General features: G+C 43.8%; 1 long non-coding RNA gene across 3 annotated transcripts; it reads left to right on the plus strand.

Moving 5' to 3' along the window:
- Positions 1–21464: 21464 nt before the first annotated feature.
- Positions 21465–62821, plus strand: LOC115087980. Of its 3 annotated transcripts, XR_003855680.1 has the most exons (4): positions 21465–21653; positions 23788–23886; positions 28300–28503; positions 61487–62821. It is a non-coding gene; the product is annotated as an uncharacterized LOC115087980 (long non-coding RNA). The 3 variants fall into 3 exon arrangements; XR_003855678.1 differs by lacking the exon at positions 61487–62821 and having other exon boundaries at positions 28300–30392; XR_003855679.1 differs by lacking the exon at positions 61487–62821 and having other exon boundaries at positions 28303–30392.
- The last annotated feature ends 81358 nt before the right edge of the window (positions 62822–144179 follow it).

Below are 144179 nucleotides of genomic sequence, written 5' to 3' on the forward strand. Positions count from 1 at the left end.
GGGAGGCCCGACCCTTTAAATTGACCCCAAGGCCCCCCTGGACCACCAGGTAATCTTAAAAGGTTTTGGGGGGGTCGGGAGGGGGTGTTTTTTGTTTTTTTTTAGCGGCGCGGGCCTCCCTACGATGTGAATTGGATCGGGATGGTGGGGAGGGTGGGGGGGTCGATTTAAAGGGTCGGGCCTCCCTAGCGATGTGAATTGGATCGGGAGGGTGGGGGGTCGATTTAAAGGGTCGGGTGGGTTTTTTTTTTTATCGGGCCATCGGCGCCATTTTAATTAGTGGCAGCCAAAATGGCGCCGATGGCCCGAGAGCGGGAGATCGCGCCGGGACCCCCCCCCCCCAACTGGACCACCAGGTAACTTAACATTTTGGGGGGGTTCGGGAGGGTGGGGGAGGGTAAGGAATTGGTTTTAAAGGGTCGGGGTGGGTTTAGGGGTTGTTTTGGTGTGCCAGTTTTCCCGCCCTCCTCCAAATAATTCCCGTGCCCTATTTAACGATACAATACAAATGCCCCTGATGATAAATCGGGGGCATTTGTATTGTATCGTGCACTCTAACGATTTTGGACGATTTTAAAATTATCTGACGATAATTTTAATCGTTCAAAAATGATTCACATCCCTACTAATCATTGCTTTGCTTTATGAAATATTCCAAGTCTCTTGTCCTGTATGTTTCCCTTATTAGATTGTAAGCTCTATGAGCAGGGTCTGTTTTGTACAGTTACTGCTGAATAATGCTGTGCACTGTGTGCAGCACTTCATATGTCATGTACCACTATAAAAATGTTAAGTAGTAGTAGTAGTAGTAGTAGTAGTAGTAGAATCTACTAAAGGAAAAACAAGTGGAATACAGAACAACAAGGTTTTACAAAGAGAAAATTCCATCAGATAAACTTGATTGAGTTATTTAATAAAGTGACAAGAGTAGTGCAACAATTCATAAGAACATAAGATATGACATACTGGGTCAGACTAAGGGTCCATCAAGCCTATTATCATGTTTCCAATAGTGGCCAAACCAGGTAACAAGTACCTGACAAGTACTCAAACGTTAAATAAATCTCAAGCTACTATTGCTTATTAATTAATAGCAGTTTATGGTATTTTTTCTCTAGGAACTTATCCAAACAATTTTTTAACCCAGCTACACTAAAAGATTTCACCATATCCTCTGGAAATGAATTCCAGAGCTTAATTATGAGTTGAGTAAAAAAAATACATATTTTATATTTGTTTATACTACTTATTACTTAATTGCTTGTTCCCTAGTCTTTGCATTTTTTTGAAATAGTAAACCACTGATTTGCGTTCACCCATTCCATTCTGCTTATTATTTTGTAAACCTCTATCATATCTTCCCTCAGCTGGCTCTTTTCCAAGCTGATGAGCCCTAGCCTCTTTAGCCTTTCCTCATAGGTGAATCATTCCATCCTCATAGGTGAATCATTCCATCCCTTTTATCATTCTCTGTACCTTTTTGGATTTTCAGAAGGCATTTGACAAAGTCCCTCATGAGAGGCTTCTAAGAAAACTAAAAAGTCATGGGATAGGAGGCGATGTCCTTTCGTGGATTACAAACTGGTTAAAAGACAGGAAACAGAGTAGGTGTTGTGTTCCACGGCCGTGGTAGGCCACGACCGCAGTCCCCCTACCTTGCCTGCGACGGCGAACCGCTGTGGGAGTCAACGGGGAGGGTTCCGATTTGAGGCCCGTCGCTCTGGCACGGGTCCCTGTGCTGCTCGCTGCAGGGGGAGCCATCCCTGCTCCCCCCTTGTGGCGTCCAGCAGCGTTTTCCTCCGCGGAGGAAATCCAAGATGGCCGTCACCATCTTTAGGTGCGAGGCCGCGCCTCCTTGGCTGATTTAAAGGGACCTGATCACTTTAACCAGCTGCAGCTGTTCCCTATCAGCCAGAGCAGGGGAAGTATAAAAGCCAGCTTCCTCTGCTCATTCCTTGACTTGGCAACATCCTTCGTTTGTCAGGTCTGCTTGCTTCAGTGAGTCTTCCTGTGCTTTGGATCCGTTCCTGTCTTGTCTTGGTGTTTCTGGTTCCTGACTTTGGATTGGCTAGCAGTGATTCCTGGTATTAACTTAGGATTGGCTAGTGGTGATTCCTGATATTGACTTCAGATTGGCAAGCGGTGATTCTCTGGTGTGTGACTTTGGACCGGCAAGTGGTGATCCCTCGGTGTGTGACCTTGGACTGGTAAGCGACATCTCTCTGGCACTTGACCTTGGACTCCTTCTTGACCGTCGTCTTCAAGGGCCCACCTAAGTCCCAGCGGCCCGGGTCCTTACGGGCTCCTCCAGGGGGGACCGCGGGCCTCCAAGGGTGAAGCTGAAGTCAGCCCTTGCACTGAGCTCCTTGACCTCTCAAAGGTCCACCTAAGTCCCAGTGGTCTGGGTCCCTACGGGCTCCTCCTGGGGGGATCACAGACTTCCAGTGGCGAAGACACAGCTCCTCTCTTCTCGTCTCTGTGTCCATCTCACAGTCGCCTCAGTCTCCAGTGCCGAGGGTCAGCTGGTCATGTCTCCTACTCTGCCTCGCCACCCGACGGGAGAGCCTATGGATCTTCTCCTAAGGTATACCATCCTCCCGTCGGTCCAAGGGTTCACAAGCCGAACATAAAAGATTGCCAAGTCCATGGACCCAGCAGAGGCATCCGCCCACCAGGCCATTCCAGGAATGGCCCAGCGCCTGATGGACCAGCAAAGAACCCTGGATGCCCTGGTTTCTTCAGTGCAGAGTTTGAACCAATGCTTCGATGTGTTGGGGCCTATGAATCCTATGCTGCCATCTCCGCCTGCAGCTCCTGGGGGTCGTCCGGTAATTCGCTTGCCCACACCGCCACATTTTTTTGGGGAACCTCGGGCCTGCATGGGTTTCATTAACTAGTGCAATATGCATTTCCACCTGCAGGCCACCCTCTTTCCTGATGACACCACCAAGACCACCTTTATCCTGGCTCTTCTTGAAGGGAAGGCCCTAGAATGGGCTTCCCCTCTGTGGGAACGGGACGATCCCATTCTAAGGAACCTAAGAGAGTTCTGGGAGTTGTTCCGGATAAACTTCGGGGATCCGACTCAAGAAGTTTGTGGAGGGCCGAAGCTGCCGCAGTTACGTCAAGGCTCGAGGACATTGGCTGAATACGCCATAGACTTCCGGACTCTCTCTTCGGAGCTCAGCTGGGGCCCTGAATATCAACACACCATCTTTTTTCAGGGGCTGAGTCCCCGAATTAAGGATGAGCTCGTGGGACGAGAGATACCGAAGTCCTTGGTCACTTTGATCAACTTGGCAGGGCGCATAGATCGGCACCACCAAGAGCGCCGTCAAGAGGCCCAGACGGCACCAAAGCTGCAACTCCATCCAGACGCCCTCGACATTCGCCCTCGCCCAAGGATAGATCGGGAACCCCCCGATCTCTGCCTGACGAACCCATGGAATTGGGTCGTGGAAAACTGTCCACTTGCGAGCGCCATCGGCGAATTAAGGAGTGTCTCTGCTTTTATTGTGGTGCAGCGGGCCACCGAATAGCCGCTTGCCTTCCGCAATCGGAAAACTCCCGGCTCTAGGATATGAGGAAGGTCTCTTCCTAGGCCTGACATCACCAGCACCTCCACTAACACTACCAGTGGCGCTAACGTCACCTGCGGGTGAATTTCATACGTTAGCAATGGAAGACTCTGGTGCCAGCGACAATTTTATTATGCAGAAATTGGTGGAGCACCTTAAGATTCCACTGGTCCATGTACCAGCTCCTCTGGTCATCTCGTCGATTCAAGGGAAGCCTCTCCCGGGTCGTGTGACTCACATCACAGAATCCACCCAGCTCAGGGTTGGGCTTCTTCATCACGAGCAGATGGCTTTTCACGTCCTGGAGCATTCGATACACCCGGTTGTCTTGGGCCTCCCCTGGCTCCAGGAACACGGCCCCCAGTTTGACTGGAAGACCTTACAACTGACACGTTGGGGACCGGGCTGTCATGACAAGTGCCTCCAATCAGTAATTCCAGTCTCTTGCTCTGTCGCCTTCAACAGCCTTCCAGGCCTGCCGGCCCCCTATGCCTCGTACGAGGATGTATTCTCGAAGCAGAAGGCTGAGATACTTCCACCTCATCGATCATTCGATTGTGCCATCAACCTCCTCCCTGGCACTGAGCCTCCTCGGGGCCGCACCTATGACCTCTCACCTGCTGAGATGCAGGCCATGAAAGAGTACATTAGGGAAAACCTGGAGAAGGGCTTCATCCGGAAGTCAAAGTCCCCCGCAGGGGCTGGGTTCTTCGTCGGGAAGAAGGACGGAACTCTTCGACCCTGCATTGACTAATGGGGCTTGAATGCGATTACGGTGAAGGACCGTTATCCCTTGCCTCTCATCTCTGAGCTCTTTGACTGGCTACAAGGTGCAAGGATCTTTTCCAAGTTGGACCTCCGAGGGGCTTACAACCTCATCTGAATAAGGGAGGGTGATGAATGGAAGACGGCCTTCAACACCCGAGACAGTCACTATGAGTATTTGGTGATGCTGTTCGGGCTCTGTAATGCCCCCGCAGTATTTCAGAACACTCTTCTCGTCTCTGCGTCCATCTCACAGTTGCCTCAGTCTCCAGTGCTGAGGGTCAGCTGGTCACATCTCCTGCTCTGCCTCGCCACCAGATGGGAGAGCCTACGGATCTACTCCTAAGGTATACCATCCTCCCGTCGGTCCAAGGGCTCACAAGCCGAACATAACAGTAGGATTAAATGGTAAATTTTCTCAGTGGAAAAGGGTAAACAATGGAGTGCCTCAGGGATCTGTACTTGGATCGGTGCTTTGCAATATATATATATAAATGATCTGGAAAGGAATACGACGCGTGAGGTAATCAAATTTGGGGATGATACAAAATTATTCAGAGTAGTTAAATCACAAGCGGATTGTGATACATTATAGGAGGACCTTGCAGGACTAGAAGATTGGGCATCCAAATGGCAGATGAAATTTAATGTGGACAAGTGCAAGGTGTTGCTTTTAGGGAAAAATAACCCTTGCTATAGTTATACGATGTTAGATTCCATATTAGGAGCTACCACCCAGGAAAACGATCTAGGCATCATAGTGGATAATACTTTTAAATCGTTGGTTCAGTGTGCTGCAGCAGTCAAAAAAGCAAACAGAATGTTAGGAATTATTAGGAAGGGAATGGTTAATAAAATGGAAAATGTCATAATGCCTCTATATCGCTCCATGGTGAGACCACACCTTGAATACTGTGTACAATTCTGGTCACCGCATCTCAAAAAAGATATAGTTGCTATGGAGAAGGTACAGAGAAGGACAACCAAAATGATAAAGGGGATGGAACAGCTCCCCTATGAGGAAAGGCTGAAGAGGTTAAGGCTGTTCAGCTTGGAGAAAAGACGGCTGAGGTGGGATATGATAGAGGTCTTTAAGATCGTGAGAGGTCTTGAAAGAGTAGATGTGAATCAGTTATTTACACTTTCGAATAATAGAAGGACTATGGGACATTCCATGAAGTTAGCAAGTAGCACATTTAAGACTAATCAGAGAAAAATCTTTTTCACTCAACGCACAATAAAGCTCTGGAATTTGTTGCCAGAGGATGTGGTTAGTGCAGTTAGTGTAGCTGGGTTCAAAAAAGGTTTGGATAAGTTCTTGGAGGAGAAGTCCATTAATGGCTATTAATCAAGTTTACTTAGGGAATAGCCACTGTTATTAATTGTATCAGTAGCATGGGATCGTCTTAGTATTTGGGTAATTGCCAGGTTCTTGTGGCCTGGTTTGGCCTCTATTGGAGGCAGGATGCTGGGCTTGATAGACCCTTGGTCTGACCCAGCATGGCAATTTCTTATGTTCTTATATTCTTATGTTTTCTAATTCTGTTACATCTTTTTTGAGATATGATGACCAAAACTGCACTAAAAACTCATTATTTTGTTGCACCATGGAGCAATACAAAGGCAATATACTATTGTATGATTTCTTTTTCATTCCTTTCCTAAGAATTCCTTGCATTCTGTTTCCTTTCTTGGCTGCAGACAGACTTTGAGCAGAAGATTTAAATATATTATCCATTTTAAAGCCCATCTCTGGTATTTAAAAAAAAGCCTCTGGGTCTGGGTTCCTCCTTCCAATGGAAGATTCAGATGTACCACATAATGGCACTGGCCATGGGTTGACAGGTGGATATTTTAAAAAAGCAGAGCTGTGACTGAAGATCACCCCTGCCCCTTGGATTGGAGGAGTAGCCTAGTGGTTAGAGCAGTGGCCTACAAACCAGGGTTTGAGTCCTGCTGTCCTGCTGTCCTGCTGTCCTGCTGTCACTCCTTGTGACCTTGGGCAAGTCATATTGTCTCAGGTACAAACTTAGGCCTGGATTCATCATTCCTCGTAGAATGATGAATCCTGCGGAAATGGGGGGCTAAGGGGGGGGGGGGAGCAGGCCTGTGAAAGCCCACAGCTTTCACACCACGGCGGTGCGCCAGCTGCTGGCTTTCGCACCAAATAGCACCACGTGAAAGGTGGTGCTATTCGGCGTGCTACTGCCGATGATAATGTTAGTAACATTATAGCCAGCAGCGAAGACACCGCTGCCCCGACTCCTCCTTTCCCCCTAATTTGCATTCTATCGCATGCGAAAAGGCCCTTTTCGCATGTGATAGAGGCTTATCTCACGCGATACGGCGGTATCGCGTGCAACAAGCCTTTGATAAATGACCCCCTTACATTGTAAGCCCTCTGGGGATAGGGAAATACCTGCAGTACCTGAATGTAATCCACTTTGACGTGCTTTGAAAAGTGGAAACTAAATAAAAGACCTGCGGATCCACAATGGAGTAAGGACTGGAATGGTGTGTGGCAGGAGGGGAAATGTTCATTTGGTTTTTTTTCTGTTTTTTGTTTTCTCTTTCTCTTTCCTTTGTGATAAATGAAATACAAAAAAAACAATAAATAGGAAAAGAAAATGAACCCAACATTTTTTAAATGCACATCCTTAACAGATTATAGCTGGTTAACGTTTTGAATGCATGGAAACTTTATGCATTTCATATTCATGCTCACTTCCTTCCAGTCTGCTATTATTTATTTATTATTTTGACTTGATTTCCTGGCACATAACCAATTAGTCCTTCAGCAGGCTACAAAGCAAGTAACATAAAAAAAATTCAATTTCATCTCCCAAGATTAAAAAACAATATAAACTTCATCCTAACCTCTACCTGTAATCATTCAGATCCTTTTTCAACCACATCCACCCATCACACCCCAAGCAAGCTTATTGACATTTTTGCATCCTACCCTCATTGTCTCTTCTCTATACTTAGGTCTCTTCTCAAACCGCCACCTCTGCTTGCCTTCTTTGTCTCTCTTCCCATTCAGTGGCTTATTTCTTTCATGGCAGGGTTTCTTTTTGAGTTCTCCATCAAATCCTATCCACGTCTTTACCCTCTGCTCAGCTTCTGGGGAGGATCACCTGGTAACATGCCTACCTGGTGCAAAGGTGGCGGACCTCACGCATCACCTAGATAGGATTTTAGACATTTCTGGGGAGAGTTCGGCTATCATGCTATATGTGGGCATGAAAGAAATTGGGGGATGGAGGTCCTGGAAGCCAAATTTAGGATCTTAGGTAGAAAGCTGAAATCCAGAACCTCCAGGGTAGCATTCTCTGAAATGCTTCCTGTTCCACGCGCAGGTCCCCAGAAGCAGGTAGAGCTCCGGAGTCTCAATGGGTGGATGAGATGATGGTGCAAAGAAGAGGGATTCAGTTTGGTAAGGAACTGGGGAACCTTTTCGGGAAGGGGGAGTCTTAACCAGGGTGGAACCAGGTTGCTGGTGCTAACCTTTAAAATGAGATAGAACAGTTTTTAAACTAGAACAAAAGGGAAAGCTGACAGTCGATCAGCAGTGCATGGTTCAGAGACAGAAATCTTCAAAGGATACTAATGAAGGATTAAAGTTAGGGCATCCCAACACAGAGGTTCCAATAATAAGAAAAGTAGTCCAAATGCCTATAATTAAAAACTCACCTGTGCTAAAAGATTCCCTGTCAACTGAAAAGCAGAATGTAAATATAAACAAAAAACACTCTTTGAAATATTTGTATACTAATGCCAGAAGTCTAAGAAGTAAGATGGGAGAATTATAGTGTATAGCAGTGAATGATGACATCGACTTAATTGGCATCTCAAAGATATGGTTGAAAGAGGATAACCAATGGGATAGTGCTGTACCGCAGTACAAATTATATCGCAATGACAGAGAGAAGCATCTTGGTGGTGGGATGGCGCATTATGTCCAGGATGGCATAGAGTCCAACAGGATAAAGATCTTGCATGAAACGAAATGCACAATCAAATCTTTACTGGCAGAAATCTCTTGTGTTTTGAGAAAGATTATAGTGATAGGAGTATACAACCGTCTACCTGGCCTTAATGGTGAGATGGATAGTGAAATGCTATGAGAAATTACGGAAGCTAACCAAATTGGTAGTTCAGTAATAATGGGAGATTTCAGTTACCCCAAAATTGACTGGGTATGTGAAACATCAGGGCATGCTAGAGAGATAAACTTCCTGGATGAAATAAATGACAGTTTTATGGACCAATTGGTTCAGGAACCAATGAGTGAGAGAACAATTTTAGATCTAATTCTCAGTGGAGCGCAGGATTTAGTGAGAGAGGTAACAATGGTGGGGCCACTTTGCAATAGTGATCATAATGGGGTAGATTTTCAAAGGGTTGCGCGCGTAAGATACGCGTGCAACCCCCGAAAACCTCCCCCTGCCTCCCCCTGCGCGCACCGAGCCTATCTTGCATAGGCTTGGCGGTGCGCGCAAGCCCCAGGACGTGCGTATGTCCTGGGGCTTGCAAAAAGGGGCAGGGCGTGGGTGGTCCAGGGTGGTCCGGGGGGCGGGGCATGGCCTGAGCCTCCATGTTATAAAATCGGGCGTAGGTTTGTTCACACTGGGTTGCGAGAACAAATCTGCGCCCGTGCGCAGGTTTTAAAATCTGCCCCAATATGATCAAATTTGAAATAATGACTGGAAGGGGGACAGTAAATAAATCCATGACTCTAGAACTAAACCTTAAAAAGGGAAACTTTGATAAAATGAGAAAAATAGAGAAAAACTGAAAGGTGCAGCTACAAAGGTAAAAAGTGTGCAACAGGCGTGGACATTGTTAAAAAATACAAACCTAGATATATAGTCCAGACGTATTCTATGCATTAAGAAAGGTGGAAGAAAGGCAAAACAATTACCAGCATGGTTTAAAGGTGAGGTTAAAGAGGCTATTTTAGCCAAAAGATCTTCATTCAAAAATTGGAAGAAGGATCCAACAGAAGAAAACAGGATAATGCATAAGCACTGGCAAGTTAAATGTAAGACATTAATAAGGCAGGCTAAGAGAGAATTTGAAAAGAAGTTTGCCATAAAGGCAAAAATGCATAATAAAAACTGTTTTAAATATATCCAAAGCAGAAAGCCTATGAGTGAGATGGTTGGGCCATTGGATGATCTAGGGGTTAAAGGGAAACTTAGAGAAGATAAGGCCATCATGGAAAGATTAAAGAATTTCTTTGCTTCAGTGTTTAATGAGGAGGATTCTGGGGAGATACCCATTCTGCAGAAGGTTTTCATGGGTGATAAGTCAGATGAACTGAACCAAATCATGGTGAACCCGCAAGATGTGGTGGGCCTGATTGACAAACTGAAGAGTAGTAAATCACCTGGACCAGATAGTATACACCCAGGGTTCTAAAAGAACTAAAAAATGAAATTTTAGACCTATTTCAATTAATGTGTAAACTTTCATTAAAATTATCGGATGTACCTGAAGATTGGAAGATGGACAATGTAACCTCAATATTTAAAAAGGGATCTAGGAAACTATAGACTGGTGAGCCTGAATTTAGTGCCAGAAAATATCATGGAAACTGTTATAAAGAATAAAATCACAAAACATATAGATAGACATGATTTGATGGGACACTGCCAACATAGATTTTCGCAAAGGAAATCTTGCATCACTAATCTACATTTTTTTGAAGGAATGAATACACATGGACAAAGGTGAACCAGTAGATGTAGTGCATTTGGATTTTCAGAAGGCTTTAATCAAAGTCCCATATGAGAGGCTTCTAAGAAAACTAAAAAGTCACGAGATAGGAAGCAATGTCCTTTTGTGGATTGCAAGCTGTTTAAAAGACAAGAAACTGAAAGTAGGATTAAATGGTCTGTTTTCACAGTGGAAAAAGGTAAACAGTGGAGTGCCTCAGGGATCTGTACTTGGACTGGTGCTTTTTAATACATTTGTAAATGATATGGAAAGGGGTATGACTAGTGAGGTGATCAAATTTGCGGATGACACAAAATTATGCAGAGTAGTTAAATCTCAATCGGATTGTGATGAATTGCAAGAGGACCTTGTGAGACTGGAAGATTGGGCTTCCAAACGGCAGAAGAAATTTAACATGGACAAGTGCAAAGTGATGCATATAGGGAAAAATAATCCTTGCTGTAGTTACACAATGTTAGGTTCTATCTTAGGAGTTACCACCCAGGAAAGAGAACTAGGCATTATAGTGGATAATACATTAAAATTGTTGACTCAGTATGCTGTGGCGATCAAAAAAAAACCCAGAATGTTAGGAATTATTAAGAAGGGAATGGAAAATAAGAGGATGGAAGTCATAATGCTTCTGTATCACTCTATGGTGAGACTGCATCTTGAATACTGTGTGCAATTCTGGTCACCACATCTAAAAAAGGATTTAGTTGCTCTGGAAAAAGTACAGAGAAAGGCAACCAAAATGATAAGGGGCATAAAATGGCTGCCCTATGAGGAAAAGATAATGAAGTTAGAGCTGTTCATTTTGGAGAAAAGATGAATGAAGGGGGATGTGACAGAGGTCTACAAAATCATGAAAGGACTTAAACAAGTTAATATAAATCAGTTATTTACTCTCTCAGATAATAGAAGGACCAGGGGGCACTCCATGAAGTTAGCAAGTAGCTCATTTAAAACAAATCAAGGAAAATTCTTTTTTCACTCAGTGCATTGTGTTATATCCCAGTCTATCATTTTCTGCTTTAACTGTTTCTGCTGCCTTTAAACATGCTCGGGCGGATTTTAAAAGCCTTGCTCGTGTAAATCCGCCCGGATTTACACGAGCAGGGCCTTGCGCGCCGGTGCGCCTATTTTCCATAGGCCGCCGGCGCGTGCAGAGCCCCGGGACGCGCATAGGTCCTGGGGTTTTTGGAAGGGGGCGTGTCGGGGGCGGGACCCGATGATGCTGTGTTTCGGGGGCGGGGCCGGGGGCGTGGCGCCGGCCCGGGGGCATGGTCCAGGCCTCCGAACCAGACCCCGGGTCAGAGGACGGCGTGCCAGCAGTCCGCTAGCGCGCGTAGATTTACGTCTGCTTCTCGCAGGCGTAAATCTACGGACAAAGGTAAGGGGGGGTTTAGATAGGGCCGGGGGGGGGGGGGGGGTTAGGTAGAGGAAGGGAGGGGAAGGTGAGGGGAGGGCGAAAGAGAGTTCCCTCCGAGGCCGCTCCGATTTTGGAGCGGCCTCGGAGGGAACAGAGGCAGGCTGCGCGGCTCGGCGTGCGCCGGCTGCCCAAAATCGGCAGCCTTGCGCGCGCCGATCCAGGATTTTAGAGGACACGCGCGGCTATTCGCGTATCTTATAAAATACGCTGCGCAAACAAAAGTACGCGATCGCGCTGTTTTTAAAAATCTACCCCGCTGTTATCATACCACACCTCAAAAAACTTTTATTCTGCTCTCTACCCTGCTAACTATTGTCCTAGGTCTCTCTACTGTTTATATATAAATTGTTTGAATGTTCTGTCTATCTCTATTACCTTGACTTTATTGAATCCGAAGCCATTATTCATATTCATCCATTCTAATCTGGCTTCTGCCATCTCCAGTCTACTGAGACAGCCCTTGCTAACATTTCTAGTGATCTCTTCATGACTAAGACCAGAGACAATTACTCAAGCCTCATCCTTCTTGATCTGTTTACTACTTTTGACACTGTTAAGCACAGTCTATTCCTTGAAGCTCTGTCTCTGTAATAAAAAAATGATTGTATCCCTTTTCCAAAGTCAGTCTATTACTTCTTAGTAGGGACATAGGACCCTATACCAGATTCTCCCTCCACAGTCCCCAATCTCAGAGTCAGCTCTCCTCTCTCTCCCCAGAGCCTAGAAACTCCATGTTCCCTCTATTTCACACCAACACCTAGAATCTTCTCCTCTTATTCTCCTTCTTGGATCACAGAACCTTCCTCCAATGATCCCTTCTTTCTACCACAGATCCTAGAATATGCCATTCTTTCTTTTCCCATGGCCAAAAATCCAGCCTTCTCTCTTAGCTCCCATATCCAAGAACTTTTATTTCTTGCCTTTCTGTCCACTATAGATCACAAAACTTATTCTCTCTCTCTCTGTCTCTTCTTCCCAGTCAAATAACCTCCATCCCTCTTCCATCTCTTTCTCTGGAAACCAGTCTCCATACTTCTCCTTTCCTATTCTCACAGATCTAAGAAACTCCCCTATATTTCTTCTTTCCACTATCTAGGAACCTTAATCCCTCTCTTTCCTACCTCCACCACCCTAGATCCCAGAAATGTCTTTCTTTTCCCTCTCAATCCCAGAACTTCCTTCTTTTCCCTCTCCCAATCTAAGAATTCCCCTCCCTCTAAGATCCCTTTCTCCATTCTCAGTCCTCTCTCCTTCTCTTCCCCCATCCTCAATCCTCCTTCCCTCCCTTTATTCTCTCCTTCTCTCATCTTCTTCCCTTCCCTTTCTTATACCAAAATATGAGATCCCCACCGATAAAACCTCAAAAAGACAAAAAAGGTAATATAGAACCACAAGCAAGGTTAGAAAATTACTTTTATTTTTTAAGCAACCTAACAGGGGAATTTTAAAAGTCCTATGTGTGGCAAAGCCAGGAGATATGCATGTGCATCGCCCAGCGTACACCACACATATTTTAAGAGGCACCCAAGTAGGCTCGTATCTTCCGGTACGCAAGTCAAAGTTTTTTTCATAAAAAGGGTGGGGTGTGGGTATGGTCTGAGTGGGACATGGGCATTCCAGGAAATATGAATGAAGCCAGTGCATAAGTATTTATGGATATCAGCACAGGCTGGGGTCCCTATCTGTGTAAGTTTATTTCTGCTATGAATGGTGCGTAAGTCGTGAAACAAAAAAAACTAGGCTAGTCAGCGGGGTTGTAAGGTTTGGGGCTAATAAGGTAAAAGGGAGGCGAGTTAGCTATGGGGTTTAGGAAGTCCTTTCCTTTACTGGGGTGAACTGGGAACGAATTGGGAAAACAGGTAATTATGTTGGTGCGAATATCTACTAAAATCTCCCCCACACTTAGACGATCGAGGTGCCATTTACACACACACGCACGCATTAATGTAAAACTGGGTACTCATATACAGGGGTCTAACCAATGTATATTAAAAGAAATTTCCGCATATATGAGCCGGCAAATGTGCACATATGTGCTCCCACATGCAGGTCTTAAAATTCACCTTTAAATGTTCCTTATTTAATATTTGAAATGATGCAAATGTGCAGCAGAATTGCAAATAACTTCAGAAAATTTGCTGCATTATCTACTACTGAGCTGATAAAGAAAACTAGGGGCTGTGATTGTAATGTTCCATTTCCTAGCTGATTATATGTAATATCATATTGTAAGGATAAGAATTTTCTCCCATTACTAAAATTCTTATTTTGTCTAGTTTCAGAAAATACAGCTATCATAAAGATATCTTATGATTTAGAAAGCTGCTTGTGTGAGACAAAATAGGAAATCGACTATAAATATTCTTGATGCAGCCTATTACGAACCTTTTCTTTACACTGTGAATGCTGTGCATTAACAATAAATCTTGTAAGCATAGTGTATATTTTCTGAAAATACAAAAAATGAGGAATTTAAAATTAAGTGAGACATCTTCCATTTAGATTTTTTCATATTTATAATCCTCATTAAACTGTAACAAATATATGAGCAAATGTTTTTGCTGTATGAACATATACTCCAGTTCAAGAGAGTAAGGCCAGTCTTTGCAGGGGATGAATAGCTATTTGTTATTGAACCATCATTTTGTCTAGTTTCAGCAAATATCACTTGCGTCATGTTGTTTTATTGTGCAGAAACTACTTCCACAGGTGAAATAAACAGTGGGTCATAAAAAGTCACTTTCTTTTTTTTTTCTCTGCTAATGCAAGTTCTGAAGAATACTTTTTTTGAGTTTATTTCCCAAAGCTTTGTTACCTTCTTTATTTGGAACATTATAATGCAAGAGAAGCATATCACGCAGTACCAAATTTCAATGAGGATCATAGATTGCAACCCTTTAGAATTACATATAACTAGATTCTGAAAACAAAATCCTGTCCTGCTTATAGGCTTCATACTGGCCATTCGTCTAGTGGGTGTTGCAATAGACCTGTGGATAAATATGTACTGCTGCAAGATTGACCATACCTCTCTGGGGTTGGGATTTTCACTTCTTGAGGGTGCAGACTACTGGGCAAAAAAAATGAAAACTTTCGGTACTTGTTTTAATCCCACTAATGGGTACTGGCCTATGAAATAAGCCCACACCATTACTTAAAGCAGGTTTTTATTTACAGATGAAAACAATGAAGTCCTTACTGAGTAAGCTGATGAACAGGAAATATACTTGTTAAAGCTACCCAGATAACTTTAGCCAGATATTCAGTAGAATTTAAGTGGAAATGCATTCTGCTGAAAGTACCCACAGAAAAGGTTATCTAGATAATGTTAGGACAGGTATTTGTCCAATCAGTCTGCCAGCAAGCTTTGTCTTGTGCTGCCCAGACAAAATGAAACTGTGCTTTGGGAACGCCCCCTGTACCAGCTCTTTTTACCCAAGCAAAACGTTGTCCATACAAAAGTTAGCCGAGGAGTGTGGGTGGGTGGTGGGTGTGGGGGGCAATATTCAGACCTCCGGTTTTGTCCACCTGTCTCCACAAGTTAGCCAAATAAATGCTTTAAATGTTGACCTTAGTATGTACAAGTTCAATCCACAGGAACACTTCACAGTAAATGCAATACATCTTCTGAACTCTAGCAGTACTTACAGCAATCCCCAAATTCCAACCCTGCAGGCAATGGGGCACCAAGGCTCTCTGGAGCCCGGGAGCCAATGTATTTGTGTGGCCTCTCCAGTGCCCCCCCCCCCCCCCCCCCACCCAATCCTTCATGTACTAATGCTTAAGGTCACAGAAAATCAGTCGCGTCTCTAGACAGAAGAATTTTTGTTTTTTTGAGGGGAGGAAGCAAGCCAAAATGACATTTCCTCAAATCACACCCACCTCTGTAGCATGGCCCCCCCTGCTTTAAAATTGGCTATAAAAAAAGTCTTAATAAGAAAGTCCACAGGGTCTTATGCATAATTTTTTAAAAGCTGGCTAGATTCACTCTTCTAGTAAAATTACTATTAAAATTATTTGATACCTCATTAAACTAATTCTATATGGCCATGAGAATGAAGTCTGGAAAATATACAGGAAGGGGCAGAATGCCAATATAAATCCTGCTCCTCCAGTTCTGTAACACACTGTGCATCCACAGTAATTCACCCAACAATGGAGCTTGGATGTTTCTCTTACAGCTCATCATGTAACAAATATTTTCCAGTTCCTTTGTTACCTCAAAGTAATAGCAGCACAAACACCTTCTGCTGCCAGATATGTTGTGAACTAACACAAAGCCCTGCAGAAAAAGACATTCAAAATGTATACAGCAAACCTATCATAATATAACAGTAGTGACAGCAAGGACTCAAGCAACAAGAACCCTACCTGTAAAAAAATACTGGTAAATATTACACTGGGTCCCAGCATACCAATACACCACCTACTGGAGAAATGAAACAAACCTGAATGCTATAGATGCCAACACAGACAGTACATGCTAACAAAATTTCTCACCTTGGTCACATGTGCAGAGTAGAAACAGATCCTCACCAAAAACAGAATTAAGGATCACAAATTAGAACCAGTCATATGCAGACTAAACTGAAATGGAAACACCAAAAAGCCAGACTGTGTGTGGAGCAATGAAAAAACAGAACCACCATTCCTCATAAAATAAACAATAAAATTAAGAAACATAAATCATCACTCTCTCATTGGTTCCCTCACACAAACATATGTTCTCACTCTCACTGGTTCCCTCACACACGTACACACACATTCACTCTCACTGGCTCATATACACACACATACACACACACACACACACACACACATTCACTCTCACTGGCTCACACACACACACATACACGCACTCACTCTCATTGGCTCTTTCACATACAAACACACACACACATGCACACTTACTCTCACTGGCTCCCTTGTTTACACACACACATACACACACATCCAGGCAAACTCCCATTTATTCTCATTCTCACTGGCACCTTCACACATTCACACACACACACACACCCACACACACACCCAGGCAAGCTCCCATTTTTTCTCATTCTCACTGGCACCCTCATACACACACACACACAGAAACCCATGCACGCTCCCTTTCATTCTCACACACACAGACCCCCAGACAGGCTCCCATTCATTCTCTCAAACACAGACCCACAGGCAGGCACTCATTCATTCTCACATACACAGACCCCCAGGCAGGCACCCATTCATTCTCACACATGCAGATCACAGACCCCCAGGCAAGCTCCTATTCATTTTTACACTGTTCCACCCACTCCCCAAACATTTTCCCACTGTTCCCCCATCCCCATACATTCTCACACATACAGAGACCTCCAAGCTGGCACCCATTCATTCACACACATAAGCACACACACACACACACACACACACACACACACACACACACACACACACAGAGGCAAGCTCCCAATCATTCTTTCACACACACAGACCCCTAGATATGCACCCATTCATTCTCACACACACAGACCCCCAGGCTGGAACCCATTCATTCTCACATTGCTCCTCCCACCCCTCAGATATGCACCCATTCATTTTCACACACACAGAGACCCCAAGCAGGCACCCATTCATTCATACACACACACACACACACACACACACACACACAAAGACTCCCATTGATAGACATGCACACACTGAAGGCAGACCCCCTCTCTTTTTTTTTGCCAGCAGCCTCAGATCCTCTCTCGTTCCTCTGTTGTCTCTGTCACTGCTCCCGCATGGCTATTGGGTAGGTGTTGGGATTATAGGCTTTTCTCCTGATAGCTGATAGAGTATGTCAGGGGTTAACTATCAACACATCTATCTGCACTTTTCTTGGGCCTACGCTTAGTGTAGTAGAAATGTCATATTCCAACCACAGCCTTATAAAGAGGTGCTATCTCCCTATCTCTCTTTCTCTCCATGTGTGTATAAGTTATAAAATAGTGCATATTTCTATGCATGGCTAGATACATGCATTTATGGGCACACAAAGCCCTTTTAAAATCTACTTAAAAGAGTAGATCAAAGGAAAGAAGATATTGCTGCTCCATTTACCCTGACTTAGCCCATCAGGAGGATTTGGACTATGTGTCAATGCAGAGATGAAAGGCAGAAATTTAGAATTGTACCACATTACTATTTTACCTTTAAAGATCTCTAGGCAACATTATGTGAAAAGCAACTTATACAGTATAAATTATGTAAACTGCAATTAATAAGATAATGTGTATTTACTTCTTGTCATCTGTATCAAGACAATGTTAATTTTTCTAAATTTTCATCAGACAAATCCCTATTTTTAATACAAAGATAGAAATGACTTCTTTTATTATATTATATTCCCTGTAACAATAGTACAAAAAGAATAATGTTTCATCTTTCAATGGAGTACCCGGAGTCCTAGAGGTCTAAAAAAAAGATTCTAGAATGGACCTCTTTATTATAGCAATTCCTTAGATATAGCAATTCTTACTCATTGATTATCTTACACTGATTTTCTACTTACTTATTTCTTTTTTATTTATTTATTTCTTTATAGAATTTTCAAATACATGCAAGAACACTCATGATTGAAAACAAGTATTGCTTTACATTCGAATTAACAAGAAAAGAACATAAGGTTACACTTTTAAGCATTCACCCAATAGCAATACACTTCAAGTCCTCTATATAGGGGAGTGACAAGAACACAATCCTAGGCAACTAGTAAAATACTAAAGAATTAGAAAGGCTTTTATGACTGTTAGGTTGCAGTAGCATTTAAACATTTTAAGGGACAACATCACGAGAGTATACGGTTGAGGGATTATCGTTGGAGTTAACCCCTGGAGATTTCCCAACCAAAAACTGTGACAACTGAGGAGGGTCAAAGAATATATAGGAAACATTTTGGTATTTCACAAAACATTTGCAGTGAAATTTTAAAACAAAAAGACCCCCAATCTGTTGTATGAAAGGCCTCATTAACAGAAACTGTTTACGTCTCTTTTGTGTTTGACGAGAAGCATCCAGTAAAATATTCACTTTGAACTGCATAAACGTTTCTAATCTGTGTCTGAAAAACAGCCGAGCCCCGGTCCCTCCTCCTACCTCGGGGCCGGCCCGGCCTGCACGGAGCTCTCCTCGGCTGTGTAGGCCCAATCCCCAGCCTGCCGCGGCTCTCCCTGCTCGAGGGATACGCCGCTGATTTGACACCCTTGGCCCCGCCCCCTAGGCACATGCGTGCCTGGGGGCTGAGCCTTTAAAGGGACCGGTGCGGGAAATTCAAATGGGACACCCCGGATGACGTCAGACGCTGCAGGGTATTTAAACCCTGCAGCTTGAACAGGACGGGGCCTTGCAATGAGGTTCCTCAGTTGTCTGAGTCTCAAGTTGCTGCTGTATCCCTGGATTGCCTCTGTCTTCTGGATTCCGACCCGGCTTTGCTTCCTGACTTGTCTTCAACTTCCACCCCTTGGTTTTGGTATTGACGTCTGACTTCTGGCTTCCAACCCGGCTCCGTCCCACGACTTCATCTCCAGCTTCTGTTCCTGGCTTGGAATTGTCTTCTGACCTCTGGCTTCTGACCCGGCTCCATCCCACGACTCCGTCTTCTGCTTTCATCCCTGGCTTTGGTTTGGATCTCTGACACCTGGCTTCTGACCTGGCTTTGCCCTTGGACTCAGACTTCGGCTTCTTCATTACCTCAGGTATCCAGTACTTGCTGGCCCAGAGGATTCTCCTAAGTCCCAGTGGCTTGGGCTCTCATAGGCTCCTTCTGGAGGAGCCGTGGGCTTCCGAGGGTGAAGACTCTTCAGCCACCTGGGCCCAGCTGTCCTCGTCCATCTCGTCGGCCTCGTCCTGGATTCTTGGTCACATAGGATCCCACCTAAGTCCAAGAGGTCTGGGTCCCTACGGGCTCCTCCTGGGGGGACTTCAGACTTCCAGTGGTGAAGCCTCATCCGAGTCGCTTCTGTGCCGCCTCCCGGCAGTGACGCTCACTATGGTCCACCACAGCATACCATCCACCGCCTCAGCCGGCCCAAAGGTCAACGACCGTAACACTATGAGGTAGATCTTAAAAAAGTACGCTGGATTTTATAAGATACGCGCGTAGCCACGCGTATCTTATAAAATCCGGGGTTGGCGCACGCAAGGCTGCGCAAAATCGGCAGCCTGCGCGCTGAGCCACGCAGCCTGCCTCCATTCCCTCCGAGGCTGCTACAAAATCGGAGCGGCTTCGGAGGGAACTTTCCTTCCGCTTCCCCCCACCTTCCCTTCCCTTCCCCTATCAACTCCGCCCCCCAGCCCTACCTAAATCCCCCCTACCTTTTGTTGTGCAAGTTACGCCTGCTTGAAGCAGGCGTAACTTGCGCATGCCGCCTCAGCATCCCCCGGCACAGGCCGCAGTGCCAGGGGACTCGGGACCACCCTCCTGGCCTACCCTCGAACCAGTACCACGCCACCGGATCCGCCCCGGACCCGCCCCCTGACCCCAGACATGCCCCCGGACTGCCGACACGCCCCCGGACACGCCCCCTCCTGCCCCTTTTACGAATTCCCAGGACTTACACGAGTCCCGGGGCTTTGCACGCGCTGGTGGCCTATGCAAAATAGGCGCGTCAGCGCGCGAGTGCCCTGCGTGCATAAATCCAGTAGGATTTACGCACGCAGGGCTTTTAAAATCTAGTACTATAAGTGTAGCAGGCACTGCAATATCAGAGTCCAAGGTTTCAATTATAGCTGTTAAATCCATTGATGGTACTTCCACCGGCTGTAATAAATCCATTCCTTCCCTCTGCATTCCCATCTCCCTTCTGTATGGTGGCAAATAGAAAACTTTAGAAATTGGGGGGGGGGAGAAAGCATTTTTTGGTATTTTTATATTTCTGTTAAGTATCTTTTAAACATATCCCTCGGAGAGACTAACGGGACCTTTGTGAAGTTTATAATTCTCAGATTTTTGTTTCTGATAGTATTTTTCAAGGATTCTACTTTCAATGCTAAATTAGCATTATCTTTGGCCAGCACATGCTGGGACTGCTGTATGGACTGCTGTATGGAATTTGTTTGCACTCCTATTAATCAGACCTGGATTAATATTTATAATATTAATTAAACATTTGCTGGTTCATATCTGCTGTAGAATTCCCCAACGTCACTATTTTCTGACCCATTTCATTATATTTTTTAACTATGGGTGATAGCAGTTGCATTATGGAACTTCAGAGCTCAGCAATTGCCTCCCAAATTGATAGTAAAGAGACCTCCCCAGGTCTTTGAACTGGAGGCAGCTCTGGAATTGTCAATTCAGTCCATGAAAACTCCTGGTCGACTCTCTCACAATTCCCTCCTTCTCCGTCTCGTGAGTTCCTCCTGTCCGAGCCCCAAGATGGCTGTAGGGCTTGTAGTTTCCTCTTCCACCGTGCTGTTCCCTGCTGGTCGCACCGTTAAAACCTCTTGGGTTCGCAGCACCTCCACAGCCATTGGGGTGGTTCTCTCAACTGCCGGATTCCCAGGAGGCATTCCTCATACCGGACTCAGTGGTGACAAAGAGCCAGGGAGAGAGGAGAGCTCAAATTCTCCTCCCTCTCTCTCCAGCTGCTGATTCCCCGGCAAAGGGCTGCTGCGAGTGACGTGGGCGTCCATAGGTCCGGAGCAAGTCTGCCCTGAGGTGGCCGCAGAGAAAGGCACAGCCCTGGGCTTCCTTTTCCGCCCCATGCAAAAACAATTCAGAAGGTAAAGCTCTGCCAAATCGCTTTACAGACCTGGAAGAGTCACAATTGCAGGATAGAACAGCCACGCCATCCACCTAACAGTTGACCATCTTGAAACTCCCCTCTACTTACTTATTTCTGATGTCATCAGTTTTCCTCTCTCTGGTCTATTTATAGTTGATTATGTGCATGTTTGGTATTTTGCTTAGTTATGATCCTGTCAGCACTACAGTGTGTGCTAATTCTGAGAAGTCTAAGAACAAAGGTTGTATAGAGAGAATAGGATTTACAGGTTCTCCTTAGAAATGCTTTATTTATTTTGTCAAAAAATAGAATTATGATATCAGAATATTAGTTCTTCAGTTTTTATTTTTATTTTTAGATATCTGTAATGTTTTGATCAAGATCACTGCAAGACTGTTGAAATTTGGAGTAAGTATTTATTTTAATTCACCTTTGGCAGTAAGTGTTCATGTCATTCAGTGAATTGGTGCTGTCTTTCAATTAGTATTGTAATTATACTAGTATCTTTCTTATTTTCAATGTACTTTGAAAAAGATGTATGAGTTCCTTTGAAAGGTATAGCTTTGGTTTATATTCTCCATTCAAGAGCAGACATCTTCTAAATCAGCTGTTAACCCTTCTGGGATATGCTTCCATTATAAATAAGCACACATTTTGAAATAGTTTTAAAGATTTTCAGTGTTTGTTACCCTTAAAAATCACCCTGAAGGAGCTGACACAGAAGAACAGAAGCCTTTGTCAGAGTTATCACCTGTTTATTAATTATTGTGTTTCACGAAAAGAGAAAAACAGTTTCAGATGAAAAGAATATGCATACTTTGCAGCTACACTCTGCTGTGTGAAAATTGCCTCCTTAGGTAGACATCTCAAGTAGAGCACAATTTTAAAAGCCCTGTGTGCACCAAAGCCGAGAGATACATGCACAAGTTGAGCCAATGCATGCCAAGCAGATGTTATAAGTTGTACCTTCTAGCTAATTTTCAAAGGGAAACTAACTATATATTTTTTCTTTGTAACTTGCCAATAAGGTACGCAAGTGAAAAATGCCTAAGTAGACTTGCTTCAGCTTTCTCTGTGAGCTGCAAAATGGTGGAAAAACAATGAACTTGAGGTCTATTTACTACAGTACACTAAAACATGAATTAACATGGGTTAAAATCATTAACAAGCTATTTTCAAAGGAAATATCACATTTAGGAAATCATTTGCTAAGCACTTTTCCCATAGACACGGAATAGGTGAAAAGCTGCAGTCAATCAAGCCCTTAGTCACTACAATAGCTGGTAATGCATGCTTATTACCAGCAGCAGTAATATCTGAATGTTTCCAGCTGCTACAAGACACCTCCTCCTGCTAAAATCAAAGCATGTGCTCTGCTCATTGCCCTGAGGACTCCCCCCCTCCCAGCTCATGGATACCCTGGAGCAATGAAGGGTCTTGTAGGCCAAATAACTCCTGGAATTCCTGCCCTGGCACTTCCCCAGAGCAATTACAAGTTTGGTAACCCTGAGGCCTGCCCCCAGGTTCCTCCACCCCTGCCTACTCTTGCTGGTCATGACTCATCAGGGAAGGAGCAATCCTTACTCATCCCTGCTCACTCAGCTCTTCAAAATGATACAGGCTGAACCAAGGATCCCCTTTGCTTTCCATACGCCTATACTAAGGATCTCATGTAGCATTAAAGGCTGTTTTAATCTCGCTGTCTTTCTCACTCTCTCACTTTGATTTTCAATTACTCATACTGGTCATCTTGATCATGACCTGGAATGCAACTGACCACCCAGCCATCCTACAAATTATCATTTTGCATTGCTTATCACAAAAGTTGAGTCAGTCCTTCTCTTAAGGAAATATTGCCTAGCAACAAAACTTCTGATGTTGAATCTGATTCAAAAAAGAAGAGATTTGCTGAGAAACAAACTTCTATTATTCATAACAGTTCCATTATGAACAAAAGTTAATAGTGCTAATTCATTTTCCTACTAAATGAACTGTTCATTCTACAAACAGGAAAAACAGCTCAAGGGGGTCAAAATATTATCTAGAAGCTCTTTGCATAATATCCAATTAAGAAAATGAAATATTACAAATCTCTCCAAGGCACTCATTGTTCCTTGCAAATAGTGATTTATTTGGGAGCCCCTGATAAAGCAGTTATATGAATGAGAAACATGCTAACATTGGTCTTGAGCTGCATAAACTTTCACTATGAGCATTCTTAAGACTAAATAAATCACTATTGACAATGATCGATGAATGCCTTGGAGAGTTTTGTTATAAATTTTGTTCTTAGACCATTATACAGATTATAGTAATTTCCATTATAAGAAAAGGATGAGAGAAGTTCTTTGTCAATGCAAGATTGTTAAGGGGAAAGGTTACCTAACTCTGACACCTCTGAAAGCTCTTGAACCCTTTGAAGAAGGAACTTGAGAAGTGAAGGCAAACATCCCATCTCATAAGGTTGTTGAATACAAAACTGAAAAAGCAGAAGCAAAAGTTCCAACATCAAGCACTCAATTTGTGTTTTCCTTGTCCATAGACTCTAAAACCTTATTTCAGGATCTGAGCAATTGTGATGTACTAGAATCGGAGCCAGATTTAAGAACTTGGAATATAATTGCTGAAATAAAACTTTCAGGTATTTATGGACACATTTATTTTCTGTTCAAGGTTTGCACAAAAATTCCCTCTGTTATACAAAAATATGCAATACAAAATTAAAAATTAAGCACTGACAAGACAACCACTCTGGTTTTTTTTTTCTTGACCTTCTCATCTCTATGTATATTTATATTTTGGTACTCCCTTATCTGTTCTTCTTGCTGATCTTATCATTGTTTTGTAGATGATACTCAGATCTATCTTTCTTTTACTCAGCCTTCTTTCTCAGTATTAACTATTCTCAGGGGGAAATTTTCAAACCGTTATGTGGGAGTTAAGCACATAAAATTAGTGTATACTCAGATAAGTGGTACACATACATATACTCTGTTTTAGAGACCAAGCACATACTTAGCATGTTTGAAACATGACGAGGCATGGTTTTGAGTTTTCATAAATAAAGTACACCATCAACTATGCATGGATGCTTTTACACCTGCTATTTAATGTGACAAATGTAAACCTCACTTGTCTTTTAGGACCAGGTGCTTAGTGTGCTGGTGACAGGTGAGAGATAGGAGATTGCAGATTGATGAGAGTTTTTGGTCACTATGTGACCCCTTTTTTGGAGTTGGTAATTCCTTTAGGGCATACATCTAATTTGTATCTTTCAGGGCTGTTCCAGCTAGCTGACTCCATCCCAAGCTTGGCTCTTGATCCCTGGGGAGGGATCAAGAGCCATTATATGGGCCTCTTGTCTGAGGCCCATATAATGGCGTGTGATCCTATATATGTGTGATGGCTGTGGCATCCCTGGGAGGGAGATGCTATGAAAGAACAGGCAGGACCAGAAACTGTTAAATAATAATTTACTAATTAGTTTAAAGTCAAATTAAAGGCCATCTTTAAAGACTTATGCAGTTACAGCTGAAATTATTAAAGTTAGGGTGTCTCACTCTGGGTAGGTGTCCTTTCCTTCAGCAAACTGGGTGAGCTCCCTCTGGTGATGTAAATTGTGCACTAAAGATCTCTCAGCATCTTAACCGGGATTCCTATGTCAGGGGTCCCGTTCTAACATATCAAAAATCCTACCTGAAAGTCCAGCATCTCCCCAAGTACCCAGCCCTGTGTACTGGTCCCATACTTGTGGAGATCCAGAGGGATTTCCTTGATCTTACCTCACTCATTGTAGTTATTGGGTAGGAACCTGCTGACCCAGCTAGGGCTCCCATTGAGGAATGATGGCCATAAAGCTTCCTCACAAACAAAAGAGTTTTTCTTTGGTGGCTAATATGGGGCATGTTGCACAATGAGTATATTTGCACTTAAAGTGATATGGCAATTGCATCTCTTTCTAGATTCACATATGCTGAAGTCTGTGGCAAGATCCACAAACAAGCCTGGTTAGCAGGATATCTGCAGTGAATATGTATTTGCATACAGTGGAAGCAGTGCTTGCAAGTCTATCTCATGGATATTCATTGTGAATTTCCTGTAAACCAGGCCTGTTTGTGGCTCTTGAGGACCAGAGCTGGCCACCCCTATGCTTCACTAATAACTGTTTTGGATTATTGCAATATTTTTTATTAGGTAGGTTTACACACAAGCTTCAATTGCTTCAAAATAGTGTGTCTAGACTTGTTTGTGGTAAGTCAAGATTTGAGAGGGTATCACCTTTTCTTGCCTCCTTAAACTGGTTACTAATAGCTGAGACAGTGAAAATCAAGTATTGGCTAACACCTTTTATTGCATGAAAGGTAATTGTGCTAAATATCTTCTTAATAAACTGGATTGGTACAAATCTGATTGGGCCCTTAAGGCTTTGCAGGGTTGTCATTTATTGGTGTTCAATTTTAGAAGTTTTGGTTGAGACATAATGCTAACTCGGCTTTTGTAATTGTGGCACCTCACTTAAGGAATGATCTTCCAGTCTCTGTGAGTATAGAATTAAGCTACCTGAAGTTCCATAAGCAGGTAAAGGCACACCTGTTCCCTAATGTGTTTTGAAAAAGATATAAAAATTGTAGTGGAGGGAAAGTCTATGGAAACTGAGAAATTAGAAAGCAAGAAAAAGTGACAGCAGGTATTTTTGTGTTTCTAATTTTTGTGAATTTGTGCTTATTTTTTAAGATTGTGAAGGTTTTGTTGTAAATCACTTTAACAGTTTTATTTATTCATTGTATGGTATGTAAATAGTACAGTAACAAGGTACATGATGGCAGATAAAGAACCAAAGGTCCATCCAGTCTTTCAAATGAATAAATAAATATGCACCCACTAAGTGGCCCCCCTATGTTAGACATTCAACAGCAAAAATTGCGATAACTGCTGAGTAACAAGCTACCACAGCCTCCACTTGTCTGTTGGACTAGATAGCTTGCAAGTGTACTTTTGTGAGACTTTCTTTGGGTCATCAGATAATCTGTTAATGTGAAGGCCTATGTGTCTAATCTGTCCTGAAGGAGATTTTGAATGAACAGGTTGTTAGCTTTGCACTTACTACAGTAAACCGCTGCTTAACTGATTCATAACACTGTGTTAATTGAAGTGTAACAAATCTTATTGGTTGAATAACAGTTGCCATGATTACAAGTTGTGCCTAGGCTTTTCAAGCTAGGGATGAGGTACCATATATTACAATTTGGCACTAAGAACATAAGAACATAAGAACATGCCATACTGGGTCAGACCAAGGGTCCATCAAGTCCAGCATCCTGTTTCCAACAGTGGCCATCCAGACCATAAGAATCTGGCAAGTACCCAAAAACTAAGTCTATTCCATATTACTGTTGCTGGTAATAGCAGTGGCTATTTTCTAAGTCAACTTAATTACCGTAATAGCAGGTAATGGACTTCTCCTCCAAGAACTTATCCAATCCTTTTTAAAACACAGCTATACTAACTGCACTAACCACATCCTTTGGCAACAAATTCCAGTATTTAATTATGCGTTTAGTGAAAAAGAACTTTCTCCAATTCGTTTTAAATGTGCCACATGCTAACTTCATGGAGTGCCCCCTAGTCTTTCTATTATCTGAAAGAGTAAATAACCGATTCACATTTACCTGTTCTAGACCTCTCATGATTTTAAACAGCTATATCATATCCCCCCTCAGCCGTCTCTTCTCCAAGCTGAAAAGTCCTAACCTCTTTAGTCTTTCCTCATAGGGGAGCTGTTCCATTCCCCTTATCCCCTTTGGTCACCCTTTTCTGTACCTTCTCCATCACAATTATATCTTTTTTGAGATGTGGTGACCAGAATTGTACACAGGATTTTGCTAATAGGGGTGGATGATTAAAACTTGCAGTGGAGTACTTTTGTAAATAGTAGGGGTGTACTTTGTTTTTTTGTTGGGGGTTCATTTTTGTTTCAGGTCATTATCGGTTTTATTTAATTTTGAAAATGGTTCAGGGTGTTTATTTTGGGTTTTCCTAATTTTGGAGTTAGTGTGCACTAATGGGACTTAGTGCATGCTAACTAGAGTAAATGGGGTGACTATGGGATGACAGGTAGCAGAGAGACTGGTTGAGATGGTGACTGGTGAGAAAGAGGCAGCCTGTTGTGTGTGGGGGTGACCAGTGAGAGATAAAGTGACTTGGGTGACTGCATGGGGTGACAGGTGGGAGAGAGACTGGTTAGGGTGGTGACTGGGGAGAAAGAGGCAGCTTAGTGTGTGTGGGGGTGACCTGTTACCCCATACAGTAATCCCAGTCATACCTCCACACTCCAGGCTGCCTCTCTCTCTCACCTGTCTCCCCATATATTCTCCCTAGTTTCTGCCACTCTCATCAGTCACTCCTCTATGCATACCAGACTGCCTCTCTATCACCTGTCTCCAACCTAAGCAGTTTCTTTCCCCCACCTGTCACCCAAAATGCTAAGGCTTCTTTCCTAAAATACAAAGGGATTGGCAAATTCAAGATATACTTTTTCATTACATACTTTAGCTTTTTCTGACTAGAACTTTAGGGTAGTATTATTTCACTTGTTTGTTTATACTTGTTACCAGGCACTGGCCATCACCCATAAAAAAAACACCTTGCAACCTTGGCAACACAAGCAAGTAACTAAGGAGACAGCCAATGGAAATGAAGAACCATACCTCTAGCTAACGAACTGCTCCCACAATTCACACTTTTTAACTTATTGATACCATTTTCAGTTTATTGCATACTAACATCCAGTTAGCACACACTAAGTTCCGTTAGTGCACACTAACATGAAATACCAATTTTTACAAAATTTTGTTTTTTGTTTCATATCATGGCGCTCCTGAAGCAAATCGAAATAGACAATGTCATTGTCATTGTCTATTTAGTTTAAAACAAATGCACATCCCTATAAAATTGCACCTACCACCCTGAACTACATGCCTGGCAGGGTGGAATCTAAAAAGCTTCTAAATAAATACTATTAAGATATCTTGTTTCTTAAAATGTTTCTTTGTAGCAGAAGAGGACCGGAAGGCTCATCTGCATATTCTACCTAGCAGCCCCCGGGAGAGGACTCCAATGGTCACAGCGAGCGATCCAGACTTCAAACTACACAACCCCTGCTTTCAGAGGCCCTGCACCACTTGCAGCAGAAGAGGACCGGAAGGCTCATATACATATTCTACCCATTAATCCTCAGGAGAGGACTCCAGAGGTCACAGTAAGCATTCCACGCTTTGAACTCCACAGCCCCAGCTTCCAGAGGCCCCACACCACTTGCAGTAAAAAAGGACCAGAAGCGCGCATCCACCACAGACTTCCTTACTATACTCTATCAATTTACCTTGCTATACCTTATCTGTTTTTATTTGGTTTTATATGTTTTCATTTTACATGGTAATTGTGTTTGGTAGGAGTAATTTGTTGCAGATTTTATACAAAATTAATCTAATTCAAAACAAGAGTTAATAAGTTAGGTAACTAGGAAGATATAGGTAGATTAATTGTGTTTGAGGGTCATTGCTAGACACCTATAAAATAAATCCATAGAATAAAAGTAGTTTAGATTAGCTTTACATCCCTGCTCCCTTAGATATTTTAAATTGATAACAAATCAACAAAATTATGATGCAGGAAGTAGTCCAGCAGCAATAGGGAGGCTTTCTAGGCTTTTACAGTGAGTGCCACATGTATGATTATCTCCCAGCTGGTGAGAGGTCAGAAGTATGTGCTAGGTACAAAGAGCTCCAAGCCTTCAAAGAATGAGCCCGATCTCTGGAGGCTAGAGTGGCAGACCTGGAGGATCTAAGGGAGACAGAGAGGTATATAGAGATCTTCAGGGACATAATAGAGAAGTCCCACCTCCAATCTGTTAGCCCCTGTGCTGCTTTGGAGAAGAAAGATCACCTGGAATGAGAACACCAGCTAGGTGAGGCAGGAAGCAATCCTGTAGCTAAGACCTGCCCTCAGTATGATGTAGCATTCTCTCACATCGAGGATAGGTCTCCAGGGGCATGTGCCCAGGAGGAAAGGGTTAGGATAGCCATTACAGTTGGTGATTCAATTATTAAGAAGTTTGATAGCTGGGTGGCTGGTGGATGTGAAGATTGCTTGGTAACTTTCCTGACTGGTGCAAAAATGATGGACTTCACGCATTACATTGATAGGATTTTAGACAATGCTGGGGAGGAGCCAGCTGTCTTGGTACATGTGGGTACTAATGACATAGGAAAGTGCAGGAAGGAGGTTCTAGAAGCCAAATTTAGGGTTTTAGGTAGAAAGCTGAAATCTAGAACCTCCAGGGTAGTATTCTCAGAAATGCTTCCCGTTTCATGTGCAGGATCCCAGAGGTAGACGGAACTTCAAAGTCTCAGTGCGTGGATGGTGCAAGATGAGGATTTTAGATTTGTTAGGAATGAGGATGAGGATTTTAGATTTGTTAGGAACTGGGTTTCATTTTGAGGAATGGGGGACCTTTTACAAAAGGATGGGCTCCACCTTAACCAGAGTAGAACATGTTGCTGGCACTAACTTTTAAAAAGGAGATAGCACAGATTTTAAACTAGATTATGGGAGAAAGTCGATAGTTGCTCAGAAGCATATAGTTCATAATGATGTATCTTTGAAGGATACTAAGAGAACAGGGAAGATGGGGCATCCCAGTAGAGAGGTTGTAATACATTTCAAAGGGGATCAAGTGCCTTTAAGTAAAGTACAAAAAGATTCCAAATTACCCATGTCAATTGATGAGCAGGTTGTTAATACAAAGAAGAAACATATCTTGAAATGTCCATATATAAATGCTGAAAGTTGAAAAAATAAGATGGGAGAGAATGAAGAAGTAGATATAATCAGTGTTTCAGAAACCTGCTGGAAGGAGGATAACCAATGGGACACTGTGATGCCAGGGTATAAATTATATCGAAATTATAGGATGGATCAAATTGGTGGAAGGATAGCACTCTGTGTTAAAGAGAGCTTTGAGCCAAACAGGATAAAAGTTCTGCAGGAAACAAAATGCAATGATGAATCTTCATGGATAGAAATTCCAGGTGAAAAGGGAATAAAATAGTATTGGGGGCTTATTACTGTCCACCTGGCCAGAATGAACTAACAGGCAATGAAATGCTAACAGAAATTAGAAAAGTTAACAAAATCAGTAGCACAGTAATAAAGGGAGATTTCAATTACCCCAATATGACTGGGTAAATGTTATATCAGGAAATTCTAGAGAAGTAAAGTTCCAAGATGAAATAAATAACTGCTTCATGGAGCAGCTCGTACATGTTGCGTGTCCTGGCCACATTGGTGCCGCAGTCAGTCCTGCTCACCTCGCACTGCCCTCCACCAGTTCTGGCCTTGCCGCCAATTCCCATGTCCCCGACGCGCTACCCAGGCGTGCTCTGCCTCTTCCAAGCCACAGGCCTCTCAGCGGAGCTCCCGTAGGGGCTCCGCGTCTTCCATCTCCTCGGCCCCGCTCCTAGGTGCGCGCGCGGCCAACGTCGCTGACTTTAAAGGGCCAAGCGCGGGAAACCCGGTTCGGATGTGTCCTGATGATATCATGCAGCCCAGTATATAAGGCGAGGCTCTGTCCCCAGAACCTCGCCTTGGCAATCGGGTCGACACCTCAGTGTTTCAAGTTTGCCTGTTCCTTGATCCTGTGTTCCAGTGTCCCCTTGTTCCAGTGTATCCTGTCTTCCAGTGTCCCCTTGTTCCAGTGTATCCTGTCTTCCAGTGTCTCCTTGTTCCAGCGTCTCCTTGTTCCAGTGTCTCCTTGTTCCAGTGCTCCCGTGGTCCTCCGTGTCTTCAGCGTCTGTCTTGTTCCTGCTTCACGTTCCCTGGTAGTACCCTTCAGACTGACTCTTGGTACTGACCCCTGCTTGCCTGACTACGATTGACCGCTGCCTGGACCTGACCTCTGCCTGCCTGACCACCTTGACCACCACCTGGAACTGACCCTCACTTGCCTTGACTATGCTCAGACTGACCTTGGATTTGACCTTTGCTTTGGATGACCACATGGACGGATACCTTGGCTTTGACCCTTGTGCTTCACTCAGACACCATCTTCTTGTCTTCTGTGACCACTAGACTGATCTGCTTGGACTCTGACCACAGCCTTCCTCTGACCAGCCCCACAGGTGCTGCCTGTTCCGCCCGGAGAACCTTCTTGAACAGTTACCTCCCTGAGGTCTCCGGAGTCTCCAGTTCAGGTCTGGTTCATTCTCTCTGCATCAGCCACACATCCTTGCTCATGGTGGGCACACCTCTCTGTTACCTCTCCGGGAGACACTCTGAGGCCCACCTAAGTCCATGTGGTCCGGGTACCCAAGGGCTCAACCTGCAGAAACCCCGGACTGTTATTCGCGAAGCTCCAACTAGCCTCTGTCCCATTGTGTGCTCCACCTTCTGGTGGCAAGCGCTCTCTGGGTCCGACCAGAGGGCCATACCAATCCTGCACCAGGCCAAGGGTCCACCTCCAGTGTAACAGGTTGCCAAGGCCATGGACTCGATGGAGTCTCTGGCCTTGCAGGCCATCCCTGGTCTGGTCACCTGTGTCCAAGAACAACAAAGGATCATGGAAGCGTTGGCCTCCTCCATGGAAAAGATGTGTTCTAAATTGGAGGAATCAGCCATGGCCAACCCAGGGGCTCTTGCCCATACCTTGTCCTCACGGACACCGCTGGCCCTCCCAGCTCCACCCCATTTCAATGGGGATCCTCGTCTCTGTTGTAGTTTTGTAAATCAATGCTACATGCAGTTCTCACTGCAACCTTCGCTCTTCCCAGATGAAGTGACAAAGATTACGTTCATCCTCTTGCATATTGAGGGGAAGGCCCTGGCATGGGCTTCCCCACTCTGGGAGCACTCCGACGCAATTCTCTGCCAGCTCCCTCAGTTTATCTCCATCTTCTGATGCACCTTCGAGGACCCAGGCAGACAGGCGGTTGCTGGCCACCACCTACTCCACCTCCATCAAGGTTCACACCTGCTAGTCGAATATACGGTGGAGTTCCGAACTCTGGCAACAGAGTTGGATGGCAGGAGGACTGCCTGCGGGCACTCTATCTCGAGGGACTGTCTCCTGTCCTTAAAGATGAGCTGGCTGCCCAGGAGATCCCTGCATCTCTGGAAGACCTGATTTCCCTGGTTGGAAGGATCGACTACCGTCTTTGGCATCGGCATCAGGAGGTAAGGGCTCTTTGACCTCTCGCCCTACGACCACCCCGTTTTCAAGCCCCCAATTGAGGGCCTTACCAGCAGCTCCTCAACCTCCTGAGGAACCAATGCAGATCAACCGTGGTCGCCTGACTCCAGAAGAACGTCTCCGACAAAGAAAATCTGGCCTCTGTCTGTATTGCGGTGGCTCCGACCATCTTCTCCAGACTTGTCCAGTGCGTCCAGGAAACTCCAAAACCTGAGCCTGGCGGGGGTCCCAAGCTTGGTCGCTACAGTTTCTGACCCTCAATTGTTGCTGCCGGTCTCCCTTCTCAGGGAGTGATGCTCATTCGCCACCACCGCCCTCGTGGACACTGGGGCGAGTGGAAATTTCATTTTAGAAGAGATTGTCACACTCCTTCAGATACCAGTTCAACCATTGGAAGTACCACTATGCATTGCCTCAATCCAGGGGGAACCTCTCCCCAATCGTATTACGCACAGTACCCTGGCTATCTGCCTCACTGTTGGGACTCTCCATGACGAGGAGATCTCCCTCCTGATTCTGAAATGATCCACACACCCCATAGTCCTTGGACTTCCTTGGCTCCAATTACATGCACCCCACTTCGATTGGCAATCTCTGCAACTCACCCATTGGGGCCCTCGATGCCAAACCCAGTGTTTACGTCAAGTGTCGCCATTTACATCAGTCTTAAGCTCTACAACCCTTCCATACATAGAATTTAAAGATGTGTTCTCCAAAAAGAACGTCGACATCCTGCCTCTGCTTTGGAAGTTCAACTGCCCCATAGAGTTCCAACCTGGTACCACACCTCCCAAGGGCAGAACCTACCCTCTTTCACTCCCAGAGACTCAAGCAATGTCAGCTTATATCAAAGAAAATTTAGCCAAAGGGTTCATAAGACCCTCTACCTCCCCTGCAGGAGCCAGGTTCTTCTTTGTAAAGAAAAAGGATGGTAGTCTAAGACCATGCATAGAATATAGAGATTTGAACATAGTAAACCATAGGGACCGGTACCCACTGCCACTTATCAGTGAATTCTTTGACCACCTGCAAGACACGAAAATCTTTACTAAACCAGACCTCTGTGGGGCATATAACCTAGTATGGATTCAACCGGAAGACATTTGGAAGACCGCCTTCAAAACAAGAGATGGACACTACAAGTACGTTGTATTGCCCTTCAGGATATGCAATGCTCCTGCAGTCTTCTAGCGGCTAATGAATGAGATTTTCTGGGATCTGCTGTACTCGTTTGTCGTTGTATATCTGGATGATATACTCATCTTTTGCAAAGATCTGAAATATCACCGTTCCCACGTTCAAACTGTCCTCCAGCATCTCAGAGACCACCATCTCTATTCTAAATTGGAGAAGTGCCATTTCGAGGAACCCAGTCTCCCATTCCTGGGCTACATCATCTCTAGCTGCGGGTTCATCATGGACCCCGATAAATGCCAGGGTATTTGAGATTGGCCTCAACCAGTGGGTCTCCAAGCCCTACAAAGATTCCTTGGCTTTACAAATTACTATCGAAACTTCATCGCCAATTACTCTATGCTGGCTGCTCCACTCACCACCATGACAAGGAAAGGATGGCTGCCCTATCCTTCATTTCCTCGGGGGTGAGCTGCCTCTACCCTCCGATGCTTTTCCTCCATGGCTCCCATTTATGCTGAATTAGCTGAATTATGCTTTCTGCTTGGGGACTTTTGCTCTTCGAGGCAGCCTGGATGCCTGGATGCTCTACCTCCTCTCTGTTAGCTTCTAGCTCCCCTGCGGTCAGAGATGTCAGCAAGCGGGAGGACCATGAGGTTGGAACCAGAAAGTTCCATGCCAGTGGGTGCCTCGGGTATGGGTGCACCTAAAACCCCTGTAGCACACTGTGCTGGGGCCCGCTGTGCCACAGCTGAGGAGGCGGACCTCAGGGACATCTATACAAAAGTTGACAACACCTCCTAACGAGATGTGAACCAGCTGAATCACGAGCCAATTAAATTAGCTTAAAAGGAAATTTTTCTTTTCTGGAGTAGCAGGAACCGGCTGGAGTGTGCACTAAAATCAGGGCTGAGAGGCAGGACATCAACAGGACCTGACCTGAAGTACCCCCGGAAAGGCACAGCAGCTCAAACTTCCTTAATGGAAGTTAATCAATTTAAAGAGTGGCTATGCAAAATATTAAAGATAAAGAGCTCCTGCTGTCAAGAATCCACCCTTTTTTTTTTTTTAAGAGAGACAGACTCACCAAGCAATGAGGATCGAATTGGGACACCTGATCTGAAACAAAAATGGCTCTGCTCGGGGGCCAAGCAGAAAATCACCCACCGGCCGCCTCCCCCAGCATCAATGATAGGTGTTCCCCCCTGGCTAATCAAGCGACCCAGTGTTGGGGGTGCACTTTGATGACATCGCTGTCCCTGACGTCAGACCAATCAGAGGGGGCAGCACGTCATCAATGTGCTGCAACACCGCGGCACCCTGTGGCACCGATGACATTAGGCCAGCACCATTTTTGCCGGCTTGCGGAGGGGAAGGGGGATCAGATCCCTCCCTCCCACCACGTTCAGGTATGTCATGGGGCACAGCGGGGGTCGGCCGCTAGCACGGGTGGATCGGGCACCCGGTTATTTGCAGCGCCCACACATCCGTGCTGGGAAGGGCCCATTTCTGTGCATGCTGGTGCAGAATGTGTGTCTTTACCTCCAGCCTTAGAATCCCAGGAAAACTAAAAATCAAAACCACACCCTTCTTTGGTTAGAAGTAGGGTTAACGGCAATATGATGAACTTATATTTGTTAATTGCTTGTTTTACAATCTTTTATTTAAAAAACTCATTGTCATACAGTCTGAAGGTGTAAAATTTCACTAAAACTCAATAAACCTCTACCCTGTAAACAGTGAAAATACCTAGTGCTTGTAGTCTATTTAGTTGCTGCAAAATGTTTCTGAGAGCCTGCTTTCCGTGCATAATAAATTATTGCCTACCATCAGCTTCACTTTAAATTTGGTCATTTCCTTAAATTTTGAGTATTTCAATGTAAATGAGAAAGGAGAGCAATGGTTTCAAATGTTCACATTTTAATTTTTTCTAAATTCAGCCATATTACTTATGGTTTATAATGTGTTAACAGGTGTCATATTCTAATACAGAAAAAATGTAAATATATGTTGTTTATGCAGCCAGAAGAGCTCTTTTTTCACTGCCCTTCACCTAAACTTAATTGAGTAACTTAAGTGTAACAAGAGATTCTTCATGGCATGCAAATAAACAATCTAATATTTTCAAAAATTTGCATCACCTGCATAATCAAAAGGCTATAATTAATTAATGACACGGAAAAATGGAAGCCGCAATGAATGATAACCATATAACCTATTCTACTCATTGGCATGTGAAATATACTAATCAAATGCATATTCATGCCAGAAGCATGAACTGTGTGAAAGTCATCAGATTTTGGTATTCATTAGAAAACATTGACATTTTCCACAAAAAGGCTTTTTGAATTAAAATGTCCTTACACTGCACTTATGTATTGTGATAATATAGTGTCAGTCTTCTGGATTTTATGAGAAAATAATCATGGCTAGCTCAGAATCAGCAGAGTCCCAGTTTAACAAAAACAATGACAATATCTAAAATCTACTTGGTTGCATTGAGAATTGGAAAAGTAAACTTTTAAATATAAGTTTGAAATCCTATAATGAATTCCTGAACTATTCAAATAAGTTTGGCTAATGGTTATTATTCCTGCAGGTATGGGACAACATGTGGCAGTTCTATCATGAGGCAGGGTGAGGCAGCCACCTTAGATGGCAAAATTTGGGAAGCAGCAAAAAGTACCCCCCCCCCAAAAAAAAACAAAAAAAAAAAACATTGCTGCGGATGCCTACTCACCTTGCCACAGATATGATGCCTAAGGGGCCGCGGCCTGAAGAGCAATGTGGCTGTGGCATGGCCCATCTCGCTGCAGCCAAAAGAGAGGTCTGGTGGGCCCCAAGAGTGGCGTAGCCATGGCAGAGCCCATCCCCAACAGCCAGAAGAGATGCCCAGAGGGATCTGAAGAGGAGCAATGGCCACAGCCCAAGAAAGAGAGGGAGAGACCCTGAGTATGTGAGTGCATATGTGTAGTACAAAGTGAGAGGTTGTGTTGTGTTTCTCCATTTCAAAGCTAAGTAGCTGGAAATTTGTAAAAAATAATGCAAAATGCAACAAGTTAATCAATTGACTTTATTCACATGAATGGTGTTAATATCACAAGTCACCAATATTTTAGATATAATGAGCAAAAGAAAAATATTTAATGACCGATGATTAAATACAGCATGGAGGAAGCAACACATATATGCTATCCCGCACATAGTGGCGAATGACCGTGCAAATCTGCACCTTTAAGCCCAGTATGAGGTCATTAAACAACAAAAAATTTGTTTTGTTTTGGGTAAATATCATTGGAAAATAGAGGTACTTCAGTCTTTCTTGTTCACCATTTTCTATCACAACAAATACCTCACTTAGATTTCTTGTGAGAACAGTTTTATGAGAGAGCCTATATACATGCTTGTGTCAGTGTCAGTTTGTGAGAGAGAAGATGTGAGAGCCTGTGTGCATGTATGTGTACATGGGAGAAAGAATGTGTGTGAAAGAGCCTGTATATATATATGTGAATGTATGTGTGTGAGAGGGTTTGTATGAGAGCCTGTGTGCATGCATGTGTGTGTGCATATATGTGTGAGGAAGAAAGTGCCAGTGTATGTGAGAAAGAGGGGTTTGAGTCTGTAAGAGCATGTGTGTGTTGATGAGAGCATGGGTGCGTAGGTATAAAAGAAAATGAGAGGCTAAAGCTTGTGTGGCTCTCTTCCCATCTATGACATCTCAGGGTGTCTGAAAATCAAAAGATCTCAGATATGCAGAGTAGGGAATTTTTTTGTTATTCTTATTAGTTTTAACTATTGGGTGTTGTTTGTAATATTTTACTGGTTTTTGAGAACATCTTAAAAAAATATTTAATTATTGAATGAAACTGTTCAGTTGCTTTGAAATATTTATTCTTTCTATTACAATAGTTTTACTATTATGATTGATGTGTTATATTTCTTGATTTTACTACAGTTTTTAAGGAATGATGGTTTTTCTATTGTTGTACTGTAGGGATGTGTATCGTTTTTTGACGATTTAAAATATCGTCCGATATATTTTAAATCGTCAAAAATAGTTAGAGGCGATATATAATAGGAATTCCCCCGATTTATCGTCAAAAATCGTAAATCGGGGGAAGGGGGAGGGGAAAGGGGGAGGGCGGGAAAACCGGCACACTAAAACAACCCTAAAACCCACCCCGACCCTTTAAAATAAATCCCCCACCCTCCCAAACCCCCTCAAAATGTCTTAAATTACCTGGGGTCCAGTGGGGGGGTCCCGGTGTGATCTTCCACTCTCGGGCCACGGGTGCATTGATAAAAATGGCGCTGGCGCCATTTTGGTTCCTGTCCCCCGACGTCACGAGCGTAGGAGATCGCTCCCGGACCCCCGCTGGACACCCAGGGACTTTTGGCCAGCTTGGGGGGGGCCTCCTGACCCCCACAAGACTTGCCAAAAGTCCAGCGGGGGTCCGGGAACGACCTCCTGCACTCGAATCGTGTTGCCGTAATGAAAAATGGCGCCGGCCATATGGCCGGCGCCATTTTGCAATACGGCAATATAGCATCACGGGCCAATTTGCAAGCAAGCAAATGGCGCCGGCCGTATGGCCGTATGGCCGGCGCCATTTTTCATTACGGCAACACGATTCGAGTGCAGGAGATCGTTCCCGGACCCCTGCTGGACTTTTGGCAAGTCTTGGGGGGGTCAGGAGGCCCCCACAAGCTGGCCAAAAGTCCCTGGGGGTCCAGCGGGGGTCCGTGAGCGATCTCCTTCGCTCGTGACGTCGGGGGACAGGAAGCAAAATGGCGCCGGCGCCATTTCTATCAACGCACCCATGGCCCGAGAGTGGACGATCACACCGGAACCCCCCCACTGGACCCCAGGTAATTTAAGACATTTGGGGGGGTTCGGGAGGGTGGGGGATTTATTTTAAAGGGTCGGGGTGGGTTTTAGGGTTGTTTTAGTGTGCCGGTTTTCCCGCCCTCCCCCGATTTACGATTTACACAATATTTTAAAAAACAAAACCGCGACAATCCGATTCCCTCCCCCCCCCCAGCCAAAATCGATCGTTAAGATGATCGATCACACGATTCACATCTCTACTGCATACAGAGTCTGACTTCCTGAAGTTTCCAGTTCAGTTTTTATCTGCATGTTTCTATTTATTCTTTATGGTGTTTTTATTCTGTATTTGATGAAGGTCCATCACTGTTCTGGATGTGTGACTGAGGTGAGGTATTCTGCTGGCATGAAGGGAACCATAGCACTGGAACCAAGTGGTTTAAAAAAGATTTATTAATGTATTTATTTAATAGTGGTAAAAGACTGCAACTATTATCTATCCCCTTGTGGATATAAAGCTGTTGGAACTCTCGCTGGGAATTAAAGCATTAATCAATAACATATACGAATATATAATCCATTCAGAAGAACATGAATATAACACGACACACTACAAGGGACTAATTCCACAAGCTCCTGTAAAAAGAACTTCTGGTGTTTATTTTGTATTGTATATTTTATGCCATTATGTTACTTTCAGTTTGAATGTGTAATATTCCCCTGATGAAGCCTGGTGAGATGTGAAACTTAGGCCTTTGTTGTATAAAAGAAAGGGTAAAAGAAAGAAATAATACTAATATTGAGGGTTTTGCTGAAATTTTAGTGTGGTATTCTGAGTGTGAGTTTTCATTCATAGTTTGAATGGTATGTATGAGTTGTATAGTATATGGCGGATGGGTTGCCTATAAAAGTAGGCATTATGAACTCAGTGTGAGGTTTGGGGGTGAATTGGGTTCTCGGGAGCAGTTTCACATGCACAATCATACATACGAACAGCACAGTTACCATCAGTGAAGATTGTCAAACTGCCCCCCCAAACCCAATTCACCCCCCCAAACCAGACCCTGAGTTACTAGTGCCGCCCCTTACAGTGGTAAGTGAGTCTCTCTCTCTCTCTCCCATATATAGATATATATGAGCATAGTTAGGGTAATTTATATATATAGTTATATATTTTATTTATTTATTTATTTATGTATTTGTTTTTGTATACCGACATTCTATCGAGATATATCATCAGTTCACATAAAAACTGAACAGTAAATAAGATAGGGGTTGCTTATTTTTACAGTGTAACTTAGAACAGTTAGCAAGGAAATAGTTATAATACATGAGCCAAGGAACATTGGTGGCTTGCAAATTGGAAACATAGCTTAGGAATGGTTACATTCATAGTTTAGGAACAGTTAACCAAGAGCTGTTTTAACAGGGTGCGCGGGCAACTTGGAGGAAAGAGGAAATAGGTATGACAACTTGAATGCAGATGAACTAGCACCGTGAAATATAAGATTGGCTGGGGATGGGGTGAAGAGGGAGGGAAGTGGGGGGAGGGACAGGGGAGAGAAGGGAGACCATGGGGGTTATAGGGATGTGCAGCAGGGACGGATTCGTCCCATTTGGCATTCGGATTCGTCGGGACCCAAATCCATTGCATCAGTTCTCGGGGGACCCCGATCTATTCATTAGTTACATATGTATTCGTTTCCCAAAAGAAATACATTCCAACCCTTTAAATTTAATTTACTACAACCCCCGCTGGACCACCAGGGACTTTTGGAAAGTTTACTTAGGGAATAGCCACTTCTATTAATTGCATCAGTAGCATGGGATCTTCTTGGTGTTTGGGTAATTGCCAGGTTCTTGTGGCCTGGTTTGGCCTCTGTTGGAAACAGGATGCTCGGCTTGATGGACTCTTGGTCTGACCCAGCATGGCAATTTCTTATATTCTTATCTTCTTATGCTTGTAGTGAAACAATGGCACACTTGCAATAGAGGTGGACTTCAAGAAAGATACTTTGTGATTTGTAAATGAGTCACATGGAAGATACCTTCATTAAAATGGGGATACAGTTGAATCACAGTCCACAAGAAAAGATTGAGGACTGTAGGTTAAAACAGTATCATGGTAGTGTTCAAAATGTCATATTACCTAGATCTGCCTTAAAAGAATTCCCCCACTGAAGTCCTAAACTAAGGTTCTAAAATTTGTAAGGCTTCTAAATGTAGGTGCCTTAAAGTTGGGTGTGGCCAAATATGAGACAGGTCAGGGGAATTAAAAACATTAGACTTGCCTTACTGGGTCAGACAAAGAGTCCATCAAGCCCAGTATCCTGTTTCTAACACTGGCCAATCCAGGTCACAAGTAGCTGGCAGGATCCCAAGGGGTAGATAGATTCTAAGCTGGTTATCCCATGATTAAGCAGTGGATATTTGCAATTACAGTTTAATAATAGTTTAATGACTTTTCCACCAGGAATTTTTCCAAACCATTTTAAATGCAGCTACACAAATAGCTTTCACCACATCCTCTGGCAACAAATTCCAGAGCTTTATTATGCTTTGAGTAAAATAATATTTTCTCTTATTAGTTGTAAATGTATTAATCAGTTGTTTACACTTTCAAAAAGTACAAAGGCCAGGGGACACACAATGAAGTTACTAGGTAATTTTTATCTGTTCAATTCTACACATTGGGGTAGATTTTCAAAGGGGTATGTGCGTAAGATACGCGCGTACCCCCCCAAAACCTACCCCAAACCCCCCCTGCGCATGCCAAGCCTATTTTGCATAGGCTCAGCGGTGCGCGCAAGCCCCGAGATGCGCGTAAGTCCCGGGGCTTGCATGGAGGGGCGTGTTGGGGGGTGTGCCGGGAGTGACGCGGCATTTTTGGGGCGTGTCAGGAGTGACGCGGTGTTTCGGGGCATGTCCGGGGGCGTGGTTCCGGCCCGGAGGCGTTCCAGGGGTGTGACAGCGGCCCCGGAACGCCTCCGGAAATCCCTCGATTTCGGAGCGGCCTCGGAGGGAATGGAGGCAGGCTGCGCAGCTCGGCGTGCGCAGGCTGCCGATTTTGGGCAGCCTTGCGCGTGCTGACCCCGGATTTTAATGGATACGCGTGGCTGCGCGCGTGTCTATTGAAATCCCGCTTACTCTTGTTCGCGCCTGGTGCGCGAACAAAAGTACGCGTGTGCGCAGATTTATAAAATCTGCCCTATTATTTTATAAGCCTCTATCATATCTCCCCTCAGCCGTCTCTTCTCCAAGCTGAAGATTCCTAGCCTCTTTAGCCTTTCCTCATAGGGGAATCCTTCCATTCCCTTTATTAGTTTGGACACCCTTCCCTGTACCTAACAATTATTCCTGCATTTATTGGTTCTAAAGAGAGAAGTAAGTTCCCTTTAGCACTCTTTGAGTAGGAACTGAACACTGACTTCTCTAGTGCAGTGCCTATTGCTCTAACCACTAGGCTACTACTACACTCCGAAGTTCACTTTGTACAGGATTTGCAGCTCTTGTCAACCATGAAAGATTTTATTCTGTGTTACCCAGGATCCATGTGTGTATGCAAATCAAAATGATTTCTCACATACAAAGCAAGAATCATGTCTCTAGAACAGCAAGACTTTCAGCAGTGTTTCCAGCACTGGGAGCCTAGCTTAGGGAAGACCATAGTTACCTCAAAGGTAGGTGCCTCAGTTTAAAATTCCTAAAGTTAAAGTTAGACACCTGTATTGAGCTCAGATTAAGGTGCCTTAATTCACCTGAATATTTTTATTTATTTTGCTTGAGGTGATTTACAAAACTAAAACATCATAGTTAAAAAAAAAAAAAAGCAACCACATTTAAATAATCAATATCTCAATGCATTGTAAACATTTATTTATTTATTTATTTATTTATTTATTTGTTTATTTATTTTATATGCCGACATTTGATCTGACATATCATTTTACAGAAAACGTAAATGGTGCTGGAAACATAAATGTTTTCCTATTGTTTCATACATTAAAACTTAGAATTAAACTTTAGCTGAACAAAGATTAACTTTAGCTGAACAAAACATGTTAAAAATAAATTAAAATGTGTTGGTGGGAACTTAAATGAAATTAACATAGGCTAAGGACACTTGTCATTGTAGGATTTATCATATAGTTTCAGTAGGGAGTCAAAATAGATTTTTTACAGGTAAGCAGTATATTCTTTCTCAGTGTTTGAGATTGATGGGAGGTTTTGATCAGCGTCATGTTATTGATGCAAAGGCTTTTTGGAAGAGCCATGTCTTTAGGCTTTTATTGAAAGTTTGGGTCGTTGGTTCTGTTCTTAGCTCTGTTGGTAGCTTGTTCCATAGGGAGGGACCTGCCGGGGATAGATCACGTCCCCTTTCTGTCATAAGGTGTGCTACTTTTGGAGAGGGGCTTGGAAGAAGTCCAGTATTTGTGGAGGGGAGGTTCCTTTGAGGTGTGTGAAAATGAAATGCAGTATTCATCCAGTCAATTTTATCATTGTGAAGTGTTTTGTGTATGAGGGTTAGGGCTTTGTGTTGGATTCTGTATGGAATAGGTAGCCAGTGTAGCTCTTTAAGGATTGGTGTGATCCGATCTTTTGCTGTTTGTGAGTGTTCTGGTGGCAGCATTCTGTAATAGCTGGATTGGTCTTAGGGTGGCTGCCGGGAAGCCCATTAGTCGGGTGGTTCAGTAGTTGAGTTTTGAGAAAAGTAGTGCCTGCAGTACTGTTCGATAGTCTTGGGTGTATAGAAGTGGTTTAAGTTTTCTTAAGACCTGGAGCTTATAGTATCCGTCTTTTATCATGGTGTTAATGTGTTTTTTAAGGTTTAGTTCACTATCTAGAATGATGCCTAGATCTTTTACTATGGAGATGATTTGGTTTTTTAATTGGCATAATTTGAAGTTGGGGTCAGGTGATGGGGAGAGTTTGTTGGATATGTATAGGATTTCTGTTTTATTGTGGTTGAGAGAGAGGGACATTTGTGATAGTAGGTGCCTTATTGCTGATAGATAAGTATCCCACAGTTTTAGTGTATTCTCAAGGAAGTCTTTTAGGGGGAGCAGATTTTGAACGTCATCTGCATATGCATAGTAGGATAATCCTAATCCATTTAGAAGTTTGCATAGGGATATCATGTACATGTTGAAAAGGGTAAATGATAGAGATGAGCCTTGTGGGAATCCGTGTAGGAGGGGAATCTGTTTGGATTCTGCCGAGTTTAGTCTTACTTTGTACGATCTGTTAGATAGGTATGAGTTAAACCAGTTGATCGTGAAGGCCAATTTCCCTTAGTCTGTTTAGTAGTATTTCGTGGTTGACGGTGTCGAATGCTGCGGAGATATCAAGTAAAATAAGTAGATAGGAGTAACCACTGTCTAGTCCTCTGAGAATTGTGTCAGTGAGGGAGAGTAGTAGAGTTTCTGTGCTAAAGAATTGCCTGAATCCGTGTTGAGCTGGGAATAAAATATTATGGGGCCAATTTTAAATGTCACGCGTGCGGGGTACATTTGTGCACGCTACCCAGCACGCACAAATGTACACCTGATTTTATAACATGCACACGCTGCCGCGCGCATGTTATAAAATCCAGGGTCGGCACATGCAAGGGGGTGCACACTTGTGCACCTTGCACGCGCCGAGCCCAAGGGGAGCCCCGATGGCTTTCCCCGGTCCTTCCAAGGCTGATCCGAAATTGGAGCGACATTGGAGGGAACTTTTTTTTGGCCCCCCCCCACCTTCCCCCACCTTCCCCTCCCTTCCCCTATCTAACCCACCCCCAGCCCTAAGTAAATCCCCCCTACTTTTGTTTAATGAGTTATGCCTGCAAGAGGCAGGTGTAACTTGCGTGCGCCGGCCAGCTGCCGGCGCACCATCCCCCGGCACAGGCCACTGTGCCAGAGAACTCGGGACCGCCCCCAGACCGCCGCCCCACCCCCAGCCCCGCCCCCGGCCCGCCCTTTTTTCGAAGCCCCAGGACATATGCGCATCCCGGGTCTTGTGCGCACCACCAAGCCTATGCAAAATAGGCTCAGCGCGCACAGGGGTAGGTTTTCAGGGGTTACGCGCATATCTTACGTGCGTAACCCTTTGAAAATCTACCCCCATGGGTTTCCAGGTGCTTGGATAGTTGTTGGTTAACAATTTATTCAAAGATCTTGGCTATGAAGGGAAGGTTAGAAATGGGCCTGAAATTTGCTGGATCGGATTCATCAAGTTGTGGTTTTTTAAGGATTGGCTTGATGATGGCACATTATAGGTTGTCTGGGAAAATACCTTGTTCAAGTGATAAGTTGACTATGTCGGCTATGGGTTTGGCAATGATGTTAGGGACTTGTTTTAGGATTTTTATAGGGATGGGATCGAGGGGATGTGCGGCAGGAAAGATTTTTCGTATGATTGCCTCGATTTCGGTTGATGCAACATTTTCAAATTGTGTCCATCTGATGTCTGGTGTATTTGATAATTTTGTGGTTTCGTCATTCATTTTGAGTTTTTTTGTGATTAGATTTGAAATTTTGTTGCTGAAGAATTGGGCGAGTTCATCTCAGGTTTTTGTTTGATTGGCATTTCTGGGAGAATTTTGGATTGGTTGTGAAAGATCATTGACGTATGCAAATAGTGTTCTGGGATTGAATTGATAGTTATGTACTTTCTTTGCGTAGATTTCTCACTTGGCTTTTTCGGTGTCTGTTCTGTATATATATAGAATGGTTCTGAACCTGTCTTTTAGATAGGGGGTTGCGTTTCTACTCCATTTTTTTTCAGCCTGTCTTAATATGCATTTGATATTTTTTAATTCGGAGGTATACCATGGGGCTTTATATTTGGTGTCTGGCGTAATTTCTTTCTTGATAAGTGGGCATTTGATCCTTGTGACTTCTGAGTTGATGGTGATCCAGGAGTTTACGACAAAGTTTGTGTCGTTCTTGGTTAAGGATTTCAGGGTGTCTGGTAAGATTTCAATTAAGTCTTCGCTGGTGCATGGTCTGTTGAATTCAATGATTTTTTTAATATTATTTGGTTCTGTGAGGGGGTTTTCCAGGTGTAACTTGGCTTGCATTAATTTGTGGTCTGACCATGGAATTGTGGAAACTGTAGATAGGTCATTGTTTGAAATTTTTTTTATTAATAAATATTAGGTCGAGGGTGTGTCCTGACCTCTGGGTGGAGGTGTTTATTAGTTGTTTGAATCCGATTGCAGTCATGATGTCCAGTAGGAGTTCACAGGTGGTTGAAAGAGGTATTTTATCCATGTGTAGGTTGAAATCGTCCAGGATAATTGCACGGATATCCATGTTGAGGTTGTTTGTAATGGTTTCAATTAGTGGGGATAAGTTGTGTTCAAGGAGTCTAGGTGGTGCATAGAGAAGAATAGGGATGTGAATCGTTTTAGGACGATTAAAATTATCGTCCGATAATTTTAATATCGTCTTAAACCGTTATGGAACACAATACAATACAGATTCTAACGATTTATCGTTATAAATCGTTAGAATCGTGAGCCGGCACACTAAAACCCCCTAAAACCCACCCCCGACCCTTTAAATTAAATCCCCCACCCTCCCGAACCCCCCCCCAAATAACTTAAATAACCTGCGGGTCCAGCGGCGGTCCGGAATGGCAGCGGTCCGGAACGGGCTCCTGCTCTGAATCTTGTCGTCTTCAGCCGGCGCCATTTTCCAAAATGGCGCCGAAAAATGGCGGCGGCCATAGACGAAAAAGATTGGACGGCAGGAGGTCCTTCCGGACCCCCGCTGGACTTTTGGCAAGTCTCGTGGGGGTCAGGAGGCCCCCCACAAGCTGGCCAAAAGTTCCTGGAGGTCCAGCGGGGGTCAGGGAGCGATTTCCCGCCGCGAATCGTTTTCGTACGGAAAATGGCGCCGGCAGGAGATCGACTGCAGGAGGTCGTTCAGCGAGGGTTCCGGCGCCTCGCTGAACGACCTACTGCAGTCGATCTCCTGCCGGCGCCATTTTCCGTACGAAAACGATTTGCGGCGGGAAATCGCTCCCTGACCCCCGCTGGACCTCCAGGAACTTTTGGCCAGCTTGTGGGGGGCCTCCTGACCCCCACGAGACTTGCCAAAAGTCCAGCGGGGGTCCGGAAGGACCTCCTGCCGTCCAATCTTTTTCGTCTATGGCCGCCGCCATTTTTCGGCGCCATTTTGGAAAATGGCGCCGGCTGAAGACGACAAGATTCAGAGCAGGAGCCCGTTCCGGACCGCTGCCGTTCCGGACCGCCGCTGGACCCGCAGGTATTTAAGTTATTTGGGGGGGGGTTCGGGAGGGTGGGGGATTTAATTTAAAGGGTCGGGGGTGGGTTTTAGGGGGTTTTAATGTGCCGGTTTTTCGATTTTTCGATTTTTCGATTTTTAACGATTTTTAACGATTTTTTCACGATATTTTACCCCCCCAAACGGCAACAATACGATTCCCTCCCCCTCCCAGCCGAAATTGATCGTTAAGACGATCGAGGACACGATTCACATCCCTAGAGAAGAATGATTTGTAGGTTTTATGATTTGAAAAGACCTATTTCGAAAGGGGGTGGAAGACTAGTAGGGTGGCATTTGAATTTGAGTTTCTTTAATGCCAAGAATAATAAACCGCCTCCTTTTCTTTTTGGCCTGGGTACAGAAAAAATGTTGTAGATTTTTTTGGGTAGTTGGTTGATTAGGGCTATGTCAGAGCTTTTGAGCCATGATTCAGTGACACAAAATAGATCTGGGCAATTATCTAGCAGGAGGTAGTGGATTATTGGTATCTTTTTTGTCACGGATTGTGCATTGAGCAAGGTCAAGGTTAGGACAGTGAGGGCTGTAAAATGTGCATTGGTATTGATTGGGATTGTGGTGAGTGATCGTGGTCTGTTAGGGGTATTTGTTTTTCTTTGTATACTATTCCTGTCATGGGGTAGGGTTGAGATTTTGTTTACCAGTTCCATGTTGGGGTTTCTATATTGACAACAATTTGCGACTGAAGATAGTTGAGATAGAGTGGGATACTTACAAATTATGTTGTTATTTAAGATCCTAGTTATTGCGGAAGGAGGTGGATGTTAGTAACATGTACAGTGCATCCATATAACCCTATTTTATATATTTCAATAAGTTTGTACAGCCAAAATTCCACCTCTTCCACCCTAAAACACTCCTTGGGCACCTATATTGAGGAGTGCAGTATGCTTTAAATATCAGATTATGTATATTGATTATTTTAGTAGGCTTATGTAATTTTAATTTTACCATATTGATCTTAATTTATATATATTATCTTGTAAGGCAGTAGTCTTATGTTTGATTTTATTTTATGGAGGCTATAACAATTATTAATCTTGATATTATATTGTATTAAGTTATTGATTGAATTGATCTTAATATTGCTTTTAATTTAAAGATATTTAAGATATATACGATTATTTATTACAGATCAATATTTTTATTCAAATTTTTTATGCCCGATGTTTAATTTGATTATTTTATTATATTGTTGTATTGTGCCTTGAATATTGCTTGGTAAGACACACTAATAATATAATCCTATACTAATAATAAATAATAGTTTCAATGTTTTCATTTTGGTAAGATTCTGTGGGCTTCTAGTGTCAATGCTTATTAAATCTGAACAGTGAGGAGCTTGGACAAATATTTCATTTTATAATTAAAGAGAATCATTACATAGCATGAAAATAAAAATACGAAAAGCAAGCACTCTTACAAGCGATATATGAATTATACTCAATTCTTATAATTTTTCTTCATTAAACATTAGAAATGATCAATATATTATTGTGCTGCTTTAAAATTGCCACAGTCTACTTTGTTCACTTTGAGAAATACATGACTGAAGGAAAGCTACTTTAGTTAGCAATTTCAAAAATGTTAGCTCTAGATTGTAAGAAAACATATCTTGCAGAATTGTAATCTATCTTGGTTTAAATTGCTTCTGGTGGCCGTACAAACTCCCTTGACCTCTACTAAGCTAGCTTATGATAGAGGTAGATGCCAGAAAGATAGACTGAAAATCTAAAAATGGAAAATAACAAACAAAAAATAAATACCAATTAAGAATACTACTAAATGAATTATATTATGTATTTGTGTAATAAGTACAATTCAATAGAAAGCAAACTATTTTATATATGAATATATACATACTGCATAATACATTACTATCCAATCAGATTTTAAAGTCAAATAATTCCCCTCCCAAAACAAAATCCCTAGAGAGTTATAAAATTAAATATTAACCTGCTAGAACATAAAAAATAATTATTAAAAAAAACAAAACAAAACAACATATACTTTGTAATTTTTATTACATTTCACCATGATTTACTTTACATAGGCATAAATCAACAAGTTACATAGCACCTGATTAAGCCAGTTCCCTTTTCCTATAAAGAAGGGGACAAGAGGACAAGAAGACTCCCAGAAGCCTAAACTAGCAGAATTGACCTTATGGCATCTTTAGGAGATCCTTCAAGTCTTTTCCCTATGAGACTGCATCACCATCTCTTTTCAATATTGTAGTACACAGCTTGTGGTTTACATAAAATATATGCTATTATTATTTATTTTCTAGGGATGTGCATTCATTTTGAAAGAATATGAAAAATATAACGAATGGGACCATTCTCAGTTTGTATGAAAACATGCCTCAGATAAAAATACATGAACAAAAATAAAAAAGGGCCTCTGGAAGGACTGGGCCTCAGTCCAGTCACATTGCTGAGACCCACACCTGGGCCTATACCTAGGTCTGACTCCAGGGCCTGGCTGAGGCTGGGTTTGGTCATTCAGGCTCAGGATTGGGCATAGGCCTAGGCCCAGCCCCAGGGCCCAGCAGCCAAGGCCCAGGCCTTGACCTGAGTCCCTTCACCAAAGCCTGAGCCTGACACTAGGTCTTGACCCAATGCTGGGGCTTAGCTAGAGGCTGGGTCTTGGTCACCAAGGCATAGGCCTGGGTTTACCAGAGATTTCAAAAATAGAACAAAAGGTATCGCCTAATCAACAACAATAATGCTCTTCACCAACAGACAAATATTATATGTAATGGAACCGCATCAGAAAGCCTTAGACGACGTGCTTAGTGATGAGCTAAGCCGTCCGATCTTTTCAATCATTTGCGGCCCGAGAGGAATTTTTTTGAAAATACACCAACCGGTGCTGAAAGTGTCTATAGTTATTTGTCTATGCCCATCAAATATTCCTTATAATAGTTGAAAATGTTGTTTTGTCTCCAAGGTCTTAAAATCATAACAAATGACTTGACAGCGGCTGTGTTTCACAACCCCTAGGCTGCTTCATCAGGAGCCAATGTCACAAAGCCCGGCCTTATTTCACAACCCCTAGGCTGCTTCATCAGGAGCCAATGTCACAAAGCCCAGCATTGTGAGAAACTGATGGAGACTCATCGTTCCGTTCTGAAAATACCTTTTGTTGTGACATTGGCTCCTGATGAAGCAGCCTAGGGGTTGTGAAACACGGCCGCTGTCGAGTCATTTGTTATGATTTTAAGACCTTGGAGACAAAAACAACATTTTCAACTATTATAAGGAATATCTGATGGGCATAGACAAATAACTATAGACACTTTCAGCACCGGTTGGTGTATTTTCTAAAAAATCCCTCTCGGGCCGCAAGTGATTGAAAAGACCGGACGGCCTAGCTCATCACTAAGCACGTCGTCTAAGGCTTGCTGATGCGGTTCCGTTACATATAATATTTGTTATCTGTTGGTGAAGAGCATTATTGTTGTTGATTAGGCGATATCTTTTGTTCTATTTTTGACTTTTTAAGATATAGGTTTGCAGTGTGGTTCTTTGTTTGTATTTATTTTACCAGAGATTTGCTAGGCTGGGTCTTATTGCAAGGCCCAGTCCTGGGCCGTCATGGATTTGGAAGAGTGGACCCTGGGACCACTGACTGACAGAGCTAAGGCATGGTACAAGAATGTGAGGCAGAGATGTGTTCATGTAGACAAGGTTGAGGCAGACGGAGTCTTTTCAGAAGCAATTGATAAGCAAGGCTGGCAGAAGATGAAAGCAAGGTCAAGAAGCAGGCCTGGTCTCAAATGGTAGCTGGACTCAGGAATAGCCAGATGCAGAGGAATGATGAATCTGAACCTGATCCTTTGCCACCTGCCCAAAATTGACCAAGTAATAAAGTTTATTTCTCACCACCTTGAAGTCGATGATTTCATTGATTTCAAATTCTGCATTAGGGCCACAACACACATAAGTGAGAAAAAGATTTTTCTTGGAGTATCTGTTTAAAACCGGTGGTTTATGTAGTGTGATGTAGAAGTAGTTAAGAATACAAAGTGTAAAGTCAGCTGTTTTTATGAGAAAATTGGAAGAGAGAAGATCTGCCTCTGTGGACAACTGGAAAGATATAAGTAGTTTAGTATGTCTGCCATACATGATGTAATTTGGAGAAGACCCAGAGGATTCACTGACTTAATTATTATAGCAAAACTTGGCCTATGGGAGCAGGTGCATCTCGTCACCCTGCCTGGCCAACACGTAGGCTATAAGGAAGTTCTCCAGAATCTGGTTAGCCCTATCCATTTTGCCATTAGATTAGGAATGATAGGCCAATGAGAAGACTAATGTCACGTCCAACTTTTATACGGAGGGCATGCCAAAATCTTGATGTAAATTGTACTCCTTGGTCTCTGATGATATGTTCAGCAATCCCATTTAACCAGAATATGTTAGAAGGAATGGTTGGAGAGGCTTAGAGCTGTAGGTAGAGTTGTGATAGAAACAGAATGGTCCATCTTGGATAACTGATTGCCAGCTACCCAGATAACAGTAGGGTAGATATTCAAAGCACATTCAACACTATTTAGCTGGATAAGTGGGACTACTGGCCGCTGAATATACACTTACATCCTTTATATGGTTAAAAGTTACATGCACAAAAAGTAGGCATGCACTGGGCGGTTCGGGGGCAGAGCGAGTATGCAGTGTAACATATGCAAGTTAACCATGTAACTTATACGGCTAACTACAGATATTCAGTGTTAGCTGGATACGTTTATGTCTAAATTTAGATGCCCTATAGAGCAGATCTAAACTTAGCCAGCAAGACATATTGATGAAATGTGCACATATACGGTATATTCAGCAGCTTTGCCGTGCCACTAAATATACATTGTAACTTAGCTAGATTAGTTCTAAGCAGCTAAGAGGGTCATTTATCAAAATGTGTTAGGGCATTATCGTGTGTGTTAGGGACCTAATGCCCATGATAACGGCGTAACGCATGAAATAAATACCGCATTGCAAAATGCGATTGCAAATTTAAAATTAGTAGCTGAGTGGGAAGAGTAAATGGAAATGAGGGCTGGTCAACATTGTGTGCAATAACATAATGCACACTATCGTGGGATTTAATGCCAGAAATAACTACCCCTATTTTCTGTCCATTATGCCTGCTATAGCTGTGTGTTACAGGATTTATCGCAAATCCCGAGAGAGAGAGAAAGAGCTCCTCTGTGGAGCCTCACTTGTATTTTAACTTTTTATACCATTATAAGAGGGGTCATTATGAACTCGGGGTGAGGCTTGTGGGTGGGGTGGGTTTTGGGGGGCAGTTTTACATGCACAGTCATATATACAACAGAACAGTTACCATCAGTGAAGATTTAATGTGATTTGGAGTGATGAAAGGTAAAAGAAAAGTAGATGTGTACAATGTTCTCTCTACCTAGATGGCGTTAAGTCTAGAGGAGTCCCAAAACTTAACAGAAAAGCAAAAAATACTGCTTTTCAGTAGTTCCTTCATCTTAATATCGTGGAGTTATTAAGTCATTACGTTGTGTAACATAAATAAATAAATAGATAGCTAGATAAATGTCTTGTCGGTGGCCAGGTAAGGAAAATGGATGCTCAATTTTACGAGCATCTGTTTTCCTAACCTATGTATGCACATCCACATTGCTGAGACTTTCAAGTCCAGCTTCACCCAATATTCCTAACCTGTGCACAGCCATGGGTTAGGAAAATGGACACTCATTACTTGAGCATCTGTTTCCCTAACCAGCACACAGGTACTTCTCCTGAATGCCTGATGCCATGGACATACTGGAGATGCACAATTTATCCCTAGCATGTATTTTTTAGCGTGGCGGATTATTTGCCTATTGCATCAAGCACCCAGGGGAGGTGATTGTGCACACATTTAAAAAACGTGCATCCAGTTTGGACATAAGTTTTAGTGTGTCTGTATTGCATCAGCCTGTCTGCAAAAAGATGCCCATATACCAAGCCATATCTACTGCAAAAGGGACAGGAGAAAGGGGAGGTCCGCAGTCAATTTGTTTGTGGAACTTTCCATGCTGTTTTCATCTATGACAAAACAGAGTTATATAGTGAGGTAAGGCAATGACTTTTTGTTCCACCCTAGAGACTGTAGGAAGTTTATGAGATGTTAAAAGTACATTGATAATCTGTGCCTAGAAAATTGGGCCTGGAATATTGAGTCAGGCTGGAACTGGAAGTCTCAGCAGTGTTAGAAACTGAAAATGGGCAAGAAGAATTAATAAAATGTGAGATTAGAGTACTGCAGAGCATGACTGGATACAGAAACCTAAACAGTGTTTGTGACAACAAATGATCCGGGAGAAGAGGCAATGTAGCCATGACAACTGGAAATGATTAGGGTTGAATACATTTATAAGGAAGAGTCTTAGGGACTGATTCACTAAGCTTTTTTTTTCCCCCACAAGACACAGGATCGGAGAAAAGCCCTATAAATCAGAGATTTATTAATGATAGTGAGTAGTGGAATATCAGTAATATTTTCAGATTTTATGATTCAAAACTTAAATAGCAAGCACACATAATATCAGTACCTAACAAGATATTTCAAATGTCTGTAATTAATCTTACACTGTTTATAATTATTGCAGTGGATTTCAATAACAGGACATCCACAGTATTCCTTGACATTTGGGGTTGATGATGTAAATGGCAATCTTTTAAACCTGGCTTAGAAAATAATTAAAAGCAGCATGACAAGTGAGTAAAAATCAATTGGAATAACTTAAAAGCAGACAGTAAATCTTAGTAGGCTTAAGTGATACAAGCAGGTAAAACATTTGGCAGTCCCTTCTTTTATAGATAGTATTGTTGTTGGGTTAAGATGAGCTGCTTCAGAGGAATTTCTCAACATATTCAAATGGTTAGAAAATATAACTACATTAAATTTTAGTAAAAATCATGGATAGGCATGTCTATTTTAATTTTTTACCTTCATTTTTAACACAAAACAGAGAAAGAACGTAATCAATAATAAGTTTTTGACAATTCTTTTTATATTTTGCAATGGCTGTGTGATTGTTCTATGGACCCCAGACTGTATCCTAGGTATGAAACAAAATCCCATTACATCCAGTTTGGTTCCCTCTCTTTCAAGTAGACTTTGTATTTTGATGTCCCTACCTTTAAGGCTTGCTCACCCTGAAATAACTAATACGTACAATCATAAAAAAGAATACAACTGTTGCAACAGCCCCTTCCCGGTGGCTTCACTCCGCCTACCTTTCTTTCTTTTCATCTCCTCTCGCTATGGATGGACGGCTGGCTGCCGCGGCATCTGCCTGCCCTCTCCGGCGTTCCTGGACCGGCTTGGGCGCTGCCTCCTGCCATGCTCCGCTGGTACCTTAGGGCGCACGCGCTACGCGTTCCTCACTCTTATTTCCTACTTGGCGTGAACCTCAGGGGCGTCCCCCTGTGATGATGTCACGCTGCCCGGATATTTAAAGCCTACGATGTTTGCTAGCCTTTGAGTTAGCAAGGGGAATTCTTATGGATAAGATTCGCTCTCCGTACCCAACTACTCTACCTCTCCAATCTTCCATTGGACTCTTAACGCTAACGGGGTACCCACTCCTCGGGGGCCTCACTTGCTTGTCAGGTCGCTATCAGGAAACCGGTACTCGTTCCTCGAGGTCCTATGTTCCCTGACTCGCTGCCTGCTCCTACCTTCTCTTCTGCCTGGAAGGATTTGCTATCTTCAACACCAGTGAGTACTACCATCTTCACCTCAGAGCTGTTCCCTGGAACCAGGTACTCACTCCTCGAGGGCCTGCCTCCGTTCCAGCCCTAGTGCCATCTCCTACATGGAACCGCTGTGTGAGTACATTACCTTCAAGTCTCTCAGCTCTCAGGGATCAGGTACTCGCTCCTCAAGGGCCTGCTCTCCCTATCCTGGGGTTCTCCATACTGGGGCTTTGTGCTTATTCCACTGTACTCATTATTCTCAGTTCTTTCCACTACAGCACTGCTACCGGAGGAGTCGCTGTTCCAGCGCCTGAGGGATACTAGCCCAGCTGGGCTACTTCTGCTGCTCACTACTGCCACCTCTGGTGGCTTCACCACATTGTCTAATAAAAGATCAATCTCTGTGTTTATGTGTCCTAAGCTGAGCCTGACCTGTGGCCCCTCATGGGACTTCCCCCCGTGGGCGTGGTCAGCTGCCACAGTGTCCAAGGGTCCACCCAAACCTCACTAATTATAACAACAGCTTCCCCCTTATCCCCAATAATCAGGTCACATTTAAGAAAAAAAAGACAACATCTCTGCAGACCTATTTTATCTTCACTGACATGGTTCCAGTCCTGTTGCTAAAGATGTCTTGGTTTGACTTCAAACAAATGAATACTACATCTTCTATGGTTTTCTACTAACGATTAATAGCTGGTTTAGTTCTTGGTAACTTCTACTTCTGCTCTTGGCTTAGATTATTTATATCTGTCCCCCTCTATAATTGTTACCACCTGTTTATGGGAGGTATGGAGCCCTGACCTACCTAGGGTTGCCAACTGGCTCCAGATTTTCAGGACAGGTTGATCCAGTCCTGATTTTTAATCACCTGCATGCAGGTATTTATAGTCTTGCTTTTTTTAGGGAATGCAGTAGGAAAATCAAAATAAATTCCAGAATGCAATAAGGTAAAATCAGGTCTGGATCAACCGGTCTTGAAAATCTGGAGCCAATTAGCATCCCTAGACCTACCCTCTGCTTATCAGTTGCCCAGTCATGAGCTATATGTGCTTCCTTAGTTGAGCAGAAGAGGCAGTAGGCTGTTTGTGTGTGCCCCTGAAAGGTGGTGCTGAAGACAGAGATCTGGCAGAAGCGGTGGACATTAAAAGCCTTATGTGTGCAAAAATGGCTACATATGTGTGTAAGTGGGGCCACATAGGAGCTACACGAAGTTTAAAATAGCCAGGAAGTACATGTGCCCTGAAAATTAGGTGTAAAAGAGGCAGAGCATTCCAGAGGTGTGGCCAGCACTGACATGTGTAACACCTAATTTTCCTCAGCCATGGCACATAACTTTGCTACAGCTCCTTGGGGGGAGAGAGAGAGAACCTCTTTATAAGGATAAGCCTGACACTCATGTAGACCATTGTATGGAAGACACTTTGATTTGGGGAGAGTTTTTGGGAGGTGGGTTGGGGTTTGGGGTTGGTGTTTCAGAAACATTCAGAGGTACTCCTTGTAAAATTGACATCATTAAAGAATTTTAGACCTTATAAATTAGCCACAAAATAAATGTGGTAAAAGCACCCATATACTTTATAATTAAGCAGGTTACTCAAAATAACCCCTTTAATCTTCTGTCATATAAATATATTATTTATAAAATAAAATAATATTTGCCTTCATAAATTCATTGCTTGGTTTCTAACAATTTTTAGTTACTAACATTTTAATTTAAAAATGTATTAGAGATGTGTCTCAGAATCATGATCTCAGATTATGCTCTCAACCCCCAACTTTAATGGAGTTTATATCCTAGATAGTGAAGGGTAGCCCTGGCACATAAACAAGATAGTCAAGCAGTGCTGTAGAAGACATTTGAAACAAACTCCCAGCAAAGACGTTAGCAGTGAGAGGAGAGTGGATCCTCTATACAGAAACAAGAAAGTCCCTGGGTTGGAGTTTCATGATGTAAGAGAATCAGAACCTAAACCCATCCTATTCTGTATATAGCTGGGTGGCTGGTGGGCATGAAGATCACTTGGTAACTTGCCTGCCTCGAGCAAAGGTAGTTGATGTCACGTATCACCTACATAGGATTTTAGAGAGTTCTGGAAAGGATCTAGCTGTCAAGGGTACATGTGGCAACCAATGATATCGATGTGCAGGAGGGAGATTCTGGAGGCTAAATATAGGATTTTAGGCAGGAAATTGAAATCCAGAAACTCCAAGGTTGCATTCACAGAAATGCTCACTGTTCCACATGCAGGACCTCCAAGTTCCAGAGTCTCAATTAGTTAGATGACATGATGGTACAGAGAAGAGAGCTTTAGATTTATTAAGAAGTGTGGAATATTCTATGTAAGGGAGAGCCTATTCCATCATGATGGGCAACACTTTAAACAGGGTGAAACCCGGATGCTGATGCAAAATTTAAAAAGGGGAAAACCAATAGTCACTTAGAAGTACATGATTCAGAGGGAGTTATTTCACAAGGATACTGGCAAAATGGGAAAGTTATATCATCCTAACAGAGATGCTGGGGTAAAGATTGAAATAAACCAGATGGATTTAAATAAAGATCACATAGATATGAAAGACTCCAAACTATCTGTATTACTCCAAACTACCTGTACCATCTGCTAAGACAGATTGTGAATACAAATAAAAATGGAAATTCTAATTAAAAACATAATTTAAAATGTCTGTATGTGAATTCCAGAAGTCTTAAAAATAGGATTGCAGAGTTAGAATGTATAACACTAAATGAAAATGTGGACATGTTAGGCAATTGAATGTGACAAGGTGGTGGCCAGGACCAGTTGAATGCTGAGCTATATAGATAGAGACATAATAAGCAGGAAAATGGAGGTCATAATGTCCCTGTACAGGTCTTTGGTGAGGCCTCACCTGGAGTATTATGTTCAGTTCTAGAGACTTTATCTCAAAAAGGATAAAGACAGAATGGATGCAATCCATCAAAACAGGGTGGGGGTCTGCACTGAAGACTTATGAGAGGAGGCTGGAAAACCTAAATATGTATACCTGGAGGAGAGGAGGGACAGGGGAGATGTGATACAGACTTTCAAATTCCTAATAAGAATTAATGATGCACAATCAAGCCTTTTCCAATGGAAAGGAAGATGGAGAACTAAGTATCATTATATGAAACTCCAAGAGGGTAGATTCAGGAGCAGCAGTAGGAAGTATTTCTTCACAGAAAGATTAATGAGAGTAGTATTCCCTCCAAGAACAGGAGAGAAGATAAGAACAATAATGGAATTCAAAAGGGTATGGGATAAACACAGAATATCCCTAGTGGCTAGGTGATGGAAATAAAGACATGGAGCAACTGCAAACTGTAGGTATAACATTTCTGCATGGGTGTACCTGCATGGAGCAGCATATTCTACTCTGAGCAGAAGGCATGGGGGTAACCTGCACAGAGCAAAAGTTACTAACTTAAGCAAATTGCAGAATGGGTGGACCATTTAGGTCATTATCCTCCATCATTTACTATATTACTATGTTAGGCATCTCAAAAACCTAATGGAAAGAGGATAACCAATGGGACACTATGAGATCAGGGTACAAATTATATTAACATGACAGGAAAGATCAAATTGGTAGAGGTTTGGCATTATATGTTAAATATTGTTATGTAGGTGGACCCTGGATCTGAGACGAGGTTGTTACTACCTGCAGGAAGGAGGCCATGCAGGTTCTCGTTGTTGGTAGGCGGAGCTGGCCAATGTGGAGACCCAACATGACCTTTACCAATACCAGCCCTCGTTCCCCGCAGGTTGAGCCCTTGGGTACCAGGGTCGTCTGGATTTAGGAGCTGGTCTCCAGAGAAGAACCACTCTACAAGGCAGCAAGCAAATGGAGTCCAGAATGAACCATAAGTCAGGACAGGTGGCAATCCAGCGAAGTCCAAGACTGTACCAGGAGTCGGGGCAGGCAGAAATCCAACGGAGTCTAGAACATACCAGGGTCAGGGCAGGTGGCCACACAAAACAAAAATATAGAAACTTAACCTAGGTCAAGGTAGGCAGCAATCCAACAGAGTCCAAGATGTACAAGAAGTCAGCAGGCGGAGATCCAACAAAGTCCAGGAACGTACCAGGAGTCAGGGCAGTCCAAACGAAGTCCAGAGCAATCCAAGCCAAGACCATAGAAGCAATCCAGGGGGAGACAGCCTCAGACAACTAGCTACCCGCCAGAGGACAACCTGTTGCTGAGGCAAGCCACTGCAGGCAGGAGCAGGCTTAAATAGGCAGAGGTACAGATGTCATCAGAAGGGGCTGTGGGAACTTTCCCGCTGTGGTCCCTTTGAGAGGCGGGCAGGTGTACTTAGGAAGTCACCAGTGAGGTTGGGTGTCAGTGCAGCGGCTCCAAGCCACAGAGAAATTCATTGCTGACTGTGGTTCTCTACTGCTGCAAGAGAGGTTGGATGAGGGCCGGGGTCATGCCGGGTGAGTGCGACTGGCCACAGAATGCAGCGGCCGGTGAGCGCAAAACATATGGCGTAAAGCAAGGCTTTGCAAACATGTCCTGAGCACCCCACACATGACTGGATTTTCAGGATTTCAACATTGACTATGTTTGAGATAAATTTGCATACATTGAAACCACAGTATATGCAAATTTATGCCATGCATATTTATTGAGGATATCCTGAAAACACAACTGGCTGTGAGGTCCCCAGGACAGATTTGGGAAGCCCTGGTATAGAGTCAAGCAGGAAAATGTTCTGCAGGATTCAAATTTATTTGAATCCTGCAGGATTCAAATTTATTTCCTGCCTTATCTTCTTTCCAGCTTATTGCAAGCTTCCAAGTTCTCCTTCCCTGTTGATTTTAACTTTGACTTATTCCTACCTATTGTTTTCTTTCGTTTACTTGAATTGTTACTCCAGTTATACCCTTGTTAAATGTAAACCAATCCGATATGGTTATTTACTATGAAGGTCGGTATAAAAAACTGTTAAATAAAAATAAAAAAAAAATTGTATTCTGGAATCCTTATAGATACAAATTCCAACTATGATAGGAAAGAGTACAGTGATGGGGGTATATCATGACCTGCTTGGCTAGGATGAGGTACTGGATTGTAAAATGCTAACAGAATTAGCCTGGCTAAAAAATATGGCAAATGTGGCAACACAACAATAATGAAAGATTTGAAGTACCCCAACATTGAATGGTAAATGCTACATCAGGGTATGCAAGGTATGTAAAGTTCCTAGAAGCTATAAAATGACTGCTTCATGAAGCAACTTGTCATGGAAACAATGTGGGAGGAGGGGGAACTACTTTAGATCTAATTCACAGTAGAACACAGGACCTGTGCAAAAGTAAATGTGGTTGATCCACTTGGCATTCGCGATCACAATGCAATTAAAAGAACATAATCACTGGAGGGCAGACACTAAGTAAAACTACTGCAGCAGTATTTTACTTTAAAAGGAGAGACTATGATAAAATGAGGAAACTAGTTAGAAAAAAAAAAATAAAAGGAGCAGTGGCCAGGCCAAGATTAGATATTTTCATGAGGTGCGAACATTGTTTAAAAATACTGTCTTCAAAGCCCAGATAAAATATAGTTCATGCATTAAAAATGATTGAAAGAAGACCAAATGATTAACAGACTTTGTCAGCTTGGTTTAATGGGGAGGTGAAAGAGACAATTAAAGTGAAAAAGGCAGCTTTAGAAAAATGATACGGACCCTAATGAAGAAAATAGGGAAGAGCATAAGTGCTGGCAAATTAGATGTAAAACAGTAATAAGGCAGAGCAAAAAAGAATTTGAAAAGAAGTTTGCCATAGTGGTAAAAACTAGTAATAAAGACTATTTGAAGTATGTTTGAAGATAAAAGCCCATGAGGAAGTCAGTTGGACCTTTAGATGACCAAGGGGTAAGAGAGATGCTTAGGAAGCATAAGAAAACAGCAGAAAAACTAAAATGCTAAAATGTTAAAGGGTAACCAATATAATATGGATTCTTAAAAAGGAAATTAGAACATAAGAACATAAGAAATTGCCATACTGGGTCAGACTGAGGGTCCATCAATCCCAGCATCCTGTTTCCAACAGTGTCCAATCCAAGTACCTGCCAAGTACTCAAACAGTAAATTAATCCCATGCTACTAATGCCAGTAATAAGTGGTGGCTATTCCCTAAATCAACTTGATTAATAGCAGTTTTTGGACTTCTCCAGGAACTTGTCCAAATCTTTCATTAAAACCAGCTATACCAATTGCCTTAATCACATCCTCTTGCAATGAATTCCAGAGCTTAATTGTGTGTTGAGTGAAAAATAATTTTCTCTGATTTGTTTTAAATGTGCTACTTGCTAAATTTATTACAGAACAGTGAACCTAACATTGGTGCCTGGCAAAACAGTATAAACTATGCTTAAAAGCAAAATTGCTGCTCATATATACAGACATGGTTTAATGGACAAGAATCAACATTGTTTTAGCAATTTATTAGATCAAGGGTAGGCAACTCTGGTCCTAGAGTGCCACAGACAGATCTGTTTTTCAGAATATCCACAATTAATCTGAATGAGATATTTTGCATACAATGGAGGCAATGCATGTAAATATACCTTACCTTATACATATTTATTTTGAATATCTTGAAAATCAGGCCTCTCTGTGGCATACCAGGACCAACGTACCTACCCCTGTCTTAGATCTTTGAGGGTGTAAATAAACATAGAAAAAGGTGATATAGTGTAATTGAATGTTCAGAAGGCATTTGATAAAGTCCATCATGAAAGACTGCAAGAAATTAAAAAGCCATAGGATAGGAGGCAATGCTCTATTGTGAATTGGTAACTGGTTAAAAGACAGGAAACAGAGAGGAGAATGAAATGATCAGTTTTCTAAATGGTGAAAGTTTAATAGTGGAGTCTACCTGGGGCCTGTACTGAGACATGTGCTGTTAAACAATTTCATTAATGATCTGGAAAATGGATTCATGAGTGAGGTGTTTCAATTTGCAGATGATATACATGTATCCCTTCTTTTATAGGTTGAATAAAGAGGACACACAGTTCCCAGCTCTTCCAAGTCCCAGATCTCTAATTCTTTCTGCTATCTCACAACAAGGACAACCACTAGGATGCTGGAGTTCCACCGGCGGGGCCCTTGGTGCAGTGGGGGAAGGGGAATTCAAAATTCAGTTGATCACTCTCAAACATCTTTCAATCATAGTTTAGAGAGTACTCACATAAGGAAATGGTCTTAGTGAGTTGAATCCCTTGGAAAAACACAACCAGCAGTCCAATGCTCGTGTTCAAAAACTGCAAGTTTACTTCACCTTAAGAAACACAATCCATGCCAAAATGGAAAAAAAAATAATTAAAGTAAAATAAAAATAACAATTCCAAGGGCTACAGTTTCTTTATTCAGAGTGCTCCTCCTCTTAACTCTTCTCCTCTGATCTGAATCAATGTCCAATAAGCCCTCTCTCACAACCTAAACAGGAGTATAAAAATAGAAAAACCTTCTTTACTTCAAAACTGGGCATGAAAACATTATAAGCCAATAGTATCTGTCCCTACTGTTAACTGGTCACAGGGATAATGTAACTGGAAATCCAGCCCTTCCAGCAATGGTGTGCTGGCCCTCCTGTTGGGAACTGGTCATCACAAAAAAGCATAGTCTATCCACATAAAAATACTTCAGTTGGTGAGCTGTGAGCCCTACCATGAACTATACCTCCAAAATACCTTTCTTAGGTCCAAACACTCCTCTCCTCAGTCAAGATGGTCTCTCTTCAAGAGCTTGATCTGAGCATGATCACCCAGTATATAAAGGACAAGATTTATCCCAAAAAGGGAATGGCCAAAGATGAGAGAGGATTCAAATATGCAAAAATTCCCAAACAGCTGTAACAAGAGAAAAGTTTAGTGAGGGTTTGAAACCACTGTCACACACAATTATCCAAAGTTGTTAAAATGACCACAGATTGTGAGGAATTGCAGAAAGATCTTGAGAGGCTAGGAGGCTGGGCATCTAAATGGCAGAAGAAATATAATGTGGACAAGTGCAAAGTGAAGAGCATACAGGAAAATAATCCTGTCTATAGGAAAAAGACCTCAGAGTCCTTGTCTATAGTACTTTGAAATCCTTGGTTCAGTATGCAGTGGCAGTCAAGAAAGGAAATAGAATGTTAGGAATGGAGAGGAATATTTGGGGAGTAATGGAGAATAAAATGAAGGGTATATTGCTATAATACACATTGAAACTGAAATTTGAGATGGATGCTATTTTATTTTAGTATTTTGTAACTATATTTAGGAGGTATTGTATTGAAATATTTTTATCATGAAATGTTTTCAATTTTTTATTTTATTTATTGTATAAGCACATTGAAAGATACTGGATTTTATAGACTAGAAGAAACAAATTGAAACAAGTTGAAATAATCTCAGTGATAAAGGAAGCGTTCTATTCTTCTCTCTTAGCTATGAATACGTTTTTAGATGCACTGATCTTATTTTCATTGTTTGATTTTAAATACTGTTGTTTTTAATTTTTATTATTGTATTTGTATGTTTTGGTATGTGATTGTGCACTGTTCAGGTCAGCATTTATAGTGTGTATGATATATAAAATCTCACTCCGGGGTGATGCTGTTATTGATCTTGCTCCTTTTCTAGGCTAGAAAGGGCTCATGGTTCTTCAGCACTTGTCCTCTGAATCTGGGGGATGACCATCATCAAAAATAGATCAAGGGTTTACATCAGTCAAGTCTCAATAAAATAGAAGAAAATCTTAAGCAGTCTCAATCAAAAGGAGGCAAACCCTCACAGGCAGGGAGTGCACTGTTAGGAGTCTCCTCTGTAAATAAATACTGAGTATGGCTCACTCAAAACCAGGGGAAACATAAAATAGGTCCTCACTCCTTGGATGATAACTCCAACTGACCACTCCTAACCTACTCCTAATCCCCCCAAGTGGATTATGAGCAATCTTATGGGGAGGTGCTGCATAAGAATGGCATCTTTCTCTCAAAGGGGGTCATTTATCAAAGTGCTATATGTCGTTTTTGCATGCGAAAAACGCCTTTACCACAAGCGAAAACACCATAACGCATGGTGTGATGCAAATTAGTAAAAGGGGAGGAGTTTGGGGTGGGATTTGTGGTCAAGTGGGCTGGCTTCGTAATTTGCAAAGCCATATAGCACAGCTTTAACTATACCTTTTTCATTTGAGTTAAGCCATGCAATATGGCTTTATCGTGCTTTATTTTAAGTTGCTGGAGAGCCAGCCTAGCTATTATTGTTGAGAGAGAGCTTGATGTTACCCAGGTAGAGAGTACATCAAGTTAGGTTGAGAGAACATTGCACAAATCTCATCTTTGAGTGAGTTTCCTCACTCCGAAGGTTATCAAATCTTCACAAGAGTGCACTGTTCTGTTCATACGTCACACTCTGAATGTCAAAGTGGCCCCTAACCCCTACACTAATACCTAAACCTCACCTCGAGTAGCTAGGTGAGCCTCATATAGAGGTATAAATACCTACCTAGTATGAGGGCTTTATAGCTTCTCTCTCTCTCTCTCTCTCCTCTCTCTCTCTCTCTCTCTCTCTCTCTCTCTCTCTCTCTCTCTCTCTCTCTCCCTCTCTCCCTCCCCCCCCCCTCCAGTGGTTGTAGGTAGGAAATGCAACAATTATGGCACTTATTTGTGCTAATACCTATACAAAGCACTAAGATAGCACACTTTGTGATAAACAGCCTATTACCATAAAACATGCCCCTTTTCCTATTGCATGCAATATTTAGTGCATTTTGATAAATCCAGGCCTAAGCTGGAAAACCAATGGCAGGGTTGTAGGGTCAATTAGAGGTAGATGAGGGTGTCACCAGATTAATAACTTTAAATGCTTATTTGCAAGAAAGGAAAAAAAGCTCTGCTTGCCTAAAATTAGGGAATTTAGGTGTTAGAAGCTGGACTTGCAGGATTTTTCTTTTCTCTTTTCCTGAGAAAAACAAAAAGAAGATCAGTTTTGCAACGTGTGCTTGAGCAGGGCATGGCCCTGAAGATGGCTTGAAACTGCCAGAAAAAAGCCAGAAAGCAAGCAGTGGTACAGAAAACCTAGAGTGGAACCAGTGAACACTGATAGAACAGGAGGCAGAAGTCAAGCCAGAGTGCTTGAAAGAAGTGAGCAGTGATGTACTTTTGTGTAGTAACAGTTCTCTCTAGAGAGCAGGCCTGGAGGGAGAACCAGAGGCTACCCAAAATAACAGAGGAGGTAATGCAGCCAGGAATCCAGGCCAGGCAGTGAAGTAGCAGGCTACAGCTGGTGGATGAAATACATGAGATTGTGGCAAAGATGGACCAAGTGGAGAGAGAGCTGCTGAAACTTGACAGAGAGAACATTATGTTAAAGAAGGGATTGAAAAAACCTTCTAGCCTGCCAAAATAAAGCCAGGGAAGAGCTCACTGCAGCTAGAAGCAAAGAAAATACAGCAGCTGTTTGAATCACATGATTGCTGCTTTACCCTTCAAAGAGACAGAGGTGCAGAGGAAGAAAAGAACAGCAAATATGCTAGGGACAGAGCAGAGCCTGTGCACGGTGTGTCAGGAAAACCTGTCATGAATCAAGTGGATGCACCACTGTAACAGGAGTCAAAAGACAAGCCAGAAATACATGACCAGGCAGAGCTGACTCCAAGTGAAAAGAATGAATGCCAGGTGAGTGACTGAGATAGGAGAGAGCTTATGGTGGAGCTTTACAGCCTGGCCTGAAAGAGGCAACATAGGATGACCAGAAGGGGGCACTGCTGAGTGGCCTGTGGGAAGCAGCATAGACTTGACTGAGAAGGTGCTACAAAGGAGTCAGGGAAGGACACTGCAGAAGAGCTGGAGAAAGTCGTTGCAGAGGGACCAGAGAGAGGCGATGCAGAGAGGCCAGAGAGAGATGCTACAGAAAGGCCAGCGAGAGAGGCACTGCAGGCAGACCCAGAGAGATGCTGCAGAAATCCCAGAGGGGAGCGCTGCAGAGTCGCCAGATATAACCATGCAAAATAGCCAGAAAGCAGTGCCACAGGTGAAGATGAAGCAGAGGACTCAGAAAACACCCTAGTTAAAGTGGGAAAAGAGTGGAAGCCACCACAGGAACTCAAAATAAAGTCTGGAGAGTTCAGATGGGGAAGGAGTGGAACCCAGAGCAAAAATGGGCTCAATTGATGGTTTAGTTGTGGACACTGGGCAAAGGGTGCAGTGAGTGATGGTGATGGTATTTGGCGTAACCCCAGTGAGGGAAGGAAGCATGACCCTATAGCCCCAATCAAGAGTCTAGGTGGTGGAAGGCCAGAAAGAGTGTATTGTGGAGTGGATCCACTTCCCTGGATGGGATCCAGAGTGAGTGAAGAAGCTTTCCCCAATGGGTTCAAGCTGAGGGGAAGGATATGTAAAAGTTATCCATCTAAATGGAAAATGTTGTATATTCAGCCACTTATCCTTCTAAATTATAGCCAGATAAGTAGTTATCCAGCTATAATTTAGCTGGATAAAAAAGGGGCATTTTGGGGCATTCCAGGGAGGGCTGAGATATATGACTAACCTTGTGAGGCCAGATAACGTGCTACTTAACTGAATATCTTTAAAAGATATCTGGCTGCCATTAGCTAACTAAATAAAAGTATAGACAATGGCCAATTCTCTCCCTCCCCCCTCCCCAAAGCATGATATTAAGGCCCTGCCAGGCCATATTCTTCTAAACCCCCCCCCCAAAAAAAAAAAAAAAAACTTTTTAAAGATTGAGGAACGGCAATCCACTTCGCAGGAGCGAGGAAACCTTTGCCAAAGCAAAGGCTGGAATCAGGATCCAGCCTAGAGCAATGATGCCATCAGGGAGGGCCTCCGGCACTTTTCCGCCGCAGGCCCTTTAAATAGAGAAGAGAGGTGTGTGTGTGTGACCAGATAGGAGGATGCTGGACACAGGAGGAGGTCGGCAGCATCCCAGCCACGAAGGAACAGGGGGTCAGCAGCGTCGGGCCGGCAGTTCGGGGGCCACAGAAAAGATAGGCGGTGTCGGCAGTGCTCTAGCTGCAGAGGAGGAGGAATCTGCAGCGACGGGCTGGCGGCGCGGGCCTGTAGAGTCCGTGGCATTGGGCAGACAGCTCAGGTCCAAAGAAGGCGTGTTGTGTCGGCAGCATCTCTCTGCTACTGCCATGGAGCCCGGGCCAGCATCTGCCGCAGCGGTGCAGCGATGGGGTGTGAGGCCGACCGTGGCGCTCCGCGGCCAGCAAGCATAACACACAGTGCCCTTCATCTCTGGGAAGTACTCCGCTTATAGGAATGGTTTGTGATTTTAAACTGGATATATCAGGGGGAATTTCCAGCATGCAGGACTGGTCTTGAATTTTCTTGCATAAACAGGCCACTGGGCAGTCCTACAGGAGCTTGATTACACAGAAGTATATTTTAATCAGCTCCTTCTTGATCACCAGCTGTCTGTACAATGTGCCATTTTCTTCTAACTACTGTATGAAAAAAGGGTACTTATTTTCTTCACTGATTTCTAGCATTACTGGAGTCTGAATATTTTCATGTTTCTCAATCAGTATGGCCTCCAAAGTCAAAATCATCTCATTCTTCCTAGTCTCAGTTGCATTGTTTCTACTACTACAACTATTTATCATTTCTAAAGTGCTAATAGACTGCACAGCATTGCTGTTTGCAGAATATTTATCAAATGAAAAAATATATGAGCCACAACTCTGTCAATTAAGTTTAGGGATGTGCATGTCTTTAAAACCAAATGTAATCTAAACAGAAATGTCCATTTTGGTTTTGATTTGTTTTAGCCAGAAATCTAACTATTTACTTATTTAGATTATAAGATTTCTATTCTGCACTTAGACATGGCATATTCGAAGCAGACTACAGTAGTGTACATACATAGTCTTAAAAACAAATACAACAGAAACTAATAAAAGAGAGAGCAGAGAAACATGCAAGTCACATTCAAGCAGATAAAGAGACAGGCGCATGATCAAAGGTTTTAGCTATTTATACCACTTTAAGTCTTCAGACTGAGAGATTCTAGGTAGAAGGCTTGCATTGAATTCCTAATCCTTCTGAAAAAGTGAAAAATTTCCATTTTTTTCATTGTCAGAAAATGGCAATTATTTTTAAATAGCATGGCCTATTTTTTTCAAATGCCCCCACCAAAAAAACCCCAAACAAACCAGAAAATGAAATTTGGGTCAAAAACAGCCCAAATACGAATGAAACAAACTAGAATAAAAAGAAAATGTGGCTGCTTATCCCAAATTAATTTTAATATAAAAGAAAATGTTTGCCAGACTAAACAAAATGTATAGATAGCTGTGAATTTCCAAACTATGGGCCTCATTTTCCAAGCACTTTACCGCGTGCGATAAATTCACGTTAACAGCTGTTAACGCGATTTGTGAATGCAAATTAGTCATTTGGTATTCAGGGGGCGGAGCATATGTAAAGCGGGAACCTGTGTATCGTGTGCGGCGAAACAGCCGCAGTGTTAGCGCGGCTGCTATCGCGGCTAATAACTACAACTCCAACCTCGCGTTATGGACTGCGTTACAGGCCTGAAAAGGATTACCGCCATCCATGATAGTCCCAGACAGCCTGTTTCAGGCTCCTGGGGGGAAGAGAGAGAGAGAGAGAGAGAGAGAGAGAGAGAGAGAGAGAGAGAGAGAGAGAGAGAGAGAGAGAGAGAGAGAGAGAGAGAGAGAGAGAACCTTACTATAGTGCCTATGCCCTACATAGGTATTTTAAACCCCTATAGGAGGGCCACCTACTAACTCGGGGTGGGGATTAGGTATGAGCGTCGGGGGTTGGGGGCCACTTTCGCATTCCACATGAGACCTACGGACTGAACAGTGGTCTCTAGTGCAGATTTGCTGGCCGTCGGAGTGAGGACGCTCACTCCAAGCGGAGATTTGGCCAACATTCTCTCCACCTAGCATGTTGTTGCCCAGGTAGAGTGTCCATCAAGCTAGGTAGAGAGAACGTTGCCAAACCACTTCTTGGAGTGAGCGTCCTCACTCCAACAGCCAGCAAATCTGCACTAGAGACCACTGTTCAGTCCGTAGGTCTCATGTGGAATGCGAAAGTGGCCCCCAACCCCCGACGCTCATACCTAATCCCCACCCCGAGTTAGTAGGTGGCCCTCCTATAGGGGTTAAAATACCTATGTAGGGCATAGGCACTATAGTAAGGTTCTCTCTCTCTCTCTCTCTCTCTCTCTCTCTCTCTCTCTCTCTCTCTCTCTCTCTCTCTCTCTCTCTCTCTCTCCCTTCCCCCTTCCCCCCAGGAGCCTGAAACAGGCTGTCTGGGACTATCATGGATGGCGGTAATCCTTTTCAGGCCTGTAACGCAGTCCATAACGCGAGGTTGGAGTTGTAGTTAGCAGCCGCGCTAACACTGCGGCTGTTTCGCCGCACACGATACACAGGTTCCCGCTTTACATATGCTCCGCCCCCTGAATACCAAATGACTAATTTGCATTCACAAATCGCGTTAACAGCTGTTAACGTGAATTTATCGCACGTGGTAAAGTGCTTGGAAAATGAGGCCCTATATTGCAGTGGTTCCTCGTCTTTATTGAACTGAATCAGAAATATTTTCAGGTGAAAGTTTCAAAGCCATTTGAGAAGACGTGAATGAAAAATAGAAAACATGTTCATGTGTGGCTCACCTCACATTTCTTAGAAACTTCGGGGTGAAAACATTTCAAGCTCAGTACTGGAAACAAGTTTACCAATTGACAAATGAATTCTCCAAACAGTTCCAAAACTTAATCAAAAGGTTAAACAAGTACTAAGAACACAGTTGTAGTGTTTTATGTAATTAGATTTTCTTAGAATTGTTGTACATCAGTTGTGAATCCATTCTTATTATCACAGTCAAACTGAAGCTTACAGGCTTTAAATATATATAAAACATGGACTTCTGAGATTGGTCTTTATATTCAATTGGTTGAATACATAGAGGTCCATATTCAGTAGGCCAGTTAATGGACAAGTTATCCAGTTACAGCTAGCTTGATAACTTGTCCCATATATTAGGCAGGAGAAACGTCCCACTGAATATACCAGGCTAAAGTTATCTGGCTACATGTAGCCAGATAACAAACACCCTAACCGACTATGGGGGTCATTTTCGAAAGCTTTCGTGTGTGATAGCTAAATCGGCATGGAGTCGGGGCGAAGTCCGCACCGGAAGGGGAGGAGTCGGGGCGGCCTCGAGGCAATCTCTGCGACGACTTCGCTGACGGCGAAAGGTAAGATTCCTTATCGCCGCCAGTTTCGCGCCGAATAACTACATCTTTGTAGTTATTTGGCGTGAAAGCCAGCAGCGATCGCAACTCGGAGGTGCGACTTTTGCAGGCCCGCCCCCCCCACTTCGCCACCCCGCCCCCATTACTGCTCTATGTTTGAATATAGCTGGCTAGGTTTTTAGTGTGGTGGTGCCAGGAGCGGGGTAGAGGGTCTCTTGCTCCCAGCTCAGATCTAAAAGGTATTAGGGAGGACTGGGGAGGGTCAGAGGGACGGCAGGGTAGGAACCCTTTTGATTCCTTGTGGGTGGGTGGTGAGTTAGGAAGAGAGGTAGTCTAAGCATCTTTAATCAAAAATCGGGACCAGAGACAGTGACAATGCCGGCCCCATCTTAAGTCTTAACAAAGGTTTGTGGGATGGAGGGGATAGGTGAGTATGACCTGAGGGCCTTTGTACTAAGCTTTGGGAGGGGAAGCAGGGGATTGGCCCTCTGAATCTTTCATTGGTTTTGATAATAACAGTGCTGCTTAACTGGATATCTTTTTATGAAATCCTGTTAAGTAGAATGTTATCTAGCCACACTGCTTCTGAGCAGGTCTAAAGTTATCTGGCCAACTTAGCCCTAGATTCTTCAAAATGCTATATATATATAGCAGAAATAGTGCCGCGATAAAAAAAGGGGGCATGGTTAAGCTAATTTCCATGTTCCCGCATCATATAGATAATTTCTGCAACGTGCAATACACTTATTGCATCCATGCCATTTTTCGCATCACATCAGGCATTTTACTATAGCTAGGTAGAGAATGCATCAAGCTAGATAGAGAGTACATTGTACAAATCAACTCCTCTTTTACCTTTCATCACTCCAAATGACAGAACATTTTCACTGATGTCAACTTTGCTGTTCGTACCTCTGACTGTGTCTGTAAAACTGCCTCCCAAAACCTAGCCCCAAACCTCACCCTGTTATAAATGCTCCCTCTTATAGTGGTATAAATAGTAAACTTACATGTTGGTCTCTGTCTCTCTTGCTCTCGCTTTCTCCCCCCTCACCCCCTGCCTGAACCACCATTTGCGATAAAAACCTTTTTGGTCACTAACGCGGGCACAATGCACAGAAAAAAGGTGTAGTTATTTCTGGCATTAAAACCCGCGTTGCTGTGCATTATCCTAATGCATTTGAGGTTAGGAGCCTCTCATTACCATTAACTCTGCCCAAACTCCTCTCGCTTGCATAGCAAATGTGACATTTGCATACTAACACAAGTTGAGCTATTTATCATGTGCTTACTGTGTTATTGTGTGCGTTAGGGCATTAATGCTAGCGTTAAGGTCCTAGCATGAAATGATAAATGACCCTGACCGTTGGATAAACCCGACATTTGGCTAGGTTAGAGGGATAACTAAACCTTCCCAGGAATGCCCTTGAAACACCCCTATAATTTAGCCGGATAAGTGGCTGAATATGCCACATTTGCCATTTAGATGGATGACTTGAGGGTTATCTGTCTAAATGGCATTGGAATATAGACTTCATTGTGCTTATATGTTTGCATGCAGTTAGTTAACATTTTTATGCTCTATGTATTCACAATTTGCTAATATATCTTTTTAATAAGATATAAAGATATTTTCTAGTTTATGATGAAGAGGAGTGGCCCAGTAGTTTGTGCAGTAGATGGAGAACCTAAGAAGCTAGGATACAAATCCTTTGTCTTCTATGGACATTCTTTGTGACCTTGGGTAAGTCGCTTCACCCTACATTTACTATGGCTTTTTTCCCAATCTGTATGTATGAAATAAAAACTTAGTAAATCAGATCCTTCGACTATAAACCATCTGAGGCAGGAAAAAAATCTACGGTACCTTAAATGTAACTAGCCTGGGAAAGGCAAGTAACTAAAAGAAAAAAATGATGGTTATAGCTCTTTAGTAATTAATCACTAGAATGAGTCATTTCTCCCACATTTATGATTCCCACTTCTTCCAAATGTTTGGTGGTGAAAGTATTCTCTGTCTTGGAGGTATGTTCTTTATTTAGAAGTCACTTTCGCTTCCTATTTTGAGGTAGTTTCATAATTTCATGATGTCGGTAAGCCTAAACACACTCTGGGCTCAATTCACACAGATGTAGAAAAGTTTACAGTTAATGGTTGATTATTGACTTACAAAAAAACAAACACCTCCTTTGTACAAAAAATGCAGTTTGGATGCCATGTATATCTCGAAAACCAGAGATTTACTCCACAAAAGAGTTGTTTGAAAATAGCTCATCCTTAATCTAGTTAAAAGTACATGCAGTGTTCTACAACGTGTACATTTAGGTACATTGGAAAGAGATGTTCCGGTGGGGGGTTTAGATCAGGGGAGGAAAATAATGATTGTACATTGCAATTTCAAATCTATGGTGGGAATTTTCAAAAGAATAATGTGTGCAAAAATGGTACTGATGTGCGTATGAAGTGTTTGCATGTAACATATTTTCCAAATGGTTCACATACATGAGTATATCTGCCTTTGTGAGCAAATGATGACATGAAAAACGTGGGTATGTTTGGAGTGTGTTGGGCCATGGTTTGCACATACCCATGCAAGTTGCTATTTTATAAACCACTTATATGTGAACATCATCAACAGTGTGTAAAAAGATTTACAACAACTATTTTACACGCCAAGTTCAAACTTGTATAGGCTTTTCTGACCAAGTGTTTGGTGGGCTGGATTCTCTGGGTGAGTGTACATGGCAGCAAGCTAGCAGAAGCAGAGGGGTAGGGTGACTAACTGGCAAACCCTTGCCCTTGCCCAGAATGGTATATTTTATGAAGAAAATTTGGTCAGGAGTCTCATGCAGAGATTTGGGGAACGTTTCACTGAGTGGCATAGCATTGCTAATAGGGTATGTGTGAGTATTACTGGGACAGAATGGGCCATACTGGGGGGCAATGAGTGTCACTAGGACATACTGGACCATATTGGGGGAGAGTTAGTGCTGGACAATAAAACTTCAAAATGACTTTAAATAGGCTTATGGATTCTCAAGGCACAATGGTTGAGGAGGGAGAAAGAACAGAGGAGGAGGAGGAAGTACCTCTTACAGAGAGTATACAAGATTAGGAAATAGTTTTTGGATCTATCTGAAGAGCAAGTCTTGTGGAAGCTGCACTCCCTGGCCATGGCTAGTGAGTTCCTCTGGGGCTGACCTGGCATCCCCACTGGCCACGTGGGGAGACACAGCCACCTCCTCCTCTTCTTCGGCCTGCTGGCCTTAGGCAGGCATGCGCACCTCTCTCCAGGATTTAAAGGGGCCGTGGTGGGAAAGCCTCCAGCGGCCCCTGATGATGACATCATCCGGCTCTACTATTTAAGGCAGGCTCCGACATTCAGAGCCTGCCTTGGCAACAGGCCTCCATGCTGTTCTACTGTGTGCTTCATTGCTGTTCCAGTTTCTGCTCCAATATCTGTTCCGGTTCCAGTTCCTGCTCTTGCCTTACTTCGGATGGACCTCCTTGGCTTGACCTGGACTTGAACCTGACTACGAACCTTGCCACCTGCCACCAACCTTTTGCCTGACCTCGACTCCGAACCTTGCCGCCTGCCTCTGACCATTCTGACTGACCTTGACCACGCTCTTAGCCACCTGCCCTTGACTGCCTGCCTGAACCTGACCTTGAACCTCATCTCGCTTCCTGCTGGGACCCTCTGTAACTGCTGCTTTCCGGCATTCCAGGGACATTTGATAAGTCTTGGGGGGGGGGGGGGCTCCTGACCTTCCCAAGATTTGCCAAAAGTCCCTGGTGGTCCAGCGGGGGTCCGGGAGTGACCTCCTGCACTCAGGCCGTCGGCTGCTAGTATTCAAAATGGCACCGATAGCCTTTGCCCTCAATATGTCACAGGGGCTGACCAATGGCACCAGTAGCCCCTGTGACATAGTAAGGTCAAAGGCTATTGGCGCCATTTTGAATACCAGCAGCCGAGGATGTGAGTGCAGGAGATGGCTCCCGGAACCCCCGCTGGACCACTAGGGAGTTTTGGTAAGTCTTGGGGGGGTCAGGAGGGTGGGGGGTTGTAGTTAATTCAATTTTAGCCACGAAACGAATAAGAATTAATACATGAACGTTTCGGGGGCCCCCCTTGCCGAATGCAGTGTATCTGCCCCCCGACGAATATGAATCCCGAATGCAACGTATGGCGTCCCTCTGCACATCCCTATCTTTTTCTCTTACTTTTATTTACTTTTCTAATGTGAAGGTTTGTTTTCATTAAATATCTCTTTTTAGTTTTGTCTAATACACTTCTACTTCACCTCGCTTATCCCATCCAAATAATGCCTCCCTTAAGAACTCCTCCATCTTAACAAAGTTACCCCTAGAATCATCATTCTCCTATATTTATATTTGTAGCAGAATAATGAGTCACAAAAAAAAGGGTGGAGCAATAGTAGGCAGCCGGCCATATCGCAGTGGTGCATTTTCAGTAGGGGTGTGCATTCGGTCCCTACGTATTGGCAATCCGCAACGGATGTGCCAATATTCGTTGTATTCGTGGGGAAGCGAAACATATCGTGATTCCCCACGAATACAACAAATTTTCCCTGAATTATTCGGCCGCCAATTTAAACAACCCTCCCACCCTCCTGATCCCCCCAAGACTTACCAAACCTCACTGGTGGTCCAGCGGGGGGGTCCTGGATCCATCCCCTGCACTCTCATATCTTCGGTACATTTCAAAATGGCGCCGGTAGCCCCTGTGACATAGTAAGGGCAAGGCTATTGGCGCCATTTTGATTCCTGGCACCCGACGGCATGAGTGCAGGAGATCACTCCCGGACCCCCGCTGGACCCCCAGGGACTTTTGGCCAGCTTGGGAGGGGCCTGCTGACCCCCACAAGCCTTGCCAAAAGTCCAGCAGGGGTCCAGGAGCGACCTCATGCACTCGGGCCGTATTGCCAGTATTCAAAATGGCACCGGCGCTACCTTCGCCCTCACTATGTCACAGGGGCCGATGGTCGGCCTCTGTGACATAGTGAGGGCAAAGGCTAGCGCCGGTGCTATTTTGAGTATTGGCAGCTGCTAGCCTTTGCCCTCACTGTGTCACAGGGGCCTACCGTTGGCCCCTGTGACATAGTAAGGGCAAAAGTAGTGCAGGCGCCATTTTGAATACTGGCAATACGGCCTGCGAGCAGAAGGTCATTCCGGACCCCCGCTGGACTTTTGGCAAGTCTTGTGGGGGTCAGGAGGCCCCCCCAAGCTGGCCAAATGTCCCTGGGGGTCCAGCGGGGGTCCGGTAGCGATCTCCTGCACTCGTGCCGTCGGGTGCCAGGAATAAAAATGGCGCCGATAGCTTTGCCCTTACTATGTCACAGGGGCTACCAGTGCCATTGGTCAGCCCCTGTCACATGGTAGGAGCACAAGATAGCACCGGTGACCATGTGATAGGGACTGACCAATGGCACCGGTAGGCCCGCTGGACCACCAGGGAGTTTTGGTAAGTCTTGGGGGGGTTCAGGAGGGTGGGGGGTTGTAGAAAATTTAATTTTAGCCGGGTACCGAATAGGATTAGACGTAAAACCGTATCGGGGTGCCATACGGACGTATGCAACGTATTTGCCCCCCGACGAATACGTATCCCGAATGCAACGTATGGCATCCCTCTGCACATCCCTAATTTTCAGCCATCGCATTTGCAGCTGCGCTGCCCACTATTGCACTCATAGTGCCACACCAAATCATGGTATTATTTCTGGCACTAATGCCAGTGATAATGTGTAAAACGTTATTACCCACAGTGGTATCAGAAATATTTTTTTTTTGCCCGCCCAAAGCCTGCCCTAACCTCGCCCTAACTACTAGGGATGTGCAGGCAAAAAGTTTTCATTACGTACGTGATACGTATTTGTGGGGGGTCAATTCCGTTTCATGCGGAAGTATGGAGAATTCAATAAGTTGCCGATCTGTAAATACGTTACTACTAAATTAACTACAACCCCCCACCCTCCTGACCCCCCCCCCCCAAGACTTACCAAAACTCCCTGGTGGTCCAGCGGGGAGTCAGGAAGCCATCGCTGCACTCGTTTGCCGGTTTCATCATGGCGCCGATAGCCTGTGTCACAGGGGCTACCAGTGCCATTGGTCAGTCCCTGTCACATGGTCACTGGCGCCATCTTGTGCTCCTACCATGTGACAGGGGCTGACCAATGGCACCGGTAGCCCCTGTGACATAGTATGGGAAAAGGCTATCTGCGCCATTTTGAGTCCTGGCGTCAGATGGCAGGTCGCTCCAGGACCCCCGTTGGACCCACAGGGACTTTTGGCAAGCTTGGGGGGACCTCCTGACCCCCACAAGACTTGCCAAAAGTCCAGCAGGGGTCCGGGAGCGACCTCCTTGCACGCCGGCCGTCCGATGCCAATACTCAAAATGGCGCCGATCGCCGTCATAATGAGGGCAAAGGCGATCGGCGCCATTTTGAGTATTGGGATCGGACGGCCAGCGTGAAAGGAGGTCGCTCCCGGACCTCCGCTGGACTTTTGGCAAGTCTTGTGGGGGTCAGGAGGCCCCCCCAAGCTGGCCAAAAGTCCCTGTGGGTCCAACGGGGGTCCCGGAGCGACCTGCCGTCCGACGCCAGGACTCAAAATGGCGCCGATAGCCTTTGCCCATACTATGTCACAGGGGCTACCGGTACCATTGGTCAGCCCCTGTCACATGGTAGGAGCACAAGATGGCACCGGTGACCATGTGATAGGGACTGACCAATGGCACCGGTAGCCCCTGTAACACAGGCTATCGGCGCCGTGATGAAACCGGCAAACGAGTGCAGCGATGGCTTCCTGACTTCCCGCTGGACCACCAGGGAGTTTTGGTAAGTCTTGGGGGGGTCAGGAGGGTGGGGGGGTTAAATATTTATTTAGGAGGCCGAATAAAACAGAAATCTGTTTAATACGTGGGGAGTCGCAATGCGTTTCACCTCCTCACATATTTAACAGATAGCAAAAAATAAGTTGCGGATTACAAATACTTGGAAAACGGATGCACACCTCTACTAACTACTCTCCATTCCTGAATTTAAATATTACCGACTTGATGTGGTAGTTATCATGTGCGTTAAGGCCCTAACACATGCGATAGCAGCCTATTGCATTTAAAAGAATGACCCTTTTAGTTTTTCTGAAGTCCAAGCCCCTCACCTTTGAATAAATTACCACTGACTATACTTAATGCTGAGTCACACAATCCTGTGATAGTGGATGCCATATGATCCCCACTATAAATTCAGAAACACTCTACCCATTTGTAAGCACTAGGTGCAGCTCTGTGATCAGTTGTTTGAACAGTTTTTCCTGCAGAAAATCCAGAACCTCCCTGCTTCTAGATGACCCTGCATCCTTTTTGATCATGTTGTTAAGAAAAGACAAAAAATGCTCTAACTTAAAAGATAAAATGCATGTGTTATCTTGAAATGCAACCTGACCTTTACAAGGGTGTCTAAAAGTGAGAACATGTTGTTTTGAACTTCTTGGGACAGTTCTAAACCCTTTTTCTACAAAGACTGATCACAGTAAGCACAATCTTGAAAACTTTTCACTTTAACAGGTCTCTCTTTTGAAAAAATGACTTTAAAATGCAATTTCTAAGTAAAACTCAGAAGTTGCTTTCCCCAGACAATTTTTCTTGTTAGTTTAAAATTCTAGTTGTGTTTACTGAAACTTTTTCATCCAGTATTTTAGATGACTTCTTATACTTATTCCTTGACTTAGACAAGTATTAAGCCTCTGTAATTGGAGGGGAGATGGTTCCTTTGGAATCTGTAAAATTTCATATATCTCCAGAGAGATCCACAGGAGACACATATTTCAAAATAGGGAAATGAATTCACTTCAGATTACTCTGTATTTTCAAGGATGGCATTTCAGGTCAGAGATCAATGTTCATCACTTGTACTGATTTTGACTGCCCTTCCAACTTCAGTTTTATACAGATTGGATTCTGTGCTTTTAGCCTGAACAGATTTGTCTGCAGCTTCCAGTTTCAATATGACTTACTTACCATATCTCCTCCAATGCAATATTTACAAGAGATCCCAAAATAATAGGTCTCCCTAGTTCTTTATTAAGATAGATTAACAAAACTCCAAAATCTGACATTTGCCACTCCTGAAGGAGAAACTTGAACAAATGTTATTTGTCTCTCTAGATACTAGATAGATCTATTAACCGAATCCAAACCACAGGGAAGGAATCAACTACAGATGTTGTACTTCTTCCATCTACTTTCTCACTACATCCACCTTCAAGATGGAAAGTTTTCCATAAGGCTCCAAGGTACTTATATTCAGTGTCACCAGAGGAAATGACAATAAGACCAGGCAAACTTTCTCCACTCTACAACTTGGGCTGAGGCAGCAAAAACTGCAAAAGTGGCCAATACCTCACTAGACACTGTAGACAATGATCTCTGGTTTCTCTCCAGCCAATGAGACCAACTGTTTGCCCAGAAAATCAAGCACACTGGAAATGATTTTATGGTGCTGGGGGTCAGATTCAAAAAGAGTCAAACCTGTACTCAGCTGCTCAGTGTCACTTTGGATGGTCTTCCATAGAATCAGCTTTTAATTATGTTCTCCGAAGTGAAAAAATACTTTGAAGGTATCATAATCTTTTTCATCTTTTAATTTCATTATATGCATTTCTTGTCACAGAAAAGTTGCATGCACTTATAATTTAATTGTAAAATCATGCTTTAATTATGTTTGTATTTCATAAATATGTATTTTCTTTTTTATGAATTGTCTTCTTCAAAGAGACAATTTATTTAGGTAACTTTAGATAACATCACTTTTGTGCAAACTAAATATACTTGAAAGTTGTTGAAAGATCTAATTTCCTTCATGGTTATTACTTTTTTCTTCATTATACATAATGGGAAATGAAAGAGTGTAATATTTTTTCTGGAATTATTCTATGTATTTACAATGTCAATGTCCATAAATGAATTAAAAAATGGCTGTCATTGAGAACATTACATACATTGTCATCAAGCACAGTAATCTTTTTAGTAATTGAATATATTTGCTCAAATAAAGCAAAAATATACAAAAAACATTAGAAAAGCAAAGAAGTATTAGTAATCTCCATTTAGTCCTGCCCTGATTTAAAAATTTGTTGAAGCATCATAAACCAACCATGACTGAAAATAGTGTCTGATTTCTTAGATATGAAAGAACAAATGACAACAAAAAATAACAGGACAATTATAATTAATAGACCTCTGGCATGTCTTGGCAGAAACATTGGCAAAGGATATATTATTTTTAATTGGAAAACAATGAAATATGATATGATGTATATTAAGAAAACTGATTCACATTTTTGGTAAATTGTATTGCGTAGTGCCAAAAGCTAAATGTCTTCCTCATGCCTAAGATTAAAATGTGATGCTTATTTTGCTGTTATATTATTTCCACTAGTCATTGAGCAATCTTAGGAGGAGAAGTCTGTGTTGCAGCAGGTACACAAGCAGAAGAAATATGAATCAACAGAATCAGATTAACTTTAGTGACAGCAATGTCATAGTAGGTTGTGAGGCTAAGCTGTTTCTAGTTTTAAACGCTACTGAAAATTTGAACGACACAAGCAGCATCCAATGAAAACTTCCTAGGATTTTTGTTTTCATGGCATTACTGGAGGGCTTTCTAGATCAATCTCTTTAAGACATTGCTTGACCTAGTAACCCTGTCACTTAGATTGCCAATTCAACAATAGAAGGAATATAAAACACTACAAAGTCATCAATAAAGTCAAAAGTAGTGGGTTTGAAAAAAAACTTCATAAAATGACTCTTACTGCTGATATAAGGGCAAGCATACGACTCTGGGAATTGAAGAAAGTCATGATACATATCCTGTAAGTCTCATCATAAGTTCTGCTTTTTTTTATTTTCATAAGTTCTGCTTTTTATATATGAGTCCTGTGCCAACAAAAATAAAAATGCAACAATAGCTTAAATGTTACTTTGTTTGTATGAATACAGTGCATTTAAAAATGTACAAGGTATTTTTCAAAGGAAAATGTAAATGTTAAGTATTTTCATAGAAATTTTCAAAAGTCCATTTACCCAAAATAAGAGCGCTTAACGTGGATAAAACCTTTTCACAATTCAATAGCATCTGTTGTAGCAAATTTCAAAGGTTTTTTAAAATGGGCTTTTGGAAATTGCTATAATATTATGTCACATTTATATTTATATTTTTCTTTGAAAATTACCCTGTTTGGGTGAATTTTCAAAGTTGTGCATATAAAAATTAGCATATTTGCATGGAAGTAGCAAGTACTTATATAATTACTATGTTATAAACTTTGAAAATATGCACATACTTTAAGTTTTACCCACACAAATACATGTGGAAAAAGGGGCAGTTTAGGGACTTTTCAGGGTATGGCCAACAGTTATGCATTCAAGTTGATATTTTATAAGAGACTTGCTTGTCTACATTTGGCAACTTACTTACATAAGTTTACACCTGCTAAAAATCTTGTGTAATTAATATCAAATTTGTTTTATTGTACTATTGGCTAGATGGGAGGTCTAGGTGAACTGGGCAAAGATCAGGCTGAAGAACAGCAAGATCTCAATGACCTGAAGAAGGACTGGATGAACTAGTAGAGGAATCTGAACTGGCAATTTCAATTATGCGTGCATATTTTGAATTGTAGTGACTTCTGCTTGTAAATCAGATTTTACTTTTTTTATGCAGAAAATATATGCATGGATCTTTTTAAAATTGGAAGGAAAAGTAAGCACACTCAGGGCATTGCTTGTATTCGTGTGTAAGTATACATATTTACGTATATTGTGGGGTGGACATACATGCATTTTATAATATGCATGTGTTTTTCTTTATGTTTATTAGAATTTATTGATAATTTACATGAAAAAGCACTACGCATTAAGCAATGTACAGAATAAAACACACAATTTCAAACATTTATAAATAAGTAATTAAAATAAATTAATTACAGCAGTTTCAAAAAATCAATAAAAGATGATATAAATGATAAAAATAAAAGACAGTAAAAACTATAAGAATAAACAAAGCCAGTCTGACTTGATTCAGTTTTTAAATAAGCCTGCTTGAAAAGGAAAGTTTTTACCAGACCTTAAGGGGTAGATTTTAAAAGTTTGCTCACGCGCGTCCATGTGCACGCGCTACCCGATGTGCACACATGGACGCCCAATTTTATAACATGCAGGTGAGCGCATGTTATAAAATTGGGGGACGGCGCGTGCAAGGGGGTGCACAATTATGCAAATTGTGCGCACAGATGCCCGCGGCCTTCCCCCATTCCCTCCCAGGCCGCTCCGATTTCAGAGTGGCCTCGGAGGGAACTTCTTAACCCCCAAACCTAACCTCCTCATTCCCCTAACCCTCCCACTCCCTAGCCCTATCCTAACCACCCCCCCGACCTTTATTTTACCTGTTGCGCCTGCCTCTGGGCAGGTGCAAGTTGTGCATGCCGGCACCCTGTTGGCACACGATCCTCTGTCACAGCGGCAAATGGCCGCAGTGCCAGAAGCCACTGGCCTCACCCCACCCCCAGACCGCCCCCTCCCTACCCCTTTTTTGAAGCCCCAGAACATACAGGCTGTTGTGTAGGAGGTGGATCCTTGGGCTGAGGTGGGGTTGACGCAACCCATAGGTGAGGGCCTACCGGTCCCCACCATCAGCATGTGGAGTGGGCTGAAACTGGAGGCCACTGGAGCTTCACCTATACCAGCCCACATTCCCCTCAGGTTGTGCCTTCAGGTGCCAGGGCCGACCGGACTTAGGTGGGCCTCCAGGTTGAGTATAGGTAGGAGATGGTTCAGCCCAGAGACAACAGCCAGCATGTGTCATGGTCCTATCCTAGATGGGATGTGGAACTGGAACTCAATCACCAAGGGACAAAAAGGAACTGAAGGTGCTTGAGCAAAAGAAGGAGGAAGCCTTAATAGTCTGCGTCCAGAGGATAGGGACAGAGGCATCACTGTGTTGAATGGAAGCTGTCAGCACTTGGAAGGTGTAGCAAGCAACATGGAACTCTGGACTCATGAAAGTCTGAGATGAAGTTGTTCGTAGCAATGGTCAAGTCACGGAAAAGGCAGGCGTGGTCAGACATAGCAATGGTCAAGGCATGGAGAAGGCAGGTGTGGTCAGATGTACCAGAGGTCAGGCTTGGAGAAGACAGGTGAGGTCAGGCGTAGCAGTGGTCAAGGCATGAAGAAGGCAGGTGTGGGCAGGCATAGCAGAGGTCAGGTTTGGAGAAGCAGGTGAGGTCAGGCATAGCAGTGGTCTAGGCATGGAGAAGGCAGGCATGGTCAGGCGTAGCAGTGTCAGGCTTGGAGAAGCAGGCGAGGTCAGGTGTAGCAGTGGTCAAGGCATGAAGAAGGCAGGTGTGGGCAGGCATAGCAGAGGTCAGGCTTGGAGAAGGCAGGCAAGGTCAGGCATAGCAGAGGTCAGGCTTGGAGAAGGCAGGAGAAGTCAGGCATATCAGAGATCAGAACCAGGTAGTCAATTCAGTAGACAGACGAGACAAACACAAGGAACAGGAACCATGAATCACAGGAACAAGACAAGCGCAAGGCAACCAGAACTCGGAAACCGGAACAGGAGATCAAGGCGACCTGTTGCAAAGGCAATGCTGAGGAGCGCTGCCTGAGCTTTTATATGTTGAGGGTACTGACGTCAACATCCGGGTCCGCGGCCAGGTTTCCACCACAGGCCCTTCAAAGGTTTCACCGGTGTGTGCGTGCACGCGCCCAAGTAGGGATGTGGCTCTGTCAGTGGCGTCTCTCCGCGAACCCCGGGGAGAAGCCCAACGGATGGAGGCATCCTGGATGGAGGTCCCGGGAAGCAGAGCAGGACTGGAGGAACTGGTGGAAGTCTGAGGTTGAGACTGGTGGCCCATCACCGCCAGCGACGAGGAGCTGGAGCCTGAAGCTTGTGTAGAGAGGTGAGAGGGCCGCACCGCTAGGCTGCCGTGGGTGGCAAGCGTAACAGTACTCCCCCTTTACGCCCCCCTTCTGGAGGTCGGGGTTTGCCCGGATGGGCACAATGGAAACTTGAGAGGAGGGCCTTGTCCAAGATGTTGCGAGCAGGCTCCCACAAATTTTCCTCAGGTCCATAATCCTCCCAAGAAAGGAGGTACTCCCATCGGCGGCCTCTACGGCGTACATCCAGCACTTTATGGACCTTATACATGGTATCAGTCTCTGCTACCAGTGCAGGTGGCTCAGGGACGTTCTAGGTAGGCCAGGATAACACTACCGGCTTCAGCAATGACACGTGAAAGGTATTATGTATACCCAAGGCAGGAGGCAACCGGAGCTGGTAAGTCACAGGTCCGATGTGTCAGGTAATCAGGAACTGTCCAATGAATCTTGAAGAAAATCTATGTGAAGGAATTCAGAGTCTAAGATACTTGGTACTCTACCAGCCCTTCTGGCCAGGAAGGAATTCAGGAGCTGCTCGGCGATGACTGTCAGCAGTTTTCTTGGCCCAGAAAGTAGTCTGATGCAGGCGAAGATTCCAGTAGCTGTGGCGATGTGAGAGTTGTGGGAAAACTCTGCTCAGGATAAGAGGTCCAAGCAGTTGTCTTGTCGGTCATTGATATAGGCCCGCAAGAATGCCTTCAGGGAGAAGTTCATCCATTCAGCTTGCCCATTGGCTTGGGGGTGATAGGCAGTCGTGAGGCTGATGTTAATACCAAACTTTCGGCAAAGGGAGTGCCAATATCTGGTGATGAATTGAGGACCTCGATCGGAAACAATATCCACTGGTAGGCTATGCAGTCTGAAAATATGATGAAAAATGTGACGTGCTAGCTCTGGTACAGATGGTAGGCCCGGAAGAGGTACAAAATGGACCATTTTTGAAAAACAGTCTATGGTGACTGATATCATGGTATTACCCTTAGAAGGGGGGCAGATCCATGAACTAAATCCGTAGATAAGTGAGTGCACAGTACCTCGGGTGCTGGAAGTGGTTGTTAAAGTCCCCAAGGTCACCCGACCTGGGGGTTTTGTTCACACATATTACAGGATTCGACTATGCCTTAGCATCGGAGACCAAAGCAGGCCACCAGAAAAACCTCTGGAGCAGTGCAATGGTTCGCGTATGTCCTGGGTGGCCGACAAATTTGGAAGAACTCTTTCCCGGAGTCATCGGGGCACCAAAGTTTTCCCGGTAGGAACTGGATGGGTAGCAGACAAGGAAATACAAGCTGGGTCGATGATGTGAGTTGGCTCTTTGGGGATGTCTTCAGGTTCTAAAGACCGGGATAAGGCATCTGCCCGGAGATTCTTATCTGCAGGGCTCTAGCGGAGCTTGAAATTGAACCTTGAGAAAAATAAGGTCCATCGAGCTTGATGGGCATTGAGGCGCTGGGCGTGACTTAGATGTTTTATGTTTTTGTGGTCTCTGTGTATACCGTGAATTTATGCTGTGCACCCTTGAGCCATGGGCACCACTCTTCAAGAGCCAATTTAATGGCGAGCAGTTCACGGTCCCCAATACTGTAGTTCTGCTCTGCCGATGAGTTTTCAAGAAAAGAATGAGCATGGTGATGTGGTACCAGAAGAAGTGCGCTGACTTAGAACAGCACCAGCCCCAATGGCGGAAGTGTCCACCTTGACTAAAAATGGATGAGTCGGGTCAGGGTGACGTAAGCAGGATCCCTTTTCGAAGGCTTCTTTCAAACGATGAAAATCGGTAACAGCCTCGGGTGGCCAATTCTGTTTATTTTTGCCCTTCTGGGTCAGGGCCATCAGAGGAGTAGCCAGTGTGGAGTAACGTGGGATAAAGTGGTGATAATAATTAAGGAATCCCAAGAAACGCTGGAGTGCTTTAAGTCCCACTAGTTGAGGCCAATCCCGGATTGCCTTCAATTTATCTGGGTCCTTGGAAAAGCCTTGAGGAGAGATTATGAAGCCAAGGAACGGTAAACTGGACCTCTCGAACAAACACTTGTCCAGTTTTGCAAACAAGTGATTTTCTCGTAGGCGTTGTAGTACCATTCGTACATTGGCTCAGTGGGTGTCGAGGTCCTTCGAAAATATGAAGATATTGTCCAGATAGATCACGACCTTGATATATAGCAGATCCATGAAAGTTTCATTCATCATCTGCTGGAATATAGCCAGTGCATTAGAAAGGCCAAAAGGCATCACCAAGTATTCATAGTGGCCATATCTTGCATTAAAGGTGGTTTTCCAGATGTTAATTAATTAAATGTTCTTTTGAAGATATATCAGCCTACTCATCCCTTGAAATCCTCCCAGAGAGGCCTACTGGATGTCCCTGGATAAGGCAAGCTTATCTTGCAGAAATGCGAGAATGTGCCTTTTCTGTTGCAGTTCCAGTTAATTAATTTAAACACCAACATACCTATATTATAATCAATAAATTGTGGAACTGACAACCAATGAATGTCAACAAGCACTGGGGTAATATGTTCCCTCCAGTTTATTCCTGATTAAAGACAGGCTTCTGAATGCAAAAGAAGTTTTAAAGACCTTAAGGAAGATTCAGGGAGGACAAAAGAAAGGGCATTACAGAAATCAATCAATGACAGGATAGATGCTTGCATCACTTTACGAAAGTCAGATTTTTCAAGCAGATGTTTCAACCCACATACAATACATAGTATGTAGAAGTCCGCTCTTATGACAGATTTAATGTTAGTAAGAAAGGTTGCATCAATCCAGATGCCCATGCATTTGACACTAGGCTGAACTGGAAATGTAAACATATCAATGGTGATAGATTGAGGGCTCAACATTGAGTATGATCTTTGAACCAGGAGGAAATCTGTTTTTATCATGTTTAATGCCTATTTGTTGTGATGTAATCATTTCCTAATTATGGATAGGCATATGTACAGAAGCTCAACTGTGGCAGACTATGTTAGCTGGGTATGAACAAAAACTGAATATCATTAGCATAGACTTTATATCCATTGCATAGACCAGACAAGATCTTGCCCACAAGAGCTAAATAGAACATACTGGGTCAGACCAAGGGTCCATCAAGCCCAGTATCCTGTTTCCAACAGTGGCCAATCCAAGTCACAAGTACTTGGCAAAATACCCAAACATTAGCTAGATCACAAGCTACCATTGCTTATTAATTACCATCATAGCAGTTTATGGATTTATTTTCTAGGAACTTATCCAAACCTTTTTTAAACACTAATTGCTGTAACCACATCCTCTGGCAATGAATTTCAGAGCTTAACTATGTGCTGAGTGAAAAAGAATTTTCTTTGATTTGTTTTAAATGAGTTACTTGCTAATCCATGGAGTGTCCCCCCTGGTCCTTCTATTATCTGAGAGAGTAAATAACTGATTTACATTAACTTGTTCAAGTCCTTTCATGATTTTGTAGACTTCTATCATATCCCCTCTCAGTTGTCTCTTCTCCAAACTGAACAGCCCTAACTTCTTCAGCCTTTCCTCATAGGGCAGCCATTCCATGCCCCTTATAATTTTGGTCACCCTTCTCTGCACTTTACCAGTACAGCTATATCCTTTTTGAGATGCAGTGACCAGAACTGCACACAGTATTCAAGGTGCGGTCTCACCATGGAGCGATACATTCCCTTCTTAATAATTCCAAATATTCTGTTTTTTTTTTTTTTTTTTTCCACTCTGGGTCGACAATTTCAATGTATCATCCACTATGATACCTAGTTCTCTTTCCTGGATGGTAACTCCTAAAATAGAACCTAACATTGTGTAATAACAGCAAGGGTTATTTTTCCCTATATGCATCACTTTGCACTTGTCCATGTTAAATTTCATCTGCTATTTGGAAGTCCAATCTTCCAGTCTTGCAAGATTCTCCTGCAATTCATCACAATCCACTTGAGATTCTACTACTCTGCATAATTTTGTGTCATCCGCAAATTTGATCACCTTACTTATTGTACCCCTTTACAGATCATTTATAAATTTATTAAAAAGCACCGGTCCAAGTACAGATCCCTGAGGCACTCCACTATCTTTTTCCACTGTGAAAACTGACCATTTAATCCTACTCTCTGTTTCCTGTCTTTTAACCAACTTGCAATCCACAAAAGAATATCACCTCCTATTCCATGACTTTTTAGGATTGCTGCACCCCAGATGCATGACTTTGCACTTCTTGGCATTGAATCCCAGCTGCCAAATCTTTGATCACTTTACAAGCTTTTTTAAATCACTTTACATTCTCTCTAGTCCTTCAAATGTGTCCACTCTGTTGCAGATCTTAGTATCTTCTGCAAATATACAAACTTTACCTTCTATCCCTTCCACCAAGTCACTCAGAAAGAGTTCTTTCATCAGAGTAGGTTCCATTTACCATTACATGCCGTCTCCTGTCAGTCAACTAGTTTGCACTCCACGCTACTACCTTGGCACCCACTCCCAAGCTTCTTATTTTGTTAACAAGTGTTCTTTGTGGGACTGTATCAAAATCTTTACTAAAATCCAAGTAAATCACATCGAGCACTAACTGTAAGAATTTTGCTTTGAATGAGAATGAGGAGAGAGGATTAAAATTAGCTGAATCTGTAATATCTAGGCCTTTTTTTAATATGAGCCCGATTTTGACTATTTTAAGACTAGATGGAATAATGTCTTGAGGCAAAGAAAGATCCACCATCAATGTAAGTGAAGGTACAATAATGTTCCTTGCAACCTTTAAGGTTGAGACATTGCAGACATTCAATGAGCAAAAGGATGAATCCATGTTGGAAATGTTTTGTATTATTTCATCAATAGAAACATTTTGGAAAAAGGCAAGTTTGATAACACATTCTTGAGGTGGGCTGCTATATCAGCTGGCCACCTCAAGAATGTGCTTGCAAATGTCTTACTTCTCAGATAATTTGATGATCCATCATAGTCGGTTCCTGTTTTTTCATAGAAACATAGAAATGACAGCAAAAAAGGACCAAATGGTCCATCCAGTCTGCCCAGCAAGCTTATGGTAGCATCACAATTATCAGGCTTATTGGTTAAGGGTAGTAACAGTCACATTAGCAAGTTACTCTACGCCCACTTGCTTTCCCAGACTTTAAAAGTTAGTGCCCTCGATTGCTGTCTGAGTCTAATTACTCCCCCTCTTTTTCCCCCTACTATTAAAGCAAAGAGTGATATTGGAGCAGAGAGCAATATTACCCCCACTCCCACTTTCTTTCCCAGACCTTAAAATTTAGTGTCCTTGTTGGTTGCTGTCTGAGTCTGTTCCCCGCCCCCCCCTTCCCCCCCACTATTGTTAAAGCAAAGCATAGTACTGGAGCAGAGAGTAATATTTGAGTTGCATCAACAACAGGGAGGCCTATTGGCTAAGGGTAGCAGCTACCACACAGCAAGTTACCCCCATCACTTCCCTCTTTATTTTCATCCTTTAGTCCATAGGGATCCTCTGTGTTTAGCCCATTCCCCTTTGAAATCTTTCATTGTTTTTTACTTTGCCACCTCTTCCTGAAGGGAATTCCAGGCATTCTCTACCCTCTCCATGAAGAAATATTTCCTGATATTGGTTCTGAGTCTTCCTCCCCAGATTTTAATTTCGTGATCTCTAGTTCTACTAATTTCTTTCCAATGGAGAAGGTTTCTTGATAGTGCATCATTAAGACTTTTCAGGTATCTGAAGGTCTGTATCATATCTCCCCTGCACCTCCTCTTCTCCAGGGTATACATATTTAAGTCCTTCAACCTCTCCTCATAAGTCATTTGATGGAGACCCCCCCACCATTTCTTTTCCCCTTCTCTGGACAGCCTCCATCCTGTCTCTGTCCCTTTTGAGATATGGTCTCCAGAACTGTACACAATACTCCAGGTGAGGCATCAACAAGGACTTGTACAAGGGCATTATCACCTCCTTTTCCTTCCTGGTTATTCCACTCTCTATGCAGCCCAGCATTCTTATGTCTTTAGCTATCACCTTTTCACATTGTCTCACCATCTTCAGATCACTAGACACTATCACCCCAAGGTCCCTCTCTTGCTCCGTGTACAACAGCCCTTCACTCCCCATCACAGACATCTCTTTTGGATTAACACACCCCACATGCATGATTCTGCACTTCTTGGCATTTAATCCCAGCTGCCATGTCTTTGACCACATTGAATCTTCCTTAAATCATGTCTCATTCTCTCTGCTCCTTCTGGCATGTCCACTCTGTTGCAGATCTTAGTATCATCCGCAAATAGACAAACTTTACCTTATATCCCTTCCTCAATGTCATTCATAAAGATATTGAACAGAACTGGTCCCAACACTGATCCTTGTGGACTCCGTTAAACACCATTATTTCTCCAGAGTAGGTTCTATTTACCATCACATGCTGCCCTCTATTCGTCAACCAATTTGTGATCCACGCCAACACATTTGCACTTACTCCAAAGCTTCATGTTTTATTCATAAGCCTCCTGTGCAGGACTATATCAAAAGCTTGGCTGAAATCCAAGTAGATCACATCGAGCACTCCTCCTTGATCTAATTCTTTAGTCACCAAATCAAAAAAATAAATCAGATTTGTGGTGAATCTATGCTGCCTCAGGTTGAGCAACCCACTGAATTGAAGATAGTTCGCTATCCTTTCCTTCAGCAGAGTATCTATTAATTTTCCCACCACTGAGGTGAAGCTAACCAGTCTGTAGTTTCCAGCCTCCTCTGTGCTCTCACTCTTGTGAAGCAGGACCTCCACTGTTGTTCGCCAATCTTGTGGCATCATTCTTGTTTCCAGAAATATATTAAACAGGTCTTTGAGTGGACCCACTAACACTTCTCTGAGCCCCCTCAGTATCCTGGGATGAATCTCATCAGGCCCCATGGCTTTATCCACTTTCAGGTTTCCTAGCTTTTCCCATACATTCTCTTCTGTAAACAGAGTTTTGTCTACTCCACCCCCCTGCAATGTCTTGTTAATTAAGTGACAGTCCCTCTCCAGGGTCTTCTTCAGAGAACACAGAACTGAAGTAATTGTTTAATATTTATGCCCTTTCTTTATCTCTCTCCACACATTGATCCCTGTCACCTTTCAATTTCACTATACAACTTTGGAGCTTTCTCCTTTCTCTGATGTATTTGAAAAATGATTTGTCCCCACTCTTTACCTCTTTGGCAATTCTTTCTTCCACCTGACTTTTTGCTTTCTTGATTGCTTTCTTTGTCTCCCTCAATTTCACCAGATAGTCTTCCTTGTGTTCCTCTTTTTGGGATCCTTTATATTTCTTGAATGCTGTTCTTTTTACTTTTATTTTATCAGCCACCTCCTTTGAGAACCAGATCAGTTTCTTATTTCTCTTGCTTTTGTTTACTTTTCTAACATATAGATTAGTTGCCTTAGTAATTGCTCCTTTCAGTTTGGACCACTGTTGTTCCACCTCCTTCATTTTCTCCCAGTCTTCAAGTTCTGCCTCCAGATACTTCCCCATTTCCACAGTCTGTTTTTTTGAAGTACAAAACTCCGAATCCTATTTGCAATATCAAACCATTCTGTTTGATGATCACTGGTGCTGAGGTGGACACCCACCCGAACATTAGAGATATTATCCTCATTAGTGAGCACTAGGTCAAGTATATCTCCCTCCCTCATGGGTTCCATTGCCAATTGTTTGAACAGAGCCCCTTGCAGGGCATCCACTATCCCTCTACTTCTGGTAGATTCCGCAGAAGGGATACTCCAGTCTACGTCTGACAGATTAAAATCTCCAACAATCAACACTTCTCCCTTCTTTCCCACCTTTTGGATGTCTTAAACTAGATCTCTGTCTTGTTCTTCCATTTGAGTCAGAGGCCGGTAAACCACTGCAGTAAAAATGGATGCACCATCATTTTTTTTAGGACGGCCCATAATGCTTCTTCTCTTTTCCACTTTCCTTGCAATTCAGTTGCTTGGATATTGTTTTTGACATAAAGAGCTTCTCCTCCCGATTTTCTTTCTTCTCTGTCCTTCCTTAACAAGTTGTAGCCCGGTATGCCCATATCCCAGTTATGAGAATCCGTGAACCGCAACAATGTTCAAGTCCGCCTCCACCATTAGGCCCTCAGGTATGGGATTTTGTTGCCCAGACTACAAGCATTTGTGCTCATAGCTTTCCAGATGCTTTCCTTCAGGTTACTGCTTCTCTTGGACTTCTTTTGTGCCTTCTTCAGCTGACTTTTGTTATCCTCTGCACCCATTTCCTTTGTATTTATGTTTGTATTAGGGGGTAGGGGTGTGCATTCGTTTGCAACGTATTGGCAATCCGCAACGTATATGCCATATTCGTTGTATTCGTGGGGGTCACAAAACATATGGCGAACCCCCACGAATACAACATATTACTAATGAATAAACCCCTCACCCTCCTGACCCCCCCCCCCCCCAAGACTTGCCAAAAGCCCCTGGTGGTCCAGCGGGGGTCCTGGAGCGATCTCCTGCACTCGGGCTGTCGGCTGCCGGTATTCAAAATGGTGCCGATAGCCTTTGCCCTCACTATGTTACAGGGGCTACCAGTGCCATTGGTCAGCCCCTGTCACATGGTAGGAGCACAAGATGGCACCGGCCGTCCATTGCTCCTACCATGTGACATGTTTTGACTGCTCATCATGAAAATAGAATTGAACCTAAAAAAAAAATAAAAATATTACTTTATTGATTGATTGATTGATTTAATCATTCATTCTTATAGACCACTCAGGTGCAGTGTACAACATTCAAAATCTGACAATAAAATAAATCTTTCATAAAACATAATGCATGATTTTCACATATGAAAAAAACATCAATACAATTGTTAAAAAATAATAATAAAACCTAGTACATTCTAATTTATAATGGGAAAAGCCAAGATTCGCCCTTTTCCAGAAGAGCAGATAATTTAAGTCCATCCACAAGTTCTTTGGTGCTCAGTTCCACAGGTCTGGTCCTATAACAGAGGAAAGCTGTTACGGTTCTGGCCACGAGCGCCGCAACCAGATCCTTACCTCCGTGCTCCTGGACCTGTTCCCGCTTCTGGAGGCCTGGTTTGCGGCCTGTTTGGCGGCGTCCCCGCGGGAGCTGCGCCGCCAGGAAGCCTCCCATGGACACCCTGCTTCTAGGCACGCGCGCGCCACTTGGGCGCTTTTCTAGGCCGTTTCCTGCCAGTGGTGACTCCGCCCAGTTCCTGACGGCAGACGCCACGGCCTTGATAAGCCGGCCGTGGACACTCAGTCTTTGCCTTGCAATGGGTTTACCTCCTGGTTCCCTGTTGCTTCGTGCTCCAGAGTGAGCTGCCTTGGTATTCGCTCCGTTCCTGCTTGCCTGCTACAGTACCTGCTTGGTTCCTGCTTGCCTGCTACAGTTCCTGCCTGGTTCCAGTATCCAAGTCTTGCTACAGTTCCTGCCTGGTTCCAGTACCTGAGTCTTGCTACAGTTCCTGCCTGCCTGGTTCCAGTACCCGAGTCCTGCTACAGTTCCTGCCTGGTTCCAGTACCCGAGTCTTGCTACTGTTCCTGTCTACTGTTCTAGTCTGGTTCCAGTTTTCAGTCCTGATCATCAACCCGCCTAAGTCCCAGCGACTGGGCCCCTACAGGCTCCTCCCGGGGGGGGGGGGGCTTTGGCTTCCAAGGGTGAAGCTGCCTAAGTTCCAGCGGCTGGGCTCCTACGGGCGCCTCCCAGGGGAGCACCAGCATCCAGGGTGAAGAGCACCTCTACATCCTGCCTGAACATCTGCCTCCCGGCCTGCTACATACTAGAGACATTGAACACCTATCCCAGTCTCCTGCAGTCAGCCCAAGGGTCCACTAAATTGAGACTCCATAACAAAGCTGCATTCTAATCGCCCTTCTTGAAATCTCCCTCACTGTTGGTAATCTAAACACAATCTTTGAAGTGGAGCGAAGGTGCCTCCTAGGCGTCTACATTTCTACCAACTGCTGTAAGTTCTTTGCTCCCTGACCTTTAGACGCTTTGAACATTAAATTCATAATCTTGTATCTGTATCGCTCTATGGTGAGACTGCACCTTGAATATTGTGTACAATTCTGATCGCAGCATCTCAAGATATAGTTATGATGGAGAAGGTACAGAGAACGGTGACCAAAATGATAAAGGGGATGGAACAGTTCCCCTATGAGGAAAGACTAAAGAGGTTAGGGCTGTTCAGCTTGGAGAAGAGTGGGCTGAGGAGAGATTTGATGGAGGTCTTTAAAATCTTAAGAGGTCTAGAACGAGTAAATGTGAATCAGTTATTTACTCTTTTGGATAACAGAAGGACTAGGGGGCATGCCATGAAGTTAAAAGCAGACCCCTCATTACCATTTTAACAACCCAAAAAATATGCACCCATCCCGAACATAGACCACCCGCTGTACCTTAAAAAGACTTATCACAGACCCATACTATGATAGAAAAAGCCATGCCTTTACCTTTTTCATAAAACTGAGATACCATGTTCTCTCTACCTAGCTTGTTGCAATCACCCCGAGTTACTAGTGCCTCCTCTTACAGTGGTATAAATAGTTAACTTTTTTGTGCGCCTCTACAGAGTCTCTCTCTAAATAACATGCATTGCAATAATGTTATCGCAGGGAAAACTGATGCAGTATCAGGAAATTTAGCCTAACCATATCCCTTTCTTAATCACAGGCACGATTTTTATGATATTTGTTTATAAAATATATTTATTTATTAAAATTTCTATACCGGTATTTGGTGGGAACCATCATATCGGTTTCCAAAATTACATAAAAACATTTATACTAAAAATCAAAATTACAAATAATATGACAATTCTAAAAAGTTAAAAGCTTCATTACAACAACAACATTATAACAACAACATTCAACATTGTGACTAACTCAACTTCGTTTCACCTCAGCCTTTAGTTCTTTTCTTTTTTGTGATTTTTTGCTTCACAAATTACTGTCACCGTCATTAAAAGCTTGCTGAAAAAGCCATGTTTTGGCTTTTTTTTTCTAAATACTATTCTATTTGGTTCTAACCGAATGTCAACTGGTAGGTTATTCCAGATTTTTGGAGCAGCAAGTGATAGGGCTCTTTCCCTTACTGAAGTTATTTATAGCAAAATGATAAATCTAGTTCTAAATTAGTAATATTAAATTAATCAATCATTCCATTGCCATTCAGAACAAAACATGATGCTTTCTTCAGATGTTAAAATAGGGTAATAAAGCTGCAACCAGCAACAGCAGTGCTGGCAATGGCAACAGGGCTACCAGGAATTGAAGATCAGCCCACCACTCCCCCCCCCCCCCCCCTCCCTAGCCCCTAGCAAGAAACAGCACTTGTTTGGGAAAGGAATGAGCAATGATCCTAAAACTTCTGAGGATGGAGATGAAGGTTGCCTGCAGGCTCAGGTCAGGAGGGAAACCTGAACAACATGAGGGACAGACAAAGGCCAAATCTGTGCAGCACACTTTATTCTTCAATCAAGGATCAGTGCTAGATAAGGTTTGTATGCAGATGATGATTTTTCAGATGAAGATGATGATGACTGACTGTGAGGAAGAATCTGTTGAGGAAATCTCAGGTGATTTTGCTGCTACTGCTAGCGAAGTGATGGTTACTGAGGAAGGGTGTGAAGGCTTAACTGCCTATAGTCAGATTTCTGAGGAGGAAGGGGTGGAGAGCAATGGCAATGGTAATATTACTAATAATAGCAATGTAGTTGCAGCAAATGTTTCCAGAGAACAAAAACCAAGTACAGCACTCCTATACCATCTGAAGATCATCAGCCAGTGGCAGTGACACTGACTACTCCTACATATTCTTCAACTAGTACTACTTGTAGTACCACCACTAGTGATCTTACAATAACTAAGCAGCAGTTTAGGGATACTAGAAAGAAATGTCAGATCTGGAGTCACGTTCATGCTCTGACAGGTCAGCGGTTTGCAGAATATATCCACTGTAAAAGAATTGTGAGCAGGGGAAGGATAATTGGTCATCTGTCTAACAGCAACATGAAATGTCACATGGGATAGCAACATTAAGCTTAGGGATGTGAATCGTGTCCTCGATCGTCTTAACGATCGATTTCGGCTGGGAGGGGGAGGGAATCGTATTGTTGCCGTTTGGGGGGGTAAAATATCGTGAAAAATCGTGAAAAATCGTTAAAAATCGAAAAATCGAAAAATCGAAAAACCGGCACATTAAAACCCCCTAAAACCCACCCCCGACCCTTTAAATTAAATCCCCCACCCTCCCGAACCCCCCCCCCAAATAACTTAAATAACCTGCGGGTCCAGCGGCGGTCCGAAACGGCAGCGGTCCGGAACGGGCTCCTGCTCTGAATCTTGTCGTCTTCAGCCGGCGCCATTTTCCAAAATGGCGCCGAAAAATGGCGGCGGCCATAGACGAAAAAGATTGGACGGCAGGAGGTCCTTCCGGACCCCCGCTGGACTTTTGGCAAGTCTCGTGGGGGTCAGGAGGCCCCCCACAAGCTGGCCAAAAGTTCCTGGAGGTCCAGCGGGGGTCAGGGAGCGATTTCCCGCCGCGAATCGTTTTCGTACGGAAAATGGCGCCGGCCATACGCGTATGGCCGGCGCCATTTTCCGTACGGAAAATGGCGCCGGCAGGAGATCGACTGCAGGAGGTCGTTCAGCGAGGCGCCGGAACCCTCGCTGAACGACCTCCTGCAGTCGATCTCCTGCCGGCGCCATTTTCCGTACGAAAACGATTCGCGGCGGGAAATCGCTCCCTGACCCCCGCTGGACCTCCAGGAACTTTTGGCCAGCTTGTGGGGGGCCTCCTGACCCCCACGAGACTTGCCAAAAGTCCAGCGGGGGTCCGGAAGGACCTCCTGCCGTCCAATACGCGTATGGCCGGCGCCATTTTCCGTACGGAAAATGGCGCCGGCAGGAGATCGACTGCAGGAGGTCGTTCAGCGAGGCGCCGGAACCCTCGCTGAACGACCTCCTGCAGTCGATCTCCTGCCGGCGCCATTTTCCGTACGAAAACGATTCGCGGCGGGAAATCGCTCCCTGACCCCCGCTGGACCTCCAGGAACTTTTGGCCAGCTTGTGGGGGGCCTCCTGACCCCCACGAGACTTGCCAAAAGTCCAGCGGGGGTCCGGAAGGACCTCCTGCCGTCCAATCTTTTTCGTCTATGGTCGCCGCCATTTTTCGGCGCCATTTTGGAAAATGGCGCCGGCTGAAGACGACAAGATTCAGAGCAGGAGCCCGTTCCGGACCGCTGCCGTTCCGGACCGCTGCTGGACCCGCAGGTTATTTAAGTTATTTGGGGGGGGTTCGGGAGGGTGGGGGATTTAATTTAAAGGGTCGGGGTGGGTTTTAGGGGGTTTTAGTGTGCCGGCTCACGATTCTAACGATTTATAACGATAAATCGTTAGAATCTGTATTGTATTGTGTTCCATAACGGTTTAAGACGATATTAAAATTATCGGACGATAATTTTAATCGTCCTAAAACGATTCACATCCCTATTAAGCATTGTAGCTGGCAGAAGAGGTTGGTACACTGGTTGCTGCTAATACTGCTCAATCTCATGTCCATTCATCAATTACAGCAACAGAAAAGCCACAGGAGTATGAGAGGGGAGATTGTAGTCAATTTTCCCAGCCCTCACTCTCATCAAGTACTGTGCAGCAACCTCTTCCCTGGCAGCGATGTCAAGCTACCATGGAGCAGATAGGGTTGCGCCCCACTGCACTGTCACAATGCATTAAGCAGGCAACATCTAAAGTGGTTACATAACAGATTATTGAAATGATTGTTCAGATAATCAGCATTAGCAGATGGTAGAGAACGATGGGTTTAAGGGGTTGATTCATTTCTTTGCCCTCTATTACACAGTTCCTTCCAGAAGGACATTTAACCATCATGTGATTCCTTCGCTGTACACACAGTGCTGTGCTCAGTTGCAGACTTTGCTGGGAAAGGCAAAAGGGAGAAACATCCATCTCACTACAGACATGTGGACTAGTATGAAAGCAATGTATGCCTATATGTCACTAATTGCACACTGATGGAAGGTGGATGAAGCATTAGTTGAGAAAAGCATCTCTTAAAAAGGAATTCCCTCAGGATGCCATTGGACAGTGCTGCACACTCCAGTGCTAGACAAGAGCCATACCTCAGAAAATATATTGGAGGTAATACAGGGGATGATGTAAGGATGGCATGAGCTAGCAAGAAGCAGTGAAATTGATTATTTGAATGGATATTTCATTATTGACAATGTGCCAATATTACTAAGACACTGGCTGATGGAGGATTCAAGGGCATCCAATGCTTTCCACATACGCTGCACCTGGTATTGAGAGATGTTTTGGAGCTTGGAGATAAGGAAGGTGGCAGCTTGTAGGCTAGAGTAGCAGACCTGGAGGAGCAGAGGCAGACAAGTTTATAGATGAGACCTTCAGGGACACAGTAGCCAAGTCCCAACTCCAGTGTAGTAGCCCTGGTGCTGTCTTGGAGGAGGAAGGTTTCACATTCGGATAGCATCAACCTGTTGCAGAAGGAAATGATCCTGTAGCAAGAACTTGCTCTCTAGGTGATGCATTGTATTCTGTCACCGAGGATATGTCTCCCAGAACTACTGCCCAGGAGGAAAGAGGTAGGTCAGCTGTCATAGGGGCCGATGCAATTAAAATGCACTGAAAGTGGGTGCTGAACATTCAGCTTCCGCTTTCCTAACGCGCCCCCAGGCACCCCTCATGGGGACACCATGCAATATTTAAATTAGGGGTTGCATTTTCAATGAGGCGCTAGAGTCACTTGTGCTCCCCTAGCACCTTCTTGACAACGGGAGCCCACGAGTGGTCAACCGTCCACTGGTTAGGAAAACAAGACACCAAATTTATCGGCATCCATTTTCCTAATTGGGGCACAGCCAGGGGTTCAGGAAACAGATGCTTATTATCACAATGATATTAAGTAGGAGATGTACAGAAAATCAGTTTTTTCTGCTTTTCTGTACAATTTTTGGGAGCGCTCAGCAATTAACGTCTGCATATTTGTTTTGCATTTGGAGTGAATAACTAATAGCCTCATTCACATGCATTTGCATGTGATAAGTGCTATTAGTTTTGCCCCGCCTTGGATGCACATTGTGGAGGCACTAATCCCTTATTGCATTAGGGGATTAGGTAGCACCCATACAACCTGCATCCAACTGTAGGTTAAACAGTGCGCCCGGCTGAGCGCACTGTATTGCATCGGCCCTATAGTTGGTAATTGGATTATTAGGAATGTAGATAGTAGGGAGGTGGGAGGGTGCGAGCATCACCTGGTAACATGCCTGCCAGGTGCAAAGGTGCTGGACCTCACGCATCACCTAGATAAGATTTTAGACAGTGCTGGGGAGGAGCCAGCAGTTGTGGTACATGTGGCACTAATGACATTGGAAAATGTGGGAGGGTGGTTCTGGAAATCAAATTTAGGCTCTTAGGTAGAAATCTGAAATCCAGAATCTCTAGGGCAAGGAAGAGGGATCCAGTTTTGTAAGGAACTGGAGAACCTTTTGGGGAAAGAGGAGTCTTTTCCAAAGGGACAGACTCCACCTTAACCAGGGTGGAACCAGGCTGCTAGTGCTAACCTTTCAAAAGGAGATAAAGCAGCATTTAAACTAGAACAAAGGAGAAACCCGACATTCACTCAACAGCACATGGTTTGGAGGGAGATATTTTGAAAGATACTAATGAAGCAGGAGGGTTAAGTTATCCCAACAGCGAGGTTCCAATAAAAAAAAAAGTAATCCATGTGCCTATAAGTAAAGAATCACCTAAGCTAAAAGATTCCAAATTATCCCTGTCAACTGAAAAACAGGCTGTTGATACAAACAAAAAACACACTTTGAAATGTCTGTATGCCACTGCCAGAAGTCTAAGGGCCTCATTTTCTAAGCACTTTACCGCGTGCGAATGCGAAACAGCCGCAGTGTTAGCGCGGCTAATAACTACAGCCCTCAAATTTGCGTTATGGACCAGAAAAGGATTATGAGAGAGAGAGAGAGAGAGAGAGAGAGAGAGAGAGAGAGAGAGAGAGAGAGAGAGAGAGAGAGAGAGAGAGAGAGAGAGAGAGAGAGAGAGAGAGAGAGAGAGAGAGAGAGCACCTTACTATAGTGCCTAGGCCCTAGACAGGTATTTTAACCCCCATGGGAGGGCCACCTACTAACTCGGGGTGGGGATTAGGTATGAGCGTCGGGGGTTGGGGGGCCACTTTCACATTCCACATGAGACCTACGGAAAGAACAGTGGTCTCTAGTGAAGATTTGCTGGCCGTCGGAGCGAGGAAACCCACCCCAAGAGGAGATTCGGGCAACGTTCTCTCCACCTAGCTTGCTGGACACTCTACCTGGGCAACAACAAGCTAGGTGGAGAGAACGTTGCCCAAATCTCCTCTTGGATGTTATTAGATGTTGTTGAAAGGGATGATGAGTTAACCATTGTATCTCAAAAAATTCCATATATAAATTTGCCAAATCGGGGGCCATCGTGGCCCCCATAGCAGTACCACATATCTGCTGGAAAAACTGATGATCATAAGCAAAAAAAAATTTCTTTAAAGCCACTGTCAACAGTTGTAATAGAAAGGCACTTGGAATCCGGTGCGGTCTCGGACATTTTTCAAAAAATGTTTCTGCAATTCTTATGACTTCATCTTGTGGAATTGAAGTATATAGTGCTTCAACATCCAGTGTAGCCATTTTCAAATTCGTAGTATCTATGTTGAGTTGTTCTAAAAAAACAATCATATCCGATGAGTCTCTCACATATGATGTTATCAAAGGAACAAACGGTGCCAAAAAATGATCTATAAATCGAGAGAGTGGTTCTAAAAGTGACCCAAAGCTGGACACTATTGGACACCCTGGAGGACTTTCAGCATTTTTGTGAATTTTTGGTAATGTGTAAAACACGGGTACCCGGGGACATTTTATAGTCAAAAAATTGGCTTCTTTTGAAGTTAAAAAAACCGGACTTAACACCATCTTTCATGATCTGAGAAATTTCTCGTTGTATTTCGGTGGTTGGATTTGAATCCAAACCTTTGTAAAATCTAGTGTCATTTAACTGCTGTTGGATCTCAATGTCGTAGTCTGATCGGTTTTGCAAAACTATTTTTCCTCCTTTGTCTGCCGGTTTTATGATTAAATCCCTGGCTGATCGTAACTCCTGAAGGGCAATTCTTCCGGTGCGGGACAGATTTGAAAACGGCTGATTATTTGTATCCAGATGCAAAGATGCAATATCATGAGATACCAATTGATAAAATACTTTCAAGGCAGGGTCTTCAGGTCCGGGAGGTATCCATGTAGAAGGATTAGACAAAATAGACAAATCAACAGATGGTACATGTGATTCAAAAATTGCTTTATTTTCAAATTGCGAACAAAATGGAAAAGAGCCACTTGTAGTGAAAATTTATCGCCATATACTGGGAACAAAAGATAACCCATGTTCTAACACCTGTAATTGAGTGGGTGTCAAATTCCAGGAAGATAAATTCAATATTAAAGATCCTTGTTGTGTTGTGAGCATGTGACTCGAGGTTCGTAATTGTCTTGCCATCCTGATGGATGGTAGCGAGTGTATCGATTCCGATAAGGTTGACGTTCCTTTCGTGGGTTCTGACCTAAAAAAGATCAATTTGCCATACAAATGAAATCCACTGAGGAACTCATTGATAAATTTCGTTCAGAATTAAGAAAATTTAAATATGAAAAATTTTGTAGAGATGAACGAGATTATAATAAAGGATACGTGTATCCCTGGATGAATAAAGATCAAACAGTAAAGACATCAAGACACGTGACCTTTGATTCCAGTGGAGATGACTCATCAGGTGATGATGATTTGCGATCTCGTCCTCAAAGAACAGAGCTTCTATTTTGAAAACTCCATCTTCCTCTTTTTTAGGTCAGAAGACAAATTTGCCAGTAAGTCAATTTATTAGAGCGAGACGCCTGTGTACAACCACAGCAGATTTTGAGATTCATTCCAAAATTTTACAAGAACGTTTTTTGGCACGCGGATACCCTTGTAAATGCATTCGCAAAGCTTATCAGCGAGCCAAATACTGTCAGCGTGAATGGCTTTTTCTTCCCCGTTCTACAGACGTAGATTCACGTCACACCTGTGTTCTACCATTTTCTTCATTTGCTTTAGAAATTCGCCGTTCCATTTTGAAAAATTGGCATATTTTACAGCTACATGATGTTTTCAAGATACCACCTCGTATCACATTCTCCTGGGCCACCAATTTAAAAAATGTTTTAGTGAGGTCGGACAGTTCCATTGACCCCATACAGTCTGAAGATCTCATTGGTTCACATCAACCGTGTCACAACTGCTCAGAATGTGGATCATCAATGTCAATTCAACATTGTCTAACAGTAAATTCTGGCTATAAGATTTTTTTAAAACATAATACGACCTGCAACTCCTCTATGCTTGTTTATTTAATACAATGTCCTTGTCTACGTCTGTACATTGGAAAGACCAAACGGATACTGAAAATAAGAATGATCGAACATCGATCGAACATTAACAATGTAAGAGAAGATGAACCCCTAGTGACACACTGTACAGAATTTGGACATTCTTTTTCTGATTTACAATTTTGTGCAATTGATCATGTTCCTTTGCATTGGCATGGTGGAGATCGAGAACGCCTTTTGTTACAGTCTGAACAGCGCTGGATTTTCCGATTAAATACAGTTGCACCTATGGGACTGAACACTGAACTAGATTTGCACTCATTTCTAGGATAATGTAAATTTCCAATCACCACTGTTTATTATGATTGATAGAACATTGTAAAAGGATACATCATGAATATTTTACGTAATTAGTGACATCATAAAACAGTTGAACATTTAAAGAGACGCGAGCCTCGGCTTCAATCCCTCCTCCTTGTTCCGGTTACAAAAGTTGAGATGTTACGTCCTTGTGAACGGGTAGCTTGATTAACTTAAAGATAAGTATATATATTCTTTCATCTTCTATACGATAATACTCTAAAGGGTTTTATTTATTGTGTTGCAGGATAAAGACTCTTATCTGTATGTTCTTTACATGCCCCTGAAGAAGCTTAACAGTGAAACACTGGCCGTGTTGGGCTATCATATGTAAAAGTAAAATTTCTTAAGAGTCTATTTTTCACAGATGGAGGACTATTTTTAAAGAAAAAGCTAAAAATATTAACAAAAAATACTTTTGAATAAATTAAAATTAAAAGAAGGTGAATGATTGAGAAGACTGGTTGGTGTCTCTGAGAAAGTCACACAACGTCAGGCTTGCTGACACCTTCTTAAGCTATTATACATAGTAAATTATTTTGTTTTCCAACTTGATATTGATAGATTTCAATTACCCCAATATTGACAGTGTAAATGTAACATCAGGGCATGCTAGAGAGATAAAATTCCTGGATGGAATAAATGGCAACTTTATGGAGCAATTGATTCAGGAACCAATGAAAGAGGGAGCTGTTTTTAGATTTAATTCTTAACAGAGTGCAGGATTTGGTGAGAGAGTTAATGATGGTGGGGCTGCTTGGAAATAGTGACCATAACATGATCAAATCTGAAATAATGACTAGAAGGGGGACTATAAATAAATCCATGGCTCTGATACTATTCTTTCAAAAGAGAAACTTTTATAACATGAGAAAAATAGAAAAAAACTGAAAGGTACAGCTACAAAGGTTAAGCGTTTATAACAGGTCTGGACATTGTAAAAAAACATACCATCTTAGAAGTGCAGATCAGATGTACTCCATGCATTAAAAAAGGTGGAAGGAAGGCCAAACTGCCAGACACAAAACTATCGTTGAAGGTGTAGGCCACTTTATCACACATTTCAAGTTCAATAGAGCAGATCTCCAATGCCCTTGCATCCTCAACTCTAAGTTCTCAAGATCCAAATGACCAGGAACAATGACGTGATTGTCCTAGAGCTTCCTTCCCCCTATTATATATTTGAACTTTGTTGACGAAAAGAAAAAAAACACATCACTGGTATACCCTGTATGTCAAATTCAACTAAATGATTAACAGCTGGTAGCCAACTGTGTAAAAAACTGAGCTCATGTCTGAAAAACAATTAGAACATTTTTGCCTCTCTCTTGATTAAACATTATTTCATTCAACAAGGCAGTCAGGGCTGATTCTGTACTTGCACCCCTCCTAAAACCTAATTGGGTTTTCTCTAGAAAATCAAAGAGTTGGACAAATACAATTCTTTCAATAATTTTAGAAGAAATTCTGACTAAGACCAATAAAAGAGACCAAATCACACCCATCCTGCAGAACTTGCATTGCCTCCCAATCAAGTTCAGAATTATGTATAAAGTCCTCATGGTCCTACACAAAGCCATACACAATGCTGCTCCACTGGCCCTTAATATCCCATTTCGTCCGCACTTACCCTCCAGACCGGTAAGATCTGCCTACAGTGACACCCTCGTGCCTCCCCCCCCCGCAAAAAGCACATTAAGGAAACAAGCTCTTTCCACAACTGGCCAGCAGCAATGGAATGCTCTCCCACCAGAACTTTGGCGCGAACAATGCCCGATTCCCTTCAAAAAAAGACTCAAAACCTGGCTGTTTGAGCAAGCTTTCCCTTAATTCATCCGTTCCTTCCAGCTCCACTCTTCAGAAGATTAGTTCCATATTCAGGTACCCTATGTACAAGACACTTTCAGTTTCTCAGGTTCCCTAGACACAAGACTCTTTTCTGTTTTTAGGTACCCTAGGTACAATCGATTTGTTCAGCTCTTTATCCTCCGGCTCTCCGGAAGAGCCCATCTTCTATTGCCCGGTTGATCCCAGTTAATGTATCCCTTGTTGTGTTGTAATGCATTCTTACATGCCAGTTCACGTTCTAATGTAAACCGAAGTGATGTGTAATTTTTTACATGAATATCGGTATATAAAAATGCTAAATAAGTAAGTAAATAAATAAATAAATAAATAAATAAGAAAAGGCAGATTAGAAATAGTTCTAAAATTACCTGGACAATTAGGATCCAGCATGTGCCTTTTCAAGACTGGTTAAACCCTTGAAGTTTTTAAGGACTGAGGCATATGTCCACGTTCAAGACTAGTGTTAATAATGATTAAAAGATGCGGAGAAAAAATGCAGTTCTGGGTTATTTAAAAGATTAAAATGTATGGGATCAAGTGAGAAAAAGGAAACATTAATTTGTCTTAAAACTAGGTTAATCCAGCATGGTTATTTTATTGAAAGAACAAATTTAGGGCTAGATTCATCAAACTATTGCATGCAATAGGGGCATGTTTTATGGTAATAGCTTATCACAAAGTGCACTATCTTAGTGCTTTGCATAGGTATTACTGCAGAGTGTGATAACGTTTTTGCACTAAGTGCCACAATTGTAATTCCTACCTACAACCACTGGAGAGAGAGAGAGAGAGAGAGAGAGAGAGAGAGAGAGAGAGAGAGAGAGAGAGAGAGAGAGAGAGAATAGATATAAGTCCCTCATAGTAGTTAGTATTTATACCTCTATAGGAGGCCCACCTAGTTACTCGAGGTGAGGTTTAGGTATTAGTGTAGGGGTTAGGGGGGCCACTTTGATATTCAGGGTGAGATGTACGAATAGAACACTGCACTCTTATGAAGATTTGATGTCCTTCAGAGTGAGGAAACTCAACCAAAGATGAGATTTGTACAATGTTCTCTCAACCTAGCTTGATGGACTCTCTACCTGGGTAACATTAACGCAAATGAAAAAGGTGTAGTTATTTGCCATATTAAAACTGTGTGATATGGCTTCACAAATTGTAAAGCCAGCCTACTTGGCCAGAAATCCTGCCCTAAACTCCACCCCTTTTCTAAATTAGCATCGCACCATGCATTATGGTGCTTTTCGCATGCGAAAATTGCCTTAATGCATGTGAAAAGTCCATAACGCTGCTTGGAAAATAATTCCTTACTGACAAAATAGATGTTTCTTGAACAGGAGCAGTTTGATTCTTTTCAGACTCTACCAACAAAGGCTTTCTTGACAGAAATTCAAGATTGTATATTTTTTATTTTTGCTTCAAAATCTTTGGCAAAGGCCTCAGCAGTACGTTTCCTAAAATTTGAATTAATATTTGGATGGGTTCCCAATACCTGTGAAATCAGTTTAAAAAGATCCTTTTATCAGATAATTGCTTTAGCAAGAGCCTTCTTAAAAAATTCCTTCTTGGCACATTTGATCTCTAACAGATAATGTTGAATTCTATTCTTCAAAATAAATTTGAGCTTCTCTGACTTGTCTTTTCTTTTTACCTTTCAAGATGGTCTGTCTCTTCAGGAGTCAGACCTGAATGGTATCATGGATGACTTAACTGTTCTTTAAAATGGTAGAAGATCAAGGCTGCATGATCAAAAGCAGCATTTAGTATGAAATTCCAGGATGAAATCTGGTCATCTAAGGATAAGGTCAAAAAATCTTCATGAAAAATCAATTTGGAGGCTAGGATATCAAGATTGATGTCATTAGTCTTTCTTGTAATTGGGACATACATTTTAGTAAGTTTGGGTTTAATAATTCTCTAACATATAGAGAAGGTTAAAAGAAAATGATCATTTCAGACAAGTAAAAAACTTTGCAACATATGTTTGAGAAATATATTTTCTTAGAAAAAAATCTTTGTGTGTGGGTTCATGTACCCATTGTGTAAAGGTAAGATCAGACATAGTGGAAAAAACCTTTGATTCAACAGGTTTTGATGATTCATCTACATGAAGATTATAATTTCTTAAGGAATGAAAATAAGAACTTCTAATAGAATATTCGTTGATGAGTTCATTTAGCTCTTGTACTACTAAATTGGTAACTGGAGGAAGTTGATATAATAAAAGCAAATTGAACCCCAGCTTACTACTGAGTTGAAGAAACAAGAACTCAATATCCACTGTTGAGTGCAGGTTTAACTCTTTGATATTTAAATAATTAACAGCAATCACTGCTACTTCTTGTTTCACTGCGGAGGAGGCCTTGAGCATCAGAAAGCTCGGAGACCTTGGCAAATCTGTTGCGCTGTGATGGAAGGGAGCGCTAGGGGGCGCTCCCCATAGTAGGACAAGGAATGTGAAACAAAGCCTTGTCTGGGAGTGGAGCTTGGAAGTCCGGAGACAAGACGTGGAGCTTGGAACTCTGAAGACAAGACATGGAGCTTGTAACACAGGGAACGAGACATGGCGAGCAAGGTCCCTCAGGTGCCCTACACAGCCCGTAGGCTGGTCACGGACCACACTGTCCTCAACGCACCCTACACAGCTGGATGGCTGGTCGCGGACCACGAGAGGAGCGGTAAAGCTCTGGATGTAGACAAAGGTCAGGACAAGTTACCCTTGGATCCTCCGGAGCTGGAACAGGATACAGTCTTAAAACAGGAACTTGGAACAAGAAGCTCGGATCATGTAAAAACAAGGAACCTCCGGAGGCACGGGTACTCAGGACCTGGGACTATGGTTAGAGGTATTTGAGTGGATTCTTGAGGTACTGTGGAGATGACCACGCCCACAGGGAGGAGCCCTGTGGGGAGTCACAGTATCAGGTTAGACTCAGGACACACAAACACAGAGATTGTCTTTTATTAAACAGCTGATGAGTTCCACCTGAGGTGGCAGAAGTGAGGCAATCCAGAGATAGCAGTTCAGGGATCCTCAGCAGAGGAGAGCCGTCTCACTGAGATGGTATAGGGAAGTCCGGTTGCAGGTTCCAAGAGCAGCAGAGCTGTAGATGAGACAGACTGACAGAGTTAGATTACTCACTAGATGGTAGCTGTGTGCTGGCGATTCCAGAAGGCAGAAGTGGTTGGTTGCAGGCACCGAGGCAGGGAGAGCAGGCCCTCGAGGAGTGAGTACCTGATCCCAGTAAGGCATCTGAAAGAAAGTAAAGGGCCCCCGAGGAGCAGGTACCCAGGTCAGAGAATTACCCGGAAGGACTGAGAGAGCTTCCAGTGGCAGCACAGAAGCGGCAGAGTAGCTCAAACTGGAGGCAATCCAATCCTTGCTAACTCGATTTGCTAGCAAACAAGGGCAGGCTAAATAACCGGATGGTGTGACGTCACTCGAGGGGGACGCCCTCGAAGTTCCCGCCATGACGTAGATAAAGATGTGGGTGGCGTGCGCGCGCGCACCCTAGGAGGACCTTAGGAGAGACATGGCGTGAGGCTTTGCCATAGCCGTTCTGGGGACACCGGAGAGAGTGACTTGCAGACACGGCGGTAGCCATCTTCCCAAAGCTGGTGGGGAGAGCAGAGAAAAAGGTGAGGCACAAAGGTCGAAGCTGTCTGAGACCAACGGACGCAACAGGGACAAGACGGAGACTTTGGGAACTCGGACATCAGGAACTCGGATGCCAGGCAAGAGCAAGATGCAGCGAAGTCGATGGAGGAGAAGCTCCCAGGAGGACTGACTTCTTGCCAAGGCAAGGCTGAAGTGAGCTCGGAGCCCTTTTGTAGGACAGAAGAGGCAACTCCCTGGGAGGAGTTCAAGGAGGGCCACACCTGCGCTGTCCCTTTAAGAAGGGAAGAAAGACATGGCCATGCCTCTAGGGGGAAGGGGCAGGACCATGGCAGTGGCATCCCTGCCGCTGCCATGCAGGAGCTGGAGCAGGAGGAAGCTGGGCCTTGGACAGGCCCCGACGAAGGAGGCGGCCTCCCCGCCACTGAAGAAGCAGGTGGGGGCGGAAAGATGGCAGCGTCCATGCCGCAGGAAAGCCCCCGGCTTCAGCGGCCTCCAGGCCACAGGCCAGAAAGCAGCAGCGGCAGTCCAGACCGCGGAGGGCCGCGGCGTTGGGAGAGGTAAGAGGCCTCCCGTGGCTCCGGCCGCAGGAGGAAGCGTAACACTTCTCCCTCTTTTTTATAAGGTTGAGAATACTGAAAGAAGATATAATTTGGAAGACTAGCCTGATCTTGAGGAATACTCATATATAAAGCAGTTAAGTTATCGTCAAGGTATTTTCGAAGTGGCCTGACAAACCCATTCCATTAATACATTTATAATATAAATAGTGTCACAAATATATAATGAAGTATGCAAAGCAAAATGTTTCAAAATTTGTCAATTTACATGGACAATGAAGGTAATTTTCAAAAGGATTTAAATGCCTAAAACTGGGTTTTAAATGCATCAATGGATTTTATGGGTGTAAGTAGGCTTTTGAAAATTGCTATGATATATGCTACTTTTACGCATGTTAACTCCTTTGAAAATGATTTTCAAAGATTCTAGGAATTAATTGCTTGCCAAGACCATTGGTCTGCCAGGAGGATTGATAAGCATCTTGTGAATCTTAGAAAGTGGACAATCTAGAATGGAAAACATTTTAAAACTGATATCCTTGCACAGTTAAATATCCTTCATTGAAGATAGTTTATGTAATCTTTTGAACCTGTAGTCAACCTTTCATAATAATTCACCTCATATAACTAGTGATGTACTTCAGTCAATTAATCATTTCTATTCTGTTTAACGATAGTGCCCCCATTATCCACAGATTTGATTATAATAAAGGGATCTTTCATTACATTTGTGAAGGCAAGTAAAACTGACTTGACTAAGTAGTAATATCCTACAAGCACTCAAGGTTCTACAGCTGACAGCTGGGATATATTCTCAGCAATGTAGATCAGAATAACCTGGCAGAATGGATAAGCAAGTGGATCTTTTTCTGCCATCATGTACTGTGATACTATGTAATAAAAACATTCCAATAGTCCTAAGGGGGTCATTTTCTAAGGCTTATCACATGAGATAAGCCGCTATCGCACACGAAAAATCCCTTTTCACGTGCAATAGCTTGCTAGGGGCGGAGTCTTGGCGGTGAGGGAAAGAGTTGGGGCATCGTCAGGGCAGACTCCATGATGTCTTCGCTGGCAGCGATAAGGTAAGAAACCTTATCGTCATCAGTAGCGTGCCAAATAGCACCACCTTTCACGATGGCGCTATTGGGTGCGAAAGCCGGCAGTGATAACATCGCGGTGGTGCGATGGCTGCCGGATTTCGCAGGCCCGCCCCCTCTTCACCCCCGCCCCCCGTTTTCGCTGAATTCACCATTCTGCGGTAGAATGGTGAATCCAGGCCTATATTTGCACACAAATCTGAACTAGCATATCTACTTAACTCCCACTAATAAGCTTGTTACTGGATATTGACATTTTCATTGACCAAAGCTCAATGCTAAGAACCCATTCAGAATCCCAATAGACCACACATTTGACTGCATAGTAATTTATTTAACCTTTATGGCATTGTTGGTTGAACTACTTGATTGGTTGTTGTAAATACAGCATTTAAGAATACAACCAAATGATGTTTAAGAAAGCTACAAAACATAACTTTTTTATATGATATGTCTAAATATGAAATGGGGGCATATGCTTCTTTCAATGTCAAAGATCATCCTGCCTATTTAATACATTACTTTTAACCCATTTTAATTATTCATTTACATTTTACCCATAAACTATTTTGTGAATATTTATTTTGATTGTAATTAGATCTATGCATTATTAAATACAATAATATCCCATATATAATGCAAAAAAGGCAGTACACATGCCTTATATATAAAGATTGTAAATACAATTCCTCAAAATTTACACCTCAACAGCCGGGACATACTGTGGTGAAACACTGTCATCATAGGAATGGTGTTACTTAGTTCATAGGTTTTTTATATATTGTTTGCTGCAAGTAAAAAAAATTTTCAAAACTTTATATATCTAACAGTACTTACAATCTGCTGAGTCTTTGTTTGCATATTTCGCCCAGATGACAAATAAGCTAAGTACTGTTGGATAAATAAAGTTTGGATATACAAAGTTTTGAAATTTTTTTTTTATTTGCAACAAAAAAAAAAAAAAAATCAATGAACTAAGTAACATTATTCCTATGATGACAGTGTTTCCTTGCAGCATATCTGCAAAAAGGGGCGGTCGGGGGCGTGGACAGGGGGCACGGTTTGGGGTCGGGGGGGGGTGTCGGGGGGGCATGTGGGCGGTCCGGGGGCGTGGCCGAGTGCCCCAACACAGCGGCCTATGTCGGGGCCTGCCGCACCGGCGCACATAAGTTACTACTGCCCGGAGGCAGTAGTAACTTTTCCGATAAAGGTGGGGGGGGGGGGGTCTAGATAGGGTCGGGGGGGGGGGGGGTTAGGCAGGGGAAGGGAAAGGAAGGTGCGGGGGGGGTAGAAAGAAAGTTCCCTCCGAGGCCGCTCCGATTTCGGAGTGGCCTCGGAGGGAACGGGCAGCACGCTTAGGGTTCGGCGCGTGCAAGGTGCACAAATGTGCACCTCTTGCGCACGCCGACCCCAGATTTTATAAGATACACGCGGCTATGCGCATATAAAATCCGGCGTACTTTTGTTCGTGCCTGGTGCGTGAACAAAAGTCCGTGCGTGCGTAAGTTTATAAAATCTACCCCAGTGTGTGTCTGTCTCCTACACTAAGCCTGACCAGTGGTCCCTCTCGGGATTTCCCCCGAGGGCGTAATCACCTGCCACTGGTTCAAGGATCCACCCACAACTATTCTAAATAACTACAGATTGCTAATTACCAGCTTTAACAACAGAGCTTTCTGACAGTTTGCTAACTCCCAGCTTTCTCCACAGAGCTTTGACAACAGATTGCTATCTCCTCTCGGAGATCACATCAGATTCTGACATGGGCTGAGGTCCTAGCATTGGATCTCAGACTCTGGGCCGGGCTGTGGCATTGGGCCTAGGCCCAGGCATTGGGACTCAGCCTCCAGGTCAGATCCCAGCAACAGTACTGTGTATGGGCCAAGCCCCTGGCATTGGAAGCAAGCCTCTGGGCCAGGCCACAGTATCATACCTGGGCTTGGGCTCTGCATTGGACCTGGATCTGAGTTGAGGCCCCAGTATCAGGACCTAGTCTCTGGATAAGTTAGCAGCATTGGACCTGGGCCTGTGCTCTGGTAGAGGTCCAGGCATTGGGACCCAGCTTCCAGTCCAGGGCTTGGTGTTGGGCCTTGGTCTAGGCCTTGGCTGTGGCATCGGGCTCTGGCATAGACCAAAGTCTTGGCCTTATGTAGGCTGAGGCTGAGGTCATTGTGACCTACCGCGGCCTCGGCCTACACTAGGCTGAGGCTTCAGCCTGGACCTAGGGTTCATCGGCGGTACCCCACCAGACCAGGTAAATGGGGGCTAGGAGGGATCCTGGCTCTGGCATTTTTATGGGTAGATGGGAGGGATGGGTGGTGGGGCCTGGAGGCCCTTTTTTCATTTTTTTCTTTGTTATTAAGGTTTTTTAATTTTTTGATATTAGATTCATTTTTGCACATGAATGAAATGAATCAAACATTCCACAAACCAAAACTCATGTGAAGAAAACCTCCAAAATGAAACGAAAAATGAAAACAAATTTTTTATCCCTGCACACTCCTAGTTTCTAATTCCTTTATATTACCACAAACATCTTGATACTGAGAGAAAAGCAACTGAGATTAGCCTCACAAAGATTTCTCTAGTACTGTAAGAATCACAAAGATTTCTCTAGTACTACAATTGCTTTGCAAATTCCCTCCAAACTCACAGTCTTAGGTCTTACCAGACCCAAGTTCTTCTCAAAAGCTATAGGTCTTCTGTCTGTACTTCTGGGGTTCTTCCCCTGTAATTCCCTTCTGCATAGAACTCTCTCTCCTCCATATGCTTCTGACTGCAGCAGACTGTTTTTTACACCCTTTTCAGCGGCCTCTATCCCCACTCGGCAATGCGGTCTGACATCCTCCGATGGCGCCATTGCCTTTGGGTCACTGGAGAATCTCTCACATGCAGGCACTGATGGAGGGATCTGCTTCTGAAGGCTAAAGATTCAATCAAGATCTGGAGAAGTTATCCCATCTCCCTCAACCAACCACAAACCCAAGAAGTTGCACTGGAATAAGTCAGTAATGGGGCCCTTATTTGTATATCCATTGGAATGGAGGTGGTTTCTACTCCTGGGTCTGCAGGGAAGACCCAGGAATTGCCTTTGCATTTGAGCATGAGGTCAACTGTAGAAGAGACCAAGGGGTGGGTTGGCCTATCAGGGGATCGAGCATGCCCGGTGGGCCAATCAGGTTGGTCACATGTCATTTACTGCCAGATCCCTCTGCTTTCCTTGTGGCTTAAGTGCAGTAGTGGTTAGCTCCCCGTCTCTGTGCTCAGGTGAGCTTGCTTTTCCATCTCTGCATGGCTGCCTTTGTATGCAGACATGCTAGGCTTGGATTTCAGAGGGAGGAAAGATACACTAGCACTTATTGCAGGTAAGCCAGCACTTCGATGACTCCTGACTGCTGCATATATTAAAAAAATATATTAAATGCTGCTCTGTTGCTGGTTCCGTGACAGTGCTCTATTTTTCAATCAGAGCACTGCCTGCCTTTTGCCTGCCTCTCTTTGGTGCTCCTCTCGGAGCTACAGTATCCTTGCCCCAGCCTGCCTTTCTGTCTCTCCCACCTGCTTTTAATTTTTTTGTACTAATTGGATGAGTTGTCAGCCCCAGGGACCTTCTTCGGCAAAAAAAAACCAAACAAACAAAACAGTCTATTGCCGGTCTTGTGGTAGCAGAGCTCAGTTTCCATCTGGTTGAAACTGCCTGTCTTCAGCCTCAGAGGTGGAAGAAGGAACTGTGAGGTTGTGCAGGCACTGGTAGGCAGCACTATGTCTGAAAACAGCACTGCCTTGGGACAAGCAACAGAATTATTTTTGCCTCAGTGAGTCCAGTAAAATTTAAAAAATAAGCTGCGAAGAAGAGAGGGACAGACTGGGGCCAACTCATTACAGCTTTCCCACTATCACCGGGACAGCAAAGTACTGCAGAACACAGCAGCTGAATGCACCTGTTGTAGCCTGTAGGTAAACTGAGGTTACCTGCAAAAAAACCCGAAAACTGAGGAGTTGGGGGATTAAAGCAGGAAATTGAGGCTTGGGTGAAGGTAAGTGGGAAACTGGGGAAGGGGAGATCAGCCCTGGTTGGGGAGTCAGAAAAAATGGGAACTCAGACTGGTGGGAGGGGGGGGGGGGGAGTTAGGACTGAGGATAAGTAGAAACTGGGGGATTAAGAGGGAGTGAAAGAGGGAGAGAGCACAGCCCCAGAGAGAGAGAGAGAGAAATGAGGACTGACAGGAGAAGGGGAGGCTTGGGGAATAAGGGAGAAGTAGGGATACAGGACAGCAGAGATGCTGTTGGGATTGGAAACAGGATGCTGGGCTTGATGGACCCTTGGTCTGACCCAGTATGGCATTTTCTTATGTTCTTAGGAAAAACTTGGAATTGAGGGATGAGCTGAGGCACTAATTGGGTGCGGGAAGGAGAATGAGGTATGGTTGGATGGACTGAGGGGAAGAGCAGGCAGAAGAGAGACAAGGTGAGAAAGATATCTGGAGTGAGGACTGGGAAACTAAGTGGAACTTTGCGAGGGGGAAGCTGAGACGGGCTGTTGAGAGAGATGGTGGAGGGGAAAGTAAGGACTCACATGGGGGGTGGTAAGCGTGAACACAGGAACAGGGTGGAGACTCAGATTATTCAGGGATTTGGGGGTTTGTTGGATGAGAAGAAGGCCAAAGAGGAAAAAGGTAAAAAGAAAGTGGGACCAAAATGATGCACCTAATACAGTTACACTATACTGGGTTCTATATTGAGAGTCACTATCTAGAAAAAGGACTTTGGAGTCCTTCTGGACAATACATTGAAATCTGAATCAGTGTGCGGCCTTAGGACAAAAAAGCAAATAGATTGTTAAGAATGATCTGAAAAGGAATAGAGAATAAAATGGAAAATATCAAATTGCCTCTGAATCAAACCTTAGTATGACTGCATCTTGAGTATTATGTGCTGCTCTGGTCACCTTATCTCAAAAAAGATATAGAGGAACTAGAAAAGGTGCAGAGGAGAGAGACAAACATGATAAAAGGGATGGAACATCTCTCCTATGATGAGTGGCTACAGAGCTAGAGCTCTTGGGCCAAGAAAAAAAATGGATAAGAGGAGTAGGGATGTGAATCGTTTTTATAACGAATTGAAATATCGTACGATATTTCTTAATTCATTATATATTGGTTAAAACAAGAAAGGAACACTTCCCCCCCAAATTTTCATGAAAATCGTTTTTCGGGTTAGTGTGTGCTAATTCCCGTTAGCGCGCACTAACAAAAAAACATTTATTTTTGTTATTTTTTGTTATTTTTTGTTATTTTTGTTAGTGTATACCCTGGAAGAAAGGTGACATTAGGGAGACATTTAAATATGTCAAAGGTTTCCATGCATAGGAATCAAGTATTTTTTTTAACAGAAAGGAGGTGCTAGAATGAGGGGTCATGGGATGAGGGTGAAAGGGGCAAGACTCATGAGTAATCTTAGAAAATATTTATTTACAGAGAGGGTAGTGAATGCATGGAACATCCTCCCAAAGTAGGTGATAGAAACAAACTGTATCTGAATTCAAGAAAGCATGGGATAAATAGAGGATCTCTGAGGCTTTGATGGGAATTTTAAGGCTAGATAAATTGGACAGATGGGTAAATTAAATGGGCCATATGGTCTTTTTCTGCCATCATGTTTCTATGTCTATATATCTTTTATTGATGTCAATCATTAACATAAAGATCAGGGTGCTGATCAGCATGGCAGTGACACCGTGGTCAGAGAACAGCCTACCTGGCCACACCAGCCACGAGCTCCAGAAGTAGAAGGGAATTGTGCTGCGGGCGCTCCCTTCCCCCCCCTAGGGGGGGAAAAAGTAGAAGGAAGTCACCGGCGCCAGGTGGATGACCTGCCTACCACCAGAGTGCTGATCAACGTGGCAGTGACACCGCGGTCAGAAAATGGACTACCTGGCCACACGAACCACCGGCTCTGGAGGCAGTGGGGAAGCATGCTGTGGATGTTCCCTAACTTCCTGGAGGAGCAAAAAGAAGAAGGAAGTCACCGGCACCAGGTAGGCAACCTGCCAACCACCTGCCCACAGCCCGCCCACCACCAAGGTGTTGATCAGCATGGCAGCGACGCTGAAAGTGCTTGTACCTCAGGGCATGTGCCCTTGGCAAGTGCATGAAGTAGAACAACAAAGAAGCTTGCCTCTTTGTGCTTCCCTTCATGTAGACCCAAAGAGGTGCTCTCCAACATAGCACACTAGACTTAACTACTACAACTATAGAATGAATCTTCTTCATTGAGACTATTCTAGGATGGGGCCTAAATGGAGACCTAAAGAGTACCCTATGAAAGAAGCAAAGAAGGATCACAATCCTGGTCTTCTCCATGATAAGTAACAACTTTCCCCCTCTCTCTTCATGCATCATGTTTACTCTGCTACTACTGAATACGCAATCTTTATAAAAAAAATAATCCCTCTATTTAACGATCTGCTAGAGAATTTAAACCCCTCTATTTCCTGCAAAACTGAAACTTGGCTGAATGACAAAGATAATGTAGTCCTAAACAAAAATCTTGAATGATAACTATGACATATTTCACTTTCCTATTCCCAAAGGAAAAGGTGGAGGATTATTAATAATATGTAGAAAAGAACACAAGATAGTTCCTTATAAGGTTGAGATTAACCCACCCTATGAGGTTGCAATCCTAAAATCTCCTCAAATAAACTTAGGACTGGTCTACTGTTCCCCAGGCACACTACAAAAGATTGCTGACCACTGATTGAATTATTCGCTAAGGTGTTTTCATCTCCTGACTCTTCATTAAGGGGTAGATCTTTAAAAACTACGCGATCCCGTACTTTTGTTCGCGCACCAGGCGCGAACAAAAGTACGCTGGATTTTATAAGATACGCGCGTAGCCGCACGTATCTTATAAAATCCGAGGTCGGCGCGCGCAAGGGGGTGCACATTTGTGCAACCTGCGCGCGCCGAGCCCAGCGCGGCCTGCCTGTTCCCTCCGAGGCCGCTCCGATTTCAGAGCGGCCTCGGAGGGAAATTTTCTTCGCCCTTCCCCTCCTTTCCCCTACCTAACCCACCCCCCCGGCCCTATCTAAACCCCCCTACCTTTGTCGGCAAAGTTACGCCTGCTGAAAGCAGGCGTAACTTTGCGCGCGTCGGCCGGCAACCCTGCTCCATCCTCCGGTCCCGGGGGCTGGTCCGGAGGCCTCGACCACGCCCCCGGACCGGCACCACGCCCCCGGGCCTGCCCCCGAAACACTGCAGCATGCCCCTGAAATGCTGCGTCGTTTCGGGAACGCCCCGGACACGCCCCCTCCCTCCCCTTTTCGAAAGCCCCGGGACTTACGCGCGTCCCGGGCTTTACGCGCACCGGCGGCCTATGCAAAATAGGCGCGCCGGCACGCGGGCCTTTTAAAATCCGCCCCTAATTGTAGGTGTCTTTAATCTCCATGTAGACAAAACACTGAGAACCCTACCCTGTGAAATGTTTTTAGAAGCAATGGACGCCTGGGATGGTCACAATTTGTCTCCAAAGCCACTCATAAATTGGGTCACACTCTAGACCTAATATTTTCTAATACCAGCAATTGCCTAATTAATACCTCACACACAATAACTGATCACCAATTAATAAAAGCGGAAATAGAATTCACCAAAAAATTTACAATAGTATAGTTAATAAGATAAATTTCACCTTCAGGAAAAAGATTGAGCCGGAAATACTTGCTCATGCATTAGAAAACAAGTTTCAAGAACTAAATCCTCTCAACTATCCTCTCAAAAAAACACAAAAAAACCATGGTACAATACTACACTAAAAGAACGAAAGCAAGCCCTTAGAAAAACAGAAAAAAACTGGCGCAAAGACCCTTCTCCAACCCTCCTTGCACGCTACAAAACCTCATTATACAACTACAATAACGAAATAAACTTGGCTAAAAAGAATTACTATGCTACTAAAATACAATTCAATTCAATTCAACCCCAAAGCGCTATTCGAATACGTCACCTCACTCACCAACCTCACTCCAAATCTCATTCCTGAAGAAGAGGCTAAAAATAAATGTGAGCAACTGGCTGAATATTTCCACGATAAAGTTAACAAAATCATGACACACTTTCCCATCATCCCACACACTCCTCAGAACAGTTACACTGTGCAATCTAGCAAACTCACTACAAAACTGACAATGTTTGAACACACTTCTGCTATGGAAATAGAATCCATACTCAAAAAAATTAGACCATCATCCCACCCCTCCGATACTATCCCTACAAAACTTCTCCTCACTATACCTGACATAATAGCCCCTCCTATTTCAAAGATAATCAATGCCTCCATTGATTCTGGTATTGTACCTTTCCCATTAAAACAAGCTATCCTTAAACCCACTCTAAAAAAACCTAAGCTCGACTCTGCCGATCTGACCAACTACCGCCCCATCTCCAATCTCCCATTTATTGCAAAAATTTTAGAAAAAACTATCAACCGTCAACTTAGTAACTACTTGGATGAACAAAAAATCCTCTCGCCGTCTCAATTTGGTTTTCGTAAATTACACAGTACAGAAACCCTTCTTCTTTCACTTTCTGATTACCTTTTGACAAGTTTAGACAAAGGATTATCCCATCTACTAGTTATACTTGACATCTCGGCTGCGTTTGACACCGTAAGCCATCAGATCCTCCTCAAGCGTCTCTCTGATATAGGTATAACCGATCGTGCCCACAAATGGTTCAGTTCCTATCTTAGCGACAGACACTACAGAGTTAAATTTGGCAACCATAATTCAAAAGAAATTCCCCTTGGGCAGGGAGTCCCCCAAGGCTCCTCACTTTCATCCACTCTATTTAATGTCTACCTCCTACCACTCTGCCATCTCCTCTCTAACCTTAAGTTACCTCACTATTTGTATGCTGATGATGTACAAATACTTATTCCCATTACTGAATCTATTCCGAAAACCCTGGAAATCTGGCACTCCACACTCACCTCAATTAACAGCCTCTTAAATTCTATCCAGCTCGCCCTTAACTCTACAAAAACTGAACTCATGGTTATCTCACTTCCTACACCCCTACACGCTACACCCACATCACACATTATCCCACCACACACACAATTCTCCCAACAAGTCCGAGATCTAGGAGTTTTATTAGACGATCAAATGTCCCTCAAAAAATTTATCAATGCTACCCTCAAAGAGTGTTTTTTCAAGATCCATACACTCAAAAAACTTAAACCATTATTACACCTCTCCGATTTTCGTACTGTGTTACAAGCTATGGTATTTTCTAAAATTGATTATTGTAATGCTCTTCTATTGGGCCTGCCTAAAAATGCCATACACCCATTACAAATCCTGCAAAATACTGCAGCTCGTATTCTCTCTAACACGCCCACAAAGGAACACATCACTCCTATACTTAAGGAATTACACTGGCTCCCCATCCACTATCGTATACAATACAAGATATTATCACTTATCCACAAATCCCTCCACAACCCAGAAATGAATTGGCCCTCCAAATCTTTTCAATTCAATAACTCCAACAGGCCTACAAGAAACCCATACATAGCCACCCTACAAACCCCCTCACCAAAACTATTCAAATACGCATCCACCAAAGCTCGTGCCATATCTCTAGCTGGCCCTATGCTATGGAATTCCATGCCTACTGATTTACGTCTTGAATTATCCCCAAAGACTTTCAAGCAAAAGATCAAGACATGGCTCTTCACTAAAGCCTACACATGACCCTCACGTGTTCCTTCCTAGCTTTATTTACCCCCCCCCTCCTTATTTCATAAAATCCCATTAAAGATACCACCCCCTTTCCCCTACCCCTCTCCCCTACCTCCTTCCTACAGCAGTCAACCCCAGACGCTTTTATCTCTTTCTCATCCCTACCACCCTCTTTGATATCTCATATAACTGAAGAATTTGCTCTACTTAACAGTTTCACTTGTATATAATCCTTTCCTCCCTATCCTCACCCTCATTTTCCACCCCTGGAAAATGAGGATCCCACCCCAGGGGTGGGATCCTCATTTCACTTGTATATAATCCTTTCCTCCCTGTCCTCACCCTCATTTTCCCCTATTTAAACTTATACCCCTTCATTCCTTTTTCTCTCCTACAGTTTCCCTGATACTATAATAAGTTATGTTATTATAACTAATCCGTAATATATTATCTATATATATCTATTTATATTTGTATAACCTGTTTTTGTTAATGCATTTAACTGTTTTAATGTATTGGTTCCCAGTTGTTTTCATACTGTTTTATGTACAACGCAATTGCGTATTTTTTCGTTCTTTGTACACCGACGTGATATCTCTGATGAGCAGCGGTATATAAAAACCAATAAATAAATAAATAAATAAATAAATAAATCTAACTATCTCCACATCGGCTTTTGATTCCTGGCATAAGATTATCAATTACATAGCGGAAAACATAGTCCGGTCCAGACAAAAACTATTAACAAAGAATGGAACAGCTCCAAACATAAGAAGCCCTGGTATAATGAACGATGTTGAATATAATTGTTAATACTTTTACTTTATAGTAGATTCTGGCATGAACTGATAGCCAGTGTAGTGACATCAGTGAGGGTGTAATGTGATCATATTTCCTAGATCCTAATAAGATTCTAGCTGCAGCATTTTGCAATAGCTGTGGTGGTTTTAAGTGACATATTGGGAGTCCTAGTAGTAATAAGTTTCAGTAGTCTAGATTTGAGAAGATTAGTGTTTTCAATACTGTATGCAAGTCCGCAAAAGTTAATAATGGTTTCAGTCAATGTAGTATATGCAACTTGGCATAACCTGTCTTGATTAATTTAGCGATGTGAATTTCCATTCTTAGATTATCATCCAACTGTATACCTAAGTCCCGTACTTGATTTGAGGGAATAATTTGAAGATCACCCTGGTTAAGGGCAGGTGGTTTAACTATTGATGAGTTTCTACTCAGCAAAATTATTTCAGTCTTTTTAGGGTTTAATGTTAGTTTAAGTTGCAAAAATTCTTTTTTTATTGTTTCCATATGGGTGGAGAGTATCAAAGCTGTGTTTACAAATGAACAGGAGAGAGGGATGTAGAATTGTATGTCATATCTAGGAATTCCTAGATTCCTAGATTCATCAGTAATTTACATAGTGGGAGCATGTATATATTGAATAGTGTTGTTGACATGGCTGAGCCTTGAGAGACACCTGTATCACTCTGGAAAGTATCTGATAGATGGTTGCCTAGTTTGACTTGGAATTTTCTTGGAGTTTGATAGAAAAACAGAGAACCACCTAAGAACCATATTGTCAATCCCAATGTTCCTCTGCTGATAGCATAACATTTTTTTGTCCACGGTGTTAAAGGTGGCTGTTAAATCTATTAGCACAATAGCAGTAAGATTCATCTGCGTCAAGTCCTTGTAAAACTGAATCAGTTAATAAGATGAGTAGTGTCTCAGTTGAGTGATGTTTCCTAAATCCAAATTGATTAGGAGAGGGAATATTATGGTCTTCCAAGTGATATACAAGCTGGGATAGCATTGCTTTCTCAAGAATTTTTGCGAGAAAGCACAGGTTGGATATTGGACAATAGATGTCTCAATCGTTAGTTCTACCAGACTTATTTTTTAGTATCTGCTTTATCACAGTTTGTTTTAATCCATTTGGAACAGTTCCTTCTGAGAGAGAAAGGTTAACTAATCTTGTGATTGAGTGATAACTTTGTGTACTTGTTTTAAGGAACTGTCTGGAATTGTGTCATGTGGGTGTATTGCCGGTTTAATCTTAGTAATGATTTGACTAATTTCCAATTTCGATACAGTGTCGAACATGGACCACTTAACCATTCCCTTCAAATTTTCAGTTGTTTTTGCTGGAGAACATTTAGGGAGTTGAGTTTTCAACTTATTTATTTTTTCTAAATGTGCGGTGGCGTATTCGTTGCAGTCAGCCTTTGTGAAGGTATAGTTTCTCGAGATGGAAGACGTTAGGTCTTTGATTAGATGTTTAACAACCTCAAAGAGTAATTTAGAATTAAATGTAACCCCATGAATCTATTTGGCCTAGTAATCTTTTTTAGCATTATTTGTTAGTGTGTGGTATTTTGTAAGGAAAGATTTCTTTCTTTCTAGGGATTCCACAGATTGGCATTTCCTCCATTTTTTCTCTAATTTTCTGAGGTTCTGTTTAGTTTTTCTTAAATCATCAATATACCAGGGCATCTTATGTTTGGAGATGTTCCTTCCTTTGTTAATACTTTTTGTCTGGACTGGATTAAGGTTTTTGCTAAGTCATTGATAATCTTATCCCAGGAATCATTCATTCCAATAACCCTGGCTTGTCAGGAGTGACTCTACAACCATATAATCTGCAATGAACACTTAGATCACAAAATAAAGGACTAGCAATTATTCCCACATTAAGGAACACACATCTGATGCAAATAGGAGATCAAGTATTTTCCAAGCAGGTCCAAAACTCTGGAACTCAATGCCTGAGACACTACAGATGTTACCAGACAGAAAGAGATTTAAATGTGAGCTAAAAACATGGCTATTAAAAAATGCACATAACCTAACATAAAAACATCATAATATACAGAGCAACAAAGACTAAAAAGACAACATATAATAAATCTAATCATGAAGAATAAACCAAATGAGAGAATGCAAGATTCTCAAAACAACAATTTAACTAAGGCCTGGATTCATCATTCATCGCTGAATGATGAATCCAGTGAAAATGGGGGACAGGAGGCCAAAGGGGGGGCGGGCCTGCAAAAGCCCGCAGTCTTCGCACAACCTCGGTGTCTTCGCTGCCAGCTTTCGCACCGAATAGCGCCACTGTGAAAGGTGGTGCTATTGGTCTCACTACTGGCGACGATAACATTACTAACCTTATCACCGCCAGCGAAGACACCACCGAGTCCGCCCCCTTGCCCCCTGACTCCTCCCCTCGCTGCCCCGACTCCACCCCCAACTTCGCCCCAACTCAAATTTGCATGCTATTGCACGTGAAAAGGGCCTTTTCGCTTGTGATAGAGCATTATCACATGAGATACGGCCATATCACGTGCGATAAGCCTTTAGAAAATAACCTCGTAAGATATGAAAACTATCATCTCATTTTATTTGCCATTATGTACTAGATCAATCATTAATACATAACAGATAATCTCATTTGATAAATATTAATACCTGTCTATGAATACCTCCTCTGTAACCAATTATTGTTTGCTCGTTGAGTCATTACTTTGAATGTCACTTTGTAAACCATTATGATCTATGCATAGAATGACGGTATATAAAATGTCTAAACAAAATAAATAAATAAAAATAATCAGAGGGATAGCCATGTTAGTCTGGTGTTGCTAAAATGACAAGAGGTGGGTGGCACCTTAGAGAATAACCAATTTATTGAGGCATGAGTTTTTGGGGACAGATGCACGCATCCTCTAGTTTTTAGGGATCCACAGTGCTTATCCCATGCCCCTTTGAATTATTTCACTGTTTTTGTCTTCACCACCTCCTCCATAAGGGCATTCCAGGCATACCACCTTCTCCATGAAGAAATATTTCCTGATGTTGGTTCTGAGTCATCCTCCCTGGAATTTTATTATGTGACCCCTAGTTTTACTGATTTCTTTACAATGGAAAAGGTTTGACAATTGTGCATCTATAAAACCTTTCAGGTATCTGAAGGTCTGCATCATATCTCCTCTGCACCTCCTCTCTTCCAGGGTATACATATTCATATCCTTCAGCCTCTCCTCATAGGTCTTTTGATACAGACCCCATACCATCGTGGTTGCTCTTCTCTGGACTGCCTCCATCCTGTCTTTATCCCCCTTCAGATACTAACTCCAGAACTGAACACAATACTCAAAATGAGGCCTCACCAAGGACCTGTACAAACGTATTTTCACCTCCTTTTTCTTACCAGTTATTCCTCTCTATGTGCAGCCCAGTATTCATATGGCTTTAGCTATTGCCTTGTCACATTGTTTCCCCATCTTCATATCTCCTTACATTATTACCCCAGGATCTCTCTCCTGTTTTGTGCATATCAATCACATCCCCCATCACATATAGCTCTTTTGGATTGCCACATCCCAGATTCATGATGCTGCACTTCTTGGAATTGAATCCCAGCTGCCAAATCTTTGACTACTCTTCCAGCTTTTATTAAATCACTTTTCATTCTCTCTACTCCTTCAGGCATATCCATTCTATTGCAGATCTTAGTTTCATCTGCAAATAGGCAAATTTTACCTTACATCCCTTCCACAATGTCACTCACAAAGATATTGGACAGACCCATTTACAACTCAAATCCCTGTGGCACTCCACTTAACATTGTTCTTTCATCAGAGTAGGTTCCATTTACCATTACACTCTGTCTCCTATCAGTCAACTAATTTGTAATCTATGCCACCATCTTGGCACTTGCTACCATACTTCTTGCTTTATTCATAAACCTCCTAGAGTCCATCAAGCTAGGGCAAGAGAACATTGTAGAAATTAGGGGTGTGCATTCGGTCCCTACGTATTGGCAATCCGCAAAGGATGTGCCAATATTCATTGTATTCTTGGGGAAGCGAAACGTATCACGATTCCCCACGAATACAACAAATTTTCGATGAATTATTTGGCCGCCAATTTAAACAACCCCTCCACCCTCCTGACCACCCCAAGACTTACCAAAACTCCCTGGTGGTCCAGCGGGGGGTCCGGCACCCATCCCCTGCACTCTCACACCCTCGATACCACTTCAAAATGGCGCCGGATAGCCTTTGACCTACTATGTCACAGGGGCTACCGGTGCCATTGGTCAGCACCTGTCACATGGCCATCAGCACCATCTTGTGCTCCTACCATGTGACAGGGGCTGACCAATGGCACCGGTAGCCCCTGTGACATAGTAAGGGCAAGGCTATCGGCACCATTTTGATTATTGGCACCCGACGGCACGAGTGCAGGAGATCGCTCCTGGACCCCCGCTGGACCCCCAGGGACTTTTGGCCATCTTGGGGGGGAGCCTCCTGACCCCCACAAGACTTGCCAAAAGTCCAGCGGGGGTCCAGGAGCGACCTCCTGCAATCGAGCCATTTTGCCAGTATTCAAAATGGCACCGGCGCTACCTTTGCCCTCAATATGTCACAGGGGCCGACGGTCGGCCCCTGTGACATAGTGAGGGAAAAGGCTAGCGCCGGCACCATTTTGAGTACTGGCAGCCGCTAGCCTTTGCCCTCACTATGTCACAGACCGTCGGCCCCTGTGACATAGTGAGGGCAAAGGTAGCGCCGGCACCATTTTGAATACTGGCAAAACGGCCCGATCGGAGGAGGTCGCTCCCGGACCCCCGCTGGACTTTTGGCAAATATTGTGGGGGTCAAGAGGCTCCCCCTCAAGCTGGCTAAAAGTCCCTGGGGGTCCAGCGGGAGTCCGGGAGTGATCTCCTGCATTCGTGCCGTTGGGTGCCAGGAATCAAAATGGCGCCGATAGCCTTGCCCTTACTATGTCACAGGGGCTACTGGTGCCATTGGTCAGCCCCTGTCACATGGTAGGAGCACAAGATGGCGCCGATGGCCATGTGACAGGGGCTGACCAATGGCACTGGTAGCCCCTGTGACATAGTAGGTCAAAGCTATCCGGCGCCATTTTGAAGTGGTATTGAGGGTGTGAGCGTGCAGGGGATGGGTCCCGGACCCCCCGCTGGACCACCGGGGAGTTTTGGTAAGTCTTGGGGAGGTCAGGAGGGTGGGGGGTTGTAGTAAATTTTAATTTTAGCCGGGTAACGAATAGGATTAGACGTATAACTGTATCGGGGCGCCATACGGATGTATGCAACGTATCTGCCCCCTGATGAATACGTATCCCGAATGCAACGTATGGTGTCCCTCTGCACATCCCTCATAGAAATCTCATCTTTGTGAGACTTTGCTCACTCTAAATGATGTCATATCTTAACTGAGGTGTTCTGTGCTGTTAATACGTCTCACGCTGCATGTCAAACTGGCCCCAAAACCCTAAATCATCACCAAAACCTCACCTTGAGTTATTAGCTGGTCCTCCTAAGGTGATATGAATAGTTGACTGCTATGATGGCTTTATAAAGAGGCTCTCTCTCTCTCTCTCTCATGCAAAGTGCTATCTTAGGACATGGTGTGGTAAATCTAAAGTTATCATAAACACACCCCTTTTTCTTACCGTGGGCATTATCCATGCAAAATTATAGCATTTTGATAAACCTAGGGGTAAAGTTTCTTTTTTTGTCTTAGCTTAGAACTTTTTTTTGGTAGCTGATATTTAATAATATTGCTGTCTCCAGAAGGCTTATAATCTAGGAACAGTCTGGAAGCAATGGAGAATGAATTGGTTTACCAAAGTTGCAACAGCAGAATTAGAACCTTTGCTTGCCTGATTCTCAGGCTACTGTTCTAACCACTAGGCTACTCCTAATTATTTGAAAAAGTAGAGGGAAAGTGGAGCCTGGTAATGGAGAGTATACATCAGTGTGGCTTTCATGCCACAAGTATTTTTATTTGGGCTCTTCTGAATAGTTTTTTTGATAGTGACTGAACATTCCTTTTTTCACAGTACATTTTCAGGAAAATTTGATACTATTCCACCATTTGCATTCTGAAGGACAAAACTGCTAGAGGTGGAAACACTCCATTGTGACCAGTTCTTTATAGTTTGTAGATAAACCAAAAGCCTGTATGTATTTAATTATTTAAAATCTATTACGTGATAATATGAAACAGTGATTCAATTCAGTTTACAAATCAAATCATATGAGAATATAAAAACTTAACATATACCAAGAAACTCACAACAAATAATATGCTGAACTTTTACATAAAGTAAAATGTTGTTTCCCTAGTTAAAAAACGTGATGGTGTTCTTAATCATCTAATCTTAGGGAATTCCTACTAGTGCTTCCTCCATCCCTGGCCCTTAGGACCAATAACATGCTGCATTTAGACATAAAACTAATTTAAAATAACAAGTTACTCTGCCCATAACTCACATTCTTATAGAGTCCCAGCTCTCCTCAATCCCTGACCCCATAAAATCAGTACCAAGGAAAAAATGTTTCCATTTTTCGCCTCAATGCTTTATAATATGTTCCTGCCATTAATTCCTTTGGTATCCCATTCTAAAACCAAAGTGCCAGCATAGAAAACTTCTGGTTTCTAATCTGTAATTGTATTACCTCTCTTATATTTAGAATTTTAAATAGAAACTCTCAACCAAATCACAACTTTGCTGCTATATAGGTGGATATCCACTCCCTCAGTGGTTAAAATGTAAGCTGGGGCTCCTGGGGAATTATCCCACCCGTCTAATCCATAGCTCCACTCTGTTGGATCTAAAATGAAGCTGAAACAATAATGGAGTCATGTAAGGTTTTATTATACAAGTTTACAACATTTATTGCTTACCCTGTGTAGGTAGTCAGATAACACTAAAAAGAAACAACTAGCCCCTATACAAGATTTATACTGCCTGAATTTCAGACAGCACTGGCCACTTTGGAAAAATCTTTAACATGGTGTGTCTTTGTGCTGCCGGGACCCTCTGTGATGCCTTTATTATTAGCATTGTCTGTCACCTGTTATAGTCTTACATTTAAACTTCTCTGTTGTTGGTTTTGTATTCAGTCATCACTGGCAGAGCTTGGCTTATCATTGTAGGTATCTAGCTCATGAGTGGTTGAAATTTGATTGCTATCCAGTTCATAGACATTTCTTTGGTTTACTTCATGTCCAGATATATCATTGGGTATGTCTGAGTCTTATAACTATCAGAGAGACACACTTAACTGTGGTAGTGACCCGATAAGTTTAATTTTTAATGTGATTGACATAATATAGACTGATTTCTTGCTGACATTTTTATATTTTCTGCTGTATTTTCTCTATTGTTGCATGTTTTAAAATTCCACACAAAAAAGCTATAGTTGCACTGGAGAAGGTACAGAGAAGGGCGACCAAAATAATAAAAGGGATGGAATGGCTCCCCTATGAGGAAAGGCTATAGAGATTAGGCTGGTCATTTTGGAGAAGAGATGACTTGGAGGGAATATGATAGAGGTCTATTTAATCATGAGAGGTCTAGAATGGGTAAATGTGAGTTAGTTATTTACTCTTTCAGATAATAGAAGTTAGCAAGTAGCATATTTAAAACAAATTGGAGAAAAGTCTTTTTCATTTAACACATAATTAAGCTCTGGAATTTGTTGTCAGAGTATGTGATTAGTGCAGTTAGTGTAGCTGGGTTAAAAAAGGTTTGGATACGTTCTTGATGGAGAAGTTCATTAACCTCTATTAATCAAGCTGACTTAGGGAATAGCCACTGCTAATACTGGTATTTCTAACAAGAGATCTACTTGATAGATTTTAAAAGCTTGCATGCGCACACATGGACATGCAATATTATAACATGTGCGCCGGGGTGCGCATTTTATAAAATTGGGAGTCAGCGTGCGTAAGGGGATGCACATTTGTGCAACCTGTGTGTGCTGATGCCTGCGGCCTTCCGCAGTTTCCGCCCAGGCGCTCCAATTTAGGAGCGGCCTGGGAAGGAAATACCCTACCCCCTATACTAACTTTCCTTCCCCTTCCCCTAACCTTCCTCCTCCCTAGCCCTATCCTAAACCCCCCCAAAATCCTTGTATTACCTGTTGCACCTGCTTTGAACATACGCAGGTTGCGCGCGCCAGCACCCTGCCGGCACGCAATCCCCCGGCACACTGGCAAATGGACATTGGGCTGGGCACCTCTAGCCATGCCCAGACCTCCCCCCCCCCCCCCCACTCCCAGACCACCTCTTTAAGCAACCCTGGGACTGACACCCATCCCAGGGTTTTACATGCGTTGCTGGGCCTTTGAAAATAGGCCTGGTGTGCATAAAGCCAACTACGTGCATGAAATCCCAGGTTTTACGTGCGTAGGTCTTTGAAAATCTACCCCTTAATGTTTGTGTACTTGCCAGGTACTTGTAACCTGGATTGGCCACTGTTGGAAACAGGATGATGGGCTTGATGGACCCTTGGTCTGACCCAGTATGGAAATTTCTTATGTTCTTAACTATTTAATCTAGCTAGTGTTTTTAGGCTCCTGGCTAGTGTGTATTGAAATAACTGGTTTTAAAGTTTAAGAAAAAAAACTGATAGCCTCTGGCTCTGTTGACTTACAAGGCACCGCAGGGGGTTCATTGCCATGTTCTTGTGGCCTGGTTTGGCCTCTGTTGGAAACAGGATGCTGGGCTTGATGGACTCTTAGTCTGACCCAGCAGGGCAATTTCTTATGTTCTTATGTTCATTAAGAAGTAATATTATTTAGAAGTGAAATAATTGTTCAGGTGTCTCTTCAAAGACACACATATCTGTGCTTGTGACCAGAGAAGTTTAAGGTTTAATTTTTCAGCCATAATATAGACAGATTTCTTGCTGACATTGTTCTATTTTCTGCTATATTTCCTCTGTTTCTACATGTTTTGAAATCTCTATCTGTTTAATATAGCTAGTGCTTTTAGACTCCTGGCTAGTGTGTATTAAAATAACTGGTTTTAAAATTAAAGAAAAAAAAACATTTAGCCTCTGGGTCTCGTGACTCACAATGCATTGCAAGGGTTTATTAAGAACTAATAAAATGATTGTTCAGGTGCTTCTTTAGAAACATACTTATTTGTGCTTGGGACCAGAGAAGTTATTTTTTTAATTTGCTAGCCATAATATGCACTGATTTCTTGTTGACATTCTTCTTTTTTCTGCTATTTTTCCTGTGACACAGTGAGGGCAAAGGCGATCGGCGCCATTTTGAGTACTGGCATCCGACGGCCGGAGTGCAGGAGGTCACTCCCGGACCCCCGCTGGACTTTTGGCAAGTCTTGTGGGGGTCAGGAGGCCCCCCCAAGCTGGCCAAAAGTCCCTGGAGGTCCAACGGAGGTCCCAGAGCGATCTCCTGCCCTCGGGCCATTGGCTGCCAGTAATCAAAATGGCACCGATAGCCTTTGCCCATACTATGTCACAGGGGCTACCGGTGCCATTGGTCAGCCCCTGTCACATGGTAGGAGCCACGATGGCGCCGTTGGCCATGTGACAGGGGCTGACCAATGGCACCGGAAGCCCCTGTAACATAGTAGGTCAAAGGCTATCGGCCCCATGATGAAACCAGCACCGAGGGTGTGAGAGTGCAGGGGATGGCTCCCTGTTCCCCCGTGACATAGTAGGTCAAAGGCTATCGGCGCCATGATGAAACCGGCACTGAGGGTGTGAGAGTGCAGGGGATGGTTCCCGGTCCCCCCGCTGGACCACCAGGGAGTTTTGGTAAGTCTTGGGGGGGGGGGGGTTGTAGTTAATTTTAATTTTAGCTGGGCCACGAATAGAAATCGCTGTATTAACGCATTGGGGGCGCCATTGTGATGGGGTCTATATCCCAAACCAGAGGGGTCAGTTAAAAACCCCGGAACTAAGAGTCCGAGAGAAGAGGGGAAAGAAAATACCGCAACACCAGGGTAAGGACGTTCCTTGGTTCCTTCCCCCAGACATTACAAGAGCAGAAGAAACACAGGTGTGGGAGGTTAAGGGTGGAGCTGGGGAAACCAATCCATGGTTTCAAGGGGAGGGTCAAAGTGAGGAGGGGCCTTTCAGAGCCAACCAGCTACGATTGGAGGAGGAGTTAGCTCAGGCAAAACAATTACCATCATGGTTAAAAGGTGAGGTGAAAGAAGCTATTTTAGCCAAAAACACATCCTTCAAAAATTGGAAGAAGGATCTATCTGAAGAAAATAGGATAAAACATAAGCATTGTCAAGTTAAGTGTAAAACATTGATAAGACAGGTGAAGAGAAAATTTGAAATCAGGGGAGGGGGGAGGGCGGGAAAACGGCACACCAAAACAACCCTAAAACCCACCCCGACCCTTTAAAAGAAATCCCCCACCCTCCTGAACCCCCCCAAAATGTTTCAAATTACCTGGTGTCCAGTGGGGGGGTCCCGGCGCGATCTCCCACTCTCGGGCCACGGCTGCGTTAAGAGAAATGGCGCCGGTGGCCCTTTGCCCTTACCATATGACAGGGCAAAGGTAGCGCCGGCGCCATTTTGGTTACTGTGACCTGACGTCATGAGTGCAGGAGATCGCTCCCGGACCCCCGCTGGACCCCCAGGGACTTTTGGACAACTTGGGGGGGCCTCCTGACCCCCACAAGACTTGCCAAAAGTCCAGCGGGGGTCTGGGAGCGACCTTCTGCACTCGGGCCGATTTGCCAATATTCAAAATGGCGCCGGCGCTACCTTTGCCCTCACTATTTTTGACAATAAATCGGGGGAATTGTTATTGTATCGCGGCTCTAACGATTTTTGACGATTTAAAATATATCTGACGATTGTTTTAAATCGTCAAAAACGATTCACATCCCTATTAAATACGGACTTTGTCAAAATGGGAATTTACTTGGAGAATGAACTGGAAGACTGGGAGAAAATGGTGAGTTGGAACAACAGTTGGCTAAATTAAAAGGATCTATTACAAAGGCAACAAATCTATATGTTAGGAAAGCAATAAATAGTAAGAGGAAAAAGAAACTGATCTGGTTTTTAAAGGAAGTGGCTGAAAAGATTAAGGCAAAAAGAACAGAATCCAAGAAGTATAAAGGATCCCAAAAAAAAGGAACACAAAGAAGAATATCTGTTTAAACTGAGGGATAGGGGTGTGCATTCGGATTGACCGCATTAGTAAAACGCAACTCATATTTTTTTTTTACTTAAAAAATTGATTCGACATAAACGATCGGATTTCCCACATATCGAACATAGATATGTTCGATATGTGGGAAATCGCGATTGTTGAGCCAAAATAAAAATATAAACCCCCTCACCCTCCTTAACCCCCCCCCCCCGACTTACCACAACTCCCTGGTGATGGAGCGAGGAGTGAGGACGCCATTTCTGCAATCCTTGCCGGGAATCACGTGACGTCGCGTCTGAGTGACGCGGCGCCACGTGATTCCCGGCTCGTTCGCGCCGGACGGCTCGTTCGGCCCAAAAAGAACTTTTGGCCAGCTTGGGGGGGTCAGGAGGCCCCCCCAAGCTGGCCAAAAGTTCTTTTTGGGCCGAACGAGCCGTCCGGCGCGAACGAGCCGGGAATCACGTGACGCCGCGTCACTCGACGTGCCGCCAACGTCACATGCTTCTCGCCAAGGATTGCAGAAATGACGTCCTCACTCCTCGCTCGATCACCAGGGAGTTGTGGTAAGTCTGGGGGGGGGATTAAGGAGGGTGAGGGGGTTTAATTTTTTTTTTTGCACATATGTACATATACCCAACTCATTGGATTTTTTTTATGTCCATATTGGCCGCAAGTGGGACCCCCTTTCGGACATAAAAAATATGAACATAAAATTTTGCTCTGCACATCCCTACTGAGGGAGATGAAGAAAGAAATCAGGAAAGCAAAAGGTCAAGCGGAAGAAAGAATTGCCAAAGAGGAAAAGAGAGGACACAAAACATTTTTCAGATATATCAGAGAAAGAAAGGAGGCCCGAAGTGGCATAGGGAAATTGCAATGTGACAAAGAACATTGTGTGGACAGATATGAAGAAATGGCTGAAATATTAAACAAATACTTCAGTTCAGTGTTCACTAAAGAAGACACTGTAGAAGGACTGTTGCTGGTTGACAAGACTCCGTTTACAGAATGAGAATGTATGGGAAGAGCTAGGAAAACTGAAAGTGGACAAAGCCATGGGGCCTGATGAGATTCATGCCAGGATACTAAGGGAGTTCAGAGATGTGCTGGCGAGTCCGCTGTGTGACCTGTTCAATAGATCCCTAGAAATGGGAGTGTAGCCGAGTGATTGGAGAATAGCGGTGGTGGTCCTGCTTCACAAGAGTGGAAGCAGAGAAGAGGCTGGAAACTACAGGCCGGTTAGCCTCTTGTCAGTGGTGGGAAAAGTAATGGAGTCGCTGCTGAAAGAAAGAATAGTGAACTATCTAAAGTCAGAAGAATTGCTGTACCAGAGGCAGCATGGATTCACCAGGGGAATTTCCTGTCAGACAAATCTGATTGACGTTTTTGATTGGGTGACTAGGGAATTGGATCAAGGAAGAGTGCTTGATATCATCTACTTGGATTTCAGCAAAGCTTTTGATAGGGTCTCGCACAGGAGGCTTGTGAGTAAAATGAGAAGCTTAGGAGTGAGTGCTGAGGTGGTGGACGAACAGAAGACAATGTGTGATGGTAAATGGAACTTACTCTGAAGAGAGAGCGGTATAAAGCGTGGTGCCGCAAGGATCGGTGTTGGGACCAGTCCTGTTCAATATCTTTGTGAGTGACATTGCGGATGGGATAGAAGGTAAGGTTTGTCTGTTTCCGGATGATACTAAGATATGCAACATAGTGGACATGCCGGAAGGAGTGGAGAGAATGAGATGGGATTTAAGGAAGCTGGAAGAGTGATCGAAGATATGGCAGCTGAGATTCAATGCCAAGAAGTGCAGAGTCATGCATATGGGGTGTGGAAATCCGAAGGAACTGTATTTGATGGGGGGTGAAGGGCTGATGTGCATGGAGCAGGAGAAAGACCTTGGGGTCATAGTGTCTAATGATCTGAAGTCGGCAAAACAATGTGACAAGGCGATAGCTAAAGCCAGTAGAATGCTGGGCTGCATAGAGAAAGGAATATCTAGTAAGAGAAAGGAAGTGATGATCCCCTTGTGCAGGGCCTTGGTGAGGACTCTCCTGGAGTACTGTGTTCAGTTCTGGAGACCGTATCTCCAAAGGGACAGAGACAGGATGGAGGTGGTCCAGAGGGTGACCAAAAAGGAGGATGGTCTTCATGAAATGACTTATGAGTGTTACGCCTGTCGGTCGCAGACCGCTGTGACCTCTCATGCTCACCTCTTTTTTCCCCGCTCCATCAAGTCTGCCAAACCCCGCCAACATCTCCGGCATAACCGGGACAACGTGGGCACTGCCGACCGCCATCTTGGACCCGGAATCACCTAGGCGCGTGTGTGCAAGGGCCTCTCTTGAAGATGTCATGGCAGGAACCTTGGGGGCGTCCCCTCCCAATGACATCAATCCGCTTGCGTATTTAATCCAACCAGCCCTTGCCTTCCTTGGGTTAGCAAGGAGTTCCGTCTTGCAGAATTCTCCTCTTCAAGGAATTCCTGTTCCTGAAATAGTCTTGGCATCTGGGCGCTCTGAGTACCCGCTCCCCAGGGGCTCCCTGGGTTTCCCAGCTATCTGCTCCTTGGAGGGCCTATCTGACTGACTGCTACAGACTTGCTTCTCAGGACTCTCTCTCTCTCCAGAAACCATCTTCTGGGAGTACCTACACTGATTTCTACTATACGAACTGTGTTAAGGATCATACATGGTGTACCCCATACCCCGGGCCACTACCGCCTTCCTTCGATAGACGTCATTCAGCTTTCCTGCACTACAGAATATCTGCACACCAACTTCAGGAGCCACTTCCCGGTTCCGGCATTTCTATCAGTGCTTCAACATCTACTATACTGACAATATCGGCGTACCCCGGTCCGCGGGCCACTACCGGATCTGTGTTACTGAGGTGCCTACACCCTTCAGAGGGTATTCCCTGCATAACCCGCTCCACGGGCCACTACCGGATCTTCTCATCTGTGGTCTACCTCTAGGCTTCCCACATAGCTCACTACTGTACTACTACATCTGCTATTCTGTGGACATTATTGTTTTCTCCATCTATATAAATAAAAATGCAAATGTTCGTTTGTTCAAAATCTTAAATCTCCGAAAGTTCTTCACCAATTGCTTTGAAATTTTGACACAATGTTGCTTTCAAATATGCACATGTTTTAATATACCTATATTATATAGATGTCACACCTGTGACAGGTAAAAACATGCTTTTTTTGGAAAAAACAGCACCATCTGTTGGACGTAAAGCAACACACGCTATCTACCTTATAAATGGCCTGTGACCGATGGCCCGCAAATGCGCAGTAGAGCGCAGCTCTACTGCGCATGTGCGGGCAAGGACGTCGGTCAGAAAAAAAAAATGGCGGTGGGGCCGCAGGAGCGGGAGGAGAAGCAGCGGCGCCGCGCGCGCGCGGTGCCGCTACTTCTCCTCCCCAGATCTGCCGGCAGATCTCGGGGGGGGGGGTCACTCCCGCGCCCCCCCCCCCCCGAGATCTGCCGGCAGGAGCGGGAGGAGAAGTAGCGGCACCGCGCGCGCGGTGCCGCTACTTCTCCTCCCCAGATCTGCCAGCAGATCTCAGGGGGGGGGTCACTGCCGCGCGCGCGGGAGTGACCCCCCCCCCCCCGAGATCTGCCGGCAGGAGCGGGAGGAGTTAATGGAGCCGGGTGAGGGTTGCGGGAAGTAGCGCTTACGGCGCCGGGAGGAAATGGAGGTGGGTGTGGGCTGCGAGGAGTTGCGAGTACGGCGTCGGAAGGAAATGGAGGCGGGTGAAGGGAGGGACTGAGAGGGAGGGAGGGACTGAGTGGGAGGGAGGGAGGGAGAGGGGGACTGAGTGAGTAGGAGGGAGAGGGGGGACTGAGTGAGTGGGAGGGAGAGAGAGGGGGGACTGAGTGGGAGGGAGTGAGGGAGAGGAGGGAGTGAGGGAGAGGGGGGGAGAAAGGGAGGGAGGGACTGAGTGAGAGGAGAGGGAGGGTGGAGAGGAGTGGGTGGGGGAGGGGGTGGTGAAGAGTGAGGGGAGAGAGAATGAGGGGGAGGTGAGAGACAGAGGGATGTAGCCCGTTTTAACGGGCTTAACGGCTTGTCTACAATATAAATGGGCTCTGACCGACGGACCGCAAATGCGCAGTAGAGAGCAGCTCTCTACTGCGCATGTGCGGACCATAGAGCTCTGTGCTACGTGCTGGGTGTCACAGAGGGGAGGAGGAAAGGGCAGATGAGTCGCCGCTCCGAGAAATGGCTCAGCCCGTTCCTCCACCGCTGGGGAAGGGGGTAGGGGTTAGGGACTGCCGGACAGTTACACACAGGAGGAGGAAAGGGTAGAAGAGTTGCCGAGCCAGTCCATCCACAGCCGGGGAATGGGGGGGAGGGAGTTGGGACGGCCAGAGCAGAGCAAATACGCAATTAAACCTAACTGAGCCACGGCAACATGTGGCCGGGTACAGCTAGTTTATAATAAAGTCTCTACTTCTAGCTGTGTCCCACGCCACTGAGTCTGTGCCTGCCTGCTGACGGTGAGGCTCACAGGGCTCCTCCCTGTGGGCGAATACACTTCTCATCTCAGCCCAGGGTTCACATTCTTCCATAAACATAACAGATTGCTAACCTCATGGACCCAGCTCAGCTCTCAGCCCTTCAGGCTTCCTGGCCTGGCCCAGCATCTGGCTGACCAGCAAAGGGCATTGGAGACACTGACTAATGCCTTCAATCAGCTAAGTTCTTTGACTGAACACTGCATCTCTGCCTGACAAGGCTACCGCCTCTTCACCTGCTGGACCTGTAAGACTTTCTGTGCCCTTACTTACACCCACTCATTTTACAGGTGATCTACTATTATGCAGAGGCTTCCTGAACCAGTGCTGTATGCACTTCTCCTTACAGCCTACCTACTTCCCAGACGTAAAACCCATCAAATCACAATACGTACATCCTGTCTCTTTTAGATGGGAAAGCCCTGGCCTGGGCTTCACCTCTCTGGCAGTGTAATGATCCTGTCCTCAGTGATTTGATGGGTTTTCTTACCCTATTTTGTTCAGTGTTTGATGACCCCGCTTGTAAGACCATCGCTGGATCTGCACTCCTACACCTTCAACAAGGCACCAAACCTATGACGGACTATGTTATTGAGTTTAAAACTTTGTCATATGAGTTACTGTGGGACCTGGGTTGTCTTTGGACTCTTTTTCTGGAAGGTCTTAACTATCACAACAAGGACGAGTTAGCAGCCTGTGAGCTACCTGATACCTTGGACTCCCTCATTGATCTCACCGGAGAAATTGATCGTCGCTTGCGTGAATCCTTGCAAGAAATAAAGAGTCCTAAGAATTTCACACCGGATGTTCCACGCTCTCATCCTGTTCCAGTTACACAGACCACTTCCATACCCAGTATCAAGGAGGGAAGAACCCATGCAATTGAGCCCCAGTCATCTAATAGCCAAGGAGAGGCATTATCGTAAAATATTAGACCTCTGCATGTATTGTGGGCAGCCTGACCATGCAGTTCCCTCCTGTCCTATCTGTCCGGGAAACTCGCAGACCTAGGATCCGCCGGAGGACTCCTCCTAGGTCTAACTTCTCCATCTCCTCCACTGACTCTTCCAGTCTCCATCATTTCAAATACACCTGAGTTCCACACTTTAGCCCTAGTAGACTCCAGAGCCGGGGAAACTTCATACTTAGACAACTCGTAGAGCACCAACGAATTCCCACCGTCCAAACATCTACGCCACTGCTGCTATCATCTATACACGGTGAGCCACTTCCTGATTAGGTTACTTACTCTACTCAGCCTATTCGTCTCTGCACGGGGTCGCTCCACTCAAAGACCATCTTCTTCCTGGTTTTGGATAAAGCTATATACCCGGTCGTGCTTAGAATACCTTGGTTACTCGCCACAGTTCGATTGGAACAACTTGGAACTGTCCTAATGTGGAAGAGACTGCCATGGTAAATGTCTACAAGTGGTCATCCCCATGCCATGCCAGACTACTGTCACCTCCCTTCTGGGCCTACCTCAGCAATATACATCCTACCAGCACATATTCTCTATTAAGGCAGCTGATACTCTGCCCCCTCACCGATCCTTTGACTGTGCCATCAATTTAGTACCTACCGTATTTTTCGCTCCATAAGATGCACCTGACCATAAGATGCACCTAGGATTCAGAAAGGGAAAATTAAAAAAAAAATAATAATAATGGTGTGCTAAACCAGCTCTGTTCCCAGGCAAATTAGGGAGTGCATAAAATATTTTTTTGTCTCCATTTCATTTTCGGGCCTGGGGAGGGCCATTTCGGTCCACTCCCCAGATCAAAAAACATTTATCGTTCTCTTTCTGTGGGAATCCCCCTCCAAAAAAACCACCATCCCAACCCTTTAAATTTAATTAACTACAACGCCCCACCCTCCTGACACCCCCTCCAAGACCTGCCAAAAGTCCCTGGTGGTCCAGCGGGGGTCCGGGAGCGATATCCTGCACTTGGGTCATCGGCTGCCAGTTATCAAAATGACACCGAGGGCCCTTTTCCCTTACTATGTCACAGGGGCTGACCAATGGCCCTGGTAGCCCATGACATAGTAAGGGCAAAGGGCTGTCGGCGTCATTTTGATTACTGGCAGCCGACGGCCCTTTACCCTTACTATGTCACAGGGGCTGACCAATGGCCCCGGTAGCCCATGACATAGTAAGGGCAAAGGGCTGTCGGCACAATTTTGATTACTGGCAGCTGACGGCCCTTTACCCTTACTATGTCACAGGGGCTGACCAATGGCACCGATAGCCCATGACATAGTAAGGGCAAAGGGCTGTCGGCACAATTTTGATTACTGGCAGCCAACGACCCAAGTGCAGGAGATCGCTCCCGAACCCCCACTGTTCCACCAGGGACTTTTGGCAGGTCTTGGAGGAGGTCAGGAGGGTGGGGGGTTGTAGTTAGTTTTTTAGTTTTTTTTATATTCGCTCCGTAAGATGCACAATTTTCCCCCACTTTTAGGGGAAAAAATGTTCGTCTTATGGAGCGAAGAATACAGTAATTCCGAACCACCCAGAGGAAGGGTGTATTCTGTTACGATTCCTCCTGTAGCTGCGCCACGGGAGGCATATCACCTTCTTTTGGAGGCCGCTCCGAATCCAGGGCCTCGCCTGAGCAATTGTCCGGATCCGGCTCCATGGCCTGGGAGGCCTTCGGTGTTTGGGGCCTACTCAAGCCCTGTTTCACTGCAGCCTGGATGCTGTGGTGTGGACCATGCCCTTCTCCTAAGGGGCGGGCCCATGGCTCCTCTCCACTCTTATGGAGCCAGCAAGGGGCGGACCCGCTGGACTTCTCCCAGGGAGTTGCCTGCTTCTGGGCTATAAAAGCCTTGCTCCAGCGCTCATGCCTTGCCTTGCATTGGAGTTACACCTCTCTGGATGTCTCCTCTTCCAGCACTTCGTCAGGCCTCTATATTTGCTTCAGCTTGGTGTCCGTGTTTTGCACGCCCTGATGCTTCATGATGTTCCTTGGTGTTTGTTACTGACCCTGAAGTTTTAACTTGCTTCTGACTGCTGGTGTGCAGTAACCTGCTTTAGACTGCCGGTGTGCAGTATCGCTTTAGACTGCCGGTGTGCAGTACATTACTCTGGACTGCTTTGTGCAGCATATTTCCTTTCCTGCGCTGGTTCCACTCCTGCGGATGTGGGACAGGGTGGTCCATGATCAGACCAGTTGTACTGGCTGTGTATGGCGCCCTGAGGGACAGTGCCAACATCTGTACCTCCCTGCTTGTTTCAGAGTCTGCGTCTACAGTACCTTGCTCAGAGTCTGTGTCTACAGTACCTTGCTTTAGAGTCTACGTCTACAGTCTGTGGTTCCTGAGACTTCGTCGTCTGTTCCTGATCCTTCGTTTGCCCACGCCCTGAGTCTGGCCTGCTGCCTCTTGCCATCCCAGCAGCAGGTCTGAAAGGGCCAGGAATGGTCGGAGGACTGTTCATCACCAGCACTCCACATGTTGGTTCCAGAGGCATGCAGGTCCGGCTGGGGGTCGGGCCCATGCTACACCTACCCTTGGCATGGGGTTGTGCCAGGGGCCCAAGGGCACACTTTCTCTAATGGGGACCGCTCTCCTAGTGCTCCACGGTAACATACCCACTTTCTCTGTCAGAGGCTCAGGCTATGTCAGCCTACATTCAAGAGAATATGGCAACGGGCTTCATCAGACCTAAACCTCCAGCTGGGGCCGGATTCTTTTTTGTGGGTAAGAAGGATGGATCCCTTTGCCATGTATAGACTACAGTGGATTAAAAGAGGTGATTATGAAGGATCGATATCCATTGCCACTGATCTCTGAACTCTTTGATCGGCTCCAAGGGGACAAAATATTCACAAAGCTGGACCTCAGAAGGGCATACAACTTGTCCGTATTCGCCAGGGTGATGAATGGAAAACAGCATTTAATACCCATGATGGCCATTTTGAATATTTAGTCATGCCCTTAGGCCTTTGCAACACCCCAGCTGTATTTCAAAACATGATGAATGAAATCTTCATGGACATGTTATACAGTTGTGTGGTAGTATATCTTGATGACATTCTGATCTTCCCTCAAAACCTACAGAGCCATCAAGTAAACGTCACCAACATCCTCCAAATACTCAGGGATAACCACCTATACGCCAAATTTGAGAAATGTTCTTTCCATCAGGAATCCGTTCCATTTCTTGGCTATGTGGTATCCAGCCAGGGATCCCAAAAGGACCTGCAAAAGACCAAAAGCATCCAGGACTGGCCCCAACCTACTGGACTTAAGGCTTTGTGAAGATTTCTCGGATTCACGAACTACTACAGGTCCTTCATTCATCACTATTCCACCTTGACCTTGCCTCTTAAAGCCATGACACAAAAGGGAGCCAATCCCTCTCACTGGTCTACATAAGCCATTGATGCCTTTCAGAAACTTAAAGAAACATTTATTCAGGAACCATGCTTATGCCATCCAAATCCCCGACGACCATTCATTGTCGAGGTAGATGTTTTGGACGCTGGAGTTGGTGCTGTCCTTAGTCAACACAGTGACACCCACACATTACATCCCTGTTCCCTCTTCTCTCGGCGTTTCTCTCCTCCCGAGTGGAATTATGGGATAGAAGACAAGGAGCTACTTGCCATCAAATTGGCATTCAAAGAATGGCCTCCATGGCTCGAAGGTACACAACACCAGATAACGGTTTACACAGACATAAAAATCTTGCATACCTGCGTCATGCGCAATGCTTGAACCATAGACAAGTGTGCTGGTCCCTATTTTTTAATTGATTTGATTTCTTATTGAAGTATCGTCCAGTGGACAAGAATACCTGGGCAGATGCACTCTCCCATTCCTTCGTTCCAGAAGATATCCCGGACACACCAAGGCATATCATTGACCCTACCAGGGCCCTTCTCTCAGCCACACACATGGTTCCAGCTGGAAAGACAGTGGTACCTCTCTCCCTCAGGAAGAAGGTCCTCAGATGGGCCCATGATTCCCTGCTTGCAAATCACCCTGGACAGTCCCGAACATTCACCACCTTACAAAGGTACTATTGGTGGCCCTCTATGAAGAAAGACGTAAGGGCCTATGTAGAGTCATGTTCCACCTGCAAGAGACAGAAACCTCTAGCTGGCCATCCCTGGGGACTCCTCCAACCACTGTCTGCTCCTAGTGAACCATGGACACACATTGCCATGGACTTTATCATTGATTTGCCTTTATCCAATGGTAATAATACCATTTTATCCAATGGTAATAATACCATTTGGGTCACCATTATCGCTTTTACAAAATGGCACATTTTGTGGCACTGCCCAGCTTACCGTCTGCCCCGGAATTAGCAAGGCTGTTCATCCAACACATCTTCTGTCTACATGGCATGCCTAAACACATCCTCTTGGACAGAGAGGTTCAGTTTACGGCTACGTTTTGGAGATCCCTGTGCAAGAAATTTGACATCTCATTGGATCTTCAGCGTACCACCCGCAAGCCAACAGGCAGATAGCAAGAACGAACCGTACACTAAAACAATTCCTCAGGGCTTATGTGAACTCCAGATAGAATGATTGGTCTGAATTGCTCCCCTGGGCTGAATTCACACTGAATTTGCATCAATTCACTTCAACTGGGTCATCACTTTTTCAACTTGTTTAGAGATGTCAGCCATTACCTCCACTACAACTGCCATTATCTGAAGCTTCTCCTGCAGCCCAGGCATCGGCGAAGAATTACATCAGTTGTGGGAGCACACAAGAGAACGTCTCCACAAGGCTGGACAACAGGCTAAAATGTTCTATGTTGCCCATCACAGAGCCGCTCCACAATTACAACCCGGCATCAAGGTATGGCTTAGTACCCATTTCATCTGCCTTAAACTGCCATCAGTTCGATTTGTGCCAAGGTACATAGGACCCTTTTCAGTTCGTTGACACCTGGCTCCAGTCACGTACAGTTTGAAGTTACCACTGGCACTCAGAATACATAATGCATTCTATATCTCCCTTCTGAAACCACTTATCCTGTGAAAATTATTCAGGAAAACACCGGAACCCCAGCCTCTCTCTGACAAAGAAGACATCACGTATCAAGTTGAAGACATCCTTGACATAAGAAAACACGGCAGATGATGGGAGAATCTTATTTCCTGGAAGGGATTTGATCCTGAGGAAAATAGTTGGGAGCCTGCATGTAACATCCTCAACAAGGAGTTAATCCAGCAGTTTCACAGGTCACATCATTGGAAGCCAAAACCCCCTGGGAGGGGCCCTAACAAGGGGGGTACTGTTATGCCTGTCTGTCGCAGACGGTGCAACCTCTCATAATCACCTCTTTTTTTCCCTGCTCCATCAAGTCTGGGAAGAATGGCGGCCTCTGCTAATCCCCGCTCAACTCTCCGGCGTTCCTGGGACAGCATGGGTGCTGCCAACCTCCATCTTGGATCCAGAATCACCTAGGCGCGTGCACGCATATGCAAGGGCCTCTCTTGAAGACGTCATGGCGGGAACCTCGGGGGCGTTCCCTCCCGAGATGTCAACCTGCTTGCATATTTTATCCAACCAGTCCTTGCCCTCCTCTTCAAGGAATTCCTGTTCCAGACTTGGTCTTGGCATCTGGACGCTCTGAGTACACGCTCCTTGGGAGCTCCCCAGCATTCCCAGCTATCCACTCCTTGGTGGGCCTACCTGCCTGACTGCAACAGACCTGCTTCTCAGGTTTCTCTCTCTCTCCAGGAACCATTTTCTGTGAGTACCTACACTGACTTCTAATATACAAACTGTGCTAAGGATCCTACGTGGTGTTCTTCATACCTCGGGTCACTACCGCCTTCCTTCAATAGAAGTCATTCAGCTTTCCTGCACTACAAAATATCTGCACACCAACTTCAGGAGCCACTTTCAGGTTCCGGCATCTCTACCAGTGCTTCAACATCTACTATACCGACAGTATCAGCGTACCCCCCTCCGCAGGCCACTACCGGATCTGTGTTAATGAGGTGCCGGCACCCTTCAGAGGGGATTCCCGGCATAACCCACTCTGTGGGCTATTACCGGATCTTCTCATCTCCCTCTGGGCTTCCCACATAGCTCAGTACTGTACTACTACATCTGCTATTCTGTGGACATTATTGTTTTCTCCATTTATAATAAAGTCTCTACGTCTAGCTGTGTCCCACGCCACTGAGTCTGCTCCTGCTGATTATGAGGCTCACAGGGCTCCTCCCTGTGGGTGGAGACACCTCTCATCTCAGCCCAGGGTTCACATTCTTCCAAAAACATAACAATCAGGAGAGATTAGAGAACCTAAATATGTATACCCTGGAGGAGAGGAGAGGCAGGGGTGAAATGATACAGACTTTCAGATACTTGAAAAGTTTTAATGATCCATGGTCAACAACAAACCTCTTCCGTTGGAAAAAAAATCAGTAGAACAAGGGGTCACAATTTGAAACTCTAGTGAGGAAGACTCAGAACCAATGTTAGCAAGTATTCCTTCACGGAGAGGGTGATGGATGCCCGGAACGCCCTTCCAGAGGAAGTGGTGAAGACTAAAACTGTGAAGAATTTCAAAGGGGCATGGGATAAACACTGTGGATCCATAAAGGCTAGAAGATGGGAATGAAGAGAAGAGCCATGGGGGTGGCTTGCTGGAATGGAGGCTACTATCTGGTAGTTACTACCCTTACTCAAAAAGCCTTCACACGGTTAATGCAACTCCAACATTGCTCTCTGCATCAACGGCAAGGGAAAATGTGGAAAAGAGGAGTTGCATTCAGACAACCAATAAGGACTGAACTACACAGTCTGGATAAACAAGCATGGGGGTAGCTTGCTTATTGTGGTGGTTACTACCCTAAACTAATTAAGCCTGATATAACACTTTGAATGCATATACAGCATTGCTCTCTGCTTCAATGGCAGGGCGAAATGTGGAAAAGAGGATTTACATTCAGACATCATCCAACAAGGCATGGATCTGTGCAGTCTGGGTAAACAAGCATCGGGGTAAATTGCTTGATGTGGCGGTTACTACCCATAACCATTAAGCCTTATGCTCATCTTTGATGCAACTCCAACATAACTCTCTGCATCAATGGCAGGGTGAGGCAGGAAATTTGAATCAGTTACCAACAAGGACCCCGAACTTGATGGTCAGTGAAACAGATAAGTATGGGAAAATAAGTGTGGGAGCTTGCTGGGCAGACCTGATGGACTGATTGGTCTTTTTTCTGCCGTCATTTCTATGTTTCTATGTTATAGGCCCGCCTAATTGTATAGTATGGATATCCTTTATCTAGAAACAGAACTCTGTTTTGGAACCCATTTGTTTATTCGTAGATGATCTCTTGAAGCCGGAGGTACCCAAAACAATCTCTTATGTTAAAGATAGTACGCATATCCTTCCCTTTTTGGAAACTGTACATATTGAAGAAGATTTTTTTCTTGTCACATTTGACATTGAATCATTGTACACTGTGATTGCTCAGGATCAAACACTATTGGAGATTAGAAGTGTACTATCTTTATACCCTGCAGGGATGAATTCAGAGATTGAGTGGTTTCATTTTTTCTTTAGAAAGACTTTTATATATGAATTAAACTGCTCTTTGCAGTCTTAAGGGAAGTTGTTAATTTTATTTTGCATTTAAAACATTTAAAAAAATAGAGCAAAGAGACGTTTTCCTTGTGAAAGTGATGAACCAATGATTAAAGATGACCCGGGCATTTCATGCTAAATCTCAATTGCATGTACGGGTGTTATGAAGGTCCTATTGCAGCTACCTATTTGAAGTGTCAGTTACAATTGTTAGTTGGAAAACCCTGGAAAAAAGTGAAACCAGTACTATGTTTATGAAACAATCATTTATCAACAAGCAATTGAAACGTTGAAATTGACAACCGAACCAGTATCTCATTTTCTATATTGAATATTCCATTCATATTGACCTCAGAAACTAATTTTAAATGACTGGGAGCTATTCTGAGCTGTGCAAGATGGATAAGAAAGGGTTATTGCTTATGGGAGTCAGAGATTTCATGAGTTGGAAAACAATGACATAAATGATTACACTTTCAAATTGGAGCTTTTGGCTATAAAATGGGCCCAAGATGGAAAAATTCCTGGGAGTATCTACTGTACTGCAAGTATACACTGAGAACAGATCATAACCCTTTGAAACACACAGAGACAGGAAAAGAACAAGCAGTAGAGCCGAGGTGGCTGATGCACCTCACAGAGCTTGATTTTGAAATCCTATACAAACTTGGTTGACTGAACAGTAATGCAGACCTGTTATCTCATTTACCCAAAGAGATGGAAGCTGAAAGAAAAGATGCA

The sequence above is a fragment of the Rhinatrema bivittatum genome, chromosome 3 (genome assembly GCF_901001135.1).
Source record: "Rhinatrema bivittatum chromosome 3, aRhiBiv1.1, whole genome shotgun sequence".
In the NCBI taxonomy this organism is placed as follows: domain Eukaryota; kingdom Metazoa; phylum Chordata; class Amphibia; order Gymnophiona; family Rhinatrematidae; genus Rhinatrema; species Rhinatrema bivittatum.